This window comes from Chanodichthys erythropterus, chromosome 15 (genome assembly GCF_024489055.1).
Source record: "Chanodichthys erythropterus isolate Z2021 chromosome 15, ASM2448905v1, whole genome shotgun sequence".
NCBI classification, from domain to species: Eukaryota; Metazoa; Chordata; class Actinopteri; order Cypriniformes; family Xenocyprididae; genus Chanodichthys; species Chanodichthys erythropterus.
In genome coordinates this window covers 34,389,292-34,532,582 of record NC_090235.1, presented here as the reverse complement: position 1 = coordinate 34,532,582, position 143,291 = coordinate 34,389,292, and the positions used below count along the sequence as shown (strand labels likewise).

Sequence of the window (143,291 nt, the reverse complement as noted above, 5' to 3'; positions counted from 1 at the left end):
AGAGCCACCCCCCCCCCTCCCCTTCTTTCTTCAGCAGAGATGAAAGCATCTTGTGCTCACAGCTCTTTGAGAGTAAACAGCTGACTAAGTGTAAGAAAAAACAGGATGCTGTCTGCACATTCCCGCCACATTCCTTCAGATGTGCAGTTAACAAACTACTAGGGGAGAAATGGAAAAACAGTGGAAAAACACTCAGTGAGAGGAACCAATGTGGCTAGGACGGAAACTGATTACGGCTAAATTGTTGTGGTTGTCATAACACTTTGTGCTTTGTTTTAATCTTTGCCTTTGTGTTCTCTAAGATTTTCAGTTTTGTTTAGGCCATTAGCAGTGGATGCAGGTGCATGTATGTCTGCAAGTTAGAATGCACTCATTTTAAGGAAAATTCTATCTTTTAGATCATGTGTTTGCTCAGTTTTTTTTTTTTTTTTTCCAACCTAGGGTGATTACAGCACTCATTGTCTGACGGTTCCTAGTTTTCCTTTTATTGCATTGGGAATTGGGATCAGGTCTTGATCTATTTGTACACTCTCAGACAAAATGGTACAAAAGCTGTCACTGGGAAGGTACCCTTTAAAAAGGTTCTAATACAGATATATATGTACCATTTAGATACTAATATGTACACTTTTCGTACAAATATAAACCTTTGAGATACTCTTGGAAACTCACAGAGATGTGCGTTTTGAAAGGGTAACATTCCAGTGACAGCTTTTGTACCTTTTTCCTGAGAGTGTAGGAGCTTAATATTTTGAGAATACTTTGAAAATAAAAACTGATTAAATTATGTTTTGGTTAGATTTGAAAATGAATATTTAATTTATATTATGCTTATAGCTGTACTGTAAGGCATGAAACGTATTATAAAAACAATATAAATGAATAGGAACCCTCTGCTTACTCAGATACTTAACATTCATATGAAATGATACATGTTGCCTTTTATCTTTTATCTTATTTTTTTTAACATAAACAATACATGGCAAGGTTTCAGCAGCAAAAATTTAGTAGTTTATTGATAACAACTAATAATTCTTCTGCCTAATAATTCTTCTTCTGTTTATAGAGTATTGTATAACAGCTTTGAATGAGGCTCAAACGTATTCTAACTTAAATTTACAAGTGAATGGGTCCCACGTTATATTAGGTGGCCTTAACTACTATGTACTTACATAAAAAATAAGTACTATGTAATTATTGTGTTCGTATTGTATTGCAAAAAACTTTTTCTGCTACTGAGTTGGGATACGGGTAAGATTAGGGACGGGTTTAGTGGTATGGCTAGGGTTTAGGTGTAAGGGATGGGTCAACAGTTTAACTATAAATGTAATTACAGAAATTAGTTACACATGTTATTACATGTAAGTATTTTTAAACTATAAGTACAAACATGTATGTACATAATAAGTGCATTGTATCAAATTTTTAATTTAAATGTAAGTACATAGAAGTTAAAACCACCTAATATAAAGTGGGACCAGTGAATGATATAAAAAACATAGCAACTTCGTGAGCCACTTAAATCATCTACATTTTGTATTGCTGGAAGCACAGAAAGCAGTTGAAGAAGCAGCTCTAAGTGCAGGAGTTTTAATTCAAACAAAACAACATCAAACACTAACATCTAGGAACATGGGGTGCAATGGCGAACAGGTTCACACACAGACAGCAAACAACGACTGGCAAAGGAACAAGAAAACACGAGGGCTATTTATGCACTAAATAACAAAGGCTAACAAGGGATAGGCAAAGGTGATTAGTTGCTATGGAAACAAACAAGAGTAGCTATGGCAAAAAACAAGGGTAACTATTGAAAATAACAAGGCAGCAAAGACAAAAGGAACTATACACAGGAAGTAAGAAAACAGGAACAATGGGAACAAAACTATAATTCAAAATAAGAATCCACAACACAAGACAGTAATCATGACAGATTTAAAATAGTATAGTTAAGTCAATATAGCATAGTTTGTCCTTAGCATGTTGCTAAGCAAACAACACACTCATGAATATTGAGTAAATGCTTCATTTTAAATTAGATTTAATTATTATTACTTATAAATTTCAGTACTAAATTAAAGCTGCAAGCAGCGATGAAAGGGCCCTTGTATATGGCATCACCCCCCAGTGCCTTTAGGAAAACCCACTTCCTGCTACCAGCTGGTGATGATATGACTAATTTATGGCATGTAGATGTCTTCAGCCCAGGGCACTTACTAAACATGGGAAGTTTGAGGCAGATTGTATGCTTGAGCTACAACAACTTCCTGTTTCATGACGATAATAGTATGCTTTAGCACTCAGCTAAGTGTTGCTAGCATGTTTTAGAATGTTTGTAGCATGTTTTAGTGTGTTGCTAGTACAGCATCACAATGTTAAACACATCACTTCCTGTTGCTAGTGGGTGGCGCTATTACTATAAATGAATATTGCCATGTACATGTGTTCAGGGCAGGACTCTTTGGGGCAGATTGGACATTTTATGCCTGAGTTACAACAACTTCCTGTTTCGTAGTGTGAATAGCATACATTAGCAGTTGCATTTAATGCATTTCTAGCATGTTTGGTACCTCATGATAAATTCAATTGAGAGTTGAAAAGAGTTTGTTAAATTACAATGTAACTTAAGGGTTTTCGAGTAGAGCTCAGACAAGCCAATATCCAGCCTTCTGCTTTCTTATAGCCCAAAACAAGTCTCCTGTTCCCAGACTATTTCATGTCCAGACTTGAGACATATTTGAGAATTACAGTTCAAGATTCAGATCACGGTCACTCTTGTGTTATGGCACACGTACAGCAGATAGCCTTAAGTGATAGTCGTATGTTCAATCCTGCAGACAGTAAGACCTTCTTTATAAACAACCTTCAGCAAGCTCTGTAAACAGTCAAATCTGTCAGTTTAATGCATTGGATCACTATCTTAATTTCTCATTCAAACCTGACAGTGATAACCATCTGTGGTTGACCCTGATCCACATACCAGAGATGGAAGGGAAACCCAGTGACTCCTGGTGCAGGACGGTGGAATCTGCTCGGATTCATGTTGCGAGGGAATGCAGGCAGTCACGTCTACTGCGAGCAGGTGCATGAAGGTACGGCTGTTGACTGCAGATGCAGTTGTTTCCTATAACAGGTCTAAACACTTGGCCGAAGCAAACATATTTGTTTTTGTGGGAAGTCATTACTACAGGTTGTGAAAAGAAGGAATACTATGGCAATTGTCTATTCGATCAAGAATGGAGCAATTCTCATGGGAGTCACGTAAGAGAGCACTTCCTCAGGGAAATATTACGTGTTTTGGAGAAGGAGAAGCAACTATTTCAAATGAAAGACATCCTCTTTCCCCAAATCAGAAAGAAAAACACACTCTATTGAGAAGTACTCAACTTTAGAAGCACAAAGAGCCATGTTTAAACCACAACAGATGCAAAGTAGATTAGTTTTGCCTCTCTTTGTGTGGCATTGTTGCATGTTGCATAGTAAAATATTGACCCAACCACTTGAGTATTTTTTTTTTTTTTCTGGACAGGTGTAAATTAAAGTAATAAGCCCCGTGAAGCTGTGGTTTACAGTGAATTTATAACAGATTATGGGTTTTTAGGCACTCTGCCTTTCATTAAGTAAAATCATTAAAAGGCTTCCTTCTGCTGGAAAAATAGCCCCTGACTATGAATAGGAACAGAAGTTACATTTCTTATGCCATTAGATGGCGGCAAAGATTGTCTTTATGAGCGAGTCACAAAGTCACAACGACTTGTATATTGAAACTTGTTCTGAACATGGAACAAGCCCCCAAGCTCGCAACTCTATAATACATTGCATAAACAAAGTTCACACAGCTAATACAGTATAGCCCTCAAAATGGATCTTTACAAAGTGTTCGTCATGCAGCATATCAGATCATGTATAGTATTTATTTGGATGTTTACATTTGATTCTGAATGAGTTTGATAGCAGCTAGGCTGCGGCTAATGGGACTAAAGCTAACATTACACACTGTTGGTGATATTTATAAAGAACCACTTTAATCACATTTAACAGTACATTAGCAAAATGCTAACGAAACATTTAGAAAGACAATTTACAAATATCACTAAATATATCATGATATCATGGATCATGTCAGTTATTATTGCTTCATCTGCCATTTTCCGCTATTGTCCTTGCTTGCTTACCTGCATAATGTCTGTTGATTCTGCTGTGCTGCTCCAGACTTTAATACTGGCTTGTCTAATGCTTTGAACATGGGCTGGTATATGCAAAAGTTGGGGGCGTACATATTAATGATCCCGACTGTTGTGTCACAGTTGGTGTTATGTTGAGAATCACCTGTTCTTCAGAGGTCTTTTGCACAAATCAAATTTACATAAGAAGGAGGAAACAATGGTGTTTGAGACTCACTGTATGCCATTTCCATGTACATAACTCTAATTATTTAACTGTGCTAAGGTAAATTCAATTTACAATTCTAGGGCACCTTTAAAAGGTCAAGATTACAACGGACATTCACACAGATTTTTTACTATGAACATACTGGCCTGAAGGAAAATGCTAAATTTGAATGCAGGTAATTTACTCTATATCTCTCTCACAATACTCTTCTACATAATGCAGTAAGCTTCAATGAACAAAATCAATAGAGAGCAAACAAATGTTTACGTTGCTAAGAATGGTTGCTAAGACAGAGACAGCAACATACATATTCAGTGGCGCAGCAATACTTATGTAATGCGCTCAGCTGTATGTTTTCAATGGCTTTGAATGCAGCTAAACAAATCAGAATCAAGGGCTGGAACTATCCATTTTATAAATGTGTGCATACCCTTGTGAAAAAAGATGTGAACTCTTAAAAAGAGCACTCACTGTATTATGGAAATAATACAATTTAAAATAATATACTTAATAGAAAATTGAATGTACTGCAATGTTTTCATACACTTAACTGCATGTTATTTACAATTAAATGAAAATGTATATAGTTTACATTTTTATATTAAGGCGAGACACCCCAGGTGAATAGGGTAAAAAAAATAACTAATAGATATCACCATACTTTCCCAGCTGGTTGATTACATTAAAAATTGCAAACATTTTTTGTATTACAAGATTTCTAAAATGTTATGTTTAAATATGCAAATGAGGCGCTATCTACTTAAATATGCACTAATTTGCATACATTTCTAAAACAAAAATCTGAATATTGGATGAAGTCAGGTTCAAAATTCATGTTTAACTTTTTGGACATGTTAAATTAAAAGGTTTTTACAGAGGGAATTTTGGATATCTCCTTTTATCACTCCATAAATCAGAAAATACTATCAGCAGCCAGAAAAAAATAAATTTTCACCTTTTTTTTAGGAATAAAATGTTGTATAAAATACGGCAAATTATATATCAACAAATCCCTCAGTAAAAACCTTCAGAATATAGATAGGAATAAAACTGTAAAGTTTGGTGTATGTATGTTCAGCTGTGGAGATTTCTGACTCATTTTGAGAAAACGATATTCACTGTAATTGAAATCTATAGACGCAAATAGATGAAAGTGGTATAAAACATACACTTAAATGTGTATTTTGGATGTTTTCTTTTCACCAGTCTGAAAAAAAAAAAAAAAAACACTTTATGAAAAGCCAAAAAGTGCAAAATCTCAAAATTGACAGGTGCCTGAAAAAAGTGTTTTTGCCTGTAGTGTCTCCCCTTAAGTGTAATTAGCTGAGCTCAAGAACCATTTAAGTATGATTTAAGTACATCTTTATATGTAATTTTATAATCACGTCTGTTGTCTTGAAATATGGTAAAACTGTACTGCCAAATGTACTGACAAGCATTTATGGTAAATTACACTTTAATGCCATCACTTTAATGTATTCTATTGAAATCATATGCCATGTTTTTAAGTAAATTTATAATTACACATTTATAATGATGAAGTTGCAATTTAGTACATTTAAAATATATTAACTTAAATATATTGAATAACTATGGCTAAAATTATAATCAAGTACATTTAATGTGCTTTAGTATGTTAGTCAACACATCAAAGTAATTGTTCTTCTTTAAAGCATGCCAAAAGATTTTTTAAAACAATGATTTAAAATGTACTTTAAAGTAAAACTTTTAATTTAAAATGACAAAGTGCACTTTTATAAAAGTGTAATTAATAATTTTGAATGGCCTTTTATTTAAATAAAATGCTATTATATCTATCTATCTATCTATCTATCTATCTATCTATCTATCTATCTATCTATCTATCTATCTATCTATCTATCTATCTATCTATCTATCTATCTATCTATCTATCTATCTATATAATATATATAATTTTGTAATCATTATTATGTAATTAAGGCTGATGGACTGGTTGTGGCATGTGGGTGCCTGTTACGTACCTTGGCTTTATTGTGTAGTGTACACTATTTCAGGTTATCCGTTTGTGCCATAAGTTTTTGTGTGTTGACAATTCTTTTGAGATATTTAGGAAATGTTTAGTTACCAAGGAGATATATACCAAATAAACACACACCTAAAACTCACTCATTGGGGATGGAGGTGGACTTAATGTTGTGTCTGTAGCTATAGCCCTAGTTCAATAGGAAGAAACGAAAGCAACAGAACCGTACAAGGGCGTTGTTCTGCAGCACAATCATGCTTTCCATGACTTGCACTTAGAATAATGCTAATCAAAGAAAGGTATGCCAGAGTAATAAAAACGGTTTTAATTATAGGATTCTACAGAAGCGATAAAAGCAATTCAGAGATCAGAGATAACAGCTTCCATTTTTATAAAAGATCAGAGCCATAAACTCTGTTACTTATTTCAAGCTGCATTGCTCTCTTTCCATATTAGTAACATCACACTTTTCACTTTCCTTTAAGCTTATATGAAACATTAACAAAAGAAAATTTCCTTTAATTTTTGTTCCCAGAATTTTTAGTAAAAGTCTAAAAGGTCTTTTCAGCATAAAGCCCCTTCTGATTAGAACAATCTCCCTCAGTCTTTGAGATCTGTTACTTAATTTTATTGCTTTAGGTTATTTCTATTTTCCCATCTTAAAATTGCTTTTGTTTTTAAGTTATCTTATGTTGATTAGATGATTGTGTACAGTATGTGTATCTACATGCTTATATATGATATGATTGCTGTAATTTTGTTGTGGGTGTAAGGGTCTAGTTCAGCATGTTTTTTTTTTTTTTTTTAATATTTGTATGTTTGTTTGTTTTTTGTTTTTTTTAGGACCCCCTCGAAAATGAGATGTCGCATCTCAAGGGGCTATCCTTCTAATAAAAATACAAAAATACAAAAAAAACAAAAAAAATGAACTTGCAACTTCATACCAAAATCAATAAAATAACCAGTTAAAATAGGAAGTGTCTGACCTGATTAGTGTCTGACCTGGAGAGAAGTATGGATCTAACTGCAATGCCAATTCAAATGGTCACAGTGACAACAGGCAGTAAGGAACATTGGCTGGCCATGATCTGACTGATTACCTCACCAGGATCCTGATGGAAAGAGGCCTTTACCAGCTATACCATCTTATCCTCGGTTCCGGTGAGTTAAAGTCACCTGTATTGTCCCATCATGGCCGCCATCCCAGAGCCTCTTCGCAAGATGGCCGCCATTCCTGAGCCTTGACCCAAGATGGCCGCCGCCACGCCTGAGCCCTCAGGCAAGATTGTGCCCTTAGGCCTTTTAGTGGAGTATGAGGGGATGTCCTGGAACCCAGTGTCTTCTCCAGCCCCTGAGTTCACTCCAGTGTCTTTGCCAGTCCCTGAACCTGCTCCAGTGTCTGCTTCAGCCCGTGACCAGAGTCCAGTGATGGCTCCAGTCCCTGAGCCCGATCCAGACTCAGCTCCAGTCCCCAAACCTGCTCCAGATGCCACTTCAGTCCCCGAGCCCGCTCCAGACTCCACTCCAGTCCCTGAGCCCACTCCAGAGTTCGCTCCAGCCCAGAAACCCGTGGCTCCTCCCAAGGATTTTTTTTTACATATGGGCCTTTTGTGGATTGGTGGCCCGCTATTACGGGCTTAACACCAAGGTATACTTCAGGCGTTCACATTGCGTAATTTTCGTCATCAGGAGGGTTCGTGGACGTCTGCACTCCAGATCCGCGTGCAGCTCAATTTTTGTGATGGCACGGTCCGTGTTTGTACTGTACAATAGCCCATGCGAAAGTGAATTGAGTGCTTGAAAACAAATGTCCACAAATGTTCAGCGTAGTGTACACGCCGAACGCATCTTTCCGCAGCCAAATACTTTTAAAGGCTCGCATGCGCGTCTGCGCGTGAGACAGAAGCCGCGTGCATGTTCATAAAAATGATATAAAAATTATAAAAGAATAATATAAATAATATTGTCAATAACTTGCTAAAGCCTATCTATGTTAAATGTTACTACTAAAATCATTAAGAAGCTGAATAAATGGACAAAGAAATGGTCCATTACCATGTCCTAATGATGATCTATTGCATTTGACCGTCACTTTTAAAGTGGGTTTCTAAAACTTGTGCATGCAGTAATGTAAGTAGCACAGAATTTTAAATGAGTCATACTGGTTTTCTGAAGAAAAAAAAAAAAAAAAAAACGGCTACATCTGCACATTTTAAGATACTGCACAAGATGTGAATTAATGTAACTTGTACACTCACTTGAGTGGATACTTTTTATTCAACGAAATAAAATGGACATAAAATGTAATGGAAACTTAGAGAAGAAACTAGTAGTAATTGTATAGGAATAAAACGTGCATTATAAAAGTCTGTGACAGAATAATTAATCAACTAGATTAATCTTTGGACACATCACATCTGAAATGATGCTATGACCAATCTGAAATTCCAAAGCCAGAGTCGAATCGGTCGACTTTCGGCTTTGGGGTGTCGCTTGGGAGGGCCTTTGCGTTCGTTAGCCCAGGGCCCCACAAAGGCTTAACACGGCACTGGTTCCAAGTATTCCATTAAATGTTTGAAGATATCTCCTTCGTCGTGCATTGAATGCTACAACACTCACCATGACAGGAAAAAAGAACAAAAAGTAAGGAAGAATATCAACTGTAAATGTGATGATATAACAAAGAGAACAACAAACTAATGCCATCCATTCTTTTTTTTTTTTTTTTAATTGCTTGTCCCACACAGGGCCACAGGGATGTTGGAGCCAATCCCAGTGGCTGAGATACTACATCTCCTAGGGTCCGCTATGGGGGAATGCCTCCAACATATCCAGTGTCTGAAGCATGAGTCTAAAGGGCTAAGTGAGCTAAGTCAAAGGACTCAAAGGAGACCTCATCCCTACGTTTCACACCAGCAACGTGATCATAGATCGGAGCTTCTTCCAAGAGTCGGAAAGTAAAAAATAAAACTGCCCACATTATAGTACTGAAACCTGATGTATTTGCTTTGGGTATAAGATTACTTGTTTAAATTGTGGAATTGTAAAGCTGTTTGTGGCAAAGTCGTTCAAATAAACATGCATAAATTAACTGGTTTACTGTCAGTGGATGATTTAATGTGTGTGTGTGTGGGGGGGGGTTATTTAAACTCAAAATAGTAAGTTATTACATGCAGTGGATGGTACTCTGAACTCAAAATAGTAAGCTTTTACAGACTTGAAAGTTCCAGTAACTTGAATTTAAAAAACTTAGTTGTCAGAACTTAGCTGACGCAACTTAATAATTGTAGTTCTTCAAAACTTAAAAAATTAAGTTGATATCTTCAACTCAAAAATTCTGTGCAGTCGGATGCCTTGAAAATTTGAGTTGAAACTAACTTTTTATTTTTTATATTCAACAAGTTGAATATAAATTGTTTCCTGAACATCTGTGCTTTACCAAATGCCAAATGATTTCTTGTAATCTCCTCTGTTTCAGGTAGCACAAGTTTCTAAAACAGATCTACAATGTAATCAAAAACAGACATTCTTTTCAGGAAGTATGGGGTTTTCCGTGTTTGTCATAGTTGCCTGTACATGAACTCTGACTAAGCTGGAATGATGGAATGGCAACATTCTGAGAGCAGATGATCTTAATGGTTTTAATGACAGATTTTGACACCCTTATAATTCTTACTGAACACTTAATAAATTCTTATCATACCATAAGATGACACCTATAGCTGACTGTGCTTGCAGATAACACAATATTAGGAAATAATAATAAAATATTATATGAAATAAAAGGCCACTTAAGTGTACGTAAAGAGAGTACAGTTCCATGACTATATTTCTTAACCAAAGTGTGTATTTGATGTTACATATATTTTAAGTGTACTAAACTGCATTACAAATGTGTTGTTACAAATATATTTAAATACATGAAATACAAGATTCAAATGACATTAAATCATATTTTAGTTCACCATAAATGCTTGGCAGTACATTCGGTAATACACTTTAAACATATTTCAAAGAAAAAAGAAGTAAGTGTTATAAATTATAATACAGTACATTTCCATGTAATTGCAATTAACATACTTCTTGACATGCAACCACAAGATCCCCTGTAAATCCTTTGTGCATCCACAGAATATTTCAGGCATCACATTTTACTAAACATTTAAAAATTTCAAAGTTAATGTTTAATGCTGTATACATTCGTGCAATGGTTTTTACATCTTCTGCCCTCATTCCTGATTTGGAGTGATGATCTAATTATTTTTCACTGTTGTCCGCTTATGACCCACTGTTAGGTAATTGGTAAACATACCACAATACATCTGAGACCGGCTTTCTCTGATGCTGATGACCTGGAGTTTCTAATCCATTAAACTCTTGTCCTGAAACGCCCTCCAGATCAAGTCTGGTGCTTTGGCAGTCTGCTCTCCCATTGGGTACACCCAGATTCCTCAGTAGCTTGAAGCCATTGTTCCATTTTCCTGTGTGACTATATGACAATCTCCAGACTGTCAGATCTGCTAAATTTGGTCCTGCTTTCCACTGCTCAAAAAACAATCTTTCACCTCAAACAACATGTTATCGTTTTCCATGATGTGACAGACATCAAGGGACACAGACACCAATCTTGAAGGTTAGGAAAGATGACAGATTTAGCATTAAGTGCAGAGGGGTCATAGTTACATATGAGGGTGCTCTGGTCTGGAGGGACTAAGTTGGGACATGAACCAGGAACCAGAGGCCAAATGACTCACAGTGATCTAAGAAGCATGGTTTGCTTTATTTAGCAAGAAAAGGATTTTTTTTTTTAAATCTGTCACATTGCACTGATCTCATTTTAGAGATTTGATGCAGATTTGATGTCATGTGGCATGTTTTTGTCATAGTTTAGTGTAATGGAGGCCAGCTAGTAGTCGCTGTGTGAGTAAACCTCACTCCTCTGATCTCAAGAGATGCTCTGGCGACTAACACTAGAGGTTGTAATTACAAGCCTCCTTGTTAGAGCGATTGACTCCCATGCCAGAGACCCAGGTTCGAGGTCCGTAGAGAGCGGGGCGAGTAGGACCTGGGTAAAGGGGTTACATTAGCAAAATCACAGGGTAAAACTAAGAAGTAAAATAAACTGTTAGCCCGGATAAGTTGAATTTACTTAAAAAATTTGAGGAAACTGGTTGTCCTAAAAAAATTAAGTAATGTTAACTTAATAATTTGAATTCATTTAACTTAAAATGTTTTGTAATATTAATTACTTTGTAGTTATTACACCTAGTATATTTAAGTTCAATGTACTAAGCAAGTTTACTTGCCACCAATCAAAATTCATCCATGCCTCCCATCATGCATTGCTGCATGAATAAATTATGAGCTGAATTGTCTTAGTAATTTTCTTTATTCTCACTATTTAAATTTTTCTGTTTTTCTGTGACGTTTTAGTAGCTTGTTTTCTAATTTTCAGAGTTTATGTGTTTATCAGAATATGTTGCTTGTCACCATTGTTGAGATTCATACGCTGATTCTTGATATCTGTGTGTGCCTAATATATATATATATATATTTTTTTTTGTGATGACAATTAAAAAAAAAAAAAATTATTGTAAAAGTTGATCTTCCGCTGTAGAATCACAGTGCTGCTGTAATCAATTATGTAAATCTAACTCAGAGGCTCTAAATGAGTTCAGTGATTCAGATCAAATAGTGATTATGTGAAAACATAACCAACACCACCTGATCATCTTTTAACTTTGCTTGTCTGGTTGGTTTTAATGCAGTTAAAACTGCCCAAACAAAATCTAATATTAAAAAGTCAAGGGTCAAGAGCTCAACTAAAACAAACCCTGACCTCGATGATGGTAACTTAAAAATTGTGATTTTCTCCTTTGGTGAAAAACTATAAAAAGGTAAATGTTTGGAAAAAATGTCTGTAGAACAGCCAAAACAAATGTTCCAACTGCTCATCAACAGCTCCTTGACTTCACACACACCACGACCAGTGTGTAGGAGGCGTGGTCAGGAGAAAAACTTCATAATTTAAGTGCATTTAACTTACATTTATTAACAAATTCAAATTCACACCCACAAATTAGTAGAATATACTTATATGTTATGAGTAATGCAATCAAACTTAAATATTTTAAGTATATTGTAATTATATTTTTAAGTAAATATAAAATCCGGGCTAAGAGTGTAAGAAAATTTGGACAGTTTCACCAAAAAAAAAAAAAATCCCAAACATCACACCATTGCATATCAGCAAGCAACATACAGACAAAAAACGATGGCAATTTCCTCTCCTCGCTCAAAAGGATCCGTAATCATCATGTTCCAACTCTGCTCTGAGCAATTTCAGAACGAGAGAATACACAGACACTCCAATTTGTAAAAAGTCTTTTCCATGCTCCAGGCAAAATCACACAACTCTGCTTCCACTCACATACTCTGGTCTGAACCATTATGGAGGTGAAGGGATATAAACAGTAAAATTGTTATATTAAACTATTGCAATGCCACATGGCCAAACAAATTAGAAAACTGTAACTATGTTGTGCAATATCTACGTAGGCTACTATTTAATGATCCAGTGAGGTATATAAGTATCCATGCGAAGCATGGTGCTGGAAACTGCTTGCATTTTTTTTTTTTTTTAGAAATAATCAAAAATTAATATTTTATTTTGTGTGAACCTCTAAAGAAACATATATTCTAAAGTTTAGAATTTTTTTATGTTTTGGAAAAAAAAAAAAGAAAAAAAGTGCAATTATTTCTGTAACTACATGATGCCCCTGCAAAAATTGTAAATAATTGATTAGCCTGTTATCACAAATGACTGTGACTGGTTCAACTTTAACAGTGATGAGAAAAAAAACAAACAAAAAAAAAACAACTTTGAACAAAAACTTGCAGTCTACAATATGTACCAGATGTTCAAATGTCTGGTTGCCGATGCTACATCATAATTATAAAGCACAATTCCAGACAAATTATTTATATTTTAGTGACTGACTATGCATTGAAACTTGATAAGAACCCTCTGACCGATAACATAATAAGACCTAACTGAGCTGGCACACACCAGACGGCTGTTTACTAGGAGCTGAACAGTCAGTATGAATGTGTGTATATGTCAGACTTTTAGAATCTGGATCATGCAGTTCCCCTGCCCACAAGACTTGGTGAGTTTGTTTAGTGTTAAAGACTTCAGTGGGTGAGACACTGTCTTATCTGATTCCTGCATGGTTTGGAGTCGAGGACTCCGATACTAGACAGTATTTCATAAACCTGCAGCAGAGAACCAGTACAGTGCGTCATTAGAAACAACAGCACTATCTGTCTCTGTCCTGACCGACACAGAAACAGAAGCTCGATGACATCATGCTGTAGCAACACCTAATCTAGATGGGAGAGGACAGATGCTCAAGGCCTGCCCTACTGTATACTAATCCTTTTCAAGGACTGACCATCAGCCAACTATCTTGAATCACCTTGATATTAGTCAGACAACGCAACATTTATTGATTTTCCAGAAATCTTGGAGACTTGGAGGGAAAGAGACTCTGTCTCAGATTGAAGCACTGCACTGAGTAACACTAGAGGATCTATCATACACTCGCCACAATAAGGTGGCATTGTGATGCAAGTGTTTTATTGCTAGTTTCAGCCCCACGCAGTTATCTTTTTCACGCCCTGCACCACCAAATGCATTTGCGCCCATGGCCTGCTTGTCTGAAAACAAGGTGTGTTCAGGTGCATTGTTGGCGCGTTGCTATTTTGAGGCAACTGAAATAGACTGCGCCACTGACCAACTGAAACCTGGTCTAAAGTCAATGGTGGAATTTATTTATTTATTTATTTTGTTATTTAAAGAGCGCATTAATAATATGTGCACAATAATATGCACAACATGCATATACTCTGCTTATTACACACACAGGGACGTGCAGCAGCACACAAACATGTGTGCATAAAAATAAAAATGCTAGGAATCCTGCTTGTCCCATAGATGGTGTGCTCACGCATGACCAGATTTGTTTTCTCAATAGAGAAGCATTCAGTTTTTCTGCTTGCAAATTTCGGCATGTAAACAGTGAATCTGCCATGGCACAAGCTCAACTGGCTTTTAAAGGGAATGGGAGATGAGACTCTGATTGGTTTATTGCACATTATGCCTAAAAACACACCTATTACTCATTAAGAGAATAGGGACAACCCTTTGCAGACTGCCGTGCGCTTTAGACCATGCACTTAGATTTTTAAAATAGGGCCCTACAATGCCTTTGTTGTTAAGCCTGGAACACATCAAGTCGACGCCAACGAATTAGTGGTGACGAAAGCAGCCTGTGGGGTTGGCTCACATTGTCAGCGTCTGGGTCCAAAGTTGCCCTAACACACCAAACTGATGCTCATCCGACGGCCAAGTAGCACGTCCGTTCTGCACCAGCGTAAGAAGTAATGCCTTTCTGTACCAGCAGGTGGCAGTAGCTGAACAGCCAATCAGAATGATCAGATGGCCCAACTGACCGACAAGCTCCGACTCCGATTCAACATGTTGAATCAGAAAAAAAAATCTGAAAAAAAAAAGCAGACGAGGACCAACTTTAGCCGATGGTGTGGAACACACTGAGAAAACTTAATCGGCCAACGATCAAATACTGACCGACGGCCGACAGTCGGCTTGGTGTATTCCGAGCTAACCCTAAACACATGGATTATTACATGGATCTAACCCTAAACCAAACCAAACCCTCATAACCCTATAAACAGTAAAATTCCCAGAGTTAAATCAACTCTCCTCAGAGTACATATGGTCCCTCTCTAAATAGTGTTAAAGTAACACTGAAGCAGAGTTAAAGTCAATGAGATAATTAAGCAATTAATAAGGCTGTGACTGAAGTCAGTAGTAGTTCTTGTTTTTCTTTTCTTCTGTGATTCTGCTTGTTAACAGCAGGTGTTCATAACTAATGTACAATCACTTAATTAATTGTTATTTCATTAACTTTAACTTTGCTTCAGTGTTACTTTAACTGGAGAGGGACCATATAGAGAGGGATCATATGTACTCTGAGCAGAGCTGATTTAACTCTGGGATTTTACTGTGTAGTAAGTACATGTAGTTAATTAATATTACTTAGTACTTAAATATGTAATTACAATGTAACAATGTCACCTTAAAATAACATTTAACCCTGCATTGTGACAGCCAAAAACAGTAGAATCACTCAGGCATAAATAATTATAATACATTATGCTTTATTCTCCATTTAATTTGTCATAGAATGAAAAATTATCTTTGACCCCTACTGTAAAAGACATTGCAACTGTTGCAACAAGCATGATGCTGTATCGCATTTGAAAATAACGTAATAGACCTGATACTGTAGAACTAATAGTGTTAACAAAAGCAGACTTGATACAGACAAACTTGCTTTTTAGCTCAGTATTTGAATCTACAAGCCATTTATTGTAACTTGTTTCATGGGACTCATACCCCATGGAGACTTGTACAGCCGTCTTCATCGCAAGTGCACTGATGTATCAGGTGAACTACAGTTTACTGTAATCATCAAAATGTATTAGCTTACAAATAATGCTCTACGGTAAAAGTGTTTTGAGGTCATATTATATTGTGCAACAGTACCAAAATAAGTCTTTATTAAATTATAATCTCCCCATGTAATCATAATTTGTGTAAAAGGCAGTAGTAAAGTAGTTGGTGTTTTACTGCCTGTGTTTATTTCAGCTGGAAACTGCAGTGAATTGTGTGTATAGGTATATTTTTGGAGTTTTGCAAAATTGTAGGTATAATGTATGTTATGTTTTTCCAATGAGCCTATATTGCACAGCACAAAACCTAGTGATCTGTTTACATAAACATGTTCTACTGTTTATTATTGTAGACTTCTGTTTACATAGGCATAGGCAACCAAAATGGAACTTAATACATTAACATATTTGCATGTACCCTAATAAGGCAGTAATTGAAATCATATCTCCGTTGCATGAAACATCATCATGTAAACAGTTAAAAAAACGCATGTTTTAGATGTGTTAGAAAGATACCACTTATTTGCTTGTGCATTTATGCAAATTAAATTCCGTTTTATTTCACTTTTAAGTTTTAAATGTGCATAGGACAAATAGGTTAAATAGTTTTTAATTATTTTGAAAATCTAACACAATAAAACAATACAATTTTTTTTATACATTAATACAATATTTTTATTTTAATCTGCCATTTGGAATTATCTTTTGCACTAACATCATTGCAATGCATTCTGGGGTTTGTCTTATCTTTAAAAAATAATGATAACAATAACTTATTTATATGAATACTTAAAATCCATTACATTTTGAAAATGTTTTTATTATATTAAAGTAAGTGCCATGCATCTTCCTTGTGTTTCTTTTAAAACCACGAAATGCTGGCTGAAAATGGTGTTTTAGTTGTTTAGGTGGTGGATTATCACTAAACAATGTAATGGTGTGGTGAAATATACAACTGAGTGAAAGAAAAAATTTAAATGAGTTTTGTTCCTTTTTTGGAAAAAAAAAAAAAAAAAAACTTTATTTGTCCATGCTATATGGTTGACATTTCAGTGGAATAGACCATAGATGTGTAGATTATATTTCATTGATATAGTGATAACATGATCTACGTGCCCTTCTAAAGTTTTGCTACATGCCACCTATCTCGTCACAGACTTCATGTTCCCAAACAGGCCTCACACAGACCTCACATGATCATGTTTATCATGCTCAATCAGAACCTGCATCCATTGGGTTCTGTTATAATTCTGACGACAGCCATGAAGACACGTTCTCCTGTGATCTCATCTGATTAGCCCACAATCACATGTCACTGTTTTAAAATAACTTGAAGAATGTAGTAATAGCCATCTATGCTCATGTCTGAGAGATTCCATGTGGTTCTAATATTAGTCTCTGACACAGAGGACAGGGAGACTGAATCTCTGGTGAAGGGTGTGGGATGGTTAAGCACATTGTTTGCGTGGTAGATTAAATGTTGCTTATCAAGGGCATTCAGAGGAATGCATCTAATATTAACTCTGGGTTTTTTTTTGTTTTGTTTTTTACGTTTAATATCTTCCATTTGAGCAAAGAATGAGGAAAACATTATATGAAAAATAACTGCATCTGTACTTTTGTTTGATTTAGAATCATATGTAAAATTTGAAAAATATTAAGTTATCAGGATTTACATTTATAAGATTGAATATTTTTGAAAAAAAGTATACTCACCAAAGCATTTATTTGATCAGAAAAATACAGCAATAGCATAATATTGTGAAATATTATTACAATTTAAAATAACTCTCTATTAGTTTTATTTTAACATACTTAAATTATTATATTCCTGTGATGACAAAGCTGAATTTTCAACATCATTACTCTATGATCCTTCAGAAATCCTTCTAATATGCTGATTGGCAAAAAAAAAAAAAAAAAAAAAAATCTTTTTATTGTCACAGATCCCTTGTCTTCCTGGACTCCATATCCCATGATCCTCCTGTTCTCCACACCTGCACTCACTTCCCTCGTCATCTCCCCATCATCACGGATCACCTGCACCTGGACTCTATTGTTAGCACTCCCTTTATATTGCACTCACTCCCTTCACTCATTGTCCGTTCTCTGTTGTGTTACCGTGTATGTTTGGTGTTCCTGCCCAGTATCTATTAAAGAAGTATCTATATTGTGGAAATCCGTATCTGCCTCATCTCTCTACACCAGCAACCGTAACAGAAGAACGGACCCAAAACTTTGGATTTCCACAGAATGGAGACTTTCACCAGCTCCCTGGCTCCTGCTCCTCCAAGGCCTCTCTCCCATCTGGCAACTGGCGATCGGCTCATCGGGCTTCTTCAGGTGGGTCGTTCGCTGGAAAGGTATGTGGAGGAGTTCGTTGAGCTTGCTTTCTTGTCTGACTGGCCTGAAGCATGTTTAATCTCCCTGTTTCTGGATGGACTGGACGACAACACTATCCGTTTTGATGAACCTGTTTTTCGTTTCTCCTTAAGCGAAACAATCAATTTTATTTTGTGGTTAAATGGCTCCAAATTCTTCGTGGATGAGGTTCAGGATAAGTGTATGTCTCCAGTCCATCCAGAAACACGGCTGGCCGGGCCAGTCAGTCAACCTCCGTCTTCCTCCGCATACCCCTCCAGCGAACTCCCTACCTGCCCCACACGGAACCCACACTCCTCCACTGGGCCCAGTAAGCGGAGGAGGAGGAAGAAAGCGGCCCCAAGGTCTCCAGAGCCCGCTCCAGTATCTCCAGAGCCCGCTCCAGTATCTCCAGAGCCCGCTCCAGTGTCTCCAAAGCCCGCTCCAGTGTCTCCAGAGCCCGCTCCAGTGTCTCCAGAGCCCGCTCCAGTGTCTCCAGAGCCCGCTCCAGTGTCTCCAGAGCCCGCTCCAGTGTCTCCAGAGCCCGCTCCAGTGTCTCCAGAGCCCGCTCCAGTGTCTCCAGAGCCCGCTCCAGTGTCTCCAGAGCCCGCTCCAGTATCTCCAGAGCCCGCTCCAGTGTCTCCAGAGCCCGCTCCAGTATCTCCAGAGCCCGCTCCAGTATCTCCAGAGCCCGCTCCAGTATCTCCAGAGCCCGCTCCAGTATCTCCAGAGCCCGCTCCAGTATCTCCAGAGCCCGCTCCAGTATCTCCAGAGCCCGCTCCAGTATCTCCAGAGCCCGCTCCAGTATCTCCAGAGCCCGCTCCAGTATCTCCAGAGCCAGCTCCAGTATCTCCAGAGCCAGCTCCAGTCCCCACAGAGCCAGCTCCAGTGCCTGTGGGGATTTTAATTGTATTTGAGGGGATGAAATGGCCCTCAACCCCAGTCTCCGCCGAGCCAAGTTCTCCAGCCTCCGCCGCCGAGCCAAGTTCTCCAGCCTCCGCCGCCGAGCCAAGTTCTCCAGCCTCCGCCGCCGAGCCAAGTTCTCCAGCCTCCGCCGCCGAGCCAAGTTCTCCAGCCTCCGCCGCCGAGCCAAGTTCTCCAGCCTCCGCCGCCGAGCCAAGTTCTCCAGCCTCCGCCGCCGAGCCAAGTTCTCCAGCCTCCGCCGCCGAGCCAAGTTCTCCAGCCTCCGCCGCCGAGCCAAGTTCTCCAGCCTCCGCCGCCGAGCCAAGTTCTCCAGCCTCCGCCGCCGAGCCAAGTTCTCCAGCCTCCGCCGCCGAGCCAAGTTCTCCAGACTCCGCCGCCGAGCCAAGTTCTCCAGCCTCCGCCGCCGAGCCAAGTTCTCCAGCCTCCGCCGCCGAGCCAAGTTCTCCAGCCTCCGCCGCCGAGCCAAGTTCTCCAGCCTCCGCCGCCGAGCCAAGTTCTCCAGCCTCCGCCGCCGAGCCAAGTTCTCCAGCCTCCGCCGCCGAGCCAAGGTCTCCAGCCTCCGCCGCCGAGCCAAGGTCTCCAGCCTCCGCCGCCGAGCCAAGGTCTCCAGCCTCCGCCGCCGAGCCAAGGTCTCCAGCCTCCGCCGCCGAGCCAAGGTCTCCAGCCTCCGCCGCCGAGCAAAGGTCTCCAGCCTCCGCCGCCGAGCAAAGTTCTCCAGTCTCCGCCGCCTACGAGCCCTCAGCTCCAGCCGCCGCCGCCCGAGCCAGCCGCTCCAGCCTCCGCCGCCGAGCCACCCTCTCCAGCCGCCGCCGCCGAGCCAGCCGCTCCAGCCGCCGCCGCCGAGCCAGCCGCTCCAGCCGCCGCCGCCGAGCCAGCCGCTCCAGCCGCCGCCGCCGAGCCAGCCGCTCCAGCCGCCGCCGCCGAACCAACTGCTCCTATGAACTGTGTTTTTGAACTCTCCAGCCCAAAGACTGTTTCCCCTCCCTGCCTCCCTCTCCCGCCTCCGTCCATATGTCTCAGCACTGTACCTCCACCTCAAGCCCCTTCGCCCAGATCTCCACCTCGGACCTCTGGGCGATTACCTACACCCTGGCTCCAACCTCCCTCGTCTCCACCATGGCCCATCAGTCCACTAGTCTCACCAGTCTCCATCCTGCCCCCGTTCACACCTTGTTCCTTCGTCAGCCTGCCCTCACTTCTGGACTGCACTCCTCCGTCTCTGCTCCGTCCCTCCGTCCCTCAGTTCCAGTTGGCCTCCTCACTCTCCCCGGTGTTCACTTTGTTGTATGTCGTCTGCCTTCTACTGCGGCTTTCTGGAGCCCCGGCTGCGCTTCGGTCGGCGGAGCCGTGGATTCCGCCATCTCCCGCCGGTCCTTCAGCGCCGCCTGGGCTCGACGGCTTCAAGGCTTCGGCTCCTGACCCTCCATGGCCGCCTTCGGCTCCTGACCCTCCATGGCTGCCCACGGCTCCTGACCCTCCATGGCTGCCCACGGCTCCTGACCCTCCATGGCTGCCCACGGCTCCTGACCCGCCATGGCTGCCCACGGCTCCTGACCCGCCATGGCTGCCCACGGCTCCTGACCCGCCATGGCTGCCCACGGCTCCTGACCCGCCATGGCTGCCCACGGCTCCTGACCCGCCATGGCTGCCCACGGCTCCTGACCCGCCATGGCTGCCCACGGCTCCTGACCCGCCATGGCTGCCCACGGCTCCTGACCCGCCATGGCTGCCCACGGCTCCTGACCCGCCATGGCTGCCCACGGCTCCTGACCCGCCATGGCTGCCCACGGCTCCTGACCCGCCATGGTTTTTGAGCCTGCCCTGGAGACCTCCACTCCAGTCTACTCCTCCCCCTGCTCCGGTTTGAGGTCTCCAGGGCGCCCACCCCCCTCCCGGTTGTTACATCTACGGCGCGAGGACGCGCCTACCGGGAGGGGGAGGTACTGTCACAGATCCCTTGTCTTCCTGGACTCCATATCCCATGATCCTCCTGTTCTCCACACCTGCACTCACTTCCCTCGTCATCTCCCCATCATCACGGATCACCTGCACCTGGACTCTATTGTTAGCACTCCCTTTATATTGCACTCACTCCCTTCACTCATTGTCCGTTCTCTGTTGTGTTACCGTGTATGTTTGGTGTTCCTGCCCAGTATCTATTAAAGAAGTATCTATATTGTGGAAATCCGTATCTGCCTCATCTCTCTACACCAGCAACCGTAACATTTATTATGTTTTGCTGCTTAATATTTTTGTGGAAACCATGATGCATTTTTTTTTCTTCTTCTTCTTTTTTTTTTTTACGATTCTTTAATGCGTAGAGTTAAAAAAAACAGCATTTATTTTAAATAGAAAAGTTTTGTAACATTATAAATGTCCTTATCATCAATTTTGATCAAATGAATGCCTCCTTGCTTATTATAAGTATTAATTTCTTTGACCCCAAACTTTTGAACTGTAGTTTATCAGTAATAAAAGAGGACTAGAAGTCAACATTTTGACCTGTGAACAGAAATAGACACCCAACATATCCCTAAGAAATTAAATAATTTCATCAGTTCCTCAGTTGTGTAAGAATATTTATTTTCTTATTGTTATGTTTGAGGAACAGAAATTGTATATGTTATTACTATCACTTATTAATAAATTTTTTGTCCCAGCCCTATTACATAATTGTTGTTATTAAATGAAATATCTGGACATTTAATACTTACTTAATAACATTTTAGATTGATCTGAATAAACTGAGTATGTGCAACTTTGGTGTATAAGACAGCAGGCCAACCGGGTAGCTGTATTTTGTGCGAACGATATAAATCATAATGTGATTTTGTAGAAATTGTAATTAAAAAAAAAGTACCCATTAAAATGTTTTTACATAAAGGACCCAATCATGAAGCAATGCACAGTAAAAGTGCAGCATTGAGCTTCTTGAGTCTGTTCAGCAAAGCGCATTATGTTTGGTGGATTAAATGCTCACTGTGATTGGCTAAACAGAACATAAAAAAAAAAAAAAAGATATTTATGAATCTTAACCTGCCAGGAATGTCTCAAAAATACCTCACACAAATTCAAAGCAGTCCACGCACCTGTGACGTTTGCAAATGTGGATTCAACAATCCATAAATACATATAACATCATTCATAAATGCATGATGGAAATTTAAGAACTTGATAATATTTGTGTAAAGATTTTAAATTTATTTAGGCAAGATGCAGTTGTATTGTTTGAATTGCTTTTACTTGTGTATTTATGAATTGTGTTTTGAATTTACATATCAGAATTTGTAAATGTGAATTGTGCTGTGCATTTATGAATTTTGTTTTGTAAATGTATTATTTTTGAGGCTGATCTGGCTCGATATTGAAGCACCTGTAACACTTTTTTTTTTTTTTTGGTTGTTATTTGTTGATATGTAGCCAAGTTGTTTGAACTTGAAAACATGTTTTTCACAGAAATGCACATGAAAGATTGTGGTGTATTATGTAATAATGCATTGTAAGGTGCACACACTCACACACGCACACACACACACACACACACACACACACACACACACACACACACACACACACACACACACACACACACACACACACACACACACACACACACACACACACACACACACACACACACACACACACACACACACACACACACACACACACACACACACACACACACACACAAACAAAATCCCTTGCCAAAACTTCTTTAAGTATAGATATAAGTATATATTTTCTGTCAAAACTAAATATTAATCTAAAAATGTTTTATTTCATTGTGTTATTAGGAGTGACTGTGCATATCATTTTTGCACAACCTAAACATTTTACTTAAAATGTAATAGCTTACAGAAGACATAGTATCCATGGTGTCACCAGCACAAACAGTGCCATCAATATGTTGACCTTCACTTCAGAACAAAGTTCTGTTTAAAACAATTTAATATGAAATTAATTCAGAAATACACACATTTATTCACACAGACCTATTCAAACTTTTGGAGACAAATGATGAATGTGACAAAGAACAACAAAATATAATGATATACATCTTTTCACAATATGAAAAGACGTATAATGCTCTATCAACTGGATAGATTGGAATCCTATAAGGAAATGTTGGCTACTGTTGTGCTGAACTTCATCAGATAAATAGAGCGTATCCTGTTGTTTATGTGGTCATACAAAAAATATGACAAATCATTCTTACAACTACAAAAGCTTAAATTGTTTGTGAAACAAAAAATGTGATTTACAATGCAAGATATGGTTTGTTATGAAAAACAATGAATCTAGTAGTTTCCATTGTGGCCCATATCACTTTGATCTGTCATGTAACATAAAGGCAGGTACTTTCAGTGGGAATTGATGTGCTTGATGTGATTCAACCCTGATTATATACTTCTACATTATCTGATGCTACAGCACCATCAGACACACATGTATGTTTAATTTTTTCCTCTGTGAAAACATATTGGTATCGGTGGGCCATACTTCAAGGATGTGTCAGGGTGCTGTTTTCCACTCCAAATTTAGCTGTGTTATGTTTATTTGTGGGCTAAAGTATCTCAGTTTATCTCAGAGTGGATGTAACAATTATCAAACAGTCATTGTCCTGTTGTGAATAAGGTTATCACCTCTTACTTGAATGTGGTTGATATATTTGTTTTGTTTTTTCTAGAGAGGACCCTTGAGGAAAATTCCCTGCTTTCCATCTGCATGTTATTTATTTTGTGATATAACAGTAACACGTTTTTCATGCTGGAAAGATAATAAAGTTATGCCAATTTTAGCTTATTTTTACGTGTCCTTGTTACAGTGTAATTATATATTTAAGTACAGAGGGTTACTTACTATAGGATTAGAGTTTGTTTTAGGATTAGTTGCATGTAATTATGCATAATTATAGTTATTATTACTACATGCAACCTGTGTAACAATGATACTGTAAAGTAAAGTGATACCAAAGTTTACACCCTCACGAAAAAGGAAACTTTAGCATTTAAAAAAAGAGTACTTATAATATATTTTAAAACAATATCCTTAAAATAATACACTAAAATAATATGCATACGTGCAAACTGAATGTAATGTTTGTGGACACTTAATTTCATTAAATGCAATTATTTGAAATTAGTACACACTTAAGTAGGACTTAATCTTTATTTGCAATTTTATAATTACTTCTGTTGGATTTGAAATATTGTTAAAGTGTACTGCTGAACATTCAAGCATTTTTGTAAACTAAAAAACACTTTAATGTCATTTATATTGATGTAATATTGAACAACACTGCAGGAAAAATTATATTCAAGTACTTTACATACGCTTTAGTATAGTAGTTAATATTAAAATAATTATATTGAAACATGACAATACATTTTAAAACATTATTTTATTATAACAATATTATTATCATTTTATTTAAAATGTAGTTTGGCGGGTGGGGGTGGACTGTAGCGAGAGAAAATACACTGGTAACACTTTAGTTTAGGATTCAATTCTCACTATTAACTAGTCTCTTATTAGCATGGATATTACTAGTACATTGGCTGTTAATTGGTACTTATAAAGCACATATTAATGCCTTATTTTGCATGATCATATTCTACACCCTTACACAATACCTAAACTACCTTACTAACTTTTAATAAGCACTAATTAGGAGTTTACTGAGGCAAAAGTCATAGTTAATAGTTCGAATTGGACCCTAAATTAAAGTGTGACCAAGGCACTTGCATTGGAGATCTTCCATATATGCACAGGCAATGACATTTGAAGTATGAGTCACAAAGTCTCGTTTTAGACAGATTATGACTAGTCGTAAATTAAACAGCATGCAGTAAATCTAGTCCTAATGTCTATTACATCAGTTTTGGGTAATGCTTCATGATTGTCTAGGAGTCTAGACTAACACACATTGATAGACCTGCTTTCACATCTCAGACTGTCAATATGAAGTGTGTAAACTCACCATTTATCACCAAACCAGTCAATATTTGGGTTAAAACAAAACCACATACATATAGGCTACTGTGCTATCAAATCAAAATCAGCATAGTAGATGGTGCATTTTCAACAAAATATTAATTAAGAAATCCATAAAAGAGTATATGAAGACATGGACTGTGGATTGGTTGTTGATTTCTTTCTTTCTTTTTTTTTTTTTTTCTTTGCAAGATTATGATTAATCACTTGTTAAGTCTAGGAAGAATGCATTGTTTACTTTAAACTGTGTGACCTGATATGGTTGGAATGTCATATATCCCTCCATGAGCTGCCTTTTAGAATGGTTTTCTGTGGTCTACAAATTAGAAATGATGTCAGTAGATTTGCCACAAAAGCTTAAAAAGTGTGACTAATGAAACAGGAACTTGAAATGCAGTGTAGTCCAGTGGTTCTTAACTGTTTTAATCCAAAGTCCCCCCTTTGTCAAACATAAACAAAACAGGGGATGTTGTGGCCTAATGGTTAGAGAGTCAGACTGGTATCCCAAAGGTTGCAAGGTTTGATTTTTAATAATGACTGAGGAAATGACTGAGATGCCCTTAAGCAATGCACCTAACTACCAGTTGCTTCCCAGGCACCACAGCAAAATTGGCTGCCCACTGCTCTGGGTGTGTGTTTCCACGGCTTGCAGTGTGTGTGTGTTCACTGCTACTAATGTGTGTGCACTAACTTGGATGGGTTAAATGCAGAGGACGAATTCCGAGTATGGGTTACCATACTTGGCCTTCACATGTCACATACTAACTAACTAACTAACTAATATTCAATAGTCTCCCCATAGGCTGTTCATGGTATTTATGCTTTAGTTAGGACTAAACTAGGAGTATTGATATATACACTAATTGGCCATTTTATTAGGTACACCATGCTAGTAGGCTGGACCCCCTTTTCAAAACTGCTTTAATTGTTCATGGATGGATTCAACAAGGTGCTGGAAATATTCCTAAGAGATTTTGGTCCATATTGACACCATATGTCATCATGCAGTTGCAGCAGATTTGTTGGCTGTATATCGATGTGAATCTCTTGTCCTACCACATCCCAAAAGTGCTCTATTGGATTGAGATTAAGTGACCGTGGAGGCCATTTGAGTATAGTGAACTCATTATCATGTTCACGAAACCAGTTTGAGATGATTTGAGCTTTGTGACATGGTACGTTATCCTGCTGGAATTAGCCAGAAGTAGATGGGTACACTGTGGTCCTAAAGGGATGGACATGGTCAGCAATAATACTCAATTAGGCTGTGGTATTTAAACAGTGGTCAGTTGGTTCTAAGGGGCCTAAAGGCCAGAACACACCAAGCCGACACCGATGAATTAGTGGCGACGAAAACAAACTGTGGGGTTGGCTCACGTCGGCAGCGTCAGTGTCCAAAGTTGCCCTGCCACACCAAACCGACGCTAAAGGACGGCCAAGCAGCACGTCAGTTCTGCGCCTGCGTGAGATGAAATGCCTTTCCGAAACAGCAGGCAGCAGTAGCTGAGCAGCCAATCAGAATGATCAGATGGCCCGACGGACCGACGAGCTCCAACGCCGATTCAACATTTCGAATCAGCCGAAAAAAGGCAGACGAGGACCAACTTCAGCCAACGGTGCGGAACACACTGAGAAAACTTAGTCGGCCGACGAAGAAAAACTGCCCGATGGCCGACCGTCGGCTTGGTGTGTTCCTGCCTTAAAGTGTGGCAAGAAAATATCCCAGACAGCATTACACCACCACCAGCAGCCTGAACCGTTGATACAAGACAGGATGGATCCATGCTTTCATGTTGTTTATGCCAAATTCTGACCCTACCATCTGAATGTTGCAGCAGAAATCGAGACTCATCAGTCCAGGCAATATTTTTCCAGTCTTCCATTGTCCAATTTTGGTGATCCATTGTAAATTTTAGCCTCAGTTTTCTGTTCTTAGCTGACAGGAGTGGAACTCCGTGTGGTCTTCAGCTGCTATAGCCCATCTGCTTCAATATTTTACGTGTTGTGCGTTCAGAGATGCTCTTCTGCAAACCACGGTTATAACAAGAGCATATTTGAGTTACTGTTGCCTTTCTGTCAGCTCGAACCAGTCTGGTTATTCTCCTCTGACCTCTGGAATAAACAAGGCATTTTTTCCCTCATAACTATCAGTAACTGGATTTTTTCTCTTTTTCGGACCATTCTCTGTAAATCCTATAGATGGTTGTCTTTGAAAATCCCAGTAGATCAGCAGTTTCTGAAATACTCAGACCAGCCCGTCAAGTCACCTTTATTTATATAGCGCAATGTAGATTGTGTCAAAGCAGCTTTACCTTGATAACTGGTACATTATTTTGGCTGCACAGCAGCTCTTAAAGAATAGTGTCAATGCAGGCAGATCAAAGCACTGTTGATTATCAAATGTCAAGTGTCCCCAACTAAGCCAAAGGCGACAGCGGCAAGGAACCCAAACTCCAACAGGTGACATCAGGTGACAAACAAGTGGCAAACAGTTGGCAAATAGGTGTTAAAATGGAGATGGGGGGGGGGGGGTAGTTCTCCTCTGGCGAACAGTGCTTTGTTACGATTCAGGTTGCTATCATAAGTCCGATAGGATCGCAACATTCAAAGTATTTATTCCAGTTCCATCCAGTTGAGGATTGTATTTATCACGCCGGTATGGACGGTTGTTGAGGAACTGTGCCACTGGTTGTCGTGTCGATGAGGCCTTCACGATGAATGATCTAGTTGAAACATAAATCCCGTGAGCCAACTCACTACACATAATAACACGCAATGTTTTTTAAAAAAATACAAACCATTATTGAATTATTTTTCAGTGTAAACATCAATCGTTAGACAATTGGTGAAGTTCCTAAACGTAATTTAGGGAGGAGCAAGCCCATCTAATCTTCCAATCAACAGCCAGAGTATATAAACAGCTGCTTACCTCTGTTCAGTCTCAGCTGTTTCAGCATCTCTCCAACTCCCCAAACTCCACCTTCATTTCAGGTACCTTGCCCTATGACCTATGTAATCCCATCCTATATTTATTCACTGGGGGGTGTATCAGAGCTCGAGTTGAAGATGCTTCATCGAGCCCCTCCTCAGTGGACAGCAAGCCAAATTAGCTAACCTAATACCCTAAAGATTATATGGGCAAATGAACTCATTAAATGAACATAATCAAACATTTATCATTATTTACAGCTGAAATGTTGCAAGTATATGTAACAAGGAAAGTATTTATCACACTGTCCTTTAAATAACATTAAAAATAATGTCAGAAAGATATTAGTTCTGCTGTGGTTCATAGATACTAGTATAGTGATCTTGTACAATGAGGATGTTGTCATGTTGTTAATTTATTAGTGTCCAAATGTATAGTGAGTCAGGGACCTGTCCTTATTGATTCACAAACTTGGAAGCTAGTGATCTGATTGAGACGCACCCCATGTCTACATACTTTAGTTGCTGCGGTGATTGGCTGATGAGATATTTGCATTAACGAGTGGTTGAACAGGTGTTTGTACCTAATAAAGTGGCAGGTGAGTGTAAAACTATTATTTTTTAGCATTTTAATTTAGAGTTAATATGTTAATAAAAATAATTTATTAATTTAAACACTTTCATGTGGTCCCCTTCAGAAGACTTCTAAAGGGCCCCTGGTTGGAAACCACTGGTGTAGACTGATTATTTAACTCTGACAGATGTTACAACAGCTGTTTTAAATCAGCTAGACTATTTAATGAGAACAGTTTATTCACTGTGAGATGGCTTACATTTAAATGTTGAAATGGTAAGATGACAAGTTCTTAATAACTATGTGTTTTAGAAATGAATTTGATTGATAAATTAGGGTCATGTCACAGTGCAGTGATTCCCAACTAGGGGTACGTGTACCTCCAGGAGTGTAGATTTCAGTTTTCCTTTTACATTTCCAGACATTGCAGAAATATCAGGGTTGTCAATACATTAAAATACATTAAACTCACAATTAATTTGTGTGACTGACACACTTAGCAGAACCAGACATTTCTGCAATATTTCACTTGTTAATGAAATGTATACTAAATTAGATACAATGAAACTGGGAAGTGCTAATTTAGCGTAACTGTTTAGGTGTGGAGGATTTCGATGAGCTGGGTTGCTGTGAAACTTGGCTTGGGTAATACTACAAATGCGCAAAACTGTAATAAATAATTCTTATAATAAAGGTCATCAACTCTTTGTAATACCAGCAATAACTTTCAATAGAACTCATAGTCTAGAATGCTTTAGATATAAATGAATTATGGCATGGACATGCTTGCTAAGCTTATGATGATCTAACACAGGAAATATTATGCATTAATTATAAGATTAAACAGAATGAACACACAAAACGACTATTACAGCACTATTGTACATAGGGTCATAACAGCTTGACAATTTTGGTAAAATGCAGCGAGGGAAGGTCAGCAAGAAGCTTATAAGACAGACTGTTAAGAAAAACTCTCTTTTTTTCAAATGCTCAGAACACTGATCTGCAAATTCACATCGCATTTGTTACAGAGCCTAAACTAAACTTTAAGCAGAGCACTTAGAGATCCAAATCCTGGTGGGATAGGCTGTTGAAAACAGCATACATTGTGTATATTTTGGGTGCTGTCAGAAGGTGTCGTATTTATAGATGTTCCATTACACTTCACTTTTCCTTCATTTGTCTACTGATTCTTAAAATACTTTTAAAAAATGCATACTGCTTTGTCTTAATCTTTTATCTCAGAATGTTTCTAAACATGGAAACTTACGGTGTTAGATTTCACTGATAAGGATGAAAAGGGCTAAATGTTTTTAGCATGAATGTTTTAAATGTTTTTAGCTCCAGTCGATGACAGACTTTATACAAACTCTGTGCTTTTTTAATACGATGATAAACAGCTAATAAACCAACTCCATACAGTATGCTGAATGCATGGTATCTTATAATGTAGATTTAATGTTAACATGCTACGTTTCATATCACATTTGAAAATCTGATGATGTTAACAAGGAACAGGGAAGATTTTTGTTTTGTTTTAGGAGCTGCTTGCCTCTGACCTACTTATCAAAAAAACAAAACAAAAAACACTTCCTTCATGACTGTATAGACTCCCTTATGAAAAAGGAGTATACTTCAAGTTCATTTTATGAAGTATACTTAAGTATATTTTTTAAGTATGCTTTATGTAGTAAGTATACTAATGTCAATGTACTAGTAGTAAAATTCTAAATACTGCTTGGGACAAAATTGGCCTAAATTTAGTTTATAAAAAGTATACATTCAATTATACTATAAGTGTAACAATAATAAACTTTATGTGCATAACTAGTTCACAACTATGTTTCTCATTTGTACTGCACCTGTACTACAAGTGAACTTATACAAGTAGTTTAGTATTTTAATACTAGTAGTACATTTTTTTAGTTTATGAAAGTACTCTCAGTAAACTAGTTTAGTATACTGCAAGTTTACTTGTAAGTTTTCTCTAAGTGAACACATCATACTTATAGTTTACTATTAATACATTATTTTTTGCACTTTAAGTATACTTCCATTTTTACTATTTTTTATAGGTTACTTGAAATATACCTTTAACTGTACTTTTATTTTAAAAACATTTCATTCTACCTTCATGTGTCCTTTTTATCAGCACTGGAAAGTGGGTAAGTTTCATTAAAAAAAGGCAATATTTTAAACAAAAAGCTGAGAAAATTGCATTTTTTGTCAGACTTCGTCCCGATGTGATTCAGAGCGATAATCAAAATAGATGGAGTAGATCAAGTCCATCAACACCCCCAAAGCTTTACAGTCCTATAGCTCGTCCTTGACATTTCATTCAGTAACATTAGGCAGTGATGCCTAATGATTTATATGCGGTTAAATGTTTGATGATTGTGTTATTTTAAATTTGCATGAGCAATCTTCTAGCACTTGTTCGAGATGGTCCTCACTGCAGAACGCAAGATCCAGGGGGTGAGGTTGGATCCAGATCCATCTACATATCCCTAAACCTACCCATCTCCACCCCCTGGATCTGGGTCCTGGATTGTATGTTCTGCAGTGAGGAGCTAGGTCCTGTCCCAAATGGCACACTCCGGACTTGTGGACTTCCTCAGAGTCATGTAATGCAGACCTATAGGGCCCTTGGCGCGAGTCCACGAGGGCGCATTGACAGGTATTTTTGGGACAGACTCGATCGTCATGCCGGAAATAACGGTCTGCTTGTTTTTTGAAAGGAGCTGTAGGTTCGGGGATAATATTTAGAATCAAGAACAGGTTTCTTTTCTTTTGCAAAATATTATCTCCATGTCAACTACACAGCCTGCTTTTGCTTATGCCACCTGGGCATTAGACAATATATACATGCTTATTTAAATAATGTATACAGTTGTAATAATACATAATGTTCCATTTGAACTAAGATTACAATTTTAACACATGATAAACATGTGCGTGAGTTTCAGATGAATTTACAGGTTTAAATATAAATACTAGGTTTACATATGACTCAGTAAAGCCCTGACATTCGGTTCTATTTATTTAATGAATCATAATGCGATCGTATTATTCAACACGCTATTATTATGTTTGAGATATCAACCACTGGTCGATGACCATGTTTGTATAAACTGTAGGTAACAACTGGTAAAATGTACAACTAGGTCATAAAATCCGTAATGATACCTACACTTAAATATTTTCTTCTCAGCCATGTCATCTTTTGTTGTTGAGTGAAATCTCCTCCCATCCGTTGTCTGATTGGCATTTCGCAAGGATTTCTGGGTAGTTAAAGTGTGCGGAGCCTGCATCTATGCGGGCTTCGCGGAAGACCGCTTCAAGGGTGCAAAGGGGGCGCTGCTGAGCACACTTCAGAGCGTTAAAATGCTGAATGGGACGGCCTACGGACTCGTAGACTCGGCGAGCACGCGAAATTTAAGTCCACGAGAGCGAGGTTGCGTTCGAAAACTGGAAAATGCTACCTTCTGAGGACACATTTCAAGGTAGGCATCAAGGCACGTCCGAATCCAATGTTAGCTTCACTTCCTCTCTCATGAGATACCTTCATCTGATCGATTTTTGAAGGAAGCATAGATGTATCCTTAGCTGCCTTTGATATCCCACAATCCTATGCTTTCATTCTGTGACAGCTGAACTAGAAAAATAAATGGCGTCCAAAAGTTCCGTTTGCTCAGTTTGTGTATAAATGTACAATTTTGATCAACATATTTCAATTTTGATATCATTTCTATCGAGAAATTACTACTGTAGTAATTAAATATTTGTTTAGTTCTCACCAAAGCTCGTGCTATATTGCTGTAGATCATTAAACTGTTACACTGCCTCAGAAGTCTGTCCGACATCAATTTCGTGAGGTACCTTCATGCACAAATGCTGCCGTACAAGTCATTCTCTTATAAGATAGCGAGGCAGCAAGACAGCTACCTAGGTTTTCGGACGCAGCCCGAAAGTCCACATGAAGTGCGGCATTTGGGACAGGGCCATACTGTGCTTATAGAGGGTATGCAACGGCGTCACTTTCCCGCCAAAAACGCGCTCCCTCAGCTGGACTGAGTGGCAAAAGAACCTGCTGCATGACTGGATTTAATAGAGGAAACTGCGAAAACGGGACTAAAACTAACGAATTACACTAAAGGATGGACTCGAAAGTGTTCCTTATAACATGTCAAATAAACCTAATCCATGGATACTGACATGCAGCCAGGAATCCTGTTTCCTGACATTTATATGTGCCTGATTTCGACGGTGGGGAAATACATAAAGCAAATCTGCCTGTGAATATTTTATATAACTGCAATATCTGTAGGTCTAAATCCACGTAATCACTTATATCAATGTTATATCATCATATTGTCCAGCCTTATATAGTTTTATAGTATAGTTTTTGTCAGTGTAGTTTATTTAAAAACACCAAATTATGCAGAATATAAGATGGCAAATATTTAATTGATGAGTTGTCAACATAATATATAACAATACAATATATACGGTATGATTTTACCTCAAAATCCAACAATTTGACACAATGATAACTGCAAATCCATGTTTCTCTGCTGGAGTCCAGTTGTTTCTGTGAATTTCAGTGATCCATTTGCTTATTTTTCTGTTGCTTTCTGCAGTTTTTAAATACATACCTCAGGTTTTGTGTCAAAGCTATTTGTACAGTCAAACAAAAAGCTCTTTCCCGTTTTGGAAGTGTTTTGTGCATTTTTCACGCTGAAAACAAGGAGGTCTTTTGCCACTCAGTGGACGTGACCGCAGTCGTAATGGTCGACGGTGACGTCACTTGCATACCCTCTATTTCTGCTTCTTCTTCGCCTGTGTTTTGATCTGGAGATTCTGTAATCTTTCAGAAGATGCGTAATAGCGCCCCCTACCATATAACAGTGGAAACAGCCTGGAAATTCTGTCAATGGTGAAGAGAGTACAGTAGATTTTAAGTAAATTCCTATGTACACTACCAGTGGACTCATTCATTCATTTCATTAATTGATCCTACGACCAACAGTGGACTAGCCTACACAAGAATTCAGATACTCAGAATTAGGAACATATCTGTTTTCTTTAACAATCAGTAGGCTAGCTACTTTCAAACAATGTAAGTTTATAAGACTGTTTATAAAACCATGTGAAACAAGTATAATTAATATTAATCCATCAAAAGATTAAACACAACTACAAGCCAAGTATACTTACTTAATTATACTTTTAAGTATATCTCAATCAAAAGATTGAGTATGAGTAGGCCAAATACACTTTTCTAGACTTTTCTGTCAGAATAAGTCAAGTTATACTTAAGTGCAATTTTAAGTATATTTCTGAGAAGTATATAAAAAGTAGACTGAAAGTTTAAAAGAAGTATACTAATAGCACACTTGAAAAAAGGTTATTTTATAAGTGAAGAATATAAGCTCATAAGTGAAGAATATTTTTTGGTACGACCTATGTCTGTAACATTTAGTCTAGTTTCAGTTTCACGTTTCATGGACTTTTATTTTTGTTTCTCATTGTTTTCAGTTTTTCCTTTCTGTTTCCCATTTAGTTTTTTGTTGTTGTTTAGGTGGACAGTATATGGATTGTACTTTTGTTTTTTATTGTATATATTTTATATTTGTGCAAATAAACTAAACCTAAACCTAAATTGCTTGTTACATACACTATATGTGCAACATTTCAGCTGTAAAAAAAATGATAAATGTCAGCTAAATTATGTTCATTACCTGTCTAACAATGTATATGTTTATGCTGAAATTTAGCTAATTATACAATGATTTGTATTAAAAAACAAAAAACAAAACAAACAACAACAAAAAAACATCTATCATGTGTAGTTGTTACAGATCCCTTGTTTCCCTGGACTCCATTTCCCAGAATCCTCCTGTTCTCCACACCTGCACTCACTTCCCTCGTCAGTTCCTCATCATCACTCATCACCTGCACCTGGACTCTATTGTTAGCACTCCCTTTATAATGCACTCACTCCCTGCACTCCTCGTCCGTTCTCTGTTTTGTTAAGGTGTCTGTCTGTTGTTCATTGCCATTGTTTGAAGTAAAGTCTCTATTATCGTGGAAATCCGTATCTGCCTCATCTCTCTACCAGCCACCCGTAACAGTAGTGAGTTGGTTCACATGATTTATGTTTCGTGTTCCAGAACTGCATTAAGGGAACATAGTAAGCATCGATGCTCCCTGGTTTTCATGGTGCATTATGGGACTATTTAGGAAGTGAACTAAGGACCAGCATAAACCACATCAAACCAGCTGCCATGCTTTAAAATGTATACCTAATCAGGATCCAAAATATGTGCAGAAATAAATGAATGTTCGACTATGGTGAATATTCTGGCTTTGGTAAATGGCTTTCTCGCGCATGTAGGATTATTTTTATAGACATTTTCCCTTTGTATAGATATATTTTATATGTATTATAAGAGAGCTGTAAAAGTAAGTTGAAGTATGACAATGGTAGAATCATAATAGTGATTTAAAAAAAATAAATAAAATATTAATTTATAATGAATTGAAGATGTGAAATATATAACATGGATTAATAATGAAAATAAAAACAATTTATTTAATAGTAAAAAAAAAATAGTATCACAAATGTAACTTAATAAAATACACATGCACACATAGACAAACATATTCTGTACATCAGACAAGCAATGGTCATTCTCAAATAATTAACTGCAAGCTGAAATCTGAAAGAATATACTATAAATGTAACATAAAACACATGTCTGAAGAGAGCACCCACTATTGATAACTATGCAGTATAATAGTTATTAAATTACTAACACACCTAAGGCAACTGGTAGTTTTCTTTAAAAATATGATTGGAGTAAAAAGAGAGACCATAATATCAAAACAACTGACTAATATGGACTATTCTAAATTGAGGAAATTAGCCTAGACAAATTTAGTCTATGCTACCGAATAAGCAATAAGATTGACAAATTGAATTTTTTTGGTTTGTAGAATTAAACATGGCCACTAGATGGCATGCGTGATTAGTGGAACAAGTCCCACACATCATCTGGCAGTATTGATGCTCTTCCAGCCATTGATGTCCTGTGAATGCTACATAACTAAGATATCATTATTATAGTTAAATAAAACTAAAACCACAAAAAAAACAACAACATTTTAGTTTTAATTGACATAAAATGAACGTTAACTGAAATTAATGAAACAAATTTTATTTTAGCTAGTAACATTTCCCATTTTCCAACTAAAAATAAAACACACATATATATATGTGTGTGTGTGTTTGTGTGTGTGTGTGTGTGTTTATATATATATATATATATATATATATATATATATATATATATATATATATATATATATATATATATATATATATATATATATATATATATATATATATGTTTTATTTTTAGTTGGAAAATGGGAAATGTAACAGCTAAAATAAAATTTGTTTCATTAATTTCAGTTAACGTTCATTTTATTTCAAGTAACTAAAATGTTTTTTTTTTTTTTTGTATATATATAAATATATATATATATATATATATATATATATATATATATATATATATATATATTATATTTTTTATATATTTTTACTAGTGGGTGCAGGACACTAGTTCATTTATGTAAGTGAGGATAGCAAATTAAACTGTGCCATATTATACCCATACCTGTAAAACTGATTAAAAATGTGGAACCAAAAATTATTCAGTCACTTTGACCTGACCATGTTTTTTTTAAATGTTATCTGACATAATCAAGATAATTTTTTTCTGACACAGTTTAACTCTGAGATCTTGTCATATTTTATTACCATTTTTTAAAAAAAACTATAGTGAATAAACTATTAATGAATGAAATGTTCAAGATGTCTGAATAATATATATATATATATATATATATATATATATATATATATATATATATATATATATATATATATATATATATATATATATATATATATAAACTAATATAAATAACACAGCAAATGCTAAAACTTTAACTAAAATTAAAATGAAAAGGGGAAAATATAAAAACAAAAAACATTAACAACGAATATAATACGATGTGAATGATACTAAAATAACACTGCTATGAACCACAGAGTGAGTGGATAAAAGCTCCAAACTCAAAATTCATATTTAAAAACAAGTAAGACAGAAAGAGTGAGACTTTTAGAAAATAAAACAACACATATATATATATATATATATATATATATATATATATATATATATATATATATATATATATATATATATAAATTAGGTCAACTCTTTACCAATGTTGCTTTTGATAAAGGGATAGATCGTGTCATTCCGAACTTTCTTTATCTCTTCTGTAAAACACACAAAATAAGATATTCTGAAGAATGTTGGTAACCCACTTGAGTTACCCTGACTTCTATAAAAAAAATAAAAAAATAAAATAAAATAAAATAAACAAACATTTCTCAAATTATCTTCTTTTATGTTCCAAAAAAGTTATACATTTAATGACATAGGGTGAGCAGTAAATTTACTATAGTAAATGGCTTTTGCAGTACAGACAAACAATATCACATTTAATTAATAAAGTTATTTAAAACATATTTCGTTAATACAATTACCTTAACATTATACAATAACATATGTTACAACTAAACAATATAAAATGTAATTATAAAATAAATACATTAACAAAACAGCCTACATTTAAAAAGAGGGATTTACGGAAGCAACCTGGCAACCTTTTGATTTTATTGGCAAGTTCGAGCTTTTCCTTGTCACATGATCTGCCAGACTGCCAGCAATGGAAGAGATAGAACCGCGGGTTTGCAGAGGAGGAATTCCAGGTGATACACCTGGCAACCCGTGATCTCTCGCTTGATCAGAGAAGGTAGAAACCTGACAGTCAACCAACTGCTGCGGTCGATAAACACGAGTTGACATAAGGTTAACTGAACTAACGCAACCCACAGCAACGCCATGAGAGGGCTCTGGATTAGGACATATTAATCCAAGAACATTTCGGATATTTCTTTGTTTCATCTCATCTTATTTTGGGAGTTTGTGGATCTGACAGAGTTTGACTGACAGCCGCAAGGTTAACCTGGGTTTCCTGTGTACAAAACTCTTCACGGCTTAAGAAAAGTTTTATGGAGGGATTTTATTAATACATCTAAACAGGTAATGCGTTTTAAGTTCTAGAAATGTCGTAATTAGTAATAAAAGGTGATGTTTTAATATTGTTAATCATTAGCCGCTAACGGCTAATAGCTCAACAACCTGTTGCTCTGTTTCAACCTCATCATCAGCAAACCAGGAAATAATAACCATAAACAATTTTTAAAAAAAAAAGAATGTAAACACTCGAAGCAAATAATTTCAACACAAACCGTCTAAAGAATAATTGTTTAATAAATTGTGTCATGTAATTTAGTTAATGATAAAGTGACTTTTGTTTTGAGTCAGGTTAGCATCCGTTCTGCGATTCACCTTTACAACGTGAACACCTTACACTGATTTATAGTCTATATGTTGACTGAGTTTTCAGCCTTGTGATTCGGCCAGTTTGGGATGAACGTTCTCGTCGTTGACATGCACGAATTCATTACATTCCCCACATGGTTTCTGTTGGCGTGGGCAAGTTTCAACAGGCACAGGTGATGTTCGGGTAGAAACTCAAAGAAAGAGCAACCTCAGGGTTTGTTTTCTGACGGAGACGCATCGAACACACATACAGCCGGAATTAGAATACATGCTGCTGTTCTGATAGCTCCATTTATTATAAAGTTCAGGGAAGGGATAAGTGGCATGCAAGTCATAATTATGACACTACTGTAAGTCATAATTATGAGAATAGAGTCTTATGGCATAAAAAGATGAAACTGACATATAAGTCATAATTATGACATGTAAAGTCATAACCTATACTGTGAAAGTGCATGCACTGTAACTTTGCTGGTGGCGGTGTCCATCTGAATACTATGGAAACCCATTTCTGCCACATAAGGAATTTTTTTTTTTTTACTTTTTATGCCATAGTTGTGATATATATGTATATATATGTATTCAAATATGACACTTTTCAAGGGTTAGTTCACCCAAAAATGAAAATTCTGTAATTTATTATTCACCCTCATGCCGTTCCACACCTGCAAGACCTTCGTTAATCTTCGGAACGCAAATTAAGGTATTTTTGTTGAAATCCGATGGCTCCGTCAGGCCTGCATAGCCATCAATGACATTTCCTCTCTCAAGATCCATAAAGGTACTAAAAACATATTTAAATCAGTTCATGTGAGTTCAGTGGTTCTATCTTAATATTATAAATCGACGAGAATATTTTGTTGCGCCAAAAAAAACAAAATAACGACTTATATAGTGATGGCCGATTTCAAAACAATGCTTCAGGAAGCTTTGGAGCATTATGAATAAGCATGTCGAATCATGAAAGTGTTTTGAAATCGGCCATCACTATATAAGTCGTTATTTTGTTTTTTTGGCACACCAAAAATATTCTCGTTGCTTTATAATATTAAGATAGAACCACTGTACTCACATGAACTGATTTAAATATGTTTTTAGAGAGGAAATGTCATTGCTGGCTATGGAGGCCTCACTGAGCCATCAGATTTCAACAAAAATATCTTAATTTGTGTTTCGAAGATTAATGAAAGTCTTATGGGGGGTGGAACGGCATGAGGCTGAGTAATAAATTACATTATTTTAATTTTTGGGTGAACTAACCCTTTAATGTCAGAATTTTCTTTTTAATTTCATAATTATGATTTAGTATGTTATAATTATCACTTAGTATGCAATATTTTTGACTTTCTAAATACCATAACTATGGCACAAAACTACAAAAAATATGACTTAGTATTTCAGTTTAAACTTTATCCCCCACTTTCACAGACAAGACTTAAGCTAGTCCTGGACTAAAATGCATGTTTGAGCGTTTTTAACTAAAAGGAACTTGTCATATCTTAAAATATGTCAGTGTCATTGTTTTGTCTCAAGATGCACACCAGTAATGTTTTTTTCTATTGAAAGTTTATAGAAGCTACTTAAATGCCCTAATTGAACTAAGGCCTAATCCTGGTTTAGGCTAAACCCTGTCTGTGAAACCAGACCTTTATGTCATAATTTTGACTCTTTACTCTTATGACTTGCAGTATTATGTCATGTCATGAATTTGGCTGTAGATCTCATAACTTTGACTGTTTGTGTCAAATTCAGCTTTTTAATCTCACAGTATGACTTGGTAGTTTGTCATAATTATTACATTTTATGTCATAATGAAGATTTACCAAAGCATGTGGTAGAAACGGGGTTCCGTAGACTACAGAGTGGACTCCGGGTTAATCATAAATGAAAAATGTGGCTGTGTGTCCTGCAAATGCTGCAGTGATTTTGTTCAGTAATGGCCTAGTTCAAGCTTGACTGTGTCTCATTTAACCTCTATTCATCTTGTCAGCGCATCTAACAATGACTGTGTCACACAATGAAAGATTGTTTAGCTGAGGTCAGAGCTCTTGATGCTCTTTAGGATGGTGAAGTGCACTGTAAGCGTCCTGATATTGCTGTTATAATGTCATTTTAGTCCTCTGAGCAACTTAAGGTTTTGTCTCAGGCTGTCTGAGTATGTTTCCACATCATTACGCAGAGTTGATGGTTAACTTGTGAGTTTAATGGCTAATGAGAGGATTCACACTGCATGTTTTTAGTCACAAAGGCATTTGTGCAGTTCTGCCTTTTTTTATGTTTAATTAAACTGAAAGAATATTCACGCTATTGACACAATTGACAAAACAATGACAATTTTCATATGAATGAAGTGTTAAATATCTCTTAATATCCTTTTATAATTTTGTTTTTAACAAACTGCTCTGTTGGTATCCATATTTTTAAGGTCTATATGTTTCTATTCCAGAGATATCCGCTTGTTAAGTCGTGACGTAAGGAACACCGTTTGTTGCAAAGTGCTGGATGAGCAGAAAATGACAATATTCAATTGTACACATTTTCAGTGGTCAAAAACCAAATGAAAAGGACCAAAAACCAAACCACTTTGCAATTTGCATACAGCTGATACTTTTTTATTTTAAAGAGGCATATTTGAAGAACAAATAATGTAGAAACTAGTATCTTGTTGATCAACAGTTGCTTAGAACATACCTGTCTGAGTGCCGTAAACATTCTTTTTCTGAAGTTTGAGTGCTTCAGATTTTACTAATAGACCTACCAATCTGTGTGTAAAAAAGAAAAAAAAAAAAAGAAAAAAGATGCTGCTATATTTCTAAAGTAATTTTTACCTCCTTCTCTCCCCCAAAATATGAATGGGAAACACTGCATCCATCATAGAGGTAATCCATACGGCTCCAGGGGGTTAATAAAGGCCTTCTGAAGCAAGGAAAATGATGGGTTTTTGTAAGAAAATATCCATATTTAAAAATATCCATGTTTAAAACTTTATAAACTAGCGCTACTCCTACGTCTTGTCAGAGATTACTATTTTGCTGTAAATCAACTCTCACTAACCCCCCTTACTAATGTTATTCTAGGAGATGTGTGGAAATGTTGATGTCAAACACGATTGATTGTTGTACAGTATGACTGGAAACCTTGATGTGGTCAATTTCAATCAAGTCTTTCAAATGAGATTTGACAGCTTCTATTTGCTGCCCAAGTCATATTGACTTTTTAGAGCTGGAACGATGCGTCAATGTAATCGATTACATAGACTATGCACTGTTTGTGCTCATCCCTAATTCCCTCATGTTTCACACAAAACAAAACTCTAGAGCAGATGCTAATGGCTTTTATGGTAGCACCGGTTAACTCACAACCGCATTTAGCGACAGTATCAAAAATGGCGATGTCCATAACATCTGGAAGTTTTATCACAATTGACAGCATGTTATTAAATAAATGAATACAATTGAGGTGTGAGTTCATCCATCGGATATTTTGAACAACCAACAAGTACTATTAGCTAATGCTTAGTAACCAAGGGTACATTTGAGCAACGCACCTCACACCTACTGCAGTTCCGGTGGATCTGCAAATGAACGCAAATCATTTCTTCGCCTCCTTGAGTAAACTAAACCCATCATGATTATACAGTTCACTGTGGCCCTCACATTATATGACATGGCAGATAGCTAGTTGTCATGGGCGGCGCTAGGGAGGGGCTAGCAGGTGCTTCAGCACCCCCAAGAAAGACCAAAGCATCCCCACAATGTTTTTCAGCAATTACAAGTTGTGTGTCATATTTAATAAATAAGTTGATTTTATAAAAGCAACAAATGAAATAAAATAAAAACATTTGACTCATTATGCATGCATGACGTGATTTGCAGCTACTGTTTATAATGTTTCATGGGGTGCACTTATAAAGCTAGTATGCTTTTTACATCATATGTCATAATTTCAAAATAAAAGGCATTTTTCTTTTAATCCTACTGGGTCATTCTGTGTCAAATGAACCAAATTTCAGAAACATACCCAGCTCAAATCTTTGCTTTTGTTATTTTTTTTGTTTTGTTTTTTCTGTAGAAAGACAAACATAAATAGTGATAAAGCCAAAATATTAAATGTTACAAATGTATATTTACTGAGTAATCCACGATTTTGTAGAGGGGGGTTAAAATGACAATTTTCACCTGAGATTTGGAGCCAAATTAGAGGGGTTGTAATTGAGTTGATAGAAAAAACATGAGATACATTTCTAGTTTTAACATTATTTGTTCTTTAGATAATACTCTTTAAAAGAAAAAAAGTGTCTCACATTGCAAATTGACCCACATTTGGTTTTTGACCACTGAAAATGTGTACAATTGACCAATTTACTCATGGAGCCACATTAACATGTCCATATCTCTGGGATTGAATCATTGAGTGCCTTTAAAATGAAGATCCCAAAAGGAAAGTTTGGTAAGAACTAGAATCTAAACAGGTTTTAAGATATCTTTAAAACTTCATGAGTTAAAGACATCTTAAAAGCATATGATATAATGAAACAAAGATTTCTGCCATCTTTCTAAAGTAATTTTTACATCCCTCTGATTTGGCTCGCCCCAACTACTTATACAAAATAGTGGATTACTCAGTGAATACATCTATGACATTAAATATTTTGGCTTTCATTTTCATTGTTCCGGGACGAGTTGTTTGCTGGCCTGGTGTCAATAAAATTTTTTACTGGACTAACAAGGACATTTTCAGTTCTCAAACTTACAAGACATTCTTATAGTATGATGATCTCTTATATATCAAGTGCTCAAGGAAAAGTTGATTTCTCAATTCACGACCCCTTTAATGCTGCAGCAGAATGTGGGATTTTGCATGACAGTTTCTGTGACATGTGTTGCATGTGTGGGGCTGGTCTGAGCTAAAAATCTAGGTTGCACTTTAAACTCTCACAGCTATGTAAATACAGTGACACGGGGTCACTTTACACAACCAGTCAGTCCAGTTCCGTCTCATTTGTGTCAGGCTTTCGCCACACTTAAGTTTCTCTGCTGTGGGGACGTTTGACTCATTCTTGTGGTTGGTTATGCGTTTTATTCATTTTATGAACATATCCCTGCAGTCCACATTGTACCTCACATGCACATTCACAGCACTGGCTGTCATGTGATTGCTCTTGCAATTTGTACAGTGCCAGCAAAATGGCGGCCCAAGGTGTTTTTTGCTCATGTTTCCTACTCTAGATGGAGGTGTTACAAAGGTGCAGGAGTTCTGTACGTAAAGTGTTGAACATTTTGTTGCTTTGCCTATACTGTTAAGATAGTAATGTTAATATATCTCTGAATTATAATAGACCTTGTTTGATAATTGAATGATTTTAGTGTGAGTTTCTGTTCAGTTGTTACTTTGAAACATTCCTGTGTTTTGTTGTATAACTGCAACAGTATTATGAAGCATTTTAAATAAAGCATTATCAAAGCATTTTAAAACAAGATGGCTTTTATATGAATATGGGCTGGGCTGCCAGAGAATTGTCAAAGCACCGAACTGTAACCGAGTTTTTCTTCAGAGGTCATTTGTCTTAACATGTCCTGAGTGTGCTGTTCAAGCTAACTTCAGCTGTGCTGCATTGTTTTTCAACTGTGTACAATGTTCAAAGTGTTGTTGGACCAGTTTGACGAAACGGGTTAGACTGTGTACCTTAATTATTTAATCCATCTGCACTTTTTTATTTAGGCCTACTTGTTTATTTTCTTTCTTTTCATTCATTTTTGTTTAATCACTATATTGTGTTAATGTAGAACAATGCTGGAGATCAGATATCTTTTTAGGCAACAAGATCAGATATCTTTTTTCTGTTGTCAAAACAACAGAAAGCATGATTGATTAACCTTATTTTTTTCGAATGAAGATACATGTCGGTCAATAAGCAATGCGGTGTACATTGCGTACACCGCATTGCTTATTGACCGACAAGTATCTTCATTCGACTGACACACAGCATAAGTGTGTGCACAGAAAGCCACATCTCTCAACATGTGATAGCAAATTCAGTTGTCTTTGACATCTTATTGTGCTTGAATGTAGGGCCCTATGAAATCCGTTTTATTTTTTCCCAAATTCTGTTTTTTCCGTTTAAATTTTTCTGGATTCCGTTTTTTTGTCCTTTTTTCCCCATTTTAATGGTTAAATTAAATTTTAGTAATCAAAAAGCATGTCTAATTAATTGACATAATGAATCTTGTCCAATTTACCAACAATTTAATAAAAGTTTAACAAAAAAATTATAAACGATTATAATGATAAACGTTTTATTCTTTCCCCTCAGATATTATTTTTTACCAAATTCTGTTTTCTGGATTCCATTTTAATGGTTTAATTTCATTTTAGTAATCAAAAAGCATGTCTAATTAATTGAATTCTTAAAAACAACAATATTTATTAATTAAAAAATATATTTTTATGATTTTTTTTTTTTTTTCAGAAGTTCTGTTGTGTATTTACATTTTTCTGGCAATCAAATGAACGCATACCATTTAATTTATCTTTTAATCATGAAATTAAACTTTTTTGTCAAACAATGTGCTGCACAACAGAGCTTTACTGTTAAAATTAAAACATGGAAGAAACACTGAGATTATTGTTTAAAAATATATTTTAATAATTTATTTTATTTAAATTCTACTGTACAACAGTAATATGTATCTGTCAAGTTAAATCAAACTTTTATTTTGACTGTTTGCCTAGAGCTTTGAGTTTCTCTGTGTTTATGACGGTAGTTTTCTCAAACAAAGCGGTTAAATGCTGATGAAGTGACTTTCAGAGCAGCTCTGGAGATGCATTTGTGCGTTCATATAGTGAGGCGACAGAGGACGAAAACACCGCGAGTGTCGCATGTGTTTCAGTGTGCGTGCGCCGGTGTGAGGTAAATTAAACTATTTCCGCATCATTAATTTCAGAGACACACAGGCATCCAGGATTCATGTTTAAATAGTCTTTCTGCGGTTTAATATTCAGACACTAGTCTATATCGTGATTTAATTTAAGTGCACTGACCTGCTTTTAATTCATTCATCAAAAATTTGACAAATTCCATGACATTCCGCGTTATATTGCCTAGTAAATTCCGTTTTTATGAATGGATTCTGCGATTCCATTCGCGATTCCGTGATCGCGGAAATTATAGGGCCCTATGAATGGTCGAATATATACGCATTTAAGTCAAAATGTCCATGGTGTGGAGTATTCATGTAAACACAGCCAGTTATGTCCCAAAGAAAAAGTAAACAGTTGGGTGTAAACTGGATGTGTATCAGTATGGATTTGTATGTTTGGTCTTAGAGTGACAGCAGCCTAATATACCTACCTGCTGCTCTGTGTCATTAATGTGAATCACACAAAAGAGAAAATATCTTGCTGCCTCTAACCCTAACCCCGTTTTTTTTAGCTTTTAATAAGAATAAATTTATATTTAATTCATACAGTGAAGACTATGCAATGACATAAAACATAAATGAACATCAGAAGGAATTTTGAAAGAACAGCTTCTTCTTCTTCTTCTTCTTCTTCTTCTTCTTCTTCTTCTTCTTCTTCTTCCCTGCCGATTGTACTAAAGTGATTATTTCCAAATTCGCAATTCAATAATAAATCTCTAATAAATCGTGAATCGGTTAGCCTTGACTGGCAGCTCGATTCGCCTCCACCAAACGTTTTTTATCAGAATAATCAATGCGACTTGAGAAATGGAGTGGAAGTGCCCAGTTGGAGCAGAGAGGCAAAACTACTGACCTGTTCAGGACTTCAAGTGCAGGCCAGTTTAATCTGTAAATGTAAAATAGGCTATTGAAGTTAGTATTGTACTTATGTAGTTATTATTGTAATGATTTTGACACTTATGCAATTTAGAAAATATAGTTTTGTTAAATCTCTAGTATTTAAGTCATTTTAAAATAAAAACAGTAACACATGGTCGTAATGTAATACTTTAAATTTAACTAAAATAAATTTATATTATGTGCAAATAAATATGTTTCTAGTTTATAAAGTTATAAATATGGATATTTTTCTTACAAAAAGGCATGGTTTCGCTTCAGAAGGACTTTATTAAGCCCCTGAAGCCGTATGGATTACTTTTATGATGGATGGATGGACTTATGATGAATTTTTTGGACTTCAAATTTGCAGTTACTATTCACTCCCATTATAAAGCTTGAAAGAGCGAGAATATTTTTAATACAACTCAGATTGTGTTTGGCTGAAAGAATAAAGTCATATATACCTAGGATGGCTTGAGGGTGAGTAAATTATGGGATGATTTTCATTTTTGGTTAAACAAAAGTGCCCTTTAAGTGCTGATTAAAACGGTGTAAAATCACCATCATCCAGCATTATTAGCTAGTAGATTAGCTGGTATATTTGCTAGTAGACAATATAGCATAATACTCTCCCTCAAAGTTGTTGATGTAACTTGAAATGTTTAATGCCCTTCTCCATTTTACTGGATGGTGTGACACCTGTCAGCCTCACAATACGATGGTAGTTTATAAGCAGCGATACTGAAAAAAGTCATCTTCTCCTTAGTCATTTTGATGGCTCTAGGTAAGGAACAGTGGCGTACAGTGCAGCACCGGATGTGAATATGTGGAAAAATGTGGAAGTGACCATGCATTGAAATGAAAAGCACAGAAATTTAAATGCAAAAAAAAAAGAAAAAAAAAAAAAAAGGCACAAGTGCCTTTTGAACCGTGGATGTCGTACCGAACGGTTCAATATTATCTTGAGAATTGTAGCATCCCTAGTATAATCATCATTTTTGTGTTGCAAAGCACCACTCGTACTGTCAGAAAATTCTGGTTTTGAAAATATAATGAGTGGAAATAAATATATTAAGCTTTGACAGTCATTGATTTTTGTTCTCTTTGCCACTGGAGAGAGTAATAAATATAATGACTGATAGCAGATTTGTTTGTTAGTTTGATTAGCTCTGCTAGTCTCAGCCTCAGACCACGGACCGTTGGCTGAACATCTGATGCATTTGGCACACTTATCTGGAAACACTTCAGGAGTTTCAAAGTCGTCATCTGGTTGGTTGAATTATATAGGATGTCCGGGAGATGCGTGTGTTGTGTTCTTTAACGGTCCGTTTAGAAACAAATGCCGTGACGCTAAACCCCCTCTTGGAAGTCGTGTTTACAAGCGCTTAGCAGGATCAACTACATGCTGGATTTTCAAAAGTATGTGAAGTTCATGGCTCCATTGGTGCTGTAAATTTGCACTATGTTCTTGAATTAATAATTTATAGATGCATGCCAGTCTGTTATTGTAGGGACATCGACTTCACATTTTCACACCCCTAAACATGACGTGGAAGAAAAACAACTGTGATTACTGTGGTTGCGTTACATGTCAGTCAAACATCCTCTTGGGTGGTCCTTGGCCAATGAAAGCTGTGATCAGTCTGAAGGTCTGGCTACGCAAGACTATTGCTCTGCTGATGACTGATCCTCAAATCATCCATGCAAATAAGGTTTTTGGTTTTCATAATCAGGTAAATGAACAATAACAAGTACACACTGTAAAGTTTCAGGAGTGTCAACCACATTTAAATTAGGGCTGGGCGATATATCGAATGCTTTTGTCACGCGCATTTCATCAGTAAAGCTGGTTCCCTGATTACCGCTAAATTGCCATCACCTGCTTTCAAATGGAGCGGCATTTAATAAACAGAGCCGTAGTTCACTGATAAGCCACGCAATATCGCGTTCATTATCGAAGGCGATACACCTGCGATATGAACGCGATATTGCGTGGCTTATCAGTGAACTACGGCTCTGTCTATTAAATGCCGCTCCATTTGAAAGCAGGTGATGGCGATTTAGCGGTAATCAGGGAGCCGGCTTTACTGACGAAATGCGCGTGACAAAACCATTCGATATATCTAATTTAAATACAGGAGTATTTGTGTTAATGAAACAATGTATCTTGCGTTTGTTGTCTGTTATTTTTGACCAAATTAACCCTTAAATAGGCAACATGCACAACAGAATACATATTCTTTAGTCTCTTGTAGGAGGCATGAGAAAGAATTTGTCATCCAATACTGTTGTCAGGATCATAGTTAAGTCTGTTTGGAGTATGTGGATCATGTGAGTTGGTTCAAATTTTCTGCGCTCATTTTGTCAGTTTGACCTAAATCCAACATGTCTGCTTATAATGCTGGACATTCTGACATTGTAGAAAGTAGGAATATATCAATCTTACTTTTTTCAGCAACAAATGCATTACACCTGCAAATATTATTTGTGAACATTGCCTTAAGATGTTGAAATATAAAATTAAGTTATACTGTATGTTGATCATGCTGTTATTTACCATATTTTGAAAAGTCTGTATTCCCTGAGATACGTTGCCAGATTAGGGTAAGGAAAAATTATTATCCACAGTATTGACAGTTAGTGGTGGCTCAAGGTAAACTGGGGCCCTTGTTCTGGCCATTGCTTTATTGTGCATTTCAGAGTGATTGGTAAGAGGTGGGTTTTTGGTATGGGTGGTGGGGCAATAGAAATCTCAAGTTATCATAAATTACATTATATAATATATTAGGTATGGAGTTAAACCCTTCAGGACAGTGGACCTCAAGGGCTAGAGTTTCCCCACCCCTGAGGTTGAAGACGAAATTGTTCAGCAGTGAAAAAATATAGACATGTCATTACATGCAGCATATTTTGCATATTACATTTTTTTGCATTGAATAAATCACAGAAACATTGATGACTTTGGCCTTTTTTATACCTAAATAGGGCAACTCATCATGGGAGATAGCACTCATAAAATCCAAACTATATCAAATATTTCAAAAAAATTCCTTTGGTTATGTTTTACTTATGTCCAGATGATATAAAAAGTGACATGAAATTATTTTTTGATGATCATTTTTAAACTGTTAAACGGTTAAAACTAAAGCTATCAAAGACCCATAAAATACTACAATTTTAAATAAACCACCATTGGCAGAGTTGTGTTTTGTTTATGCTTGGAAGGCTACTAAGCAGAGCACTCCTTTGCAGTGTTGCTATTGTCCAAGTATTTTAAGCATTTTGGGGCTAGTTGTTTTGGCTTGGCTCATTAAGTGATCAATTTTATGGGATTAATAAAATGGGAAGGTGCTGGTTGCGATATTTTGGTCTTGTTTTCAATATAAAACATTTGTTGTTGTAATTCACCAGGAAACTAAGTGTTCCCAAACATTGCAATGTAATGCATTAAAGGTGCTAAATAGGATCTAAATAGGATAGGACGTCGACTGAGAAACCAAAGACTGTTAGTGAGTTTTTGAAATGAGCGTATGCATAAGAACAACCCCCCTCCTCACAGCTCATTTCAAGGGAACACCTCCCAAAACTCATGCACTCGTATTGGAACACAAGTGTTTACCACCGGCATTCGCTGTGTCGTGTTAGTGGATTCATTATGTCGGACTCACCGCAGGTAACTCATAATCTGCAGTTGTTACTCCTGTCTCCTGACAAAAACATTGCATGCGGCGCCTGTGGAGTGTGGAAAGTTACTGGAGCGCACTGCCGCGCTCGTCTCTCACAAGGAACGTCACGGCAGTGATTGACAAGCCAGAGAACAATCGTTTACGCGATGATCGCTTAAACGATTGGCTGATGTTTTTAAGGCCCTACCTCGTGCACAGATGATGTATATTAATATTATTCCTTTCAGTGCACCTAATAAATAGTCTTTTATCAGTTAGTAAAGACAGTTTTAAGTAATATTGCAAAAATGTATAAAACAAAACATCTTATTTAGCACCTTTAAGTACACATGTGCACCTTATCGGAAGTCCTGTACAGAAACAGTTTGGTATGAATATGTGTACCTAGAGAATTACCTTGATAAAATCCGATGGCTCGTGAAGCCTGCATTGAGAGCTTCAAAGCTTTACGAATCTTTTGATTAGAATCAGTGGTTCGGAGCGTGTATCAAACGATCTCAAACTGCCAAAGTCACGTTATTTCAGTAAACGAGGCTTCGTTACGTCATGAAGCCTCATTTATTGAAATAACGTGACTTTGGCAGTTTTGTGAAGGCAGTTTTGTGAAGCTTCATGAAGCAGTGTTTTCAAATTGCCCTTCACTAGATATTGTTGAATTAAGTCGTTAGTTTGTTTTTTTGGTGCACAAAAAGTATTCTCGTCGCTTCATAACATTAAGGTTGAACCACTGTAGTCACATGAACTGTTTTAAATATTTCTAGTACCTTTCTGGACGTTTGAAAGTCTAAATTAACTTGCTCTCAATGGAGGCCTCACTGAGCCATCGGATTTTATCAAAAATATCCTAATATGTGTTGTGAAGATGAACGAAGGTCTTACGGGTGTGGAACGTCATGAGGGTGTGTAATTAATGATAGATTTTTTCATTTTTGGATGAACTAACCCTTTAACCCTTTGGTGCTGTAACGAAGGCAGGACTCAGAGTAAGATCCAAGTGCAGCGTTTTATTAGAAGTGAGCGTGGTCGTTCAGGCAGGGTCAAACAGGAACAAACAGGAGCAATAAGGAACAGGCAGAGTCGTAGTCAGGGTACAGGCAAGGATCGAGGCAGGCAGCAATGGGTCGTAAAACAGGAATCAGGCAAGATCAATCACAGACAGGCAAACAGGATACAAGGAAACGCTCAGAAATGTAACACAAGTGAAAACAATACTTCGCGGTGAGGTGGTGTGAGTGGAAGTCCTTTATAGTCCTGATAATGAGCAGCAGCTGGGTGTGGTGATCAGTGTGGTGTGCTAGGGTGGATGTGGCAACAGGTGATTGGTGTGATGTGAACATGTGACTGACATGGAGGATTGTGGGAAGTGTAGTCCGGGAACTGACAGGAGCAGACGGTGATCGTGACATAATGCCCCCCTCCCGGAAGGCGCGTCCTCGCGGCGTAAACGGAACAGCTAGGGAGGGGGGGTGGGTGCATTGGAGATCTAATGGTAGCTGAGAACGGATCTCCAATGCAGGTTCCAGGAACTTGGGCAGCCACGGCGGGTCAGGAGCCTCGGGCAGCCACGGCGGGTCAGGAGCCTCGGGCAGCCACGGCGGGTCAGGAGCCTCGGGCAGCCACGGCGGGTCAGGAGCCTCGGGCAGCCACGGCGGGTCCAGTGGCTTGGGCTGCCACGACAGGTCAGGGGTGTCAGGGAGCCACGGCGGGTCCGGGGACTTGGGCCGCCACGGCAGGTTATATGGCTCAGGTAGCCACGGCGGGTCAGAGTCCATGGGAGACCCCAGCGGGTCAGAGTCCATTGATGGCCATAATAAATAGCAGTTCGAAGATGGCCATAACAGTTCAGAGGCCCTTAACGGCCATGGTTGAGCTGGGTCCCCACCCACAAGTTCCCCATCCTCAGGTACACTGCCCCCCCCCGAAAAAGTTCTTGGGGATTTCAGCGGGGCCCGTAGCAGGTTCGTGGACAAGGAGTTCGGGTGGCGCTGGCAGGGCGAGGAGCACAGGTGGCGCAGGCAGAGCGAGGAGCTTGGGTGTAAGAAGGGGAAGAATAGAAGGAGCCTTCTTCCTTCTCCTCCTCTTCCGAGGATGAGGCGACAGTTCAACGGTTGGAGCGTGTTCAGGAGCAGACTCACTGGCTGAAGCGGGTTCTGGAGCGGACTCAATGGCTGGAACGCCCCCCACATCCTTGAGCACTGCAGGGGCGGCCATCTTGCCCGTGGGCACTGGCAAAGCAGCCATCTTGTCCAGGGCGTCCAGGGCGCCTGAGTCCATAGCAACCGGCGAACTTGAGAGCGTTGCGGCCGGCTGGCTTGAGTGCGAAGCGGCCGGCTGGCTTGAGTGCGAAGCGGCCGGCTGGCTTGAGAGCGTAGCGGCCGGCTGGCTTGAGAGCGTAGCGGCCGGCAGGCTTGAGAGCGTAGCGGCCGGCAGGCTTGAGAGCGTAGCGGCCGGCAGGCTTGAGAGCGTAGCGGCCGGCAGGCTTGAGAGCGTAGCGGCCGGCAGGCTTGAGAGCGTAGCGGCCGGCTGGCTTGAGAATGAAGTGGCTGGTGGATGCTTAGGGATGCCAGCCGCTCGAGCTGAAGTCATCGGCGGATCTGCCACACTGCAACGCAGACCTCTCCGCTCCCTGACTGATCCAGAAAGGTGACTTGACTCTGGGTGATCAGCGGAGACTTGACTTGATGTTGGTGTGGTAGTAACCGCCATTTTGTGAGTGTCTATGGGCGCGGCGGCCATTACATGACTCAGCGAGGTGTCAAAATTCTCAGCAACACCCACAGTAAAGGGAGACCCGCTCAGTTGCAAAGCCAGCTCGATATATTGTTCTAAGGTCCCGTTAATCTCATGTAGTGGCATGACGGAGCTGAGCGGGTCCGATAATCCACCGCGAAAAAATATCATTAAACGGTCCTCACTGAAACAAGTTGATGGTGCCAATTCAATAAAATCCATGACATAATCCTCAATGGATCTGTCTCCCTGACGGAGACCCATTAACTGGGCAGATGGATTCATCTTGGCAGTGATAGAAACACTCACGGAAGCTGCTGGATCTGTAGCGGCGAAGTATTCTGTCATGAATGGGAAGCTCAGGCTGGAGATCCAAGTGCAGCGTTTTATTAGAAGTGAGCGTGGTCGTTCAGGCAGGGTCAAACAGGAACAAACAGGAGCAATAAGGAACAGGCAGAGTCGTAGTCAGGGTACAGGCAAGGATCGAGGCAGGCAGCAATGGGTCGTAAAACAGGAGTCAGGCAAGATCAATCACAGACAGGCAAACAGGATACAAGGAAACGCTCAGAAATGTAACACAAGTGAAAACAATACTTCGCGGTGAGGTGGTGTGAGTGGAAGTCCTTTATAGTCCTGATAATGAGCAGCAGCTGGGTGTGGTGATCAGTGTGGTGTGCTAGGGTGGATGTGGCAACAGGTGATTGGTGTGATGTGAACATGTGACTGACATGGAGGATTGTGGGAAGTGTAGTCCGGGAACTGACAGGAGCAGACGGTGATCGTGACAGGTGCATACGATCAATCTTGATCAGTCTTGGCTGGTCCCTGGAGGACGATCCCACTGGTTTGATTATAATGTTCAGTGCATCACATGATCAGATGCTGAATTCACATGTGCCTTCACACTTGGGCTGGCGATTACGTTGTACAGCCCTATATCATACATATAAAATAGTATATCAGTCCAGTGAGTAAACTAAAAAAATTACTAGCCAATGGTGGTTCTATTGCCAAGGTGTATGTAGAGGTTTGCCACATTGAAAGCGTTTCTTGTATGTAAAAATTACCTGTGTACACATAAGACGCAGCAGTATCAAAAGAAAATCTTGATGTGCGTGTGCCGGTAACCGTACATTAAAGTAACTATAACTGTACATTAACTATACATCATGTCTTTTGGTTAGGATACTGATATAAGAGCTGTTGTTGTCAAGTAAGCTTCATTCATAATGCTTCTTCTGCCCCATTTCTTAAACCTGTGCGTTCTCTAAACTTTCTGGGTGTTGCATTGCTCTCGCAGTTGACTTTTGCTGCCTGTGTTCCAAAAACATGGCAATCGATTCAAATTGGTAGAAGTCACAATCTATATGTGAATCCATTTTTTCCCCATCCTACCCCTATTATTCTTACATACTGTGTAGATTTTTTGTAAATGCGTTTGTCACTATATGAGTTATTTGGGAGTTAATTGGTTGTAGAATATGTTAAAATGACTGAACTCTGTGTGTACAGAACACATTTAAGCACAAAAAGGTGAATTGACACAGTGTGTATGTGGCTGTATCCTAGAACAGTGAACGTACATCTTGGATTTCTCCCACTCCATTTATAGAAACACACCTGCGTTGGAAGAAACTTTGGACAGCTTTAAAGCTTAGTAATGTACTTATTTTTCTTTTCTTTCTTTTTTTATGGAAAATCACCTGAAATGATCCTTTTATGTCACTATCGACAACAGTTGTAACTTGATCATGCTGAGACTATCAATGTTATGGCAAACATTATGAAACTCAATATGTGATTGACTTGCCTGTAAACATACCTACTCATCTTGATCACATGTGACCCAGTATGTAAGATGCCCTAGTGACAGTGTGACATTTCAATCAGCTTGTGCAGTCGAAGGATCTAAATTAGATCTGTTATCCTTCATCCTGCTCTAAGTGCAAGGGGATATTTCACATCTGCTGTCCCAAGGTTCATAGTGCATATTAGTCATGGCGCTTAAAGGTGCTCCAGCACAATAGGGAAGGGAACTGAGACAGACATTCTGTTTAAAGAGGCTTATTAGTGGAAATCTAACAGCATTATAGAAACAAATGGGATGCATGGTATATTCCGTGCTGATTCAAAACAGCAACATTTCAAAAGCACTTCTGAATAAATTTAGCATTGCTGATACAGGGAAAATAAAACTTGAGATTTGTTTAACTTTCTGTGGAATAACAAAACGCAAAAAAATAACCTGACAATTGGTAATGTAAAAGACATGAGCAACTGTAATCACAGTTACATAGGATTATGATGTTGTTTAGGGTTAGTTGCGTGTAATTATGCATAATTTATAGTTATTACAGTAAGTACATGTACTGTGTAATAGGGATACTGTAAAATAAAGTGTTAACTACTCATTTATAATTTAATTAGCTAACTTTTTAATTATATAATTATGTAGAACTACCATTTGTACTTTTCTACTTTTGTATTTATGCAATGCAAGCATAATATTACAACTTATATTTGCACAAAATTACGCAAATGCACAAGTGAACTTGAACTAAGTTACGTGTTAGTCAGAATGTTTAACTTCTGGTGTGGATATGTTCTTCCAGTAAAAATGTGCTGAAACACGGCAAGTTATAAAGACACAATCACTTTATATAATAAACAGACTTAATTTAGGCTTTTATTCACATAAACACTCACTCAAGGTTGTTTCATTGCTCAGCGGGACTGCCAACATGTCACCAACATTTCTCCACCCCCCTGCTCCTCTGTGCTGTTAGAGACCATCAAGTTCAGATCTTTCTGGCCTGAAATCCCCTTGCGTGTGGTGGAAAAGCACCGAACGGTTCGAGAATTGAGCCAGATGATATAATAACGCACAAACATGCAGGAAAACCACAATTTGATTTGCTCATTCACCCAACTTGGATAGTTTTAAAAATCTGTGTTGTAATATTTAATTTTTGGAGTGTTTGGGAATAATAACCTTAAAGACACAGTTAAGCCATAAGGAATTGGTAATTCTTAAAAATTTCAGTTATGTAACTCATCCAGAATAGTGTTTATTGTTGAGAGTAGTTTTGTGCTTTGGGGAATATGCATGTTAAGTCAAGTCAGTTTTATTTATATAGTGCTTTATACAATACAAATTGTTTTAAAGCAGCTTCACAGTATACACAGAAAATAACCATGTTAATGTTGCAAACTTCATCAGTTATGAAACAAATTCAATGCTGAAATTTGTTTGTGGGATTGTGTGTTTTCAAAATGCTGTATGATTACATTTGCAAAATTATTGCTGTCATTTAATTCGCTACTATGCTGCTTCGTAAGTCATAATCCTGTCTGGGAAAAAAAATGGAATGAATAGTTACATATGCAGTTATGTAAGAGTCCGGAGTTACTTAACCATAATTAATGATTATTCATAACAGTTTAGACATGCTTTAGCAAATATGTGTGTCTTACTATAATGCAGCTGAAAGATAGACATGTGAAGGCCTGTATTTACTGTCAAGCATATTACGTTTTCTGGAGTTTGAAAAGGTGGCAGAAAACATCTAGGATGTTTTGTATCACTCGTATGACTCTTATCACTCCATACTTTGTTTGTTTATTTATTTATTTATTTATTTATTTATTTATTTTTTAATATATAAAAAAGTGAATAAGAATATTTTCAAATCAATATTTAATGTCCCTTTATTTATTTGGTAAGCAGCCTTGTAATATGTGGGATAATATAGTCATTATCATAAAATAAACTCCTTCAGGGTGATACCCTCTGCTTTGTTGTGGCTGTTTATTTTGTGATAATGATGTGTTGTCTGTACATTATCCTTTACTTGCATGTTGGCTTCATTCATGGGTTCTTGTTGTGTCAATCAATAGCCCCTTTCGCACAGCAGAATTACTTTACCGGTAAATAATACACAAATATGCTGTTCACACAAGCAAAAGCATTGTGTTTTTTTTTTTTTTTACTGTTAATAGACCATTCACACATCAGCACCAAAATGCCTGTCTGTTCTGTGATGTCAGTCAATGGAAATGATCTTTAAATGCTGTGCCGTTGTCTTAATTCGCCCACATGAGAAGAGCTTTAGTTTCACTATCTGTTCAATTTGACAACAATTTTGGACGTCTGAGTTACGGGCATTAGGTGATGATCAAACAGAACACATTTTTTCTCTTAAAACACGAGACACAGTGCTATACAGTGCTCAGCGTAAATGAGTACACGCCTTTTGAAAAGTAACATTTTAAACAATATCTCAATGAACACAAAAACAATTTCCAAAATGTTGACAAGACTAAGTTTAATATAACATCTGTTTAACTTATAACATGAAAGTAAGGTTAATAATATAACTTAGATTACACATTTTTGAGTTTTACTCAAATTAGGGCGATGCAAAAACGAGTGCACCCCACAACAAAAACTGCTACATCTAGTATTTTGTATGGCCTCCATGATTTTTAATTACAGCACCAAGTCTTCTAGGCATGGAATGAACAAGTTGGCGACATTTTGCAACATCTATCATTTTCCATTCTTCAAGAATGTCCTCTTTTAGAGACTGGATGCTGGATGGAGAGTGATGCTCAACTTGTTTCTTCAGAATTCCCCATAGGAGTTAGATTGGGCTCAGATCAGGAGCCAAAGAATCATTTTAACCCTGTTCTTCTTCAGAAATCCATCAGTGTCCTTAGATGTGTGTTTAGGATCCTTGTCATGTTGGAAAAGTGCACAACGACCAAGAGCACAGAGTGATGGTAGCGTCTTCTCTTTCAGTATAGAGCAGAACATCTGTGAATTCATGATGCCATCAATGAAATGCAGATCCCTGACACCAGCAGCACTCATGCAGCCCACATAAGGACACTGTCACCGCCATGTTTCACTGTAGGCTCCATGCATTTTTCTTTGCATTGCTCACCTTTGCGACACCATACAGTTTTGAAGCCATCAGTTCCAAAAACATTTATCTTGGTCCCATCACTCCAGAGTATAGAGTCCCAGTAATCTTCATCTTTGTCAGCATGGGACTTGGCAAACTCTAAGCGGGCTTTTTTGTGCCTAATTTGAGTAAAAACTGAAAATTTATATTAAAAGTTATATTATTAACCTTACTTTCATGTTATAAGTTAAACAGATGTTTAAATCTGTTTAACTAATGTAAATTGATTTAAATGTTTAAATCAAGACTAAAAACTTGTCAACATTTTGTAAATTGTTTTTGTGTTCATTCGCTGACCACTGTAATAGTATGCAACTGCAGAGCTCTCAAAGCAGACTTATTATATCACTGCATTCAAGTGCTCATAATGGTAATCTTCATTCTTTGTTCACACACAGCCTACCACTAATTAACTGGTAATGTTACAACTTCTCATGCCAGTAAATTGCCATAACTGATTTACTGGTATTTTTGAAAAGTTCCTGTTCACACATGATCTCTTAACAGGAATTTACTGTATGTGTGAAAGGGGCTAATGTGAGGTCTAATGTTTTAAATAAATTGTAGCCATTGTATTGGTGAATTTATATGTAGTGATTTTACTAATCAAGCAATCCATCTCTTGTTTCCTCAGGAACCTCTACCTGCTGCTGTGTTTTGACGTGGGAATGGAAAACCGAGGTAAGACAATGGAAGGATTATCTTGTCAAAAGTCAGAAGAAATATCAGTGATTGGTCACATTGGTCATCATTGAAAGGTCATGTGGATTGAATTGTTTTTTGGCTGCAGCTGATGCATTTTTTTTTTTTTTTAAATAATCATTTCATCTGATTTAGATATAGATTATTTGGATATTCCACATCTTGTCCAAAACATACATGCACAGTGCAAAGACCCCACTAATTAGTAGTACAATTTAGTTTGCAAATATTTTCTTTATTGCTTATTAGCAGATTTTCCAATTAGGATATCTTGTTTCTCTTGAATAGTTGCATATAACACCCCCCCCCCCCCCTTTTCTTTTTTTCTTTTTCTTTTTTCTCTTTTGCTTAACCACAGATATTTCAGAGAAAATAATGTCTGGTTGGAGATGATAGGAGAGTAGTTGGTGATAGTGATCCTGTGTTATATTATAAAATAACTGACCTCATAAGGAATGTTAGCCTCATAAAGAAGGTTGACCATGTGACACATAGGTGTGTTGACTCTCGAGTGAGATATCTGATCACGCTTTGCCCAGTCGACACACCCACTGGTGAAACTCAGCGCTTTTCATTTGCCACGTTGTAGCTTTGTTTTTCTGTGGGGAATTTTACTTTTATGGACAAAGAGAGTAACTCTGTAGAAGAGGAGTCTACCTCATCAGGTAGGAAATATTTTCAGTTTGCCTCATTTCAGTGTCTGCAGACTGAGGAACAGGGTAAATATCTGTTGTCTACCATTGAGGGTCAAGTGCTTTTCTCTGATAATGATGAGGAACATTTTAAAAATAGAAGCAGCTTTTAATCTTTTGTTGGTATAGACTGTTCAAACTTTTTTTCCCTTCAGATTTTGGGTTATTCCTTTTAAAAGGGATATATTCCTTTTCAGTTAGCTTTGTAGGTGTTATGCAACAGCACATAAGCATGTAAAATTGGACCTCATAAATGGCCTTGTACTTAAAGAACTCTTTATTTCTTCAGAAAAATCCTTTTGTTTATTCAATATCATAAATCTATATTCTGATGTTCTAGATGACATTTTTTTTTTTTTAGTTTAGAGAAAGATATACAGCAGCATCAGATCCGTGATTATTTGCCCATGTGATACTTTTTAAAGTACTGTGCTTTGTCAGGATCATGGTACAGAGATGTTTTGAAATTATAATGCACCGTCATACTTCAATATATATACACTACTGGTTTAAAGTTTGTGGTTGGGAAGACTTTTTTTTTTTAAGAAATGTATACTTTTATTTAGCAAGGATGCATTAAATTGTCAAAAGTGACAGTGAATACATTTAAAGGTGCCCTAGGTGCCTGTAATATAAGTCTAAGGTGTCCCCAGAATGTGTCTGTGAAGTTTCAGCTCAAAATACCCCATAGATTTTTTTTTAAATTAATTTTTTTAACTGCCTATTTTGGGGCATCATTAACTATGCACCGATTCAGCGCGCGGCCCCTTTAAATCACGCGCTCCCCTTAAAAATGAAAATAGTGATGGCACTCCATGAATATAGTAAGAAACGATGGAAACTTTAACCACATTTAACAGTACATTAGCAACATGCTAACGAAACATTTAGAAAGACAATTCACAAATATCACTAAAAATATCATATGGATCATGTCAGTTATTATCGCTCCATCTGCCATTTTTCTTTATTGTTCTTGCTTGCTTACCTAATCTGATGATTCAGCTGTGCACATCCAGACGTTAATACTGGCTGCCCTTGTCTAATGCCTTGAACATGAGCTGGCATATGCAAATATTGGGGTCATACATATTAATGATCCCGACTGTTACGTAACAGTTGGTGTTATGTTGAGATTCGCCTGTTTTTCTGAGGTCTTTTAAACAAATGTGATTTACATAAGGAGGAAACAATGGAGTTTGAAACTCAACGTATGTCTTTTCCATGTGGTAAGTTCAATTTTTGAACGTTAGTGTATCGTAATTACTTCTCTATGGTATTATGGTAGACAGTATTTTGTAAATTCTTTCATAATTACTATTTATGCCCTTTTTTATTTATATAAATATGTATTTAATATATATTTATTTATACATCTATATTGCTATGTAAATTCTTTTTCCACAGGATCATTTAAAATTAACTAGTGAAGACAAAAAGTTTTTAAAAACCCCATATGTTATGTGACATTCAGTGCTAGTCTGAGGTATTGCAAAGGATACCATAGTATTACTCTGTTACCTCTCCAAAAGCTACCATAGTCCTGTTTCATTCAAAAAGCATTATGGTATCGTGGTACTTGTTGATATTTTTGTCAGTAATGAAAGTTATATTAAGGGACTTTGGCAGGAAGTAGAATTACTCTTTACTTACACAAGTTTCTGCTGCGACCTGGAAATAGTCCAAGAGATTTCCTTGATAGGATTAACTCACCTCAGTGTTTCGGCCTGTTTTCTTCATGTGACTCTTGTCCTCAGCATTGGGACAGAAAGAGATATCAGGACAGCAGATAGGGAAAGAACAGGGATACAGATAGACGGTGTTGTGTCTAATGCAGGGACAGATCACATACCGATAGTTTTGTTTGTTTAATACATTTGTCTGTATCATGGGCAAATTCCTTTCGAAAGAGAGCATCGTCTTTATGCGGTACTGTACAGATACAGTGTTTCAGTACCGCATAAAGACGACGCTCACTTTCGTATGCGTCACTGCCGCTTTATCTGAATCTAAATGTTACCTTGACAACAAAGCATAGAAATGTAAATGTTTATAGCGGTAAGAAGTCTGTTATGACAAATAAAACTAGAAGTTTTTTTCAGATATTTAATGTAAATTGATTTAAGTTTCCATATGGTGTTTGGTTAAAAAAAAAAAAAAAAAAAAAAAAAAAATCTGCTAAGGGGTAATAATGTAACAACAGTTTTAAGTGATTTTTCACTATTATATACAACATGATCTGCATTTTCATTGGTTTAAATAAAATATTTTTGATAGAGACAATAAAAATAACTTGATGCATCAGAACCACTCCTTTACTGGTAAAAAATGAACTTAATTTTCAAAAAGAATTGAATGAAATGTAACATTTTTGACAAGCCAAACATGTCAGTCTTTAAGTAACATGTAATTAATTTAAACCACAGAATAAACTTCATTCCATAAAATAAGTATAATGAACTACTCAAAAAGCATTTAGAACACCTCCAGCATGTATTATAATTACCCAAAATCAAACATAGATCACCCCTTATGCTCATTTTCACGTCCGTCAAAAATTTAGGCTGGCTGTCGATTGGAATATTATAACTAAAAATATCAATATAACATACTTTATGAGCATTTTCTAATCCACATCATTTGAATATAACCACATCGATGTCTGTCAAAATATAACGTGCACAATACACACTATTATTACACAGACATTTAAACACACATAAGCACCAGTAAAACAATACATTTAGAGTTTGTAAAATACACACTGATGTTAGACATCAGTGGAAGCAGCAATAACAATCCCTTCAAATATATTTGCAGACGTTTTTTTCATATAAGACAAACATAGTGGGCCTAAGTAACTATAAAGTTTACTCTATTATTCTTCCAGTTCACCAGCCACTTACTTGCATGTATTTCGGGAGAAACTGATGAATTCACATGCCATAAATCCGACTGACAGGACTCTGCAAACTGCGGGGCAAACTAAGATGGGAGCACCCATCTTGCATTATAGATCAAGATAAAGATAATTTATAAAGGTTTTTAAATGACAAAACTCGGAATCTGAATATCAGATAGTAGATGACATGGTAAGCAACTTTGTGAATATTTTAAATAAAAAAGGAAAAACAAAATGACAGGGATACATCTGTCATACAGTGGTATTGTGGCTGCGGTGTGTTACGTGACAAGCATGGAAACTATAAGGGCAAATGTTCTAAAATAACGGTCGCCTCAAAAAACTCACTCTGGGAGGTCAACTAGAATATTTTAAACTCACACTTGAAAGGGTTAAAAGATTAAGACAATCATAAAAGTTTGATAAAATGTTTAATTTTCCAATAAAATACGATACATTTTTACATGATTTATTACATTTAATTACCCCTTTTTGAAACGTATACCAGGTAAAAGGAAAGATATTTTATCAGGTCTCTAAACAAATTGTGTGATGTGATGTGTCACAATCATAGAAGACCTGGAATTATCAGGGTAATTTTAAGATGTTTTCTAGATCTTGAAAAGTATTGATTTTTCTATTTATGCTCTGATCTAAAATATTTAATTAGCTATTGCTCTTGTGAGGACTATGTTAGCATGCATGTCATGATATCTGATTTTTGAGTGAATTGTTTCTTCAGGTCTCTTAAATGATTCACACCTGTTCATAAAATCAGTCTGAATGACTCATTAGTGAATTGAAGCAAAAATATTCTTATAAATCCTTATCTAGTGATCACAAATTACTGGAAAGGACATGGACATTTTTTGGTTGAAAGGAGTGGTGACCAATTTACTTTCTCCAAGACACTATAGTATGTATACTTTGCCTTGTGGAAGCACACTTTGAAATTATTTAATTGTCCTTCCTGTAGTGTCCTTTTCTGGTGCAAAAATGCCATTTGGAATTCATCCCGTGTGTTAATTTCAAACGCTCCTCCTTTCTTCACCTCGACAGTTTCACTGGTCAGCTGTCATTATAACCATATGCTAATGTCCAGTGAGTCAGCGGTCGAGCAGCACAATGAACTGAATGCATCTAAAGCCTCACATCTGTGTATCAAAAGAACAACTAGCCAAAGCAATTCAGAGTGGGGCGAGCAGTATGAACAATTCAGTGTCACAGTTAAAGTCATTGTAACTATATTGAAATATAGTTGTTTTAGCTGGAAATACAATCTTGGAAATACAAAAAAAAGTACTAGCACAATTAGCCATGTAGTAATAACAGTTTACCTTGAAAACAGCAGAAAATCCAAAATTCATAGCAGCTAAGACTGTTGAGACTGACAAAATATGTTAAGATTTTTTAAATCTTTAATTCACATTACTTTTAAAGGGATAGTTCACTCAAAAATGAAAATTCTGTCATAATTTACTCACCCACAAGTAGTTCCAAACCTGTATGAACAGAAAGGAAAATATTTGGAAGAATATCAATAACCAAACAGATCTGGCCCCCTATTTACTAACATAGTATTTTATTTTATTTTTTAAATTTTTTACTATAGTAGTAAATGGAAGACATTCTTCCAAATATATTCCTTTGTGTTCAACAGAACAAAGAAATGAATACAGGTTTGGAACTACTTTTGGGTGAACTATGCCTTTAAATAAAAGAAAAGGACATTACCTCAGGTTTCCATATAAAATGCAAAAACAGTTGGTCAAACCTGACAGTATTAGGGTATTTTCTAGTATGTGTTTTCAAGTAAAAGTCATGAACTTTACAAATATAAGGAGTAAAAAATTAAAGAAATACCAAGATGGTGCAATCTTATTACTATGAACACGCAATATGGTGGAGTAAATTCTGCCTTCCAAATAAAAGAGACAGTTAGTAAAGCTGCCATTAGAAGATCCGGTTGCCATAGAAACAATCAGTGTCCTGAGATGTGCACTTAAGACTGCATATGCACAGGCATGGTTTTTTAGCGCTTTTTGATGTTGCTGATTTAAAATGTTATTTAAATGTGAGTGTGAATTTTTTTTTTTTGAAATTTCAGAATTTCCTGATTCAAATTGGTTTGAATTCCCAAAATGATATATGGCCACCTTGAACGGGACTTTTTATTTGATTGATTTATTTATGTTTTGTCTTTGGAACAAAAACTGAGTCTCATGGTATGTGCTTTTAATGTTTGGATGAATTGTTTTATATTTCAATGAATTGAATTGGATTTCAATAACACACTGTGTCCTTCAGATGGCGCTGGTGTAATTCATTTGGATTTTGCTGCATGCAAGAGTTCATATGTAGAGCCAGTGGAAATGTGTGCTGTCAGCCTGTATCTGCTTTACATTTACAGTTACTGTTTTTGTAACTGTGAAACAATAGAGCTTATTAGGCTTTGAATTAGGCCTGTTTACTGTCTACATATACAAGTCTCTCTATTCATCTATTAATGACATGAGATGCACAGTGCATTTGCCTTACTGGGTTGATACATTGTTACAATTAGTAGATGTTGAAGAGAATCGAACCCATGATCTTGATGGAACTCTGTTGGTATTGCCATGCTCTATAGGAAAGGGAATCATAATTATTCTATGATTTTTTTTTTTTTTTTTTTTTTACAAATTTTTTCCCAGAACTTCTGAGACTGTATGTTCATGAATTCAGTTGTTCAAGAACAGTCAACTTAAGAAAATCATTTGGTTTCTGTTCTTTTAAAAAATGAAACCAGTTCTGAAGTGTGCTGCAGGAATGAGTCATAAAAACTGTGGGGAAATCACAATTTTAAACTTCCTGTTCAGTGGTATCAGTCTTTTTTTCTTTTTTTTCTTTTTTCTAAGGGATTTTTGGTTAATTGCCTCCAATGAGGTCTGTAGTTAACACAAGCTAAATTATATTTTCATATTTTAATCGACAACATAAAAATACATCAGTAATACCCCACTGAACGGGTCTACAGAGGTTGCCAGGACATTAAACGTCATCCTGCCAATAAGGATGTGAGACTAGAAATTTACATTAAGTAACTAGATTAGGTCACACTAAGAGACAAGACTTTTGTAGAAGAGGCAAGCATGCTAAATACTTTTTTTTCACCATAAGAATGTAAAAACATTAGACAATTAGATTGATTTTAAAGCTTTAGAGTGTATATAGAGTTTTACTGAATTTATCAGAAAGAAAGAAAGAAAGAAAGAAAGAGAAAGAAAGAAAGTCAAGTAACACATATTTATACCATAAAGAATAACTATCCAAAAGAGATGCATATCAATTTTCTCCCATGATAATTTTCTCCAAAATAATGCAACATAGCAATGCAGTCAGAATTATCAACAATATCAGGAAAAAAGTATAGTAGATCCTTATCAGGGATTGTTTTTTATTTCAAATACAGTTTGAAGGAGTTTTCTGATGTTTTCTTAGTGGTGGTGCAGTAATATGACTCATGTAGTAGCCTATTTGTAGCTTTTTTATTTCTGGCGATTGTATTTATGCTTCAAAATGTGAAGAAAAAAGTTTGTGTATATGTCTTGATTAACAGAACAATCATAAACTTTTGTTGATCACAGAGCTTATTTTCTGCAATAATCCAAAAGCCAATATTAAAACACTATTGGCTTTTTGTTGAGGGAACCAGTGTGATGCAAACTTACAGTTTGACTTTACAAAAAAAAACATCACTGCTGCGTTCTATAGCGTGATTCATAACCTTAATGATCTAGCTTTGGGAATACCTCTTTAGGTATTTCTAAAAAGGAATTTCAAATGCAAAATTCTTTTATCTTAATTATTCTTATTCATTTAAACAATAATAATAATAATCTAATTTTCTTTAGAGAAATGTCTACCCTTTTTCATTTTAAACTAATTGTGAGTTTTACAGTTGTACGCTGTCTCAAGGGCAGTGCTGTTAAAGGGTTAGTTCACCCAAAAATGAAAATTCTGTCATGTCGTTTCATACCTGTAAGACCTTTGTTAATCATTGGAACACAAATTAAGATATTTTAGTTGAAATCCGATGGCTCCGTGAGGCCTCCATAGGGAGCAATGTCACTTCCTATGTCAAGATCCATAAAGGTACTAAAAACATATTTAAATTAGTTCATGTGAGTACAGTGGCTCAATATTAATATCATAAAGCCATGAGAATACTTTTGGTGCAACAAAAAACAAAATAACGACTTGTTTAGTGATGACTGATTTCAAAACACTGCTTCAGGAAGATTCGGAGCATAAATGAATCAGTGTATCGAATCATGAATCGGATCGCGGGTCAAACCGCCAAACTGCTGAAATCACATGACTTTGGCGCTCCGAACTGCAGATTCGACACACAGATTCACAATGCTCCGATGCTTTCTGAAGCAGTGTTTTGAAATCGGCCATCACTAAATTATTAGTAATTTAGTTTTTTTGCCACACCAAAAGTATTCTCGTCGCTTTATAATATTAATATTGAGCCACTGTACTCACATGAACTGATTTAAATATGTTTTTAGTACCTTTATGGATCTTGACAGAGAAAGTGACATTGTTCCCTATGGAAGCCTCACGGAGCCTTCGGATTTCAACTAAAATATCTTAATTTGTATTCCAAAGATTAACAAAGGTCTTATGGGTGTGGAACGACATGAGGGTAAGTAATAAATGACAGAATTTTCATTTTTGGGTGAACTAACCCTTTAACATGCTCCGCTGGCACAATAAAGCTGTCTGCTATGTTTGCAGACCAGTAAAGTCTTATTTCTGACATTATTAGTGTTATATTTGAGAAATCGTTTAATATATATTTAAAAAAAAATGCTTTATGTAAACTAAGAGCATTTAATATCCAACTTTAAGTTGTATCCTATTTAATGAACCAGTTTTATCTGTCTTAGTTCATTCAACACTTGGCTCATTCAACTCTGGCTTTTGTCTCCTGACAGCTTAAGTGAGTTTATCCAAACTGCGTGTGTGTGTGTGTGTGTGTGTGTGTGTGTTTCACTGGAAAACCTGGCTCTGACTGGCACTAAAACAGCCAGCCTTGCCTTTTCTGTACTCCTAGTCTCAGAGCTCCATCTCTCTGATCCCAGACTCCCACACATAATGATAACACTAGCCACATCATGTCCTGTGTGGAGAACTCCCTTCTCCAGAGGGATTTACATGAGGTTATGGACATGGAGTTCTTTTTGATTTACTTTTTTCCCCCTTTTTTTTCTCATCTTAATATCCACATACATTCCATTCAATGATTTGGAGTTGGGACTAATGTTTTAATGTTTTGGGAAAAAAAGTCTCTTACTGTATGCTAACCAAGGTTTCATTTATTTGATTAAAAATACAATCAATTTTAAATTATTATTTTGGCAATTTTATTCTTTTTCAATAAGGTTTATTAGTTAAACATTAGTTAATGTATTAACTAACATGAACTAACATGAGCAATACATTTGTTACTGTATTTACTAATCTTCGTTAATGTTAGTTAATGAAAATACAGTTGTTCATTGTTTGTTCATGTAAGTTCATAGTGCATTAACTAATGTTAACAAGCTTTTAATAATGTATTAGTAAATGTTGAAATTAACTTTAACAAAGATTAATAAATGCTGAACAAGTGCAGTTCATTATTAGTTCATGTTAACTAATGTAGTTAACTAATGTTAACTAATGAAACCTTAGTGTAAAGTGTTACCATTATTTTAATAAATAATGGTATAAATAATTTATTCCTGTGATGGAGAAGCTGAAATTTCGGCATCATTACTCCAGTCTTCAGCATCACATGATCCTTCAGAAATCATTCTAAAATGCTGATTTAAAACATTAATGAAATATTTGAAAACATTAAAATATTTATGTGGAAATTGATACAACTTTTTTTTTTTTCTGGATTATTTGATGAATAAAAAAGTTCATAAGAACAGCATTTTAACATTATAAATGGCTTTACTGAAACTGTAGATCAATTTCATGATTCATTGCTGAATAAAAGTATTTATTTAAAAATAAATAATAATAATAAAAAAAATCTTACTGGTCCCAAACTTTTGAAAGGCATTTTCACTGACCCTTAAAAATTACTAGACACTTAAGCCACACTTGTGTCTGAATGGGGCCATGAGGCCATCATTATTATCTTTACTTTGTTGTTGTATATATAAACATGTAACTAATTTTATTTCAAAAGGATGAGGAAAATAAAGTGGGTTGAAGCCAAGGAACTAAAATAATTTGAAAATTGTTGTCTGAGGCATCCATTAACTGAAGGGTTAAATACACACAACTTAATCTATCTCTAAAATAACATCAGTTATTTTAAAGGGTTAGTTCACCCAAAAATTTAATTTCTGTAATTAATTACTCACCCTTATGTCGTTCCACACCTGTAAGACCTTCTTTCATCTCGGAACACAAATTAAGATATGTTTGATGAAATCCGAGGGTATCTGAACAACACGTAGGCAGCAACGTCATTAAACATTTTGAGGTCCAGAAAAGTAGTAAAAACATGGTTAAAATGAATGACGTCTTACATGTGTGGAACGACATGAGGGTGAGTAATTAATGACAGAAATTTCATTTTTGGCTGAACTAACCCTCTAAAGATATGATTTTATTGTTATTTTCGAAACGTATTGGTACAATGAACTCAGATTAAAGGAGACATCTGAACTCTGAGACTGGAACAAAAAAAATACAGTTTCTCTTTAGAACAAAGCAAAATAAAAACAATTTGTTTTTATTATTTGATTCGATTTCAAGTACACTGGAAAATTAAGTTGTGATCATGGGAAAACAACTATTTTGCTATGTTGAGATTATAAGAAAGCAATAAAGAATTAAATAACAATGCATAACCTCATGGCTTCCATAAACAGTATTGTATGTGTTGAACCTAACCTGTGTGGTTACTTTTCACACTGTATGGTGTGAACTTGAAGAGAACTGACATTCATTTACATTCACTAAAATTAATGACACACCAGTTTATTAAAAATCATTTCAAAAATGTTCAGAAAAAAGTTAGTATCCATGAAGATAATTTGAAGGTACAGCCTCCGAGATATAAGGTACAGTCTCGTATATATTTATTAAGCTTTATTTTCTTCTCTAAATACAATTTCTTTTGTGTTCTTGATCAAAGCGAAAACGACAAAACATTTACATTCGCCTCAAATTATAACTCTGCATATTCTCATTTACTGAGCAGTGGAGGAGAGTATGACTTTACCGGCATATTGCAACAATTTATTTCTTAATTTAAGTTCTCACCACAATAATTGTCTGGAATTTTCCCTCCCACCTTGGTTACGCCTAGGCGCTCAGCATCAATGTAAATATATACTGTGAGCAGTCTTCATTTCACGCCCACACACACACACACACACACACACACACACACACACACACACACACACACACACACACACACACACACACATAATCACCTTGTGCCGCCAACTCAATATCTGTCTCACTCACTGTAATTTGAGCCTTCTATGATGTCACTTCCTGCCAGTCAAGGGCTCCACCTCACCCCAGCTCAGGTTGCAGCTGCTCTCGGGTTACACTGCACCTTCTAATGCGTTTTGGGAAATGAAGGTGTGTAGCAACAGAGGTAGAGACCGGCTCCGACCTCCTCTGGTCCCTCCAGAGATTCCCTCTGTGAACTTCTGCTCTGAAAATCTGCCATCGGGAATGACTGGCATCCTGGCCAGCTCACATACTTCAGACAAGCAGTGTATGTTATTTATGAAGTCAGGGCTGCTGAGAGGGAGGGACCTTCAGGAGTTGTTGAGCAAGCGAGCCACCAAAACAGAAGTTGTGAAGTAAGAAGGAGGGACGAACGGGCAAGCACAAACAGCTAGGATTACAGAGCGAGAGTACCTGCTCGCCGTGAATAGTGGAACTGTGTTTTGCCCTCCCTGCCACGGGCCCCGTGACAGGCAGAGGACGGGGCACACGGGACTTAGGGGTACAGGGCAAGATTATGGGACAAGGAGCAAGTACTCAGACTTTAAACCCAAATCATTCCTACATAACAGGTGAGTTACAGCTGCATTTTGGTCAGAATTTGGATTCAGAAACTCATAATTGTGTTTGTATGGTTTCTTTTGTTTTTTTTGTAAGCCGTGCCAGACCTGTTTTGCTTTTTACGCAGGAGGTGTTCGGCTGATATTGCTTATGCATACTCTACACAGATGCCAACTGCACTAGTCTGAGTTATCGCTGATGTACGCTTGTTACAAGGAGTAAGAGACAGGCAGGGGCAGGTTGGGTGAATGTACGCTGATGGAATCTGGCGATTGTGCAATCGGACATTCTCATGTTTCTGTCAAGCACGCTTACGAGTTGATATAAGAACATGCTTCGCTGTAACTGGCTGTAGCTCTCTATAGAAGTCTCTTTATTTCATCTTTTTAATCATTTATGACCATGTGTTTGGTGTAGGAGTTGTGTACAACAGTGTTAAAAAACAAAACCTGCTTGTGCTGTCTTTTGATTCAAGCTGACTCAAGTGGTTGTTCTTGACACCGTTTTCCAACCCTAAAAATCGCAGCATTATGAGCTCAAACCCAACATGCAGCCTTGCACTTCCTTTACTGTGTGGTTTCAGACAGCACAACAATATAGAGGCTCTGGGCCAATGGTTTTATGAATGATTTAGAAAAATTTGTTGTGAAGGAGGTCATTTTCTGTTATTTTCTGAATACCTTAGTACTGTTTCTGCTGTTTATAGTGTATAGACAGTGTATGGCATGCAAATTTTCTGCTTGCATGTACAGTAGTTGTATTGAATTAACTGGAAATAAAGTTTTTTTTTTTATTTTCAATTAGACAAAAACTGACACATATTACACAAATTGATTTAATTTAATTTAATTCAAATTGATGCATTTTATCTGAGTGGATAACTAGACTCTAACACAGTTGAATGTGTTCTGAGGTCATGTGACAACACTGTGTGAAATGTTTACCGTTGCTTATACTATGGGGCTGTTGAATGCTCATCTGATTGGTTGACCAACATTCTTAGGTGTGCAGTAATTTTCAGGGAAACGCACAACTAAAGTAGTTCTAGGCAGGTCTTGACCACATTGCAGTTCCAAATCACTTCGCCAAATGTTTTCAGTTATTTCAATAGGTCCAACGGCCTACAACCGCAAAAGAAACACAACCCACAATAACACCGACCAAGCAAATAAATATAGTAAACAAGAGGATGAAAACAATAAATTATTGTCATGGTTTTTGCCACATAATGCGTATTGCGTCCTGAAAGCGCATACTCTCTCACACTCTCTTTTACACACGTCACTTACTATATAGTACAGACACACACTTGCACAGAATTTTTTTTTTTTTCTCAGCGCTGCTCTGACGAATTAATCCGTAAAATAGTTTAGCTTAATAGTTTAACTTAAAAGATACATGGCATTTCTCGCCAGCGAGGTAATAACTGTGTGGTTCTTGTGGTAGTTATTAAACGTATAGTTTCGCTTTTAGTAGAAATACTGTTGCCGTGAGAGATGCACAGACTCAAGTAGGATAATTTACAAGCTTATTCTCTCTCTCTACTGCGTTAACAGCTGTATTAGTCTGCTATCAAGGCTCAAGTCTCCGTTACTAGTTCTGAAATGATGATTTGGAATTAGCTGCGTAAGAAATTAGTCCTGCACACAAGAGTGTTTTAAGGACAAAAACCTGACAAATGTCTTGAAATACAACATCGGAACAATGTATTGAGGTGTGGTAACTGTAGTATAAGCGGAATAATTGACAACGGGCTGTTGAGTTCTTAGAAAATAATGCACACCCGTGTAACAGCCACGTCACTCCACTTCGCATCGTGGCTACGTTAACACCTCGGGTGTGCATTATTTTCTAAGAATTGTCATCAATTATTCCTTACATATGTAATGTTTTGTATAATAGTTTTTAAATGTTTTTAAATGTTTTCATTCCAAATATATGAGTAAAAATACATCCAACAGTCCAATTATCATATTATAAAATTATTTTTGTTAGAATTCTATTTTATCTGTCTTGTTATATTTAGATTTTTACACTACCCTTCAAAAGTTTTAAATTAAAATTTAAAAAAAAATAATCAAAAGTGACAGTAACAACATTTATAATTTTATGAAAGTTTTCTATTTCAAATAAATGCTGTTCTTTTGAACTTCCTATAAAGAATCCTGAATCTTCTCATGGTTTCCATAAAAATATTAAGAAGCACACATTTTCACTGAAAACTGAAAAATGTTTCTAGAGCAGCAAATCAAATATTAGAATGTTTTCTGAGGGATCATGTGATACTGAAAATATTCAGCTTTGCCATCACAAGATCAAATTACACTTCTTTAAATTGCAGTAATATTTCACAAAATTATTGTTCTTATTGTATTTTTGATCAAATAAATGCAGCTTTGGTGAGCACAAGCAACTTGTCAAAAACATTTTTAAGAAATTGTATTATTAGTGTTAAAATAACCACTTGATGACTTGTCATGTTGTTTTAAGGTGTTGCCGTGAATCTTCTGTTTGTACAATACTCTCCACTAGTTTCCTCTCACATAATGTTTGATCATTTTACGAGCTTGTTCACTTCTTCCGTTGACATTTGACTTCTGTGTTTATTTACACACTACACTACTGTCCTTGTGTGAAGTCCTCTACCATTATCAAAGCTGTATATTACGCTCTGTGATTTCAGGACAGTCAACTCTGATCCGATTCTCACGTTTGTCACTGATATGAGAGGAATGTGTAGCCTTCTTGAAACAAAGAGCTTATTGAGGCTGAGCAGTGCTTCATAGAAATGTTGATCGAGGTGTGTGTGTGTGTGTGTTTGTGTGTCAGGTGAAGATCAGTGCTTGGGGTTTTTGGGTATATTGTGGCCTGTGCTCTGATTGTGGGACGTTCACTTTGATTACTTTATTATCCTGTTTTATCAAGGTTGTGGTGCCATGATGACAAGCCACATTGTTTCTCATGTCACTGTGCCCTTCTTTTTCCAATCAACATGAGGACAATGTGTTTTTTTCCAGTAAGCAGTAAGTTGACTTAGTCAAAATGTAGAGGCTATTCCATATATCTACTGTGATTTTTGTGGGAAAAGCTGCGAAAAAGCTCTATTCTTGCCTGCCGTCTCATTGACCAATCAGGGGTAAACTTTTAATCAAAATGATTGGTACAGTACATAGGGGCGCACTATTGACATAATATGATATCTCGATATTTTCTGTGATTTTGTCGCTAACGATGAACAGACAATATGTTGCTGTGTGTTTTTGTGGTGTGGTTAGTTTACAGCAGTGACAGAAATGACATTTTCCAAAAAGTTTAAGTTGATTTTTACATTTTAATCTCCATTTTTACCTTTCTATAAGGGATTTTTTTTTCTCACCTAATTAAATGTATCCTATGTATCATTTATTATGTCAAAATATCACATTTAATCAATAAAGTCAAAAAGTCACTTAAGTGCTGTTACCAATAAAATTAAGTCAGTATCAGCATCTTTGCAATGCAGAGGAAACACAGAAGCTGCAACTGAAGTGACATTTAGATATATTTACCCTGACTGTTTAGTGCAGCTTAGAGGTGACGTTAATGCGTTTAACCTGCAGTTACAAATGCATAAATGTTTTGATGTTTTAAAAATAGAACATTGATATATGAAATGATTTTAAAATTGAAACGATACTTTAAATATGAAACTAAAACCACCAGTAGGTGGAGGTTACTGTTAATGAGTGAGTCATTAATTCAACTGATTCGTTCAAATGGACTGACTAATTCAGTAACTGCTATGTGTTGCTCAGAGATGCTAAACAGTTCAGCTGCAAAAATCAACCTTATCATTTGGATAGTGGATTGTATGGTATGACAAATTAATGTTAGAGATTAGACTGTACAGAAACTGAAATATACAGGTAACGCTAATACACACTAAATACACAGTCACGCAGTGCTGATGTTGTTAACATTAACAATTTGAGAACAAAGTATAACAATAATAATAATTTGCACGGTTTGACGTGATCCGACTTATGCGATCGTTAGGTTGAATCACAATTGGCAGCGCGGTTTATTGTAATTCTTTTTTCCCCCTCAGTTGGTCAGAACAAAAGGGGAAGACATGTTATTTACTTGTTCAGATGACATTTTGGTCATACTTTAAGACTACAATCTGGGATTCCGAAGTACAGTATCCACACCAGTATGGTGACTGACAGCAAACATTAGATTCTTCCGCGCTGAGAAGTTGTGCTGAGGCACAAAGCACATAAAGATTGTAATTCCGCAAGCAATTGCAGGTTTGAAATGGAGATGGCGACAAAGAGGAAAAACTTACAGACTGCAGCTTTAATTGTAAAACTGTTGTTTAATTGTGCTGGTGTTTGGGGGGAAAAAACAACACACTTTGTGTGTGCTTAACTATAACATATGATAAATATAGCCTAAAAGACAAATACTCTTGCATTTTTACCGCATTTTAATAATCAAGTCACGCAGTGAGAGCTTGCACTTTAAATGAGCATACACAGTAGTCTAACCTAAACCAATAGAGCTACATCATGCAGTGTATGCACTCTCAAGGCGTTTTGGTTTGATTTTTGCAAAGTGAGGGACATTCTCGTCAGATTGCATATCATTAAAACAACAATTGCGATGTTATCGTAGACAATATCGCACACCCCTAGTGGTACATCAAGAAAATGTTGTAGGGCTGGACGATATATATATAAATTTTCACAAAACAATATCCGATTACACCTTAACAATCATACAGCAATGCCCTGGCAACAACCTACAATACTCTTAACGGTGGTTACTTTTTTTTTTTTTTTTTTATATATTTCACAATGTTACTGTTTTTGCTGTATTTTTTTGTCAAATGAATGCAGCTTTGGTGAGCATTAGAGAGACACAGTCTCTCTCAGGAGTATGTGACATGAAGAGCATGTGGTCTGGAGAGCTGATTGGATCACTGCATGCATTTTTAAATTAATTAATTAATTAATTAATTTGGGCATATCAGCCAAATATGCATGGTTAGTATGTGTCTTTATTGCTAAGGTTTTGTAACACTGCCATGTTTTTTCATTGTCAAAGCTAGACCTTCATCAGAGGAGCTTGTAGTTTTGACTTGTTTAAAGTGTTTTCCTTGGAAAATCCCATTTGAGTGAAGTAAACTAGGTCTGTGTTCTGTCAAACACTTGCTTAATAAGTTAAGGGCATCTATGCCAATGGAGCTGCCAAAACCTATAAACATTCCAAACCTCCCCATGTGTCATACACAACTTGCCTTGTCTTGTGTCTCCAGACCAGTTTAACGGTCTTTCTCTTTCTCTTTTTCTCATAATATTACTTCATGCTATATAGACATAATTTGCACAATGAATAACAAGTTACAGCATTTTTGTTCAAACAAAACAAAAATTGCATGTACTGTGAATCTATGGAACAAGTGTAAAGGAGGAAACATAATTTCATTAAACTTTCCCCATACTCAAAAACGCATATAATTACACTTAATTTGACCGTTTACCTTTCTGTATTCAGTCTCATGCAAAGCATGCAGGGTACTAGAAACCAGCTATCCATTCATGTCAACAAAAATTATCGGGTAACCACTAATATTTGATTTAACGGGTGGAATAATATTTACGTTGTCATTTGCGGTGCTGGTCAGGAATCAGTAGGCAGGCGGACTGTGGGTCCAATAGCCAAGACTACTTTGACTCAATTCAGTAACCATTGATAGGCAGCTGCTTTCAAACGGTCCTGTGCAAAGTTTCTATTTCCAATCGCACTGCAAATTAAGTGATTGACAGGTTCAGTCATTAAGGGAACCTGTATGGGCAGATTGTTCACATGATGTAGGCAAAAGTTTTGTATTGTTTACATGACGGATGTATGTTCTCATCTTTTTTTTCTTTTTTCTTCTAATTATTACCATGTTGGGCTGCATGTCTATTTTTCTTAAATGCTTCAACTCAGAATGCCTAATGTTGGTTTGATTGCTTGTGTTACATGGACACAAAATAAATAATTTCTGTCTACCTGATGGAGTAGATATAATGAAGGTGTGGTTCCGGTCGCGGTCTTTATGTCAAACGTGTCAGGTCAGGTACAGAATTAAATTAGTGCTGCTGTCGGATAACGGGTCGGGTGTTCTGTTAAGCACTGGAGGGCAGGTTTACCAAACAGGACCCATGTAGGACTCTGATGTTTTGTTAACTTTAATTTTACAAATGTAAGTGGACTGAACTTAATGAAATTTAATTGTGACAACATTTATTAATCTTATTTTAATTAAAGGCACAATATGTAGGATTTTTGGAATAAAATATTCAAAAACCACTAGAACTGTTATATATATTGTTGACTTGTGCACGTACATTATCCCAAATGTTTCCAAGAATGTTTAAATCCAGAGAAATAAGCAATTTTAAACCAGGACACAGACGTGTCCGACAGTCTTTGCATCGCCTATCAGTGACGTCATACCCGCGTTACCTTCGATTTCTGGTTTTATTTTGTAGAAACCATGGAAACATTAAAGACGCTTTAATATATTACATGTTTTATTAGACAAGGGAACAACTTTTTGGTTATATTTATAGACAAAAAATTAATTATTCTTATATAGCTCAATTTATTCTTATTGTTTAAATCTAGTTGTCTTGTTTTACCGTGAGTACCATGCTTTTACTATGCCTCAGAAAAAAAGAAAAGAAAAAAAAACACTATTTTGTCAAATTGCTACCATAGCATAATCAGATGCAGCTTTATTTTTTAGCTCGAGTAATACAGCCTTTTTTGGCAACAATATCACAATACACCATCATACAATACATTTGTATTTAATTGCATGCCATTTGTCAGCACAAGCCATCCAGCATTTATTAATATGATCAGCATTCGCTCAGCAGCAACACACTCAACGTATCTAATATGATTAAACAGCTCTGTGTTACCTTCATAAGCTTGTCCGGGAGAAGCTAAAGCGAAGACTGTGGCATAATAAAAGTTCTGCTGCCTCATTCAACTCCCACAGCACTTGGCCCCACTCTGCTTCATACTACAGTAACATTAATAATCTCATCCACGAACATGATTCCACAATCAAACTCTGCGTCATCATGCTATGCCTTTGTTTTTTAATAGGCGACCTGTACTAGCGAAAATTCTACATACTGTGCCTTTAAGTAAATTGAACAAGTAGCAAATTTTATTTATTTATTTATTTTGGCGCTATTCTACGGAGCCTAGCCCACACATGACAATGGGTGGAAAGATATTGTGATATTGTTGCCAAAAAATTCATAATTAATTCCCACAACATATATATACATTTTTTACACATTATTAACACAAATTCACGAATTATGCAAAATAGTAGTTTTCCTAAAATGAAGAAACTAATTTATCATACTAATAAAATGTGGCCACAAATTAAGTCTTGAGAACAAACTCTTAATTTGAGGCCTTGATATCTCCTTTTTCCCACGTCATGTTCGGGATCTGAAGTCTGAAGTCATCTCATGTCTTGCAACTATATTTTGGAAACAGTGTCTATGTTATCATTTATCCTGATGCAATGCTGTACTCCATAGACTGTGATAGTATTTCTGTTTATAAACTGAAGGACCAAGGGGAATATATATTATATTATATTATATTATATTATATTATATTATATTATATTATATTATATTATATTATATTATATTATATTATATTATATTATATTATATTATTTTATTTTATATTCCTTCCTTCCTTCCTTCCTTCCTTTCCTTCCTTTCCTTCCTTTCCTTCCTTCCTTCCTTCCTTCCTTCCTTCCTTCCTTCCTTCCTTCCTTCCTTCCTTCCTTCCTTCCTTCCTTCCTTTCCTTTCCTTTCCTTTCCTTTCTTCCTTTCTTCCTTCCTTCCTTCCTTCCTTCCTTCCTTCCTTCCTTCCTTCCTTCCTTCCTTCCTTCCTTCTTTCCTTTCCTTTCCTTTCCTTTCCTTTCCTTTCCTTTCCTTTCCTTTCCTTTCCTTTCCTTTCCTTTCCTTCCTCCCTTCCTTCCTTCCTTCCTTTCCTTCCCTTTCCTTCCCTTTCCTTCCCTTCCCTTCCTTCCTTCCTTCCTTCCTTCCTTCCTTCCTTCCTTCCTTCCTTCCTTCCTTCCTTCCTTCCTTCCTTCCTTCCTTCCTTCCTTCCTTCCTTCCTTCCTTCCTTCCTTCCTTCCTTCCTTCCTTCCTTCCTTCCTTCCTTCCTTCCTTCCTTCCTTCCTTCCTTCCTTCCTTCCTTCCTTCAATGCTGTCTGTAGACCTTAACCTTCTATACAACTTGGAACACTACTATTGCGGTCTATTTTACCAAAGTTGCTGATCGTGTTAACCCAGCATTTATTAAACCAACAGGGTGAAATAGATCTTTTGTTATGTTTAATCTTCAATGTCTTCTGAAATGCATATTCAAAGGGTGGCACCTTTTTAGATTCCTTTGGGATTTCGTGAAATACCATTAAACCTGCCTGTTGGCTTGATGTGCCATGATTAGATTATGTTAAACTTACAGTGTCTAGAGATGTGCTTCAGTTTCACTTTATGCTGTATCCTGTCCTTATGACTACATGTGCTGGGTTTAGTAGCAAAGTTTTGTCAAACTCATAGGTGTCACTGTATTCAAATTGTATGGCAGCTTGTAAATCATAGTGAGCTCATGGCTTGGTTGAGCAAGAGTTTCAGTATCATCATCGCTACCCACTGTTGAAACTTGTAAATGTGACTCATTAGGCTGTTAAAAGGATTGTAATTATGTCAGTTTATTTTAGCAAACTATTACGCTCACCGTGTTATCTGACAACAGCCTTTAAATATTTAGGGAATTACAGTTACTGTGTTAAGATCTTAAGAAACCGAGTCTGTTTCCTTTCCCTCTTGCTGTGAACACATAGCAGTGCAATGGGTGTTATGTTACTGTAGTAGTACCATGATGACTTTCTATAGTTTGATTTGCATAGGTTGTTGGATTCACTTTTGGTTTTAATGTATCACAGAGTTTAAGCTTTTTGTAAAAAAAGAAAAAAAATCTACATCTATTCTAAACGTAGTAATCCACAAGAGGCCAAGCATTACAGTCATTTTAACGGAATTAATTAATTTATGAATTAAGTAATTTGGCGTAGATTGTGTTTTATGAGTTGTATGTATTTAGACAATTTAGACACACATTTAAGTTTCTTCTAAAGTTTATTATCAAAAACAGTTTAATATGATGTTTCAAATAGCTAATCAAATTTCAAAACATATAATGCATTCTATAGTAAGTTGCATTAGTATAAAATGTGTTACAAGTGTGTGTTTAGCATTTTACAACATACCTGTGCACATTAGAATAGGGATTAGCCATTTTAATTATACTTAATCTTTTTTGATATTTATTGTTATTTAGTCTGTTTAAAATGCATGATGAAAGTACAAAAACTGCAAAACTGCAAAACTGCAAAAATGGACACCCACTTGTGGGTTTGAAACTGACTTCACTCTCTTTCCTCCTCCACAGATGATGAAGTCGATCATAGTATGCCAGAGAGTGATGGAGCACATCCAGGAGCAGGAACCCCTTCAGCTAAGGGCAAGGGCAAGTTCTCCAACCTGGGCAAGATCTTCAAACCCTGGAAGTGGAGAAAGAAGAGAAGTAGTGAAAAGTTCAAGGAAACATCAGAAGGTACTTGTCTGATATGATTTGTGATAGAAAACTACATAAATTAATTACTGTGATATAATGCTTATCATTTTTTTTTTTTTTTAAATGTTTACATTTTTTAAGACCTTTGCCATTTTTCAACTATTTTGTGGTTTAAATTAGGATTTTGGAAATGGGGGAAATCATTGTGGAATAAAAATATATATAATATATGTATGTATATATGTGTATATATATATATATATATGTATATGTATGTATGTATGAGTGTGTGTGTGTATGTATGTTTATTTATATATATCATATATATATATATATATATATATATGATATCTTACGCAAGTGTTTAACTTTTGTAAAAAGAGTAGCCTATATGCATTTTATTCAAAATGGTTTTCTCATGTTTTTTCACACTAGCAATAGCATACATGTAGTAGCATACATACTTCCAGTGCAACTTTCCAAATCATTGCAGATTAAAGGATTCCCTAAAACTCACTGTCTTGCAAAATCTGCAGCTTTAGAGATTAATGTGCATCTGTTCTCCTTCTGAATGATTAGTGCTGGAGAGGAAGATTTCGATGAGGAAACCCAGGGAGGAGCTGATAGAGCGAGGGTTACTGAAAGACATCCCAGAGAATGGTATGGCAGCCTAGCAGGGTCAATGTTCCTATTGCTTGAAAGGTTTTGTCAGATTCATTCTGTCATAATTTTCATGTATTATGTGCTAAATTGTCATTAAAATAATGCTTCTACGGTAAAATAGGTTACTTTTTATGGTGGTTATTGTCTTTCTTTTCTATATTGAAAATACATAATTAGCTTTAATGTGCTGTTTCAGATTGGTTCACAGTCATCAGGACAAGTAGGCAAAAAATGGAAATTGTGATTTATTATTTTCTTTCCTAATTTGACATATATACAAGTGAAACTGCTTCTCGTTTTCTTTTAGTTTTTCTTTGTTCTGTTTGTTTCTGGCTCAATCCATTACTTGTGTCTGTTTCAGAGAGTAATGACGTGAATCATAAGGGCCCTCCAGTAAAGAATGGCCACACTGCTCCACTACCTGGAGAACGCAGGTCAGATGCAGGAGTGGAAGTTAAGGCACCATCTTCACGGCCACAGGGAGAAGAACAGAGGAATAGCCTCGCACCTGAACCGGAGCGCCGCAACAGAGCACCTTCCGATGTCAGTCGCAACCGTCAGCCACTGGATGTGGATGCTCAAACACGACGCAGCCGACTAGAGTCAGACTTGGAAAAACGCGCAGGATCGTTACCAAGAGAGAGACCAGGACAGGAGGAGGGACGATATCGGCGGGACGAACGAGACGAGAAAACGAACAGGGACAGAGAACGACGAGATAGAAAAGATGACAGGGAAGTAAAGGCTGAACGTAGAGATGATAGAGACAGACGAGATAGGAAGCCGGATAAAGAGGACTGGCATGGAAGAGGTGAGCGAGATGAACGCGAGAAAGAGAGGAGGAATGACAGAGAAAAGCGGGAAGAGAAAGACTGGAGAGAAAGCAAGGACAGGAAACAGCCACGAGACAGGAAAGAAGATCACGAAAGGCGGGATGAGCCAGAGAGGGGAGACAATCGAGAACGAAAGGAGCTGAATGAAAGGAAGGAAGATAGGGAAAGAAGAGAGGAACGGGATAGACGTGAGGAAAGAGAAAGAAAAGATGAGAGAGATAGGAAAGATGTCAGGAGACCAGAACCTATGAAACAGGTGTCTGATGGGAAACTAATCCGGCCTCATTCAGAACAGGACATGCGGCCCATTCTTCAGAAGTGCTCGTCTGACATCGGACTGAAGGCCCGGCCAGTATCGGAGGCCGTCCAGAGCAGCACACTACCACGATACTCACCTGCAGAGGAAGAATCAAGGGCACGAACAGGTAAAACTCCCACCCAGCTTACTTCATTCATGACTATAGATTTGTGGGCTCATAAAATTGAAGGCATCACCCAAAACTGTGAGGACTCATTTTAATATTCACAATCATCTAGGGCTAACAACAATACTGTCTGCACTGGATATGGTGCGAGGTGACGAGACACCCGGTACTCTGTGCACTTGCTCTACTTCTGACAACAGGACAAATGAATTTGGAACTTTCGCTTTTCAGTGTAGACCTAGGGTGTCCAATTCTCCACCTGGATGGCCACTATCAAGCTAGACTTAAAGGGATGGTTCACCCAAAAATGAAAATTTGATGTTTATCTGCTTACCCCCAGGGCATGACGACACATTGATGTCCTAAGACACGAAGCGATCGGTTTGCGCGAGAAACTACACAGTATTTATATAATTTTGTACCTCAAATACACCACTATGTCCAGCTGCCTTGAGCATCCGGTGCGTGAGGTCTGAAAACGCGCTCTGATGCAGGAAGTGATCTCTCGCACTCATTGACTTCAATCTTACGCGCAAGAGATCACTTCCGGCATCAGAGCGCGTTTTCAGACCTCATGCACCAGATGCTCAAGGCAGTTGGACATATACCCCTTTTCGTCCAAGGCAGTTTGAGTGCTGGTTCGGAGCCAGAGCTTAGTTTCAAATCAGTTCTTTGTCTTTCGACACAGAAAGCACCAGCTCCGATCCAGGAAAAGTGGTTCGTAAGTAGCACCAAAACATTGCTGGGCTAGAAGTAAGAACCGCTTGCGTCAGGGGCTGAGGGCGGGGTTACCGTGACCAACAAGAAACTTGAGACCGCCACTTTTGAAATAGCAGCTAATCGAGCTAATAGCAGCGCGATTGTAATCTCTGTCTATATACAAATTACGGCGAGCCGTGTTTGGATGCCGATGTAGGTTCGCAAAGCCATGAGCATCAACAGTAGTGAAACATCCGCGATTGTTGATAGAAGGCTTGTTCGAGATGCACCGGAGCAGCGCGGATGCCGCGGATCTGCGGGAACGTTTGTAGAGCATACGACTCCTTGTACTTTTATCGTTCTCGCGGAGCTTTGATGTCATGCGCCAATTGCTATGCGAGAAGCCGATGCATCTCAAACAAGCCTGGTGTGTTTGTGTTTGGCACTACAGTGCTAGCTTTGCTGTGACATATGAGATGTATGCAGTGACATAAGTCCTGCCTCTGTGCTGGCTCTCTAGCCCGTGGAAAGGCAAACTGGTTCTTAGAAGGCTCATCAGTTGAACCAACTCCGAACTGGCACTAGCACTAGCTCTGAACTAGCACCCGGTTCGTGCTGGTGGAAAGGGGGTAATAGTGGTGGAAATAAAGTCATCAGTGTCCTAATGTGTAGTGAGCTAGGGTCCTTACTGTCCTTAACAGTGCCCAAATTCATGGACACGATATACTGATTCACGACCTAGGAAGCTAGGGAGCTGATTATACAATCCTGAACCAGCTAATCGAGGTCTTCCAGATCACTAGAAACATCCAGGCAGGTGTGTTGGAGCTAAACTCTGCAAGAAAGCGGCCCTCCAGGAGCAGGATTGGACACTCCTGGTGTAGACAGTCTCAAACTGTTGCAGGCCACGTTCAGACAATAGGCGAAAGTAATCCAAAACTGATTCAGATTTGTTTTGTTTTTTTTATAACAGCGTAAATACCATATAAGATCAGAACTGATCATTTTAATTAAATAGTTCAATATATCCAAGCAAACTTATTCAACTTATTGGCATCATATTTTTTTGTCACCTGTGATTATTCATTAGCTCTTCAACTGGTCTTTCAAATGAATGTGATTGTTATGGGTGTCAGTGTGGTGTCTTGTTTTTGCTGTCGGGATAAAATTACAGTAGTGTGTCTGTGCCACAAATACATTTACTTGAGCTCTTTAAAGCAGCTTATTATTAGGTTCTTGAGAAACCGCTTAGCTGTACACAAAGAGTTTCAAGAGTTTGATCACACAATTCATGCAATTCTATGTTGGGGAGGACAATAGATCTGCAGTTGCTCACAGCACAATGGTGTTAAAGACCCCATGAAACAGCTAGGTTCCTGCGTTGGGATTTTACAAATTGAATCAGGAAATGAAGGTGGGACATATTGATGGGTTCATCATAATTGTGCAGTCCCATGTAAATCTTTTAAAAGTTTGAAAAAAAGCCAAACAAACTCCTTCATGGGGTCTTTAAAGCACTCCTGCACCTCACTGCCATTGCTATGCATGATGTACTTGTGCCTGCCATTTTGAATGTTCTGTGCACTTGTGTGTATTTTTTTAGCTGTGTTTATGTATGTTTGTGCATGTGTCTTGTGCTCACCATTAGGATCACTGGGTGTGCGGTTTGTTCCTGAGCCCAAACCTGTGTGTACCTCCACTAAAGAGTCACAGCCACCCCCTAAACAGGCCATTCTCCCTCCCAAATGGCTGATGGCTTCTTCCTCCTCCACAGAGCTTCCTCCAGTCCCATCCTCATCCCCCTCCTCTTCGTCATCATCGTCATCTTCAACATCATCCTCATCCTCTGCTCCGCCCATTGCTAAGCCTCCTCCTCGGACTGTATCTTTAAATGTAGACGACTCCTCCCGCACTAATCCCATTCCCCCTGTAACAGCAGGAGACCGTGAAGTCCCGCCCACTGTTCCCACCCACTCCACCCCACCCAGCATTCCTGCCCACTCCACCCAACCCACCATTCCTGCCCACTCCACCCAGCCCGCTATTCCTGCCCACTCCACCCCTCCAGCCCCTACTGCCCCTAAACAGCCGCCAGTGCCCCCTCCCAAACCTGTCCATCACAACAGCAACACTGCACTGCAAGGTGAGTCAATATTTGTCCTGTTTTTTGGCTTCTGCTCCAAAGCTTCAACTGTAAATTGTATGTGGCTTCATGCTGCTGTCTTCAAAGACCTTAGCCAGAGTAGATGCGACTGTGAAGGATGGAAGTACGTCCCTTTTACTGTGTCTAAAATTCCTTATACAATAGATCAGCTGGAACTTCTATAGTGACTCTAAATTTTTGTAAAATGTTTATCCTGTGAGTAAATGTTTTTGTGAATTAAAAAAAATATATATATATTATAAATATATATATATTTTTTATCTTTATTCTGTAGTTATGAATGACTAGGAAAACCATGAAAAAGTAATGGAAAATTATTGTTCCAAAGTTGTGGGAACCGTGTCGGGGGCTGGATACATGAAAATTCATTTAAAAAGAAAGAAGTTTCTTTAGATAAATTCCAAGTAGTTTGAAAGAATGTTCCTAAGTGCAAATATAAGTCTTTAAGAATTTTTTTTTTTTTTTTTGTCTTGAGAAGAAAACGTCAGGCTTTGGTGTTATCTGCTGGTATGGCAGTTCTTGCCATAGGCTCGCTGATCTAATTAATGAAAAACACCTCAAAGGCCGTTTTTTTGTGCTGCCTGCAGATTACATAAGCACTTGTTTCCACCACAGAATAAAAAAAATAAAAAGGTAATTGTGACGCTAACTTTTTTCTCGCAATAGCGAGTTTACATTTCACAATTCAGACTTATTTTCTTAGAATTGCGTGAAGAAACTCATTATTAAAAACTCATTATTGTGATGTATATGTGACTTTTTTTTTCTCACAATTGTGAGTTTATATCCCACAATTCTGACTTTTCTCAGAATTGAGATATAAAGTTGTAATTGTGAGTTACCAAGTCCCATTCTGAGGGAAAATGTAAGTTTGTTCACATCTAGCATTGCAATTGTAAGTTTATATTTCACAATTCTGACTTTATTACATGCAATTGCGAGTTTATATCATGCAATTCTGATTTTATAACTCAGAATTCTGAAAACAAAGAATTATAAGTCGCAGTTACCTTTTTCATTTTTTTTTTTATTCTGTGGCGGAAACAAGCTTCCATATTTTTTAGTTCGCTTTGCATTGTATAGTTATTTTACAGAGCCTGTCTCAGGATATAGTGGCCTTTTGCATTCATTTGCCATCTGTCTTTCTCGCACATTCTAGAGTGAATGTGTCCTGTATTTGTGTGTGTGAGTGTGTGAATGCTACCAGAGTGAACATGCCATGTATTGCATGTAAATATAAAATTTAAAACAAGGTCCCTATTTGAGACATTTCTGTAGAGTTGTTGCTGTATTTCAAATTCAGCAAAAAGTCACCTCACATTTACTCATGGACAATCAATGTTTACATGATGTTTCATTATTGTAGCATGTTGGAGGTTATTTACAATTTTTTACAAATATTCTTTTCAGAAATTACAATTTTTATGTTTTTGTTTCTTGAACAGTCTTAAAAGGGTTAGTTCACCCAAAAATGAAAATAATGTCATCTATTACTCCACTACAGAACACAAATTAAGGTATTGTTGATGAAATCCGATGGCTCAGTGAGGCCTCTATTGAGAGCAAAGGCATTGAAACTTTCAAGATCCATAAAGGTACTAAAAACATATTTGAAACAGTTCATGTGAGTTCAGTGGTTCTATCTTAATATTATAAAGCGACAAGAATACATTTTGTGCGGCAAAAAAAAAAAAAAAAATCAACTTTTCAACAATATCTAGTGATGGCCGATTTCAAAACACTGCTTCATGATGCTTCTGAGCTTTATGAATCGTTTGTTTCGAATTAGTGATTCGGATCTCCTATCAAACGGCTAAACTGCTGAAATCACATGACTTTTGGTGCTCCGATCCACTGATTAGATTCGTAAAGCTCTGAAGCAGTGTTTGAAATCGCCCATCACTATATATTGTTAAAGTTGTTATTATGTTTTTTTTTGGCGCACAGAAAGTATTCTTGTCGCTTTATAGTATTAAGATAGAACCACTGAACACACATGAACTGTTTTAAATATGTTTTAGTACCTTTATGGACCTTGAGATTTTCAATGGCTTTACTCTCAATAGAGGCCTCACTGAGCCATTGGATTTCATCAACAATATCTTCATTTGTGTTCCGAAGATGAATGAAGGTCTCATGGGTATAGAACGACAAGGGGGTGAGTAATAAATGACATTATTTTCATTTTTGGGTAAGTGTTAAAAGTGTTAAAACAACAAAAAAAACGCATGTTTTTGGGAATACAAAATATTCTTAGGAACCCTAACCTGCACAAGCTGTAAGCAGCTGGGTCTGGACTATCACCATATATAGTGTACATGGCCTTGACTGTTATACAGTGGCTTCCTTACGGATTGTCATTCTGTAGATAGTTTTCCATCCTGTGTGGTCATACTGTGGTTTCAGAGTTTACATAATCAGCTATATCGTTTCCTGTCATGATTTGACTCAGTACGGATTTGTGTTTAATTCATATTTATGAACAGAGCTTAATTTTATTGGTGACACTTCATTCACCAGTACACCAGTACTCACCAGTTTACTCATTCTCATGACCGAGACCTGCATGATTTCCATTATTATGTAATTCTGGTTCAGAGTTAACAACTTTCAGAACAGGTTTGTACAGATATTTAATCTGAGAATATTCAGTTGTTGGAGATGACTTCTGTAAGTCATTTTATAATTCAGCATTTATGCATTTTGGAGGTTTTGTAGCTCTAGAAATTAAAAGTTCATCAAGACAACTCCATACATACTACTGTTTTATACTGTAGGTTATTCTTTTACAATCAGCTGTAGTAGTAGCTTAGCTTGGTGGTATTTGTCATAGCAGTGATAAAAGGAATGAAGTTTTATCATTCAATTTTTCACACATGCATACTAAATGTAAAACTTTCTCTGGCATTTGACAAAGAATCTGAACTGACAGGTGTCAAATGTTATTTATGGGCTTTGTATGTTTGTAATGTATAGCACAGTGAATAGAAACAGTAAAGTAGAGGGGGAAAGAGGGGGGATGCTTTGTTTCCATAGGGGCATAGCAACTCTAAATGTTACAAGAACTTTATTTATTTATTTATTTATTTTTTCCCCACCAGAATTGTTAGTTAATTATAGATGATGGCTTATGTGTTGAGTAAGTCAGATGTGTTGTGTCTGCTGCTCCCTCCCTCTGAAGCAGAGAGATGAGTTCCAGCGAGATGGGCAGGCTTAGACATGTCTCTTTGCTGTTTGTGCTGCTGTGCTCTTCACAGCTTCATATCTCACAATACACCTGTCTCCTGAGTGCTAGAGCAGCCCTGGCTTCAGCCCACAGTTCTGAGGAAATTTCTGAGAAAAAATTCTCAGCTACACTGACACAGTGTTGTAACTAAGACAGGTTTTAAACATGGTGTTTCACACCAAATCATACAAAAATGACACAAGTAATTGCACTTGGGCAACGGATGGAAATAAAGTGGAAATGGATTTTTTATTTTATTTTAAAACTCCAAAAATGCAGAAAGTGTTCTGTGATGGGTAGGTTTAGGTTATTGTAGGGCAGTGGTCACCAACCTTTTTAAGCCCAAGATCCCTGACCTCGACCTTTTTGAAAGACAAGATCTACTTGATATAAAAAAGACAGCCCAGATTGTATTTAGTATTTTTTTTCGTGGTCAATGTAGATTCTGATTTATTTATTTATTTTTACAAGCAAATTGTCCGATTCTGATACTGGTTGCAGATATTTATTATTAATATTATTATAATAAACAAAAATACATAGCCATTTAAAATTAGAGGGAACCACTGATTTTTAATCACAATCCAAACAAAGATGCTACCCACGTTGCATGAGCAGTTGTTTTTTATTTGAATTAGATTTAATTTCAAGATTTAAAGCAAAAACAGAACAGTCTGACTTTATTTTTGTGAAATTATAAATGCTACACACACACAAAAAAAGCATGAATCAAAAACAGCAGGCTGAATGAGATGCAGATTCACTCTCTGACAGCAGGTGGCGCTTATGGAGCAACAGTGATACAGCGTTTCCTTGGTTACCGCTGTAAACAAAGCTGAAATGCGCTAATAATTAAATACTTTATTCAGAGGTAAGAGGAAAATAAAATGTCATTGCCATCGAAATCTTCCTGAAGACTGATCTCATTTTAGAGACCCCAATTCAATATTTATATTTTCTTCCTATATTTCGAGCATCGTGAACAGTGAGCTGCTCTGCCTGCTAAGTTACAGAATTTTCTCCTCTTCGCGTCCGTCTTCAGCATCTCTGGCCTCTTGTTAACGGCCGTTTACAGACTCAGACATAATGTGGGCTATTTACCTTTATCTGTCTGTCCCAGTAGCTCCAGAAAATAACATAAAAATAAATACAAAAATGCAGTACAAAGACTGGAGAAATGTAATGTATTTTTGTACTCATATTTCTGTTATTTTCACGAGCTACTGGAACAGTGATAAAGATCGACCAGTCCATCGCGATCAACGGGTTGGCGACCACTGGTGTAATGTTCCTATAGGACTCAAGTGTCTCTGTTTGTTCTCCATAGCAGCTGATGCTCTGTTTGCTCTCACAGACATGAGAACTCCCTGTTCTTTTGTCCTCTGACTTTATCATCAGTACAATAGAGCAGTGATTGCCCAGGGTTTTTTTTTTTTTATCCACCTGGATTCCAGATGTATTTTTCCCATTCATTTTTTTCCATAGACATTTCAGAAAATCTGTTAGTAAAGAGTTGTAAGCCACAAACCAATTCACGGATGAAAATAACTGCCTTTAAATTTTATTTAGATGTTTGATTGAATCAGTGAGTTCAGTCCATAATTTACTGCATTCCTATGCTGTTGATTTTCTATAGTTTGTTTCAGTAGATTTTGTGGATTGACCTCTCAATAGATCTCACTCTGACAGCTCTAACAGTGTCATTGAGGAAAGATAACTTTAGACATGCTGTGGCCCAGTGGTATGAGAGGCAGGCTGCAGCTGCTTAAGTGTTAAAAACACAGTACACTACCCCTCTCCAACAGGATCTATTTATAGACTCCCTAGTCCAGATACCAAGACAATCCCATTTCAGTATAGCCTACTGCTGTACCATTTAAGCAATTGAGTGTTTTCCCCCAAACTTGGTGGAGGTTTGCTGAACATTTTTCATACTTTTATTTAAATCATAATATTTCTCACTTAATTTTTAGCTAAGTTCCTTTTAAGCCTACTTGGACACAAATTAAGTCACATAATAACCACCAGCTTAAAGCTGAAGTGTGTCCTTCTGGACCACTAATGAACAAATAGAGTTGCAAATAATCTAAAATGTTCCCTGTCTTCCTTCATACTATTGCTAGCCAGATGATGACGTTCATCATTTACTCACCCTTTTGTCTTTCCAAACCCATTAGAGTTTTGTTCATGTTCAAGAGACAATATTTTAATGAAACCTGAGAGTTTTCTGTCCCTTCATTTGAAAGTCCATTTAAAACAAAGTGTAATGTTAACATACAGGCATTGTAAAAATCCATATGAACATGACCGCTTTATATGATGAACAGATTTCATTTAAGCTTTTATTTAAATATAAACATTGTTCAGCGAATATTCATAGAGCACTCAAAAATGGTAAACAGAAGATCAGCCAAGCTTGCTTGACACACAAAAACAAACCTCATTGGTTCTTTTGTGTCAAGCAAGTACGCTTGAGTTCAGTTTACCATATTCAGTGAGTCTTGATCAATGTTTATATGTGAATAAAAGCCTAAACTAACCCTTTAAGCAAGATGTTTTAATAGGTGGCACCTGTTGAACTAGACCAGTGTCCAACAGTGCTTGTGATTGTTGTATGAGATGCTAAAAACATATTTCCCTTCATCCACCCCAAAGCGTCAACATTACAAAGATATTACAAAGCTCCACCTCCTCAGTACTGGACAAGTTGGAGACAGCAGGGAGAGTTTGGAGTCTATCTTTCCCTGCCCACCTACCTCAGCCAAAGGGTCACTCAGCTCCGCCCAGGTAGCCCTGGTGTCTCCCCATCCCACCAGCTGGCATGCATGTCCTAATGTTCCAATAACCTCACAGAGTCATGCTTTTTTTCACACCCATACTCAACATCTCCATAATTCTTCTCCAAATCACTACAATGACTGAGAATGAATGAATAGAATTCAGTTCATCATATTCAGAAGATGTAACAATTACATGTAACCAGTGTAAAAGATGACCAATAACCAGTAATGAAGATTAAATTCAGACTCAATCTGGATGCATCCTGTATACTAACGTTTCACCCTCTCACAGAACATACAACTTGACTGAGCGTCACTCAACAAGTATTTTGGAGTAAGTCTGGAGGCAGTGGCAGTGTGCAGTGTCTAACATTGAGTTTTTGGCATTCAGTGTGGAACTGGCCGGCGTTTAAGCACGCAACCACGTTAACTCAGACGTGAATGCTTGGCTGACACATTGCAAGTGCATACTTAACCTGCACTGTCTCAATAATTAAATGGGCGGTTATTTTCTTCACACGTCTGAGCTGATATTCTCTACAATAACGCACATTGATGAATCATGCACAACAGGACTATGAACATGTATTAAGAATCTAAGAAGTGTCAGTTTTGATTTCATGTTCACAATAACTAAGGCCTGATTGAGAAAGTTGATGTTTAAAACCAAGTACGGTAACTGTATTCATTTCCACACCAGTGCAACTTTCTGTATACCACTATAGCTTTATTATAAGCACATGCTTTATCATTCATAAGCTTGAACATAATTCAGACAATATTCATGTGTCGTTATCATTGCAGCTAGGGTGTGGACATTCCTTTTCTCATAAAATTTGGAAAATTATTGGAAAATATAGGTATTGTTATCATTACAGTTATTATCCTTCGTGTGAATAGGCCTTAACTTTGATGTTCATTATAATATCCCTTGTGACAGCATTCAGAATGTAGTTTGTTCTGAACAGTCCTTTATGAAAAGTCATGGTTTTCTAGCTAGAAGCCTTTCTCTCTTAGAAAATTAGAATCTATTAAATATTATTATCTTAAATATGAAATCCTGTATTAATTAAACATCTTGTACTAATACCTGATTGATTAATTCCATGGCATGTGAATCAATATTTAAGCTGATAACATACTAGCTTGGCACTTTCGTACAAACTAATTTGTTGTTGTCACATGTGCTTTAACACTCTTTTCTCTGTGAAGTTCATTTTGATTTTACTTTTTCTCTACAGTGGATCCTTCTCAAGTCCCAGTTACAGTCAAGCGATCTCCTCCCGTTCCCCCAAAGAGGATGACTCCTGTGTCCAAACGCCACTCAGACGACTCCTCAGCCAATCAGCCTGAGCCTCCTCCCCCAGGCCCTACCTCCATCCCAGCCCCTGCGTCTGCTCCGCCACCTGTCCAATCGGATGACAGCAAAAACTCAAACTCTGATGTACTCACTCCTCCACCAACCCATATCCCGCCTTCCCCTCCTCACTCCCACCCAATTCCTGAAGTCCCCCAAGTGGACCCACCCAGCCCCACCACAGAACCACCCTCCCAGCCGCCCTTACCTCTGCACATTCGCATCCAGAGAGCCTTGAACAGTCCAGGCCCAGTCCATCCTAACCCGGAAGGATCCCAGCGAGCTCACTCACTTCTCTTTGAATTACCTCCAGACTTTCTCGCTGAGGCTCCAGGAGGGGGGCGAAACTCGCTTCCTGTCACTATCGAACCTCTGCGACTGTAAGTGTGCATATCAGTTTATCTCAGAACACATTGTTCTCTGCCCTTGGACTACTTGTAAAAGATTGAAAACCTTGAACTTTTTATACCCTAGAAAGAAATATTACAAGGCTCAACATTAGTCACTTCCAAATCGCTCGAGTCAGCATGAAAGACAATTGACAGTTGTCACAAAATTTTGTTTTTAAAATTCTTGCAATTTTAAAAAGTCTTTCCATTTTAAAAATTCAAATGATTTTAAACCATTCAAGCCCATGAAGACAAATTGAGTTCTCTTTCGCATCTTTTTGCACTTGAACAGACAGATACACACAAAATTATGTAAAAATATCCCATTTTGCGAGTATCCTCGTAAGCACAGTTGGTAATGTTGTATGTGAACGTAAACGGTTGATGTGTATTAAAATGGGTTGTGTATTATATTGGATTAGTGCACTAGGTCTTAAAGTGACAACAGTTTAATATACTGCTGCTGACTGTCATTAATGTTAATCAAACAACAAAAGACAAAGAGAAAATCACTCATTGCTCCTGAATGATTACTTTTGTAGCTTCAGCATGAATCGGATTAATCGTAGGGCTGAGTAAAAAATATTGATTTCTCGATTTTAATCTATTCTCAATTTTACAAACTGATATCGATTCTTAAATCCCAAGAATTGATTAGTCTGTTTTCAGTTAATGAATGAGCAGAATATGTAGTGCCTCCCATCCAATAAATCACAATAATCTTATTGCTTTGTTACTTTTGATATGAAGCAAAGTCTCAGATTTCAAATGACATCCATCTTATTATAAAATATTGTTTTGTTGCTATTTAATGTGGTGTGACAGATCGCTTTAGCGCCTCAGTTAAAGAGAAGCGGCAGCACGGAGCGCATGTGAACATCCTCTCCTCCGCTTTAATACCATCTGAAGGAATGTTAAAATATACAGTACAACTTACAGAAATCCGTATCATGTCTCGTGTAATAGCTCAGTGTTTCAACCTCGGAAAGACTTCAATAAAACAGCTTGTAAACAGTGTAACGTAATGTCACATTTATCTCAGAAAAGCATAATCAGTGACCATAAACTCATTAGTCAGCTAGAAAAGTGTACTCTAGAAAGCAACATTCCGATAAATATAGCTATCCACTGTTACATATTCATTATGATTTTTAATGTTCTTCAATATTTAGTGCATGTTTGAATAAATTGGTTATGACAGCAGTGATTTAAATGTTTATATTTAAAAAAAAAAAAGATTTACGTAGAAATATGATTATGTAATTCTAAACTTTATTTATAATAAAAACAACATTGAGTGTAATTTAAGTGTTTGTATATAAATAAGTTAATTTAACCTTCAATATTATTATAGTAGTACCAACTGACTTACATGTGTAGTTTACTGCATTAGTTGAGAGATTTTTTTTCCTCTAGAAAATTTGCCATGTACTGTAACTGAAATACTATATCCAAAATAATCGATATTGAATCAAAATTGTTATCATGTCGAATCGAAAGCATGTGAATAGAAATCAAATCCAATCGTGAAAATTGTGTCAATACCCAGCCCTAAATAATATTTAATTTAAAGAGTTAGGGTTAGGCTATTGTGTTATTTTACATTCGATTATTTGATTTCTGTACCTTTATATTGTTTAGACCTGAGGATGATGATTTTGACATTGAAGAAGAGCTGCAAAAGCTGCGTCCTGCCCCTCGGCCCGCACGACAGCTGGAACTGGAGCCACGTAGCCGACGCGGTCTGGTGGGAGACCCACGAGTCACTGTCATTCCTGAGGACACAGGACCTGGAAACAGTGAGGACGAGGAGGAGAGCGATTCTGACGGACCCATCAATTACAGAGATGATGATGAGGAAGATGACGATGAGGAGGATATTCCCATAAGTAGGATACTTTAATTTTGTCTGACCAGCCAAATGAGAGTGATTTAGTAATGTTGTACCTGTCCTGCCGTAATATGTATAACATTACCAGTATACCATTTTTTAAAATTTTTTATTTTTTATTTTATTCAGCTAGGATGCATTAAATTGATCAAAAGTGACCGTAAAGGCATTTATAATGTTACAAAAGATTTCTACGCCAAATAAATTCTATTCATCAAAAAATCCCCCAAAAATCAAATTTCCACAAAAGTATAAAGTAGCAAAACTGTTTTCAACATTGACAGTGATAAACAAATGTTTCTTAAGCAGCAAATCAGTATATAAAGGCCTGTTCACACCAAGAACAATAATAATAAAGATAACGATAACAGTAACTACATTAGCATCCACACCAGCGCATGATACTGATTCAGTTTTTGCGTGTGCTGCAGTTTTGTTGTCTGCTGCTTTAAATTCTTGAGCCTTAAGCTTTTTAAAGCAGAATGGATTCTGATTGGCTTTCAATGTTTTTAATCGTTCATCAGCTGGAGAGAAAAAAAATACATTTACATTCGATATTGATCCTCTGTGTAATTATTGTTATAGTTGTGGTATGGACTGTGGTATGCTATTATTTTACATTTAGAGTGATTTTTAGAACACAATCTTATTACTACGCTACACAAACCCTATCTTGTTAAAGTTATTGTGTGTGAACAGGCATTTAGAATGATTTCTGGAGGATCATGTGACACTGACAACTGGAGTAATGGCTATAATAGTAGTGTATTTTTAACCATCCTTGGTGGAAATTATATTCATATACTATCAAACTATTTGCCAACAGATTTCTTATGTCAGAGCATTTTAACCATGTATGTATTCGATCATGTATGTTACAACTTTGCTCCCGCATAACATCAATATAATGTTACAACACACATAAAACCTAATGAGGATTATACGTGTATCTCGTTAGGTGGTCTTGCGAGTCGTGTGAAGCGAAAGGATACTCTAGCACTAAAGCTGGAGCGTCAGCAGGAGAAAGAGCAGTCTCAGGACCAGGACGACACCACCTGGACCAACAAAGAGCAGTGGGAAGCTCTCCGCAACAAGATCGGCACCACCCTCACAAGGTCTGCCTGTGTGTTCAGGGGGCTTTCATAGGGTCTTTCATGGGTCTCCTTTCCACACTAACACTGTGTGTATTTTGTTGTCACAGGAGGTTGAGTCAGAGACCCACCGCACAAGAACTTGAGCAGAGAAATATCCTACTAGGTCAGTTACATCCGTGTTCTAGTCTTTCTGTAGCTTTTGGTAGTTGTAATTTTTTGTAAAGATTTTCTTAATATCTGCATGTTCTTCTGTTTCAGCCAAGAATGAAGCGGACCGACGGGCAGAAAGGAGCGAAATCAAGCGCAGGCTGACCAGAAAGGTTTGGAGGGACATTAATTACTTGACTAATTGTGTTTGATAAGTATAATATAAGTATAATATAAATATAATTATCTTATAGGCTGCATTTAGTTGATCAAAAAATGTAAAAGTAATATTATGAAATTAAGTATCAGTTTCTTTTAAAAGAAAAAAAGTACTAACCCCAAACTTTTGAATGGTACTGTATAAATTTATGTTTGGTTCAAGTTATGAGAATCAACAGTAATTTAAAATTATAATTCAATTTAATTCATTTGATTTACCCTTCTTATCCTTTTCAAAAATAAAAACAGCCATAATCCCAGTATAATTCAAAATATAATATAATAAATATTAAAATAAAACAAGTTTGTTCACTACTCGCTTCTGAATTTTTAACTATCAGTGCATAGTGGACAAAAACTACAACTAGCCAAGTTGCATAAACAGTTACACACTGCTTCTAATAGTGGCAAAAATATTTTGAGTGAGGTGCAAGTAGGTGCTAATCTTAATCTTGTAAAAGCATGAAAGCAAATATTGTTGTCTTTATATCTGCAGTTGTCACAGAGGCCCACGGTAGCTGAGCTCCAGGCCAGAAAAATCCTGCGCTTCCATGAGTATGTGGAGTGCACTCATGCTCAAGACTATGACCGACGTGCTGACAAACCCTGGACCAAACTTACACCTGCTGACAAGGTTTGACTGAATTACTGGTCTCATCTGCCCCCTTGTGGTGACCAATATAAGATCATTTCAGTTTTATCTTAAGTAAATTGTAGTTACATAAAATCCTTTGCGCATAATTGAAAATGTCTGCAGTCTTAACAACCAAGACCTATTTGCCAAACAAATCTTATTTAAAAGGCACAATGACATTGAAAGATGCTGTTTTTCAAACATCAACCAACCTTAAATGCTTGAAATTTTATATTGATTTGACCACATAACATCATCAATAAGACGTAGTTCTATAACACAACCCAACCTGTGAAATTCTGAATGTTTAGTTTTTTCTTTCTCTTTACTTTTGTGTTATTTCCTCTAGGCGGCCATAAGAAAAGAGTTGAATGAGTATAAGAGCTCAGAAATGGAAGTTCATGAGGACAGCAGGATATACACCAGGTCTGACACTTTCAACACTTTTTTTTTAAAAATTGGAATAAATGATCATGCTTACACACTCAAGAATATTCATATATTAACTGGAATTTGGTCAAATTCTTCACATAAACCCAGTTGCTAAAACCTGAATAGCCATAAATATGTTTCAAGACGGTATATGGCTATATTAATTTCTGTATCTAAAACCTCATTTCCACCAAAATTACCCGGAACAATTTGTCCCAGGAACTTTTTTCCCCAGACCTGTTGCTGATTGCGTTTCCATAGCGGTCTAAAGTACCGTGAAGATAAGTCTGGTGATGTAGGACTGCACACGACTTTCCAGTTCCCGTTGGATTTCGTCCTCCGCATATAAGCTTAATAAAGCCTGAACCTCGTCGTTGGTCCATCGGTCAAATTTTTTAAACTCCATTGTTGACTCGAATAGCGAACAACTCTTACTGCACGCACAGCAATAGACTTTAAAAAAACGATGGTTGAAATAAAATGCTGTGTGGGGTCAACCAATCAAAATGCAGCGTGAACTCAACCAATCAGCATGTTCAGCGCCCAAGACTTTTTGAGGGGAGAATTTTTACCCGGAGCTTTATTTAGACCCTGGTTCCTGAAGTCGAAACACACCAAGTACCACCCCAAAGACCCTAGTTCCTGTGGTGGAAACGCGGTTTTATAGACACCTAATTCAGAATATCCACATGGGATCTACATTTGTATCTGTATCTAGAGAACCATTTAAAAGTTTAGGTCGGTAAGATTTTTTTCATGTTTTTGTAAGAAGTCTCTTATGCTCATAAAGCTGCATTTATTTGATCAAAAATACAGTAAAATCAGTATTATTGTGAAATATCATTACAATTTGATGCTCAAGCAACATTTCTCAATATTTTTTGTGGAAACTGATACTTTTTTTTTCAGTATTCTTTGAAGAATAAAAGTTCAAAAGAACAGCATTTATTTGAAATAGATATCTATTGTGATGCTATAAATGCCTTTACTGTTATTTTTTGATTAATTGAATGCATCCTTGCTGAATAAATGTATTAATTTCATTTTTTTTTTAAATATCGTACGAACCCCAAACTTTTAAATATTAGTATACGTATAGAATAATTTTTTTTATTAAATAAAGTGAAAAATGGAGAAATGCAGAGCTGATTGATTGAGTTTATGGGTTGGCCACCATTTTATTCCCAGACTTCCTTTTTTTCTGGACAAAGCCTATAATTGTAAGATAATCTGCATGTAAACATGATCATTGTCTCCAGTTCAATTACATTTTTATTTATAAAGCACATTTAATATCAACCTAAGTTGACCAAAGTGCTGTACATAAAGTAAAAAAAAAGAAAGTAAGAAAATCAATGTAAGAAACATACAAATTATAAAGAACTAAAAGCGTAAGATAAAAGCTACTGCAAAGGCTCTTTACAGGTGAGAATGTGTAACCAACAAAAGACAACCATTTTGGGATCTGAGTGATCTGGAAGTATTGTACATAACAATCAAGTCAGAGAGATATTTAGAAGGTAAATTGTTGAGAGCTTTATAGAAAAATAACAGAATCTTGTAATCAATACAATATCGGATTGGCAGCAAGTGCAAAGAACATAAGATTGGTGTAATATGGTCTCATTTATGGCTGTCTGAGAGTAGACAGGCAGCCGCATTTTGGACCATTTAAAGGCGAGAGATGGAAAAAAGAGTTAACCTGGAATACAAAGAATTAAAGTAGTCAAGTTGTGTTGAGGTAAACGCATGAATAACAGTTTCAAAACTTTTCCTGCTTAAAAGTTTAGTTCACACAAAAATGTAATTTATTATTCACCCTCATGTCGTTCTACACCCATAAGACCTTCATTAATCTTCAGAACACAAATTAAGATATTTTGATTTAAATCCGATGGCTCAGCGAGGCCTGCATAACCAGTAATGACATTTCCTCTCTCAAGATCCAAAAAGCTACTAAAACATATTTAAAACAGTTCACGGGAGTTCAGTGGTTCTATGTTAATATTATAAAGTGATGAGAATACTTTTTGTGCGCCAAAAAAACAAAATAACGACTTTTCAAAAATATATAGTGATGGGTGATTTCAAAACACTGCTTCTAGGGCTGCACGATTAATCGCATGCGATTGTCATGCGTGTCTCATCAGTAAAGCCGGTTCTGTGATTAGCGGTAAATGTCCATCACCTGCTTTCAAATGGAGCGGCACTTAATATACAGAGCCGTAGTTCGTGGACAAGCTACGCAATATCGCGTTCATAATCGCAGATGAATCGCCTTCGATTATGAACGCGATATTGCATATTGAATGATTTGGGTTTTATCATCAAGTATCATGAACCATCACCTAGACTGAATGTGCATAACAAAAATATAATTTCTTCTTTCAATTCCTTTTGCAGGTTTCATCGGCCATAATCAGCATCCCTGAAGAGGAAACCCTAGACAGATAAAAGCTGCCCCTATAACTGCAGCTAAAAGCCTCCATCTCACTTCAGCATCCTGTTTCCCATGATCCTCCAGCGTATACTGATGAGTGCCCAGGCCAGCCGTTCAGTGCTCTAGAATGAAAAGGAGGAGGAAGTGATGTGGGTGTGTGCAGGATGCTGGTACTTGATACTTCAAACACTTTTGGGGAGCAGAAGTGCCAGCCCTCTGTAGAGTTCCCATGATTCCCATGGCCGGACCACTTTGGAGTATTTCAGGGAAAAGGGGACACAGAACTGTGTGGATTGGGGGTGTTTTAATTGTCTTTATGGTACACACATTTCTGTGATCAAGAATAGGCATGTGTACCCAAACAATAATACTTTTATAGAAATTCTGACACTGGTGATAAACTGTTTTAGTGGTGAGTGATTGTGAGAGACTGTATGAGCGTATGTGTGTTTAATGATATATGCTGTCCACTTATGCCTTAACACTGGTACAGAATTATTTTTTTAGCCTGACCTTAGAGTAATACAGAAGAAAGTCGGCATATAACACTGTTTCTCACCCTGAACACACACTGATGCGTGTTGATCTGAAAGCACATCTTTGACATTCTCAGGACGTCAGCACACGGTGTCACTTTCTGTGCATTTTACTGTAAATTACCATAATTTTTACTTTTTCACACACCTTCTTTAATATTTTTCTTCTTTTTTTAACAACACAGCACTTCGCTTTAGATATTTCAAGGTTAATCCCATAAAAACTTGCAATATTTTACCCAAAAATCATAAGAAAAAGACATTTTTGGCTTGAAGAAAATTAAGCCACTCTAAACCACTAAGATTTTTAGCATTGTGATATAATTTTCATGACATTTAGGCATGTTTTTCCTTCCAAAAAAAATCTTATTATAATGTGTTGGAACTTTTTTCTCGATGCACATTCTCAATGATAATTCTTGTTACTGTAATGTATTTTTTTAACTTTATTAAAGTAAAATACTGTTATACAATACTTTTTCATACTAGCATGCATTAAAATGAGTTTTAAAAAAAAAAATCCACACATTACCATAATGAGAATTAGATTTTTTTTTTTTTTTTCTTCCACAATGCCAAAAATTTTAATGATCTTAAGCTTAATTTTCTTTAGGCAAAGCTTTTCTCATTTCTATTTTGTTTGTTTGAGGAGGGTGTTTTTTTTGTTTTGTTTTGTTTTATTTTGTTTTGTTCTTTGTAATGGGGTGAAATATGACCTGGACATGTTGTTGACAGATTTCACAAGATTCAGATGTAGATGATGATATAGTTCATTGTACATTGAACAATTTAAAACAAAATGGTTGATGTTACATCATGGAGTCTTTGTAAAAAAAAAAAAAAAAAAAAAAAAAAAAAAATCTTGGTGCATTTTTGACTGGTACATGTCACTGCTGGTTTTATGGTACACTTTGTTTTGTAGGCCACCAGAGGGCCTGTGCACTGTATAGAGACATGCTGTAGATTGATTGTATATCTCGTCTTCCTGTCATCAAAAAATTGTTTTAATTGTAATTATAGTATTACACTATCCTGTTTTATAAGGTGCAAACAGTATGGCTACAGGTTAAGTGATATAATGATCCGATACAGAACAGCTGTATAGTTAATTTTTTTATGTAAAGATATTTTAAAACGGTCTTTCACGTAATACATGTACATTCACTTCACCATTAATTAAAACCTAAACTGTGAGTATCATTTGGTTCATTTTTATTATTATTATTGTTTTACATAAGACAACCCAATCTACTGATGCATGGAACATGTCAGTGTTCCTTGGATGCCTCTTTGATGCGTTTACAAAAACCAACAAATGTGTCAGAAAATATTTTTTATTACAAGACTATTAATTTTGAGTCTATACTGCCCTCTACAGGTTAAGTAAATAATGAAAAGGTAGAATACAGTCGGCACATAATATTACCATCTGATTCCTGATATTGTACTATGTGCTGACTGTATTTTACCTTTTCATTCTTTACTTGGAACCTGTAGAGGGCAGTATAGACTCGCTCAAAGTGACTTGTCTTGTGATTATGTATTTATTTATATTACCCTTACCTGTTTTCCTGTCTGAGCAAGATTTTCTTAAATATCAGATATATGTATGTTTGCAATAGTGATCAACAACCATCTTTATTCTTGTAGCGTCTTGTCTTTAAACCTGTTAAGTATCAACAATCATGTCTTTCTGCTGTGGTTTCATCTCTGTTAAATCTATCTTTTTATGAGCACTCAAAAGCTTTTGAAATGTTAATTAATAAGCTTGTGAAGAGGGATGCCATTGTGGCTTCCTTATTGATATGTTTATGAACAGCCCACCCATCATGACATTTTAAAGTTTTCTTGTATCATGAATTTTAAATGGATTTCCACTGCTCTCCGAACACCTCTTCAACTCCAGCACTGCACTCTCTCATCCACACTGTCTCTATCCCTTTATCTGTCTTCCGCACACATTTCACACAGTTAAAGTCACCATCAAATCAAAATTGACCTTTTATTTTCAATTATTATGGTATTTATTATAAATGATTTATCACCAGATATGCATATTATTATTAAAAAAAGCATTAGCTCTTGTAATCTTTAATCCAAATTACTTCTCTCTTGCAACGACATCTCCTCTCTGATGGTGCTTAGTGGTGTGAGGGTCGGAGAATTTGTCACACATGAGATCACAGATATAGCAAACCACAGCTAACCCAGTTTTTATCAAGATTATGGCAAGCCGTTTTAGCCTTGAATACCCCTGGCTCCTTAGCATTGAATACCCCAAGTCGTAATTTAGTTTTGACTAGTCAAAATTCCACTTCCAGATTTCTATTCTGCAATTTTGACTCATTGTTATTGGAATTAAGATAAATGCAAGGTGATTATGACTAGTCATAATATGCATTGATGATATATCATTGTTATTTTGACAAGTCATATATACATTCAAGATATCTACAATGCTATTTTGATTAGTCATATTCTCCCATTGATATGGCAGGTGGAATTGGCTTATAAAACTATGATTTGACCATCCATACATTTATTTTCATAGTATATTTACAATATAAAATGCTTGACAGACAAGTATAATACTTTAGAATCAAGGCAGACCCAGTCATAAAAAGGTGAAAGCTGAGTTTAAAAAGATTATGGCCTGGTTTCACAGACTAGTAAATTGTAATTTGAGATTATCTGAAGAGTTTGGTTTCAAAATGCCAAAATCAGTATTGTATCTGGTCGGTATTGAAAATTCATTTATTAATTTTGCGCAAAATGCGATATCCGTCGTGTTATTCTGTCATGTTTCCACCCTTTCTTTTCAAAACCTGACAAACGCCAGTCTTACGGTGTCCATTTTGGGACACATCTCACTCATACAACGAAAAGGCATCATGCCTCAGACTAAAAGGCTTCAGTCATCGGACAAAACGGCATTGCGCCTCAGACTGAAAGGCTTCAGGTCTCAGGAAAAACGACGTCAGGTGTCAGGTCTCTTACAATTAGGCATCAGACAAAACAGCCTCAGACTAAAAGGCATCAGATGAAACGGACTAAAAGTCATCAGTTTTTTTTTTTTTTTTTGGGCTATGTTTTGTATAACTTTATATTGACTTTTATAATGCAATCCTTTAGTTATCGTTTTATTTCTTCCCCCTTTTTATATTTATCTGTAACTATTACAAAATTGATGTAAGGTGTGTGTGCATGCATGTTAATTATAAAGAATCTATCTATTGATGGTATTCATGTAGGCTATTTATCTCTTAGCAATGTTCTTTATGTTTTTGTTATGAGGTGAAGGTGTAAGCTGTAGGCTATGATATTTTATTCTTAAAGCTTTAATTAAATATTACACTGGTTAGGTTCTATACAGAAAAGAACATGGCTATTTTCACATTGGTCAGCACTCTGCAGAAAAATAGCAATTATCTGAATTAAAATGTAATCGACCGTAGGTGGCGCCGGAACAGCAGAAATAAAGCCGTTTCCCTGGTTACCTCTGTACACAAAGCAGCTGTGGTTATAACAACGCAGTCTAATAGTTCTAAAGATTGTTTACTTCGCTTATGAAAATGAATTATAGTTTTACTACAAATAAAACAAGACAAAAACATGGTTATTGTCGTTAACCATGATAACCACAAATAGTTTGTAGGATTTGTAGTAAAACTATTGTTATCCAAATAGTATCAATCTAACAAAAAAATCATAGTTACCCAACTTTTACTCTAATAAAACTATGGTTAATTTTCATAAATGTTCACGATAGTTTGCAATGCAAGCAATGTGTTATTTATCTAACTTTTTATACAAACAAATAAAACTAGCGAATAATACAAATTTACAAAATAATTGAGTATGTTTTATACAACTTGGTGTAACATTTAACTGTTAGAAAACTGCGGACATGTGACCTCACTTTGAGGCAGGGCAATTTGCTTCCGTAAGTCCTTTTTGTCTGATGCTTTTATGTCTGATGTCTTTTTTCTGAGGCCGTTTTGTTCGAGTTCGCTTCATCTGATGCCTTTCTGAGGCTGTTTTGTCCGATGCCTAATTGCACGAGACCTGACACCTGACATCGTTTTTCCTGATACCTGAAGCCTTTCAGTCTGAGGCGCGATGCCGTTTTGTCCGATGACTGAAGCCTTTTAGCCTGAGGCATGACGCCTTTTCGTTGTATGACGACACATGAGATGTGAGAATATCCTAAAATAGACACCGTACGGCTGTTGCTTGTTCCACGACAGCATCAAACTTCTGTCGCGGTCCACAAAACTGAATCAGAGACAGTTTTTAAAAGCTGTTTTTAATACCAATGTACTTGGTGGCAAATGTGTTTATTTTAGCCATGCGATGGCACCAGATAGCCTACTCTTTAATCGGTAATGATAAATAATTCATTTATAACTCGAACAAGATGACCGTTTGATTTAATTTTTGGAACGACGACTGAATGTATTTTTAGTGAAATGCCTCTAAGAGTATTGACAAAGTTCAGATGCAAATTCTTCAATTTGAAAAATAACTTTCATATTGATTGATTGCATTTTGAAAAAAAAAAAAAAAAAGTGTCATTGATTTATTGCATTTTGGGGAAAAAAATGATCAGTTTTTATAATAAACCTTTTAAAATCAAAATGTAGATTTGAATGTTTAATGTTTTTATAACCAAAAGATGCTATGTGAAAGTTTGAAACAGAAAATAGTGGTTTTCATCTTGCCACTTTCTTGGTAAAGAAAACACCTTTTTACTCAAATTAATCAAAATGGATTTATTGCGTTTTTGGAACCAAACACTTCATCTCTGGAATTATGTACAAAATCAATTATAGATAAGTTTAGTCAAAACTAGTTTGTAGATAATAATAATAATTCCTTACATTTATATAGCGCTTTTCTGGACACTCAAAGCATTTTACATATTGAAGGGGGAATCTCCTCAACCACCAATGTGCAGACGGCAGCCATATTGAGCCAGAACGCCCACCACACACCAGCTTATTGATGGAGAGGAGACAGAGTGATGAAGCCAATCAGTGTATAGGGATGATAAGAAGGCCATGATGGACAGAGGCCAATGGGCAAATTTGGCCAGGATGTCGTGGCTACTACTCTTTTCGAAGGACATCCTGGGATTTTTAATGACCACAGAGAGTCAGGACCTCGGTTTAACGTCTCATCTGAAGGACGGTGCTTTTTGATAGTGTAGTGTCCCCATCACTATACTGGGGCGTTAGGACCCACACAGACCACAGGGTGAGCACCCCCTGCTGACCTCACTAACACCTCTTCCAGCAGCAACCTAGTTTTCCCAGGAGGTCTCCCATCCAGGTACTAACCAAGCTCAGCCCTGCTTAGCTTCAGTGGGCAACCAGTCTTGGGCTACAGGGTGATATGGCTGCTGGCAATAGATATCAGAAAATATTTTCCAATGGAAGAATGACTAGTCAAAATAGCATTGTATCTCGAATGTATATTATAACTAGTCAAAATAAATTTGTATATTTTCAATGCATATTTGACTAGTAATAATCATGTTGTACATATATTAAATCCAATTAAGACAAGTCAAAATTGCAGAATAGATATCTGGAATTGGAATTTTGATTAATCAAAACTAAATTATGACTAGTAAAGCTAGTGGTATTTAATGCTAAAATGGCTTGCCATACATTTCTCACCATCATGCATCTCAGTTTGACAGTTTAGTTTAAGGGCACTGAAAGATATAAATAAATGAATGAAAAGGGGTTTACGGGTTATATTATTACACTTGTCATGACAAAATATCCTCTCCTTTCAAATGTTAATGAGTTATCACATCCTTGGTCACATCATTGGTGCTATACTGATATCATGAGCTTTACAATATAGCCTACACAGGTTTGATTGAGAGGTATGACTTATTAAAGTGCCTCTTCTGCTCTTTATTACACTGAAGTGTGAAGCTTGATGTACCAGTGGAGTGCTTGACTACCGTCTGATTAATTCCTCGTGTGAAATACAGAGCCAATGTCAAATTGCAAGAGAGCATAAAAGATAAAGGAGAAAATGAAAGAATGTGAAGACGAAAGGAATCAGAAAAGGGAAAAGAATAAAAAAGAGTTTCATATTCCTATGGATGACAGAGAAATAGGTTTATAGAATCAGTTTGACTGATTTTAGCGATGAATGTGGGTGGTTCCTTTTGGGTTTCATTTCCAACTGTCTTCACAAGATTCATAAGCAATCAGAAAACCTAAACTTGATTTGACTAGATATAATGGGAAAGTTTCTTCATTCAAAACAGAATAGCAATTGGTTTTGTGCAAATATATATAAATATTTATAACTACAACAACAACAAAAATGAACTCAAAATGCCGTATGAGCCGCTAAAATGCAAATAAATGCATCGTGACTGCACATTCAGTAAATTAATGCATGTTGTTAAGTTGCTTGGCAACCATAAACAGCCTACAGTTACAGCCCATACACACCGAGAACAATAACAATGATTAAAATAAAGTCCACATCTACGCACAATAACATTTTTCTTACAAGAACGCACTGCAATTATGTCATCTACCACTTTGAATGATCAAGCTCTTTAAACTCGGATGGATTCTGATTGGTTGTCAATGTTTTTATTTTTCATAAGCTGGAAAAGAAATAGTTTTCTATATCGATGATGTTCCTCTGTGTCATCGTTAGCTGTGGTGTGGAGTTTTCTATTCTCACAGAATTAAATTGATTATTCAAACGTTATATAGTTACACGTTATTTTGATAGGCCACTTTGGACATTCCATTAATTATATCCTAAGTAACTTGTCAACTAGGCCTACATGTCAACTAACATGTCTCATTAGACTGTAGTAGGCGAAGGCCTGGTTTCACAAACAGGGATTAGATTAAGACAGGATTAGGCCTCTACAATTCTGCTCTCCATATGTTTTTCCATCATCTCTGGGAATGTAAATGGCGCAAGCTAATTTTGTCCATTCGATCGAAAGATCTGAAAAGCCCATACATTTACCCACCCATAGACTATATCCCTATTACCCGCACAGACAGATAAATCGCCTACCCTACACAATGCCTCAGTGGGGGGTGCTTGCACCATCTGAATTGATGTGATTCTGTGTGGGCTTCAGGCATCACACTAGAAGGTGTTCCAATAGCTACTGATGTAGCTCTTAGTGAACATATGAAAGGAAACTACTTAAGAGTTGTTGTTTTTTTCTTTGTCTTCTTTTTATACCACCCACAGGGCTGTTGGATTCTTAATTCTTACCAGGTGACCAGTGTTCTAAGTTGTGTGGTTGTTTTTTTGTTTTGTTTTTTTGTTTTTCAGTGAATGCACATCTAAAGACCAGGCAGGTCTTGACCACAATTACAGTTCTATATCTCTTCTCCTTATTATTTTATTTATTTCAAAGTCCCTTGCAGCCCACCAAAGCAAAATAACCAAAAACTACAAAGACTCAAAGTAAACATGACAAACAGGACAAAATGACCATTAATATATATATATATATATATATATATATATATATATATATACACATATATTATCATGTACACACACACACACACACACACACACACACACACACACACTTACAGACACTTGCACAATCAGAGTCAAAAAAATAAAGCTGCCTGCAACTTTATCATAATTATCAGTAATTCCATTTCACTTTTACACCGCGTTCCAAATTATTATGCAAGTGACATATCAGTAAGATTTCAGTACAATAAACATTCAGATTTTAGTTGGTCTAAGAAAATGTTTGTTTGTTTCTTTATCCATGTCTTTTTAGTTAACTGGTATCAATCTCAGACAAAATAATTTGCCAGATCTATGGAAACCCTACTTAGAGGTTGCTCCACACTGTAAAAAAAATCCCAGTAAAATTTACGGTAAAAAAACGGCAGCTGTGGTTGCCAGATCTTTACCATAAAATAAAGTTGTGGGAATGTCAATTTACGTTTTTTCACTGTAAATTTTACAATGAATTGTTATTTTTCACTTCCAAAAACTGTGAATTTAATGGTATTTTACCGTAAAATTACATTAAATGTACCGTTAGATCTATTACAGTTATTCACCGTATATAGTATGTAAACTTTCTGTAAACCAATTGACAGTTTTTCACCGCAGCATTTTTTCAATCTTTTACTGTTAAAATCACGAAAGATCTTTCTGTTAAGTAGGTTTCTGGACTGTATTTACTGGTTCTAACTTAATTAGGATCATCATGGGCATCGGTAAGAATGCACAAAAGTCCAAAGTCCAATCACTGTTGTTTAATGGAAGTTTCAAGCCATCTGACATACTCAATGCAGAGCATTAACAGGTTTATTAGGTGATAGTATTAACAGTTGATATTAGGTATGTGTGTGGTTTCTATAATAACAATATAAATAATCAGTTTATAGTAATAGTGATAAACCTTTAAATCAACTGAATAAACGTAAACACATGTCTATATAAATGTAAACACAATCAACTATTACTATGCATGTGACCATCATCTTATAACTACTTCTCAATCCAGCATAATCTTCACAATCCACATAAATATGGCTTAAATGGCATTTGTATAGTGTAAACAATAAAGTATGAATATACAAAATATGATCCGTTTTCATTATTTCACTTACGCAGCGTGCATCGGAACACACGTGCAAAGATAGTAACACTGTTATAGCGCTAGCCGTAGCTTCGACAGAAAGACACATTCAATATCAAAACGTTTAAACAGAATACATCAATATAAACAAGTTTTAAGACCTTATATATGCAAATTAAACTTACTTTCAAAGTTACGCGCACTCATCTATGGCTTGAATACACATGAGCCCTCCACAGCGATAAAGCGGAACTTAACAAGTTGCGTCAAACTCTGGGGGCGGGACTAAGTTACGGCTGTCAATAATTGCCAACCCACCAATAAAAATTACTAAGACTACAACTTACTAAGCCTTTTCTACATCTTTCTGAAGATGAAAAGCATTAAATGGTGCAATGTTGTGCAAAAGGCATGAAAACAACCAATATTGTGTAGAACTGAATGGAGATTATCGAATTATCATAAGATTTGTGAGGGATATAGAGCACAGAAGAACTTGGTCAGATAAAGGCTTATTAAGGAAAGTTCCTGTCAAAAAACTTAATTGCATTAAAAGGGCAGCTATAAAAAAAGCCATTGTTAAGCAGCAAACAGGTATTTGAAGCTGCTGGTGTCAACCAGTCAACACTGGCTTTTTTATAGCTGCCTTTTAATACAATTAATTTTTTTAACAGGAACTTTCATTAATAAGCCTTTATCTGACCGAGTTCTGCTGTGCTCTAAATCACTAATAAATCTTATGATAATTTGATAATCTCCATTCAGTTTTCACACAATATTAGTTGTTTTCATTCCTCTTGCACAAAATTGCACCATTTCATGCTTTTCATCTTTAGAAAGATCTTTTTTCCTTCCCATATTGCATGCGAACTGTGAACTAAGTACGGTTTCCATAGATCTGGCAAATTATTTTGTCTCTGATTGATACTAGTTATCTAAAAAGACATGGATAAATAAACAAACAAACATCTTCTTAGAAAAAACTACAATCTGAATGTTTATTGTACTGAAATCTTATTGATTTATCTTACTGATAATTCTTACTCGCATAATTATTTGGAACACAGTGTAAAAAGCTTCCCAGTAGCAAAATGGTAATGTTATTTTTAAATAAGTTAAACTTACCTATTTGCTGGAAGGGCATTCGAGCGTTATAGCAAAAATCTGAAAATGTCTTGAAAAACAAAATGTATCTGTAAAAGTATCTGAGGTTTTGTAACTGTGATAGAAGCAGACTCCACTATAATTGACTCTGGATTGTAAAAACATTGAAAATAAATAAATGAACTTATCTTTTGTTGTGGCCGGATTACCATGCTATTTATCAATAATTAAACCACAAGTCAACCATTTTTTATTAAACAAAAATGGCTGTAATGCATAGCCTCTTGTTGTGTACTGCTTCATTATAATGTGAGTTTTTGGTTCTATAGAGTTTACTTTAACTTTTAAAATGAACAATAAATTTGAGAACTCTATTTAAAATTATGTACACTCCCATGAGATGAAGATTACTGTACTTCTATAGGGCTGACATGTTGATATTACTAGCTGAATACTACTCACTTTATCTATGTAACCTCCATTTTAGCTGCAGAATTATTAATCATGGGTGATATATCTATGATATATTCAGACAAACAAATTGATCATACTTAGGTTTGGGGATTTATGAAATTACTGCATTTAACTTGACAAGTGTAACAACCATGAGTGATTCATCAAATGTACAAGTGAAGTGCAGCTTGGTGAGGTGTGCTTTTCCTTTTCTAAGCAATTGGGCAATTTTCACCTAGAGAACAACACAATAGAATTAAAAGAGACTTGCTTCAAAAGGAAGGTCCAAATCCATATCTAGAGTCCAGAATACCCTGGCTGTGCTCGAAATCACACCCTTACTTGGCCACAGTGGCCATTATAAAGTGCACCTATACAATCCCGTAATGCACCACAATAATGAGTGTACAACCGATGTACACTCAACAGCTACACGCTATAGAATATACCCCTGTACTGTGAGGGTTGGGGCACATGAATTCCTGCATCTTGTCAGAAGATGGCACACTCAGTGTGGTTTTCATTCACTGCTTCAAGTAGAATATATTAATGGAGTAATGTATGGAATAGTGCATGAACGTATAGGAGACGGTTTTACGTAGATACAGCTGTAGACTCCAAGCAACTAGCTTGTTTCCACCCAGAACACTCTTGCAACTATAGCAATTCTTTAAAAACCCTCAGAACCCATCAGCACCCACACAACACCCGGGCATTGTGGTAGTTAAGGCTTCTTTCTGTTACATGTTAATGTTTTACAGATACAGATAATTTAGTACACTGGGTTTTCAGTTATTTGGAGAAAGCATGCAACTGTTAATGGGAAATGAGGTCTGCAGAGGCAGTGAAGCAGTCATTATCGGGTCTCTGAAGCTTTCCTGATTCTGTGGGGAATCTACATAGTCACTGATGTGAGACTCATTAGAATATGCTGGACTGGCAAGATTTCCCCTCAATAATTTGTTTCATTTTCTCAGTCCAGCCTCAGGAGTTTAATTTGGCAAATAATTCATTTAAAGCACAGAGGCAGTCATACACATGGGAGTTTGATTAATAATTGTTAAAACACAAATGCTAAAGCAAATCTGTGGTCACATATTTATTTGAAAACCTTAAAGGAACAGTTAACCCAACAAAAATATTTCCTTTACTTAGCATTCCAAATTAATATGATTTGACCTTTTCATTGCACACAAAAGGAGTTGCAAATATTCTGAATCCATTTGATAGCATTGTTTGAGGACAATGCATTGTTTAACATAATATTTGTGACAGGTGACATTCTGATATAAACCTTTAGACTGATAATGACCTTTTAAGTATGTGTACATGTAGGCTACTTATGTAAGACCAGTGATAAGAGTAAGACATTATATATAACTTCATAAAGGTATATTGTAACAAAATGTGTATCATCTGCTCAGTTAAGACTCTAAAGATATTTGATCTACTGAAAAACATATGGTGATATTTTACATGGTCTCAGGCCATTACTCACATGCCATAAGGAATATTTATCACTGTATTCTATAGCATAAACGCAGGCTATGATTCAGACAATCTCATAGTATGCCTGAACATCTGAAAATTGCAGCAAAGACTTTGACTGCAAAAACAACCCTTTACAGAGCCATATTGTATGTTTACATACATTTACATTTAGTCATTTAGCAGACGCTTTTATCCAAAGCGACTTACAAATGAGAGTAGTAGAATCAATTAAATCAACATGAGAACAACAGTATGTAAGTGCTGAGTGAAGTCACAGTTATGTCAGTAAAGTGCTCATAGCGAATTTTTTTTTTTTTTTTTTTTTTTTTTAAATAAATAAATACACAGATAGGAGAAGAAAATTAGTCAAGGTAAGTGCTACTACTACTGGGTCAAGTGCTGACGAAAAAGATACGTCTTTAGCATTTTTTTGAAAATGGCTAGAGACTCGGCTGCTCGGATAGAGCGTGGTAGGTCATTCCACCAGCCAGGAACAGTCCCGGAGAAGGTCCGTGAGAGTGATTTTGTGCCCCTATGTGATGGCACCACAAGGCGCCGTTCACTTGCAGAACGCAGGTTTCTGGAGGGCGCGTAAGTCTGAAGTAGTGAGTTAAGGTATAGCGGTGCAGAGCCAGCTGTCGTTCTGTAAGCAAACATCAGAGCCTTGAATTGGATGCGAGCAGCTACTGGCAGCCAGTGCAGACTGATGAAGAGAGGAGTGACGTGCGCTCTCTTCGGTTCGTTGAAGACCAGTCTTGCTGCAGCATTTTGGATCAGTTGTAGAGGCTTGATAGTGCATGCTGGAAGGCCAGCCAAGAGAGCATTACAGTAGTCCAGTCTGGATAGAACAAGAGCTTGGACAAGAATTTGTGTGGAATGTTCAGATAGGAAGGGTCTAATCTTCCTGATGTTGTACAAGGCAAATCTGCAGGACCGGGTCGTTGCTGCAACATGATCTGTGAAGGTTAGACCAGCATCCATCACCACTCCAAGGTTTCTGGCTGTCCTGGAAGGAGTGATGGTTGAAGACCCAAGTTGAACTGAAAGGTTGTGATGAAGTGTTGGGTTTGCACCGATCACAAGCAGTTCCGTTTTTGCAAGGTTGAGTTGGAGGTGGTGGTCCTTCATCCAGGCAGAAATGGCTGTCAGGCAGGTTGTGATGCGACCAGCAACCGTCGGATCATCTGGTTGGAATGAGAGGTAGAGTTGTGTGTCATCAGCATAACAGTGATGGGAGAAACCATGATCCTGAATGACCGATCCTAGTGATGACGTGTAGATGGAGAAGAGAAGTGGACCAAGCACAGAGCCCTGAGGTACCCCAGTAGCAAGATGATGTGACTTGGACACCTCACCTCTCCAAGATACCCTGAAGGACCTACCTGAGAGGTAAGACTCGAACCACTGGAGCGCGGTTCCCGTGATGCCCTTCGACATGAGTGTAGACAGGAGGATCTGGTGGTTCACTGTGTCAAAGGCAGCAGACAGGTCCAGCAAGATGAGTACTGATGATTTTGAAGATGCTCGTGCCAGTCTCAGGGCTTCAGTGACTGAGAGCAGGGCAGTCTCAGTAGAGTGGCCACTCTTGAAACCAGACTGGTGGTTGTCAAGGAGGTTGTTCTGTGAGAGATAAGTAGACAGTTGGTTGAATACAACTCTCTCAAGTGTCTTAGCAATGAAAGGAAGAAGGGATACTGGTCTGTAGTTTTCTAAAAGAGCTGGATTCAGAGTGGGTTTCTTAAGCAGTGGGGTAATCCTAGCCTGCTTAAAAGCTGTGGGAAATGTTCCAGTGTGAAGGGAGGAATTGATAATGTGAGTGAGTGCAGGTAGAATTGAGGAGGAGATGGCCTGAAGAAGAGGAGTGGGGATAGGGTCTAGCGGACAGGTAGTAGGGTGATTGGAAAGAATGAGTTTGGAAACATCTGCCTCAGAAAGCATGGAGAAGGAGGGGAGAATTTGTGTGTTTTCAATTAAGATGTTCTTGTCAGTGTGTGGTGTGGAGAATTGGCCGCTGATGGTTGTTATTTTATGTGTGAAGAAAGTGGCAAAGTCATCAGCTGTAAGAACTGATGTGAGAGGGAGGGGAGGAGGGCAAAGAAGAGAAGAGAAGGTTTTGAAAAGTTTTCGGGAGTCATTTGAGTTGTTAATTTTAGTGTGATAGTAGGAGGTTTTAGCATTGGTGACATTAGTAGAGAAAGAAGAAAGGAGTGACTGATATAAGCTAAGGTCAGTAGGATTTTTAGATTTGCGCCACTTCCTCTCTGCAGCCCTGAGTCTAGACCGATGCTCACGGAGAACATCAGAGAGCCAGGGGGCAGAGGGGGTGGCGTGGGCTGGTCTGGTTAAGAGGGGGCAGAAATCATCTAAGCAGGATGATAGAGTGGTGCAGAGAGTGTCAGTAGCAGTGTTAGTGTCCATTGATGAGAATTGGTTAGCGGGAGGAAGTGTGGATGAGACCAAAGAGGATAGATGAGATGGTGAGAGGGAGCGTAGGTTTCGCCGAAAAGTGACGTGTGGTGGGGTGTGTGATGATTTGCGGGTCAGGTTGAGTGTGAAAGTAATGAGAAAGTGGTCTGAGGTGTGTAGTGGAGTAACCAGTGTATTGTCGGTGGAGCCACAGCGTGTGTAGATGAGGTCCAATTGGTTACCTGATTTGTGGGTAGCTGAGGTAGCCACTCGCTTGAGATCAAATGAGGCAAGCAGCGTGTGGAAGTCAGCAGCCTGAGGTTTGTCTAGATGGATGTTGAAGTCACCAAGTACTAGCAGAGGAGTGCCATCCTCAGGGAAGGATGAGAGTAACACATCCAACCGATTTGCCACGTGACCTCAGTAAACAAGCAGTAAAGCAACTATACAGCACTAAAATCAACTAGAAACGACAGCAAAACACTTACAGTATGCAGATCCTCTTGTAGCTTCAATGATTCTCTCTAATGAATGCTAAATAACAACTGTTTATATACTAAGCTGGCTTTGACCACGCCTTACTGACTCAGAGCAAACGAAACCAAACGCGATTTGCCACGTGACCTCAGTAAACAAGCAGTAAAGCAACTATACAGCACTAAAATCAACTAGAAACGACAGCAAAACACTTACAGTATGCAGATCCTCTTGTAGCTTCAATGATTCTCTCTAATGAATGCTAAATAACAACTGTTTATATACTAAGCTGGCTTTGACCACGCCTTACTGACTCAGAGCAAACGAAACCAAACGCGATTTGCCACGTGACCTCAGTAAACAAGCAGTAAAGCAACTATACAGCACTAAAATCAACTAGAAACGACAGCAAAACACTTACAGTATGCAGATCCTCTTGTAGCTTCAATGATTCTCTCTAATGAATGCTAAATAACAACTGTTTATATACTAAGCTGGCTTTGACCACGCCTTACTGACTCAGAGCAAACGAAACCAAACGCGATTTGCCACGTGACCTCAGTAAACAAGCAGTAAAGCAACTATACAGCACTAAAATCAACTAGAAACGACAGCAAAACACTTACAGTATGCAGATCCTCTTGTAGCTTCAATGATTCTCTCTAATGAATGCTAAATAACAACTGTTTATATACTAAGCTGGCTTTGACCACGCCTTACTGACTCAGAGCAAACGAAACCAAACCCGATTTGCCACGTGACCTCAGTAAACAAGCAGTAAAGCAACTATACAGCACTAAAATCAACTAGAAACGACAGCAAAACACTTACAGTATGCAGATCCTCTTGTAGCTTCAATGATTCTCTAATGTGTCTAATAAATGGGAGGTAACAGATGGCAGCATTAAAAGGGTCATGAATTGTATTTTTTTATTATTATTATTATAATTATTTACGGAGGTGCACTTAAAAAGTTAGGATTTTTACATAAAAAAAGGCCATTTCCACCCTGATTTTACACTTAAAGAGGCGTGTGCAACTTGATTTCTGCACTTTCATTAATGCTTTAAAAATATGGATTTATAGTTGAGTATTAAAGTTGAGTGAACTTAAATTTGAATGATTGCTTGTTACCTTTGTAATATTTTACTCAATATTTAAGTTATGACAACACAATTTAAGTTAATTAATCTTTACATTTTAGAACAAAATATTAGTTGGATCAACAAAGTGTCCGTCTTTGCTAACTCAAATTTTGAGTTTCAGTAAACTCAAAATTTTAAGGCAACCAGTTTACTTTATACTGAAGTAAATAATTTTACACAGTGTAGTATATTCCAGATTTTAGGCCCTGTTTCACAGACAGGGCTTAGATTAAACCAGGATTAGGCCTTAATTCAATTAGGACATTTAAAGGTACAATATGTAAAATTTTTGCAGTAAAATATCCAAAAACCACTAGGCTAGTGTTATATATTTTGTCCATCTAATTACAAACAATATCTCTAATGTTTTCAACTACTTGTAAATCATGAGAAAATTCCCATTCTAAACAGTGACACGGGGCAGTGCAGTCGCCTGTCAATGACGTCAGTTACCCTTTGTTACCGCCTTTACTGACGTAGAAACCACATGACAACAGTGTCGTGGACAAATGCGGAAGTAGTGTCTAGCGTCCAGCAAACCACTAGCTTGCTTCAAGCAGTTCCTTATTTACTTCTTGCACGTTTTATGGTGGATTGTGTTACTTATTTATGGAACATAATTACTGTTTACCATCTGTCGCTGGTTCTGTCGACAAGGACAGCTCCCGTAAACTGACCGGAAAAGCGGAAGCGGCGCCGGCGACTGTGTCATAATAAAAGTCCCGCTGCTCGTGAGGCGTGCGTTGATCAATCGCTCCAGTTCCTCGTTCAGCTCCCACAACACTCGGTCCTGCTCTGCTTCACACTACAGTAACGTTCTTCCAGATTCCAATCCCTATTCTTTTGCACCGTCCGTTAATAAGATGAAGACCAAGTTTCCGCTCTAAAACTTGGTGTCATCAAATTACGCCTTTGTTTTGAATAGGCTTCTAGCGACCTCTAGCGGAAAAAAAATATCACAAATTGTACCTTTAAGTATCTTTTTTAAATGTGCTTTGGAAAGAGAGAGAGAGAGACAAAACAATGGCACTAACATATTTAAAAATGTGTCAGTGCAAGTGTCAGTCACTTTCAGTTAAAGAGGCTATATGAAAGATGTTTACTTTAATAAAGCATAAAAATACCCCAATATGTTTGCAGATATTTAGGAAACATGCTAAGTTCACCTACTTGTTTCTCAGAAAAACAATGCTACAGCCAGATATTTTAGTTTGAAATGTGCGTTCCCTATCGGAATGTCTGTCTTTGTTTTGGTCAGTGCGAAACCATGTGCTGCCAGTTTATCCAATAGTATTTTGACATCACAGGTTGCCAGTTGGCGGAAAACACTGCATATTGAAAACCAGCAAACAAACTGGGTCAGAGAACTGCAGATTCTATCTGACCTAAAAAGCCTCTGCATCTATCTAAAACTCTCTATGAACGACAGTCAGGGATGGGCAGTATTTACATGTATTTCAAATACAAAACAGTATTTTGTAATTTGTATTTGATAGGGTTGATGAAAATGGCTTTGTATTCTGTATCAAAATACTTTAGTGTTTTGTATTTTTGTATTTTTTAAATACTGTAAAATTCTTTGTAAGAAATTGGTGATTGGCCTCTGATTGGTGCCTACTCTATAATTTGCAGAGACTTGTGATCAGAACAGAAAATTGATCCATATGGAAGAAGGTGGTCAAGAAACGTGCAGGCTGCCAGCTTTCCGTCAATTTTTAGCATGAATTGCTATAATTTTTAACAGTTCATGTTAAGTTTTGGTGTTCATTTTGGTAGCCTAGGCTAAATAGTATACCAATTTACATAATGTTCTTAAAAACATTACCGAGCAGCAGCACCCTATATTTATGAATTAACAATCAAATGATTAATTGGTTAAAAACTAGTTGCTGTGAATACAGGTCAGTTGTCGTCTTATAAATAAGTTGTTGTCATTGAGTTTGTGTTGCTGATGCAAAGTAGGCCCTTCATTACCAAACACCAAGTAACTAAATTAGGATACAATTATGAGTCAATCGCAAACATTATACTGTTGGTTACTTTAAAACTAGCCTTCGTCTGAGAGATCATATGGATATGTGAATATTTGATCTGTTAAAGCCACAGTATGTACATTTTCACCTCTAAAGATCGCTAATTCAAAACAAAGGTGAAGCTTGTTGACACCTTGATTTCACGGAATAATGGGATGTATTGTCTTCAAGTCAACAGCCGGTGGAAAAGAATCGGGACAGGACTCAGGCAGAAATCATGTTCATGGAGAGATAATTAATGTTACTGTAGATTTACTGACAGCTTGTGCCAGCGCAAACCCTCTTTTGGCGTTAAAAAACCTACTGTTGGGATTTACTAAAGACGCGCAGTATAAAATTAGCACTGAAAACGCGTGGACTGAGTTGTGTTTGCGGCTGACCTTATTACATATGCATTTTTAGGAGTTTCCCTTTCAATGCAACATTTATGGGAGGAGAGTATTTAAAGGGGTGATGAACTGAGAAATCAAATTTTCCTTGAGCTTTTGACATATAAGAGGTCATCATACAGGTCATCATCATGTCTGAACCCATTTTGTGACATGGCTGCAACTGTTGCTGTTAGGAGGAGACACTGCAGAGAACAGAGAGCACATGGTAGAAGGATTATTAATTTCTTTGAAATGCCAGAGTAAAACCTTATCCAAACATATCATTTGCCTATATCTATATCTAATAGGCCAACATAGCTTGGCAAACTATATTATCCAGTATGTGTGTATGTGTTTGTTAGATTACATGTTAAGTTGCGCCTGTGTCGACCCGCACCTGATGAGAACATAAGCATCAGGATTCAGCTCTGTTTATTTGCGACCCAACTCTAATTTGCACTGCTCTTGGTCTACTGCGTTAGTCATTATGTAAATGATCTGACCGTGTCTGTGTTATTTAATTAGCATGTCAGCAGATCACGTGCAAAACTTGCCACTCCCATCAACACATTTGTGGAATTGCGCTCTCACCTTAATGTGTTAAGCGATATAACATAATGAGTTTTCTGTCGAAGAATGTATCCAAACAGTTGCTTCCCTGTCTAACAAAACTCATAATATACAGTACTAAAGTGTCTTTGATGTTTCCATGTTTTTTTGACAAAATAAAACAGGAAATCGAGGGTAATGATGTCATTGATAGGCGACACATGGACACGGTGTGTGTCCTGGTTAAAATTGCTTATTTTAACCTAATTTCTTGGAAACATTTGGGATAATGTAAGTACACAAGTCAACAAAAAATACAATATTGTTTTAGTGGTTTTTGAATATTTTAATGTAAAAATCCTACATATTTGCGCCTTTAACTGGTTGCATATGACTCGGGCAAAGAAAAGCTGGTGCTAAAAGCTGGTGCAAGTCAGTGTAATGCTGAAGGGATAGATCAAATGGGCCAACTGATGGAAGGTTTGCGAATAAATTTCATGCTCCCTTGTAAAGTATATATACTATATACAAAATACAAAAATACAGTAGTTTATTTTGATACACGGTGTGGCTGCTGTATTTTGTAGTTTATTTTGATACATTTAAAATTAAGGTATTTGATATTTTATTTTAAAATACATTTTGATGTATTTTTGCCCATCCATGACGATAGCATATTAAAACACAGATAAATCAAATCATCAGCTTACAGTGTGCAAGTCTCCTCAGCTTTCATTGTCAATAGTGCTCCCTCTTGTTGCGTGTCCTCAAGCTGGCCATCTGCGTCTTTCAACGAGGGGGCGGGGCAAACAATATTTTGAATTTGGACTGCAGTACCTATTTTGACCACTGGGTGTCATTTCTACATAGAGACCCTTTAAAACTGTTAGTCAACAGCTCACCTCCTCTGAACTACATTCCCCATCATCCCTCCTTCTGCTCACCTGCTCACTGTCAGCAATCACCCAGTCACAATCCCCATTTAATAACTGATCACCACCTGCTGTCACCCATCACCTCAGCACCATATAAAAGGACTTGCCACACACACATGCCACACACACACACACTGTCTAGTCTTGTTAATGGCACAGACCGAATCCTTCTGGACTATCCCTTATATGAATCATACTTCTTGGTCTTCTCTTTGTTCCAGTTCCTAGTCTCAGTCCCTTGACAACCTCCAATCTCTGTGTGATCTTTGTGTGATCTTTGTACAAAAGAAAAAGGGAAGTTAAACAGTACTCCTTCAGTGACTGCTTAAAGTGTGTTTGTGTGTGTGTGTGTGGTTACTCACCATTCCTCCTTTCACCATCTTCACTTTTACTCAGCTGCCTGCCATATTGCTCCTTTGTTTCCTTGTGTTAATAAAGAGGACCCATTTGATGCCCCCTCCCTGTCTATCATTAAAAACCTTAACAGGCCAGAAAAGTATTTAAATAAATAAATAGCTTTCAGAAAACTACTTCTTTATTCAGGTATTAAAACAAACATGGCATTCACATACCTAACAAATTTGATGAACTTAGCAGAACTGGTAATCAAGAGTTTGGATTATTTGAAATTTACCAGTCTCTACAGTCTGTGTTCCATAACAAAAACATCTCAAGCATGCATTTTAGGGTAGCCTATGTTTACACGACAACGATATGTTTAAATAAAATGCAGTTTTTCCTTTGAATTGTCCTCGTACAGATGACACCATTGTCAAAACGATCCCCATTTATACGAAATCTGTGAAAATGACTAAAAATGCTGTATTCTGCTGACAGGCCATTAGATGGCGACGAAACACTATAGACTGAACACGTAATGTGCATGTGTATGATGTCATTGTTTTCACAGATTTGCATTTTCAGGCCACCGAAACGCTGTTGTCGCGTAAATGAACGCCCAAACGTATAAAAACTTTTCCACTTTTAGTTGGAAATGGTGTCGTGTAAACGGCCCCTTAGTCTGGTACTAGGCTTAAAGGGTTAGTTCACCCAAAAATGAAAATTCTGTCATTTATTACTTACCCTCACGACATTCCACACCTGTAAAACCTTTGTTATTCTTAGGAACACAAATTAAGATATTTTAGTTGAAATCCGATGGCTCCGATGGGGCCTACATAGGGAGCAATGACACTTCCTCTCTCAAGATCCATAAAGGGACTAAAAACATATTTAAATCGGTTCATGTGAGTACAGTGGTTCAATATTAATATTATAAAGTGACGAGAATATTTTTGGAGCGCCAAAAAAAAACAAAATAACAACTAATTTAGTGATGGCTGATTTCAAAACACTGCTTCAGGAAGATTCGGAGCACAAATGAATTTTCACGGATTCGTATGAATGGGGATCATTCTGACAATGGTGTTACCTATACATGGAAAAATCAAAGGAAAAACTTCTCAGTTTTAACCATATCGTTGTCGTGTATACCCTCAATGTGTTTCTTGGTGGCATTCAAATCCTGATACTTTGGCTGTAATGGCACCATTTTCATTTTTATTATTCTGCCATGACTGAATACTAATAAACCACAACATTAACACTGACACTATAACATTTGCATAAGAAATTTCTATCTAAAACACAAGTATAAAAGAATGGGAGCGAGTATATGAATGAGCAAGCATGAATTCCACTTTGACACTGAACAAGCACTGAACATTTGTCATTACACATTTAACGCTAGGCCTAACAGTTTGTTTCAAAGTCAGTGAACATGCATTACTGCCAATTTTCAGGATAACTGATGTTCACTCATGACAAAGCTCCATCAGCTCAGCATGTGACATGAAATTATCCAAGACAATCTTCTCTTTTATAAGCACGTTCACATCAATGATCTCCATTGGGGGAAGGTCATTCTCCTCTCTGACCAACATTCATGGAGCTGAAGTGTCCTGATATATTGAGACGGCAGACACTGAAAACACAGTGAGCAACATGCCTGTTTAAGTTTGTGTGGATGAAATTATGCCGCTCATTCACATTAAGACACGCAGAACATGCAGAATTATTAGCGACATGCACTGACTAGCTTTTGTCGTGCTTATTTTATGTGATAGGCTGTTAGATTAATCCATATTGAATAAAAATATCCAGAGCTCATCATCATCAACATAAATTCCCAATATGATTTTTGTTTATCACCCAGCCCTATTCAAAAACTATGTTTTTTCCACAATGGCTCCCTACACAGCACTGAGTGTGGACCCCTGTTTGATGTTTTTTTTTTTTTTTTCCTGTCATAAATAAATAAATTAGAGCATTTTCTTTTTGGTGAAAGGAAGACCAAAAAGGATGATTCCAAGAAGGATAAGTTGGTTTGGAGTTCTGCCTGCAATGTTTAACATGGATATCAATTATTTAAATAAAATGTGTAAACATACTTTTGTTGTATAAAAATAGTAAACAGGCAGGAGACAAAAGAAACATTTTTATTTTTTCCAAGTGTGATGTCACCATTTTCACACATTTGTGAAAAACCTGCACTTTGTAACCCATTTTCAAAAGTTTGCTTTTTCTGTGTGAATGAATGGCCAAAATGCAGAAACGTTTTTCAGTTTTAGTTGAAAATGGTGTTGTGTAAATTGTCCCAGAATATAGATGGCATTCTTCTTACAATGTAACAAGTACATTTGTTGTTAAGGGAAGTGATCCCGGTTCCGGTTGACCTAATTTATGCAGCCTATTAATCATTTAATGGTTTTGAATTTTAGAAATGTGATAGAGTATTATGTGTATGCTAGACTAAAGAGATGGGTCTTTAATCTAGATTTAAATTGACAGGCTGATGTGTCTGCCTCCCATACAAGGCTAGAAAGACTGTTTCATAGTTTGGGTGCTAATTAGGAAAAGGATCTTCTAGGTCAGGGGTGTCTCATTTCTAACTAATTTTAGGTTGAAGGCCAGATTGGAAAAAAAATAAATAAACATGTGCGGGCCGAATTAATAAAAAAAAAACAACAACAAACAAACAAAAACCTTAGTGTGCTGATAGTTGCATTAATGTTAACCATAAGAACAACAAATTAATTTGCAAGAAAACTAGTACACTGCTCATTAAAACTGCATTTGTTTTTATACATGCATTTATTGAAAAATTGTTAGATTTTTAAAAAATTTTAAAATAATGCTTTTTAAAAAATGTTTTATTAGTGATGCAACTATTTAGATTTTTTTTCTTGATCAATTCCTTGATCCTCACACCAAGAAGAAAAAATCCTCCAACGAGCAGCATAAAGCTGGCGTGTTGAAGCAGCCCTGGCATTACCAATGGTGTTGATAACTACCGGTTCACAATCCGCTAACAGTGAACTGGGCCCAGTGGCCAGACCAAAAGCTGAAGATGAGCCGGATCTGGATGCCAAACCTGCCCGTTCAGCTGAGAGATAAGATCCCTTCTGATGGGAAGCTGCCAAGGTTGGCCCTGCAAGATATTCAAAAGAAGAGGAAACCACGGCCTGGCCGGCCATCAAGGTGCCACTAAGAGTACCCTGTGTTTGAACTGGAATATGCAGTTTAATGTCTCCCATAATAGTGGAAAGGAGGGAACGCATGCAACAGGCAACATGGCCACTTGTGGGCTTACTCATCCTGACCCAGTGGACTGGATGTCTCTGTCCTTGCAAACCACCAGCGGCAATGAGTGGTCAGTTCTGATGCAAACAGATCTACCTCTGCCCTGCCGAATCGCTGCCAAATTTGCTGCACTACATCCGGGTGAAGCCTCCATTCACCCAGATGTAGCAGGTCCCTGGACAGAGCATCCGCCACTTGATTGTCTGTCCCTGGGAGATGAACCACTCTTATTGAAGCCATTCGGAACAGAGACCATCTGAGTATCTTGCAAGTTAGTTGTAAGGATGCGAGAGACCTGGTGCTGCCTTGATGGTTCAAATGATAGAGAGTCAATGTGTCTTCGGACCGGACAAGTACATGACTGTCTCTCAAAACTGGTAATAAGTGTTGTAGCGCAAGGTACACTGCCCTCAATTCCACAACATTTATATGTTCCAACGGCCACCAATTCCCCTCTGATTCTATGTTGCCCCTATCCTGTTAACGAAATATCGGTTGTGATCACTTCCCAATGAGTTACAACCCCCTGCGGCACTCCGGCCCTCAAAAACGTTAACTGTTGCCAGGGTTTCAGTGCACGCAGACACGCAGGAGAAACAACAATCTGACGATGACGATGTATTATCGGGTCCAGCCTTAAGCCATTGATCCATCTTTGGAGAGGTCTGAGGAGAAGCAAACCCAAGGGAATCACTGATGTGGCAGCTGCTAACATCCCCATTTGCTGCAGAAGGACACCATAAGGATTTTTTTCCCCAGTCAAAAGCGAGTCAGTAAATAATGAATGTTGTCTGTCCGAGCATGAGACAACGTGGCAGACATTGTGAGAGAATTGAGTATTATCCCAATGAAGGTTATGGACAGTACTGGAACCAAATTGCTCTTTGTGTCATTCACAGTGAGGCCCAGTCTCTGAATATGCTCCAGCAGAAGTCTGGTCTTTTGTAGAGCATGTTGTTTTGTTGGGGCGCAAAGCAAACAGTCTTCTAAATAGGGCAGAATCCTCATGCCCCAGGACCAGAGAGGAGACAGGGCTGCATTCATGCATTTTGTAGAAACACGAGGAGCCAGAGATAGACCAAATGGTAGGACTTTGAACTGATAGGTCTGATCCTGAAAGCTGAATCAGAGAAACTTCCTGTGGCAGGGAGCAATGGGAATGGGCTGACATGGCCCACCCTGAGGTTGACTGTGAAATGACTGACGACCCTGGGCCATTTCATTTCCTCTATGTCATCATGGTGTTTGAACCTGAGAAGCCATGTGGTGACACAATCGCTGCTCTGATATCAGGTAGTGTGGTTGAGTCAGAGCTGAAGGCATCCTAAAAGAAGGTGTACGTAGGGTCTGAGTCGACTGTCTCGTGGCTTCAGACAGTTTCATTCTTTTCTCCAATATCTCAGAGACATTGAGCCCAAAAAGATGCCCTGATACAATTGGAAGTTCCCTCAAGGTCCACTAACAATCCTCAGGTAACCGTGCCTGACGAGCCATACCTAACGCCAGGCAGTTAGGAAAGTTGCTGATAGTGTCTCAAGCTCACAGGTCACATGACCCATAGCCAATTACTGACTCATATGCTTTCTTCAATAATGTGTCAGTACATCCACATTGTGCACTTGGGCAGCGTACGTTGCCTCTTAGTGCTTCATCAGGCGATACCACTAAAGCTGCTACTGCTTGTTCGATCTCGGGGGCCCGCCCCACTCCAATGGAATCAGCTTCAGCCACTGAAGCTAGGGAACAGGCTGTATTTGACCTCATTCTAGGCACATCGGAACCGGTAAGAGTACTGGAGAATTATTTTCTGAAGTCCCTACATGGTGGCATCGTAAGCACATTTGCATCAGAAGCTTGTCTGAAAAACACGTTGGTCTAGATAGGCTGAGCCGGCGATGTATCAAGGCCCAGACGCGCCATTGCCATAGAACTGTCAATGTGTCATCCGGAGAGGATGGCCCCACTCCTGATGAATGTATGACAAACACTCAGAATCACACATAAAATGTATCAAAAACTGCCCTTCGGATAGCACCGTGGGCATACAGCAACCTAAGCAAAAGTAATTACGCATCAAAAAATAAATCACAATATATAAAGTTTGAGGTGAACGCTACCAAAGTGCGGTCAAACACCAGCCACCGGATAGTACCGTGAAGCACAGGGTGTCGCCGACACGAACAATCAAATGTAAGAAAAAAATAATAATTACTCACGTAATGAAGAAAAATGAGAATCCGTCCTGTTGATAGAATAGAGTGCGCTGTCACAGCTTGGGAGGGCGAATCCTCGCAACTCTGTAAGCTGCACTAGACAGCACAAATAAACGACCTATCATGAGTGAGAAAGCAAAAGAGGCTGGGCACCGAGCTACTGCAGGTTATATCCTTGTGGCTCGGTTTGCATCATAACGTGACTTTGTTGTTATATTCTCTCGACCTATCTGGCTAGCGCTGATAGTATCAATTGTCCTATCTGGCTAGCGCTGATATAATCCACTAGTGCTTAGCACCTCCTCTGGCGGTCAGGAGGAATGAAACAGAACTTTTCTGAAGACAGTTCCCTTCAGAGATGCATTTATCATTCATCAATTCCATATTTATATTATTCTTCCTATTTTTCACGAACAGTGAGCTTGTGCATGGTATAGTATTTTCTCTGCTGGCGCGTCTGTTCTCTTAGTGTCCATATTCAGCGTGTGCCTGTGTTAATGTCCTTTTCACAAACATCGTAAATATTTCCACAAAAATGAAATTTTGGGAAATTATTACAGACCTGGAATAAAGATTGACCAAAATAAAACTAAATAAAAAAAATAAAAAAAACATTTTTTATTATTATAGTCAAATCATCCCATGGGCCGGATTGGACACCTTTGTATGTTTGACACCCCTGTTCTTGGTAATATCAACTGACCAGAATTCTGAGACCACAATAAATGTTAAGGACTATAATGCAATAGGAGCTTGCTCAAGTACTGAAGAGCTAAACTATTTAGAGAGATTTGTAAGAAATCAACAGGATTTTAGAATGCATGCAATGTTTAATAGGGAGTGTAATGCAGTGTTTACAGAACCAGGCTAATATGGTCATACTTTCTGGTTCTAGTGAGAACTCTAGATGCTGCATTTTGGACCAGCTATAGTATGTTCATTAAGCATGCAGGACAACCAGCCAGTAAAGCATTACAATAATTTAGCCTTGAGATCACACATAAATTCACTTTTTGCATCTGACATTTATGTGCATATGTCGTAATATATATATGATGGAAAAAAATTGGTTTTACAAATGCTAGAAACATGGCTTTCAAAAGAAAGATTATTATCAAATAGCACATCCAGGTTCTTAACTGATGATGAAGACTTGACAGAGCAGCCATTAAGTGTTAAAGTATTCTAGGTTATTGTGTCCAGAGGTTTTTGGTCCAATAATTAAAACCTCTGTTTTTTTGTTGTTGTTGTTGTTGTTTTTTCAGCTTCAGCTTTTTGGGCTTCAGTAGACGTCATCCTTTTGTTTTTTTATTGACTATGCATACCATTCGTTTTGTGAATTTTTTTCATTTGAATTAGTTTTTTTTTTTTTTATTATTATTCTTTTATTTGAACTAGGTGGTATGTTTAGTTAGGCCACAAAGAAATATAGAGCTGAGTATCATTAGCCTACTAGTGAAAACTAACTCCATGTTTTCTAATGATATCTCCCATAAGTAGTATGTACAGGGTGAAAAGCAATGGTACTCCATATTGAGCTTGTGATAGATATGATACCTCTTCATTTACTGCTACAAATTGATTACAGTCAGATATGATTTGAACCATGCCAGTGCAATTCCACAAATCTCAACATAATTTTCGAGTCTATTTAAAAGAATATTGGGGTTGATAGTATCAAATGCAGCACTAAGGGCTAGTAACTAATAGATACAACCACAATTGGATGATAAGAGCAAATAATTTGTAATTCTAATGAGAGAAGTCTCAGTATTGTGATATGGGCTAAATCCTGTCTGGAAATACTCCCAGATAACATTTCTTTCTAAGAAGGAACATAGTTGTTAGGATACCGCCTTTTCTAGTACTTTTGACAGAAAATGGAGATCCATTGGTTTGTTGTTAACTAATTCTGTAGGTCTGCTTTGTCTGCTTTGCAAAGGAAAGATATGGACATAACTGTAATGCCACCACATGCAAGCAACTGTGTTATTTGAATGCCTAATCTGTGATGGTAAATTTGTGAGGACTCACAGTCAGATGTTCTTTTTTTTTCACAAAATGATTTATTGCTGTTGTTTATGCATCAGTAAATCAAGCCAGTGATGAAATTGTCTTCACGCTGTTCAGTGTTATTAGTTAAATTATATACAGAAAGCGAAGAAAGAACACTTCCTTTATAATAGTGCGCGTGACTAAGTTCTGCAAAACTCACATTATAATCAATAACACAGTCTACACTGTATAATGAATCTCTTATTTACATCATGTTTGCACTGTTATTTATTATTAAAAGTTATATTCAACAATGTTTATTGAACTATTAAAAACTATTTCATTTAAATGTATAAACTCTGTAGCTGTTGATTCCCCATTATTTTCTGCATTTCTTCTCACATGCATTTTGTTACTTTATAATGTTTGCCATTGTTCTTGTTTTTAATACATTTGTACCTTTTGATAATCATTCTGTTTGTGTAAAAGTGATTTTAAAATGACCAGGATTTCTGGGTTTAATTTCCAACCCATTTTTGGTTAATTTTAACCAGGCAGTGTAGTAATTTTAAACCATAAAATAACGGATCAGTATCCAGATCAGATGGAGGACCTCAGACCTATTGACAACCACAACAGCCCTTTCAGTGGAGACCATGACAATTAGACAAGCCTTAGAGACAGATCCCCTGTGAAGGGGATATGGCAGTCATTGGCACAGATTCTCAGTAAACACCACAAGAATCAGGCCCCTGCAAGTTCTCTGCAAGACCCCTATGGCCATCTTTGACTCCTCAAGCAGAAGGAGCTGGATGAAATATTCTGAATGACACCAATCTACAATTCCAGCTTGGAATCATAAAAACACACTGCATGCACAAGGTTAGTCATTTACATAAAATATGCCCAGACCATCTCTATATAAGGGCTTTGCACACAACCTTTCCTTTACAGTCTTTACTACGGAGCCCCAGACATGACATGCAGGAAAAAAGTAATAGGCTAAATCGTGCGCACTATTTACTAATTCGTTCCCTCGATTTACTAAAACGTGCGTATGATTTACTATTTCATTCCCTCAATTTACTAAAACGTGCACACGATTTACTATTTAGTTCCTTCAATTTATAAATCATGTGCATGATTCGTACGCACGATTTAGTAAATTGAGGGAACAAATTAGTAAATTGTGCGCACAATTTTTTTTTTCGTGCATGTCATGTGCAGGGTGTTGTGGAAATTTTAATTTTTCATATGATTTTTACCTGTATTCTAAGGAAATATAATGCTTATGGAATATGATATAATGTTAGAAATTGAAAGAGCATGATATGGTATGGGAACATGCAAGATGTATGTTTTCAAACATGTCTGTGCTAACAATGTGTGGAAAGTTACAGCGGCTAAGAGATGTTCCTAATATGGTAAATGGACAGAGGCTTCAGCATTGGAGGTTAGAGATATAAAATTGAGGGGAAGCTTTCATTCTTTGTCTTATACTCTGCAGCTTTTTGTGAGTCTGTTGACTGTCTGACCTTTCTTGCAAGAAATAAAACTTTCGAAAGACAATTGAATGAGTTTGTCTCTTATGCAGTAGAGTTGGGTTGAAATTCCTGCAACAACAATTTGGTGTCAAGAAGTGGGATTCCTTGGACGGTGACTGATCATCCTGGATTTAGTAGTCTCAGCCCTACCCCGGATAGATTAAGGGATGAGGGGCCGACTGCCAGGGTCCAGAATGGGATACCACTGGAATCAGAAAACGAACCTAGGTGGCATCACGACTCTCTGGTAAGAGATAAATCTAAATTTTATGGGGAATTTGGAGTAAGTTTGAAAATTTGGGAATTAAACGTTTTTCGTTGAGGTTTGTTGAATTAAGAATGAACTGTGATTTGGTGAATTTGGGTAAGGGGATGACCCATGATGGCTGTATCTGACTCTGTGGTACGTGTCAAGGACTAAGGGGGAATTGAGATCACTGCAGGATAGCGTGGTTAATACATTCTGGAAGTCAGACACGTTAGTTGGGGGACTTTACTGGGTGCACAGTTAAGATATCACTGAAATACAGGGGAAAAGGGGAGATTTAAAATAATAATTATAATAATGTTGTGAAAGGGGAGATTAAAACTGTGCTGGCCGTTTCGAATTGTTTTAACAGGGAATTGAAATCATGCTGGGGTGGCGTGGTTAATATATTCCGGGGGAATTGAAATCACTGCAGAGTAGCGTGGTTAACATATTCCGGCTTATGCTCACCGATTTGAGGCTAACGAAATCAGATCTGGGGGAGACGTCCAACAGATTATTAGGTGCGCACCAAACAGAGGAAAATCCACGGAGACAGATACAGCCAACATGGGGAAAGCCCAGAGTAAGCTTACAAAGTATGATAAACCTGTCCACTATCAAATGAGAAAACACTATGGCCAAAAGAGCATGCTAGATATAGATAAATTAGTTAAGTATCATGATTTTCCAGAAGAGGGAATGTTGAATGGTCATAAGACTTAAGGTCGTAAGGGAATGAGTTGAAGAGAACTGTGATTTGGGGATGTTGTGTTTGTGTGAGAGCAGTGTGTGTGTGAAATGTAAGCAGACAATAGATTGTAGGCTAGAGAAGCAGACAGAAGGGAAAGAAGGTTAATGCAGAAAGAATTGCCATGTAGGGAGGGAGGATTGAATGTAACTTACAAAAAAAGTTTTGTTTATTCATCCATTAAATGGATGCATGACATTAGATGTCTAGAGAACTAGTTTATATAAGAATGGTTGATGGAGAAAGCAGCTTTAAGGCTGTCAGTGCAACCTAGTAGTTGAAATATGGTTAAAATAACATTGTGGTTCTGCAAAACGGTAGAAACCATGTTGATAATATGTTTTGTATCTGCAGACTAACTATTTGATAAATATGTTTTGTATCTGCAGACTAACTATTTGATAGTGAGATAAGTGGCTATGATGAAGGGAAATATAGCAGAAAAAAATAATGTTATTTAAGTGAAAATGAAAATTCTGAAAGAATTTCACTTTGTGGAAAAATAGTTGAACAGTCTCAAGTATGTTTTTTTTTAATGTGATGAGCGATATAGCAGCAAAACATTAATGTTTTGGAAATGAGAAAATTCTGAAAGAATGTTTCACTTTGTGGAAAATATTGGAACACTCTCAAGTATGTGTTTTATGTGATGAGCGTATCGCTATCACAATGTAAAATAACTAAAATTATTTAGGACCTTTAATGTCTAAATGTTTGGTTTTTGATGGTCAAAAGTTTAAATGACAAAAATGAGCCAGTTGTAACAGAGACTCAACCTGACTGGAAATTTGTAATCTCTTATTTCCATGATGTGTGAGTAAAAGACAAATATACTGTAGATATAGTTGTTTATTTGGAAATGAATGTCATTTCTGGCAAAGTCTTAAGCTGGCCCAGAGTCAAAAGACAGTGGATAAAGTTTGATGTTAAAAGTTATAAAAAGGCAGAGTACCAGTCCTGAAATCCTCAGTCTCTCTCACTCAAAGTCAGCTAAAAGCTGCTATCTGAGCTTGTGTCATAAGTGATAACAAGCTATTTATAGTGAAGCACAGTGTCTCAGCTGAAAATTATGGACACAGAGGTGTTAAAAGAAATTATTGCCATGAAGAGGGAAATTAACAGTTAAATTTGTTAAAGGAAAACTCAATGAGTGTAAAGAGGTCTTTAAATTAGTAACATAGACCTTGAATGACAGAAGTGACTATTATGATGAATTTCTTCTATGACCAGTAACTTTTTTCTCTGATCTTTGTCACCACCGTGTGCAGGGCTGATGGCTCCAGTTACAGATGTGGCAGAACACTACACTGAATGGACAGTTGTGAGAATTAAATTCACTGAGAATAATCTCAGCACTCATATGTTGCTGCTGAGAGAATGCACAGTCTAATGATTTTAGTGTTTAAATACTGCTGTCATTAACCTGTCTCCATGTTTTTAACACTATTAGGCAGTCCAGTGGCTCCAGTGGTTCTTGAATGCAACTTCCCTAAGCTTCAAGAGAAAGATTCAAGAGAAAGTTAAGTGCATTCAGCATTGAAACTAAAGATAACCTCAAAAATGGCTACTAGCATAACATTTTAGATGGTGGAAATGTTTTTTTTTTTATTATTATTATTATTATTTGAAAGATAAACATTTACATTTTAACCTTTGCGAATGACCAAGGGTTCTATATAGTAATTTGATATTAAATTCAGTCTAAGTTACAGTCTTGAGAGGCTGTTGAATTGATTATTTGTGCAGTAAGAGAGAGAGAGACGGCTGGGGTAGAGGCAAGGATACTCTGTCTGTCTGTTATCGGATTGCCACAGTTTAAGCAAAACAAAGTAATGAGACTAGAACCAAAACAACCTCACCACTCGGACTTCAATTCCCATAACCCACTTCCCGGACTCATCATCACTTCATTGCACCCAGCTGTCTTGTATTATGTTATTAGTGTTCTGTCTATTTATACCTAGTTTGTTTCTGCTTCTGTTATGGAAGTTTTGTTTATGGTCACTGGAATCACTGTTTGTTTTTCTTTGTTTTGTATGGACTGATCTGTGGATTTTGACCATTGCCTGTTCTTCTTACATTTCTGGATTACGCGATTAAAGCTGCATTTGGATCTAACCTTCTCGTCTCTGTGCCATTCCGTGACAGAGGGTGACTGGACTTTATGTTTTGTATGTGTTAGTTTGGGGAAACTATTCTGTCCCCATAGAGAGTGTATATGTCATTAACCTCTGGAATGAGTGTTTTATCTTCTATGACCATTTCATTTTTATCATTACAGATGACTTAAGTGAAATGACAAATTTTGACAAGCTGAAAATTTTGATGGAATCTGATGAAAAGACGATACAGAACATGGGATGAGCTTTAAGTGGATTGTTTATCCAGCTCTGTCTACTAGTGGTAATTATGACTACTTTTGTCATGTATGATGTTGATTTGAACTACTTTTTGGATGAGTATGATTAAGTATTTATGGAAAATTGATTTGTGAAATTGGAGATTGCCGTCCATGGGTTAAAACTCCTTGTCTAATTTCAACTTTGGGTCTGTATTTAAACACTGCCAGTGTGTCACTGTTTCTCTGCCATCAAGTCTACATTTTACATTAAGCATTGTGATCACACATAGCTGACAAACAAAATTATCCAGAGAGCCCAGTAATCTTCTCAGAACGAAGGAGAATGGGAAGGAACATCGTTGTTTGACTATCCTTGATCAGGTCTGTACACCATGACTTGACCTGCTAGACAAACCATTTGATAACTGTGAGGATGTGTTGTTTGTAGATGGCTCTGTCTTCAGAGACAAAACAACAGGCCGGAATAGCGAAGAATAAGTTGTGACCATGGAATGTGAAGTGTTAGTTTCAGGGCTACTGTCCTCTAATTATTTGGAATAAGCACATGAGTTTGTGACCCTCACTGGAGGGGGTAGACTGACTGAAAGAATTGTAATACCAATTGAAAAGCAGAGTAAAGAAAATCATTGCACAGTAAACAATTGCGCTTCAGAAGTACACCCAGCATTGGCTGAGGTACCTGCTAAATTGTGGGCTAAACATAAAAATGAAGTGGTCCTGTTTGTCAGAGAGTGTGTTGAGACTACTGGGTTGAAAAGAGTGACAGTATGAGTTGCAGTGAGAAGTTAGGAGCTTTTATGACAGAATACAAGGGAGAAGTCAAGGTGGAAAGAATTGTGACTTTCTACATAGGTGCCCATTATTGGTTCGGGGTGGTAGACAATTTTTGGGGTGTGGTTTTAATTTTAATAACTGACAAACTAAATGAAAAAAGTTTGTATCTGTAGGAAGTGCTGGAGCAGACATGACATGTTGAACTATTGCAAAGAAATGTTTTCTATCCTGTCTAAAGTTTGTATACAGGTGAAACCAGCTCAAGGAATTCCAAATCACCACTGAGGTTGGACACTGACACATTGTGGGCTACAAAATGGATCTGTTGTGATAAGATGTTATGTAACTAAGATGGTGCATGCTATATGTCTGTAAAATGTAGGATGTTATCATTAGTTCTATGACTGGGTGATGTATCTGAATTTGTTGTTTGTGTGATGATCAGAGATGAAGAGTATAAATGTGATGTGATAACTTGGATATTTATTATTAATTTTTATTTTTTTATTATACATTTGATCCTAGTGAAACGTAGTGACTGATTATCAATGAATGATAAGAAGAGGGAATTGTTGTGGAAACTTTTTTCAAATGATTTTTACCTGTATTCTTATGAAATATAATGCTTATGGAATAAGATATGATGTTGGAAATAGAAAGCGCAAGCTATGGTATGGGAACATGCAAGTTGTATGTTAAAAACTGTGGTTTCAGGCTTTCAAGGGGTCACATGTGTATGCAAAGACTACAGAATCGGATCATTTGACAAACTGTAAAATGTAACAATTTATGAGAGCCCTCTGCTATGAACAATAAAATGCTGATCAAAATCTTTCTATATATGCTGGTAATGTGCAAAGCTATATCTGATGACGATAAAATCTTTCTGTAGGCCTGTGCCTTCTCCTTTGTGTCAGTATCAAATATAAGAGGGATGCTACCATTAAAGGAGAGAATATAAATACAACATACAGAGTTCGACATTAAGCCTTGTTTTGTGCTTGACCTTTGGACAACTAAATTGGTATTTTACTTGTCAGAGTAAAAAAATATAGCTTGCCTGGAAAAAAAAATCTTCACTCAACCGATTCGTTCAAAGAGCTGAATCATTCTAAATGGCTGAGCGTAGCTGCGAGATGCGCTGGTTCTGCTTTGCTTGGAACTATTTTCGCTGCTACAATAGAACAAAAAACAGGCAATATTGTACCTAAAACGTAAGTGATTAATATTAACTACTTGTTTATTGAACTGTTGTATGAAATTTCAATCGAGGTGATATTTGGGAATTCAGCACTTTCGGTCGTGTGATGCTTAACTTTATCATATGTCATAAATAGAAAGCTATAAAAACCCCACATATTGAATTTTTATTGCAACATCATAACTGAGTTTCTGTGAGCAGTGCTCATTTGTTATGAATTTTCCTCAAGATGTTAGGTGAGCCTCTGTAACGGAGTTAAAAAGAATGTTGATTTTAATAATATTAATTTTGTTTAATTACATGAATTTAGAGGGAAAGTTCGATCAAATGGTGTTTTGGTGCCCCCTAGTGGATAAACTGCAGACAGTCTTTATTTTGTCCTTTTTGCGCTTACCATAGTTCAGCAGAAAATGGCTGATACTGCTGCGGTTTATGGTTTATGTCTGCAGTGTATTTATTTGTCCATAAAATACTTTATTGTTGGTCAGATTCTTGTGTGTCATCTATTCGGGGTTTGTGATGGTTTCGGGGATGTAAGACTACAAACGTTACACTGGTGCCGTGACTCTTTGGATCTTTTGAGCACATTTACACTGATATATAGCTTTTTGAACTGCTTGTATATATTTTCTGTATATTCTAACTGGAGTGTTGTTTCAGTGTGTCATTTTCTCAGTTCAATTATATAATATATACTATTTTTCTTTATTACTTGTAAGTAACAGTGACTGAGATATGACTGAAAAAATTGATTGTGATACTGATATGGATAGAACATTCATGGAAGCCACTGGTTTTCCCAGAGGGAGGGGTGGTTGGCTTGTTGGAGCTTCTGGGAATGATGTTTTCAGTGAAGGTGGCAGAAGGGGGGTGGGTCAGTCGAGGTCTCACAATTACCACAGTCGGGGTCGTGGCTTAAATTTAACATCAAATAATTCCCCTGTTGTGCATGCCACAGTTGAATTCCCTTGTACTTCGACACCAAATGTTGAGAGGGATGCTATTAGCTATCTCACAGATATGGTGGGCCAGTTAGGTGCACAGATTGGAGAATCAATCGTCTCCAGGCTGCTCTCAGCAAGCTTAGTAAATGCAAGTAATAACAACCAGAGTGATTCGCTAGACCACCAAACTCGATCACAGATGAGACCAGAACAGTCTATGCCAATGATGGTGCCACACGTGTCAGTGCATGTGGGGTCAGAACATGACATATTCCATGGCGACAGATCTGACAAGTTCTGTATTAAAGAGTGGGTTGATAGAACTAAAGCTTGTATAAGAAAGCAGAAATGTCCCATCTCAGAAAAAGCTGAGGAAATTATGAGCAGACTTGCTGGAAAAGCCAAAGATGTCGTTAAAATCAGTATGCGTAGTGATTATACGCTTGATGTGAAGCAGAATCCTGAGCTGATTTATAATATTCTGCTACAGTTTTTCAGTGAGACCTCGTCATGCTTACCTCTTGCTGATTTCTGTGCTACTCTTCCCAGAGATGGAGAGAATCTAGTAGACTATTGGATTCGGATCAACAAGGCTGCTGATCTGGCAAACGATGGCCTCCATAGACAAGGAAAGCAGCTGGCTGACATGAGCGAAGAGGTGACAAGGATGTTCATCAAGCATTGTCCAGACCCAGGTTTGGCTACTGTATTCAGATATACACCTATACATGAATGGAGAGCTAAAGACATACAGAGCAGAATTGATGACTATCAAAGAGAATACATGGGTCGTGCTGGTGTGCATGTGAAAAGCCACACTTCAGCAGTGCCTAATAAAGAATGTACTGGACATGATCACCTAGTCAGCTTTTCGCAGTCCGCTGTTCAGGATGCATCAAGTTTTCCATTAGTGCCAAGTGTAACTGGTCTGTTCTCTGCGTTGTGTGTTGTGCGTTGGAAGAACAGGACAGCATTCGCAGTTTCGCTGATCTTTTATTCCTGATAAACAAATAAAAACAGCCTCTTAATACAATGAGAGTCACCCTCGATTCCTCTCCAGTGCATCGCCAATGCAAAGAGCTAAAATAAATCACATTTAACAAGAAAATAAATGTAACTGAAAACATACCTGATAAACAAATAAAAACAGCCTCTTAATACAATGAGAGTCACCCTCGATTCCTAAAATGAATATGATGTACACCTGTCACCATGTGCTTCATTTCCACATACAAGACAAATTTAACTCAAAAACAATAAAATGACAAAAATAACCACACAGATGAGTAAAATAAGAATATATACATAAATTGGAGCAAAAATATAAGTATAAAAGCAACAATTAAAATAAGGATTAAACAAAGATTAACAAGAGCCCAAAATAACCTCACCTCTCCAGTGCATCGCCAATGCAAAGAGGAAGAGGAGGGGCCAGAACAGGAAATGACATGCCTCGTGATGTCATCACAATTAAAGGGGAAAGCACTCACATTTCAATTAGGCAGTTATATATATCAGGTATATGTATACAAACAATTTTTGGGTGAATTCTAATAAACAATATATACAATTAACAGGAAACTTTCTGTACCCGTTACATTCACCCCCCAGAATTTACACAAAATTCCCAACAGTATAACAAACACACTGGTCACTAGAATTACATGGTCAACACTTTAAAAACAGTGAAGACACAGCATTGAAAGCCACCCAAGGAGGGATACAAATATGAAACAAGTTGGCCAAACTTCTACACATTTTGTAGGCATACACAAAGTGCCCATTACACTTTGAAAAATCTCAGACCATTTGAATAAACAGGATATACATGAGAAAATACAGGAAATTACAGTATTATCAGAGACTGTGCAATACAATACACCAATTTAAACATGAATAACAGGAGAGAAAGACTCCACACCAAGTAACGTTTCAAGTTGAACCATTGACTCAATCAGTCTACGAACTGGTTTGATAACTCTCCCAAACCTGGTATAACGATCACCTGTATTTAAATCAGCTACAGGATCTTGCCCACAGGGTTCACTTGCAGAGACATGCGTTAGGGGTGAATCAGCACCAGCACCAGCCACAGTATTGTCATTAGTCACTGACATAGCAACTTGTGCATTAGGCTCCTCTTGATTGGACAATTGAGAATGCACCCATGAAGAAGTGCGGTCATCCCCACAAGTAGCAACATCGGAGATGTTTGACATGGATTCTGCATGTGAGAGTTCCTCAGCCTCATTCTGCCTATCATCGTCATGCCCAGCAGACTCAAGCTCAGCAACGTAGGAGGTCTCACCACCATGTGTTTCATCGGTTAGACCACCACAGCATTCTGCATCAGACATATGTGAAGGTGCACTGCAGGAAAGCATTTCTGCATCCTCATGACCGGAACTAACAATTTCTGTTTCAGGCAGAGGGAGGAAGTTCACTTGAAGAAGGAGATTTCGATGCACTATTTTCTCATTCCCAGCCCTGTCACGGATCTTATAGACGTGTATGGCAGGCTTTGAGGCAACAACAGTGTACATGACTGGCTCCCATTTGTCAGCAAGTTTTCGTTTTCCTCTACAACCCTTGTTAGCCACAAGCACTTGGTCACCAATGGCTAGAGGTAGGCCCTTAGCTCTTTTGTTGTACTGGCTGGACTGGTGTTTTTGTTCTACAACAGCGTTCTTCTGCGCTAACGCCATGGCAGACTGAAGGTCGCTGACAAGAGATTTGACATACTTGTCATAGTCACAGATTGACTTGTCCTGCAGAACACTTTGGAACATGAGGTCAACTGGCAACCTTGGTACCCTACCGAACATTAGGTAAAAAGGGGCAAAGCCTGTTGTCTCGTGCGCTGTGCAGTTGTACACAAATGTCATGGTCTGTACCAACTGCGGCCACTTCTGCTTAGGCCTTGGAGGAAGTGTCCTCAGCATATTACCTAATGTTCTGTTGAAACGTTCAGTACCACCATTCCCCATCGGGTGGTAAGGGGTGGTTCTCGACTTGTCAACTCCAGCCAGCTCGAGAAGCCTCGGCAATTAACTCACTCTCAAATGTAGCCCCCTGGTCAGAATGGATGCGTTGGGGAAATCCATAGACGCAGAAAAAGCTGTCCCAGAGTTTCTTAGCCACTCTCTTCGCTGTCTGGTCCTGACATGGAAATGCATGCGCCATCTTCGTGAAGTGATCGGTGATAATTAAAACATCCACAGATTTGTTGTTTCTATCTTCAGCAGACCAAAAATCGATGCATACGAGCTCCAGTGGGGCTGTGGTTTTAATACTCTCCAAAGTGGCTCTCGCTGCAGGCTCTAGAGTTTTGCTGAGGACACACCTGGGACATTTCTTCACGTAATCCCGCACATCACGCTCCATATCAAGCCAGAAAAACCTCTGACGGGCTAAAGACAGAGTACGAGACTGCCCTTGATGACCGGCCAGGTCGTGAATACCCAAAAGTGCTTCGGATTTCAAGGATTCAGGTAAAATGAGTTGGAACTTTGTGCTTGGTGAGCGGGTCTTTAATAACTCTATACAGGATTCCGTTAAGCACAGAAAGTTTGTCCCACTGCTTCAGAATTCGAAGCGCGCACTGGTTTTCGTTGGCACGTTCACGTCTTGATGGTCTGTGCTTCCTGCCGACATAATAAAACACCCTAGCAATGACTGGATCCTTGTGCTGATGTTTTTGCACGTCTGTCAGTGAAAGGAATGGAACACTTCCTCGTCCCCACCAATTAAAGAGTTGAGGTGTTCAACCAACGATGTTGCTCTACATTCAGTTCCTGTTTCCCATTCATCACATGAGGACAAAATGGAAGACACATCATCAGTGGACATTGATGTAACCAGCCCAACATCAAGTGCACCAAATCCCAATGTTTGCGGTTGGCAGGTAAGACGGAACACCTCTTGCACATTTCCATCCTCTACACTTTGTACTTGTCTCAGCAGTTCAGAATAAGGTTCGGACAAAAGTCGCTGACTCACTGGCTTGACGAACGGGTCACGACTGAGCGCATCCGCCACAACATTCAATCTCCCAGGGACGTACTTGATCTTAAAGTTGTACGGGGCAAGTTTTGAAACCCAGCGCTGCTCACATGCATCTAACTTCGGCTTGGTCATTATGTATGTCAGCGGATTATTATCCGTCCATACGGTGAACTCATGACCCTTAAGCCAGTGACTGAACTTGTCACACACCGCCCACTTCAGAGCCAAGAATTCCAATCTGTGCGCAGGATATTTTGTTTGGCTGCGACTCAAAGCCTTGCTAGCAAACGCTATTGGTCTTGCCTTGTCCTCGCCAGCAGGGATCTGAGAAAGTACTGCACCTATGCCATCCAACGAGGCGTCAGTACAGAGAAGGAAAGGACGCTCAAAATCAGGATGAGCCAGCACAACGCTGTCAACTAGGGCCCTTTTTAACACTTCAAATGCCACATCACAGTCAGGGGTCCAGTCCTGGGGTGTCAACTCCCGAAAAGTGCCTGCTCTCTTGTGACTACCAGCAGCTTTCACTGAGCGTTTCTGGCCAGCTGTTAAGTTGAATAAGGGTCTGGCAATACGTGAGCAACTTGGAATAAAGGATTGGTAGTACAGGACCATGCCAAGGAACGATCTGATTTTTTTTTGTGACGGTGTGGTCCCATTTTCCTTCATCAAGTCCTCCTTCCGAAAAGCAGAGATGACTTTAACTTTCTCCTCATCAACTGAAACACCAGAACCATCTATCACATGGCCCAGGAACTTTACAGATTTCCTCAGAAAGTGACACTTTTTCGGTGCTAGCTTCAGGTTGCTAGCTCTCAATCGAAAAAACACAATCTCCAAACGCTTCAATGCCTCCTCTTCAGAAGGTGCAAAGACCAATAAGTCATCGAGATAACAGAGAAGACTGGAAAAGTTAAGGTCACCAAAAATGTTAAGCATCATGCGCATGAAAGACGCAGGGCTGTTGCAAAGGCCTTGAGGAAGACGATTATACTCGTACAAGCCCATTGGTGTTGTGAAGGCAGTGTATCGTCGGTCAGACACGTGGAGTGGGATGTTATAAAATCCCGACGTTAAGTCCATGGTGCTGAAAAGGGCATTACCACCCAAGGCTGCGAGACAGTCAGCTTGATGGGGCAGAGGGTGGGCGTCCTTCATGGTTTTAGCATTTAGCCAACGAAAATCGGTGCAGATCCTCAGATTACCGTCTTTTTTCCAGACCATCACTAAGGGAGATGCATATTCACTGACAGACTTTCTGATTATGCCTTTCTCCTCCATCTCTGACAACACTTCTCTCAATTTTTGATAGTGGGCTGGAGGGATGCGACGATAGGGCAGACGGAATGGGCGCTCACCATAAAGATGGATCCTGTGCACAAAATCCTTTGCCTCTCCACAATCCAGCTTATCCTTGGAGAAAACATCATGGTAGGAAGCAAGAAGAGCCACCAATTTCCTCTTCCACATCTCGGAGACTTCACATCCATCAATGTCAATGTCCTCAGACCATGATCCTTAAGCAACTGTGAAGGATTAAAGGACGAGTCAGTTAGCAGGGGCTTTGAATCAGGAACATCACAGCAGGTTCTGCTCAGACCCTGCATGACAGTGAAATCTTCCACAGCTAGACAGGAAGAAACATCAGCCAGTTTAGTGTTACGGCGAAGTGTCACTGATATTGGGTTAGGGTTCAGTACCTTCATTGGCACCCATCGATCACCCCACATTGGTGTTACTACTCGTCCAACAAGAATGTTTTTAGGCGCTGAACGTGCAGTGGTCGGCTCAACAATTACAGTGCTTCCTGGGGAAATGGGAACACAAGCAGGCAATTTGCCCCAAACAAGATACTCACATTTGGGAAGGAGAGTGATTGCCTGGCAGAGTTTCACAGAACCGAGTTTATCAGGCTGCTGAGGGCCAGACCATCGGGAGATGCAGCTCAGAAGTTCAAGGAATTGCTCACACTCAGGATTACTGTTATTGCAGGAAACTAGCTCCCAGTACTTGTCATGCAATTTCATTTTCTGCAGAACACATTTGATCACATTGCTTCCAATAATGAACTCGTCTCTTTGTCCAGGCACCACAAGAGTGGGAACAACAAACTTAAATCCATAGACTTCAATCTCCAAGTCATAAGTACACTTTGGCTGAATTGTGAGGCCACCACAGCCAACCAGGACCACATTACTTGGAAGTGCTTGAGGATGTGAAAGAAGACCATCAACTTGCAGCTTGGACTCACCCTCTTCACTAAGCGTGCAGGACATACTACCAGAATCCAGTAACCCCCTCAATGTGTAACGGTCACAAACTGTCACAGGAGCATAAAACAACTCACTTGCCCCATCAACTCTCTGAGACCCCACATATAACACAGTTTTGTCTTCTGGCAATAGCTTGCAGCTGTTTACAAAAACGTTTTGCACATCTGCTTCATCTGTGAGGGAGTTCCCAGTAAAATTGCCCATGCTACCCCTCTCGTCGCATGGGCTCTTCAGTTTAACTGAGCAGTATCTGAGGGAGTCGCTGGGCTTGCCGCTTTAGGACAGTCATTCTTAAAGTGGCCAGGACTGAGACAGTGACGACATAGCCTCTGACGTCTACAATGCGAGTATGTAGTGTGTTCCTTGGATCTACAGACCCTACATGCAGAGCTTAAGTTGGTTTTGAAATCTGAAGCTTGGCCTGCATGAACCTGACTGGAAGTTAAAGAGGCAGTGCACAATGACAGGACTCTATCCATCATGCCAACCATGTGCTGAAGGCTGGTGTCTGGAGAGAAAGGGACAGCATTAGGATTAAGATGACTTACAGGAAGCTGTGACTGGGCTGGCATGGAAACAGGCTGTTGAGGAGAACTGGACACTGAATTGGGGCAACTCATAACAGTGCACTGGTTGCAAGCTGACAGGGACATTGTGTGCTGCATCCTCGAAGAGACTCTCTTTAGATCCCTCTGATGACCATCTAATCGCTCCTGGACCTCAGCGGCGCTCCACTTCTCAGCTGGCTTAAACTGAAAAGACATAGCAAGACTCGGGTCTGGGCAATGTGAAATAAACATCATGACAGCTTCAGCAGCTGGATCCTCAACACTCTTATTACGCCTGCGCAAACACTCATCAGCCACATCTATAGCCTTGTTAAGCCGTATCCAGTAATCCATGGGACTTTCATCTGCTCTTGGGACAGTGTTATAAAAGTCAGCCATTGGCATGTTAGAGTAAGACAACTCACTGAAGTTGCGTTTCAGTATGTCAAACACTGCACTTGGGAGCTCACTGGCACTCAGTTCAGGGCAGCTTCGCAAGGACACCTTAACCACATCTCTCGCTTTGCCGGCCAATCTGCTCATGACAAGATCAGAGACATCAGTTCGCGTTTTGCATTTCATTCTGTTCAAATAACTGTACATCATGTCTTCCCACTCGTGCACAGTAAATGAATCACTCTTATCGCCCCTGAAGAATGGCGGAGGAGGTGCATCTTGCTGTACTATCACCTTCAGGCTAGATGTATCAATGTACTCACTAGAGTGCTGAGACTGGCAAGGTGCATTAGGCTGAACTGGGCTGGGCTGGTGCGCAATATTAAGGCTGGCTGAAATACTTTCCCCTATTTTCTGAGCCAGATCAGAAATTATTCCCCCCAATGACTCAGGAGTAATGACACGTTCAGCATTCGGGTATGTGATTGGGGTGGAGCTAGCTGCTGGGCCTACAGAAGCACCAATCGCTGAATCAGCTGTGTGTACATGGTCAAGTCCCACATTAGCTGATGCTCTCCCTCTCCCATAACAACGAGTAAATTCAGACACCCTCTCACTGTGAAATATTTCAGGTCCACCACCCCTGCCCAACGGAAAAGTGACATTTGATCGCTTCACAGGACTGAAATCGTCTTTGCTTGTATCCTCAAACATTTCTCAATTATAAAGTGGAACAGATAAAACATGAAAAAGTGACTGAGAAATTAATATGCCACAAACATCAAAATTTTTACCAATTGATAATGATTCAGGTATACTTCATATCAATATTTAGACACTGGAATAAAAAAAAATGAAACACCTCCTTTCTTGACAAAAATAAAATATTTTCGTAGTCAAAATCAGTTATTCTGCACTTTTTCTTATTTAAAATGCATCAACAGTCATTTATTATATACTGTTCAGATAAAGGATACGTTGTATGGAGGTCACTGAAGCGTCCTGCTTATCACAAAGTCAATAAAACTCGACCGTTGCTTTAAGATGCAATACAGTTTTTTTCCGCGATGTCACACTGTCCGTCTTACACACGCGCCCTCTTTATGCGCGAGCACAGAGCTGCCACGAGAGATGGCGATGAGGAAGAAGATCGACGAAGCGCGAGCCGTCACGCAACCACGGCGATCTGCGAAGCGCTGATCTGATGACCCGAAATATTCACGGCACCAATTGTAACTGGTCTGTTCTCTGCGTTGTGTGTTGTGCGTTGGAAGAACAGGACAGCATTCGCAGTTTCGCTGATCTTTTATTCCTGATAAACAAATAAAAACAGCCTCTTAATACAATGAGAGTCACCCTCGATTCCTCTCCAGTGCATCGCCAATGCAAAGAGCTAAAATAAATCACATTTAACAAGAAAATAAATGTAACTGAAAACATACCTGATAAACAAATAAAAACAGCCTCTT

General features: G+C 37.7%; 1 protein-coding gene across 5 annotated transcripts; it reads left to right on the top strand.

Annotated features, from left to right (window-relative positions):
• The first annotated feature begins 37,527 nt into the window (after positions 1-37,527).
• On the top strand, positions 37,528-100,732 carry phactr4a (phosphatase and actin regulator 4a). Of its 5 annotated transcripts, XM_067361797.1 has the most exons (15): positions 37,528-37,903; positions 58,023-58,069; positions 79,292-79,456; positions 79,997-80,077; positions 80,442-81,338; positions 83,686-84,180; positions 90,083-90,214; positions 91,449-91,944; positions 93,595-93,842; positions 94,803-94,959; positions 95,046-95,101; positions 95,197-95,258; positions 95,801-95,938; positions 96,288-96,364; positions 98,774-100,732. In XM_067361797.1, exons 2-15 carry the CDS (start codon positions 58,057-58,059, stop codon positions 98,787-98,789), a joined length of 3,033 nt encoding a protein of 1,010 aa, XP_067217898.1. In that variant the 5' UTR covers positions 37,528-37,903; positions 58,023-58,056; the 3' UTR covers positions 98,790-100,732. The 5 variants fall into 5 exon arrangements, with proteins under 5 accessions (XP_067217898.1, XP_067217897.1, XP_067217899.1 ...); XM_067361796.1 differs by lacking the exons at positions 37,528-37,903; positions 58,023-58,069 and adding an exon at positions 69,092-69,774 and having other exon boundaries at positions 98,774-100,731; XM_067361798.1 differs by lacking the exons at positions 37,528-37,903; positions 58,023-58,069; positions 90,083-90,214 and adding an exon at positions 69,096-69,774 and having other exon boundaries at positions 98,774-100,731.
• Positions 100,733-143,291: the final 42,559 nt, after the last annotated feature.

Bases quoted from the DNA above. Each gene is read 5' to 3' on its own strand.
- phactr4a (XM_067361796.1), top strand. From the start codon at position 69,720: ATGGGACAAGGAGCAAGTACTCAGACTTTAAACCCAAATCATTCCTAC. The intron at 84,181-90,082 runs GTGAGTCAATAT...TCCACCCCAAAG, and splicing joins CAGCAACACTGCACTGCAAG to CGTCAACATTACAAAGATAT. The intron at 93,843-94,802 runs GTAGGATACTTT...GTATCTCGTTAG, and splicing joins TGAGGAGGATATTCCCATAA to GTGGTCTTGCGAGTCGTGTG.